Source organism: Thalassophryne amazonica, chromosome 12 (genome assembly GCF_902500255.1).
Source record: "Thalassophryne amazonica chromosome 12, fThaAma1.1, whole genome shotgun sequence".
Lineage (NCBI taxonomy): Eukaryota > Metazoa > Chordata > Actinopteri > Batrachoidiformes > Batrachoididae > Thalassophryne > Thalassophryne amazonica.
The window spans coordinates 10,167,701-10,311,879 of NC_047114.1; the positions used below are offsets into that span (position 1 = coordinate 10,167,701).

A 144,179-nucleotide genomic window follows, 5' to 3' on the forward strand; every position below is an offset into this window, starting at 1 on the left:
CTCCTGGTACCATGTGGTGTTCTTCATTTTGTAAATAAAAGAACTTTAGTACTTGTATTTTATTAATCATGGAGCATACTTTACATGCGTCTTCACTGAATCATGTCTGTGATAAATCTGCCCTGTGTACAATAGTGATCATTCATTAATAAGGAACGCTACTGACACCTTGTGGTAGGAAGTAGAATTACAACTATCATTACAGGTATAGGCCTACTGCCTTTTTATTTATTTTTTTTATTTGGGGGACGTTAGCCTCCTGACCAGCACTCCAGTCCAGTTGGTGGCGGTAATGCTCCATATAAGCTGGTTGCCAACCGCCATTAAACACAAAGAAGAAGAAGAAGGAAAAAGAAGAAAGCAGAAAACGTAGAAGACATTATTTTGTTTGCTCTCCGTTTGCTGTTTGTTTCTTTAAATGTAAACTTTTAGTTTCTGCTGTGGTATCGCATCATTCTATTACGTATATAGAATGATATAGCTTTGGAGCATGGGTTTGCCAGCAGTGAAGGTTAGGTTAGCTACTTAGCCATCTAGCAATCGCTCCTTTGTTGCCTGACAACCGATGGAAACCGAAAACAAAGCGAGAAACTAAAACTAGCGAACAAACACGATGGCTGACGAAGAAAGCCGAGGTCCGGGAGCAGCTTTCCAGGTGTTCGTGTTGATGGAATCTCTGCTGGAAAAACTCAAGATCCTGGGATACGAGAAGGTTCTGGACAAACACAACATGAAGAATCTGTCCCGGTAACAACGTAAACCCACCTGTGATTCCAAAACAACACTAAAAAGCAATATATATATATATATATATATATATATATATATATATATAGTGTGTGTGTTGTAGAGTTTGGTAAATTGTGATGGTATTTGTTTTAGAGCCCGACCGATATATCGGCCGGCTGATATTATCAGCCGATATAAGCCCTTTTCAAAGTACTCACTATCGGCCGAAATTTTGCCAATAGAACGCTGATAATTTCTCATAAACAGAACAGTTACTGAAATAATGTTTGTCAGCAATGTAAAATATCCTTGCACCGTTTGTCCAGTAGATGGAGCTCTGACTCCATTCAACTGAGAGCTGCATCACCAGCCCCCATAGTTCGCTGTCACACTGCACTGATCGGCTGACAAAAGCATACAAGTAAGTTTATAAGGATCTTTATCCTTATCCTGAACCTATAAGTTGCAACAACAAGAGGTACAAGATCAGATGTATTTTACAACTCTTCTTAAGGATATGTATTTGCTAATTTCACAAAGGTTTAATTCTTTATTGCATTTTTTGAACTTGAAAATTCTTCTGTTAATCAATATGAGGACAAAGCTTCAGCTTTTAGCTCATACCTTTTTTGTTAAGGGTCCAAAAAAGAACACTTTATTAATTTAAAAAAATAATCATATCGGCTGATTTATCGGCTATCAGCTAATCAGCCGATTTATTGATTATCTACATTTTTTCATCCAAATATCATTATTGGCATCTGCCTCAAAAAATCCATATCGGTCGGGCTCTAATTTGTTTAAAAACTGTAACACAATACAGAATATATGATCACTGAAATAATTGGCAACCGCACGCACACACACACACACATCTTCAACTGCTTACTCCAATTAAGAGTCGGGGGGCTGGAGCCAGAAGCTACTAATTGCCTGAACTATAGGAACCGGTGTCGCTCGACAGGAGTGACGATTGACCCGGTGGCCCATAGTCGCAGTTTGCTATTCGTCTGCTGTCTCTCTGTGGTTGGTGTGAGTGTTGGGCTCAGCACTCCCCTCACACCGGGCGAGTCACAGCTCCGTCTGGCCACACCGACAAACAGTCTCAGAAAGAAACTCCTCTCAGCAGAAGTCCGGCACTCTTTCTTCTGTTTTTTTTTGGTCAGACTTGGAGACTGAGTGTTTCGCTTTTCAATTTTTGCCTTTTTTGGGAACACACAATGCTTCACAAACATGGTAACTGCAAAAAACAAACAAACAGTAAAACACAGTGACTGCGAGGCGTGCATGTTAAACCTCCAGCTGAAATGAAAGAGGAATAAAAACAAATTCACGCGAGGACTCAGTCCACCAATCTTAAAAAAAAAAAAAACCTTAAAATGGTTACATTTTACAAGTTGGGGGGGGGGGAACAGAAAGCTTCATCCCATCGCCATTTCAGCAAAATGTCAAGACAAATTGTATTATCATTCCAGTTCTTACAATTAGGGCCTGCTGTTGGATCCTATTCCAGGATTCATGGGGCATGAGGTGGGGTTCACCCTGGACAGGACACCAGTCTGTCACAGGGCCACATATAGACAAACAAACACATTCACACCCACACACACACCGATGGACAACTTAAAAATTCCAGTTCACCTGACCTGGATGTCTTTGGCTGAGGGAGGAAGCAGGCACACCTGGAGAGAAACCACACAAATACAGTCGGGGAGAACACACAAACTCCACACAGAAAGGCCGCAGGTGGGAATAGATTCCATCACCTACTTGCTGTGAGGCAACAGTGCTAAGCACTCAGCCACTGTGCTGCCCAGTTGGCAACCAGTTTTAGAATAATCATTAAATCATTTGTGAGACAAAAATTAAGAAAATGTTTTGTCAATTTTGAGGCAGGCATCACAGTTGTCTGAATTTTTTTTAGCACTTTCTCAACAAAATATTCCTGACTTTTTTCAAATGTCTGCTTGGCTGCCAAAATAAGGCTTAAAATTTGACCTAAAACACAGGAGCTCCAACAGTGGGCCCCAGACCACTGGCTGACTTTTATGATTTTTCAGGATGTCTCATTCTCATGTCTGAGGATTTCCTGTTTTTCTTGATTTTTGTTTTTAATGACTACGGCTACTTTTTCAGCTGCTCCCATGAGGGGACCCTTCAGCAGATTATCTGTCTCCATATTACTCTGTCCTTTGCATCATCCTCTGTCACACCAAACACCTGCGTATCCGCCCTCAAAACATCTACAAACCTCCTCTTTGGCCTCCCTCCTCTCCTCCTGCCTCGTTGCTCCATCCTCCTCATTCTTCAGGGGTGGCAGCTAACAATTATTTTCATCATGCGTTAATCTATAGATTATTTTCTGTATTAGTCGGACCATTCGATGAGGACTTCAGATGTCTTGTACCGCCAGACAGCTGTGAAGCAGTTAGTAAAATAAAACTATAAAATATCCACATTTAAGAAGCAGTTAGTAAAATAAAACTATAAAATATCCACATTTAAGAAGCTGCAACCAACAGCTGTTTAAATTAAACAAGTCATGTGGTTTTTAAGTTGTTTTTCTGGCACGTTATGTGAAGCTTTAGCGGTAGTTCTTCTGGATGTTTATTTGAACTGAAGCATGAGGTTAATGTTGGTCTTCTTTATTCCTGTCCTCCCATTCAGGCATTACTTTGTCTCCAGTCCTTATTTGGCATCCAACCCTGGAGAACAGTTCTTCATGTTCACCATCCTTGCAGCGTGGCTCATCAATGTGGCAGGAAGACCGTTCACAGAGCCTCAGGAGCATGACGAACCCAACGCCATAGTGTCCGATATCCTGGCAGAGCTCCGGGCCTTTGTGAGTGATGCTAACTCCATCAGTTGATGTGTTGGATGGATGAGGCAAAAGTTTTAATTTATAATCTTCTGCATACAGAAAATAAATTTTCTCTATCATGTACAGGTAAAATCGACCCAGAATGCATTGCACGTCAACATCCAGTGTTTATTTTTATCTGATTTTTATAGCGATCAACATGTCTGTCTATCTGTCTGTCTTTGCTTGTTAGTGTGACTCTCAAGAATCAGTTGACCAATTTCTTTCATATTTAGCATAAGGTTGTACTTGGGTGATCACCCCAACACCAGTCTATTATAGTGACCTTAAGATCAATTTCAAGGTCACAGTGAGATATTCAAAATATTGTCATTGCCACCCTTGTTAGTGAGATTTCTCAAGAACCAGTTGGCCAAATTAATTCATATTTATTCATATTTTTTCCCAGTTAGCTGAATTTCTGGTCCCATTCACACAGTGAATAGTTTAACACACATCTCTGTGTTATTTCTACATGTCTATGAAAAAGCTGCACAAGTTTGTCCGATTTTGGAAGAGTGTGACCATGAAGACTTGGAAAGGAAGAATAGGGCAGGTTAGCGACCACAACTGGACAACTGTGCTGTGGACATGGAACTTTGAAGTAGTAAGCAGCACTGTTAAAGTTTCTCTTTAAGGTAAATCTAAGTTTAGGTCACCTGACACCATGGGGGCATTTCTTGAACTTGGACAACCGTATTTGTTTGGGTAATCAGCTCTTCTCAAGTCTGCTGATGAGGCCTGCCCACTTGAGGTTGTGATTGATTAAAATTTCATACATACCAGGAAGAGAGATCTTTTGAAGGATGGTGTTGTTCATTATGCACTGCCAAAATTTATATTATATAACACCTGGATAGATCCTTGTCATTTGATTGGAGACACACACACACACACAAAACATCCGCTCCGCTGTAAGCTGTCTGGAGGCATGAGGAGCTGTTAGGATGAAAAACTGATGTGATTTTTTTTTTTTTCACTGGACTGAGGAACTACACAGTCTTTTTTTTTTCTTTTTTTTTTGGAAGTACACAAAGTCAATCCACAGCATCACCAGACTACATCATCGCAATTTTGGACTTCCATTTAAAGATCATGTTGACTTTAGCAGCAGTGGGCAGCAAAATGTAAGTCCCTTTTCTGTTGTTTATAAATTAATAAAATATCAAATGACAAGGATCTATTTTATAATTAATGTTTTTACATTCTTTCAATGAAACGAATATTTCAGGAGGTGAAAGCTGGAACATACCATTCGACTCAAACATTTATCATTTGTATAATGTGTGTGTGTGTGTGTGTGTGTATGTATGTATGTATATATATATATATATATATATATATATATATATATATATATATATATGTGTGTGTGTGTATATATTCATTCTTTGTTTTGTTTTTTTTTTCTTCGTAAAAATTGGGATTTACTTTTTTGTAATTTCCTGTAACTTGACCATTTTTATCCCCCGGTATTTCATACAGTGGGACATTGCGATCAGCCTGTCCGTTTTTGCTTGTTAGCGTGATATCTCAAGAACCGTTTGACCAATTCCAATCCAATCCACTTTATTTATATAGCACATTTAAACAACAGAACAGTTTCCAAAGTGCTGCACATAAAAATGATTATACAACTATACAAAACAATAAACCCACTCAGATACTAATAAATAAATAAACATAAAAACAATAAATAAATAAAACACTAGGCCAAAGACAACAGAGGACCATACAACTCATGCAGAGCTAAAAGCCAGAGAATAAAAGTGGGTCTTCAGACGAGACTTAAAACACTCCATTGTGGGGGCTGTTCGAACGTGGAGAGACAGAGCGTTCCAGAGTCTGGGCCCAGCCACAGAGAAGGCCCTGTCCCCCCTGGTCTTAAGTCTCGTCCTAGGCACCACAAGCTGGAGCTGGCCCTCAGACCTCAGAGCACGCGCTGGGGAGTAAATTTGGAGGAGGTCTACAATATATTGTGGGGCCAGTCCATTTAAAACTTTAAAAACAAATAATAAAATTTTAAAATCAATTCTAAAATTAACAGGGAGCCAGTGCAAAGACGCAAGAATGGGGATATTGTACAAATCTGCAGAATGTGTCAGCCAAAGCTTCATCTTGACAAGAGTACCCCCACGCTTCCCTCGACGTCTCTTCTTTCGTTTGACAGGTAAGATGCCGGTGCGCGACAGGTACACAGGAACATTAGCCAGCAGAGGGGAAAAATAAGTTTCACTATTACGATATACCTCCACCGAATCCACCGCAGATTTCATTTTCAAAAGCTCATAGCGGTTATAGCTCAGCAGAGAGTCAATGGACCTTGTCATCAAACACAGTATGATTAAAAAACATACAGCTATCACCAGTACAAGAATTTCACTCATATTTAGCATAAAGGTGTACTTGGGTGATATTTGAAGATGGTCTGAAAATGCCATGAAAAACTGCTGGTTCTTGTTTAATAAAGTGAATAATCAGTTTGTGTCCTAATCTGATTGTTTGGTTTTTGGGTCTGTCAGGGTGTTAAGGTGGACTTTCCTCCTTCCAAACTTATGTCTGGATCAGGTGAGTATGTCTGCTTTGTGTTGGACCGATTGGCCGATCAAGCTCTGAGGAGGCGGGGCTTTAATCTTAAAAGGTACTTAATTAGTTTCTTTTCTCTGGCACCCCCCCCCCCCCCCCCCCCACACACACACACACACCTACACCTATTAAGTTATTATTCAGATGTGATTATTAGGTTTTATTGATGGTGTTGTCTGCTGCAGCAAGATTGAGTTGAAAATCAGAAATTTTGATGATCTCAAAGTGCGGTTTTCTGGTTTTAATTTGAGGGCATTTACATTAAAAAATCTGATGAACAGTGTACAGATTGGAGAATCTTTCTATGGTATTCCACTTTTTTTTTAAAGGACTGTAGCTGCCATATTTTCCAGAGTTATGTCGCACCTTTTTTTTCTGTATTATCAGTTCTTTAATTTTGGATTCTTGCACATTGTTGTGTACTTCTTATTATTGGCATTTGTTATTTTATTATTATTAGAGTTTATTTTGTTGAGTGTTTTAATTCCTGGAAAGTCCTATATTAAATATTCATTATTATTTTTATTATTCTGTGCTAGTCACAGTTTGTTCATCACGAACACCATGTTCGAGCACAAGGGTGTCCATAAGTGCACATGGCACCAGGACACCCTGTCTCGGACACTCGAGTGAAGAGAGGGGCAGAGCTGTCGACCGATCACCGCCTGGTGGTGAGTTGGATCCTCTGGGAGGGGAGGAAGCCAGTCAGACCTGGCAGGCCCAAACGTATCGTGAGGGTCTGCTGGGAACGACTGGCGGAACCCTCTGTCAGCAAGGTCTTCAACTCCCACCTCCGGGAGAGCTTCTCCCAGATCCCAGGGGAGGTTGGAGACATGGAGTCCGAGTGGACCATGTTCTCCACCTCCACTGTCAATGCGGCCGCTCGTAACTGTGGTCGCAAGGTCTCTGGTGCATGTCGCGGCGGCAATCCCCGAACCCGGTGGTGGACACCGGAAGTAAGGGATGCCGTCAAGCTGAAGAAGGAGTCCTACTTATCTTTGTTGGTAGGTGGGAGCCCAGAGGCAGCTGACAGGTACTGGCAGGCCAAGCATGCCGCAGCCCGTGCGGTCGCAGAGGCAAAAACTCGGGTCTGGGAGGAGTTTGGGGAGGCCATGGAGGAGGACTATCGGTCGGCCTCGAAGAGATTCTGGCAAACCGTCCGACGCCTCAGGAGGCGGAAGCAGCTCTCCACCAGCACTGTTTATGGTGCGGGTGGGGAGCTGTTGACCCTGACTGGGGATGTTGTCAGGCGGTGGAAGGAGTACTTCGAGGATCTCCTCAATCCCATCGTCACGTCTTCCGAAGAGGAAGCAGAGACTGGGGACTCAGAGGCGGACTCATCCATTACCCGGACCAAAGTCACTGAGGTGGTTCGAAAGCTCCTCGGTGGCAAGGCTCCTGGGGGTGGATGAAATCCGCCCTGAGTACCTTAAGTCTCTGGATGTTGTGGGACTGTCTTGGTTGACACGCCTCTGCAACATCGCGTGGCGATCGGGGACAGTGCCTCTGGATTGGCAGACCGGGGTGGTGGTCCCTCTGTTTAAGAAGGGGGCCCGGAGGGTGTGTTCCAACTATAGGGGGATCACACTCCTCAGCCTCCCCGGTAAGGTCTATTCCAGAGTACTGGAGAGGAGAATTCGACCAATGGTCAAACCTGGAATTCAGGAGGAGCAGTGTGGTTTTCGTCCTGGTCGCGGCACACTGGACCAGCTCTACACGCTCCATCGGGTGCTCGAGGGTTCATGGGAGTTCGCCCAGCCAGTCCACATGTGTTTTGTGGATCTGGAGAAGGCGTTCGACCGTGTCTCTCGAGGCTTCGGGAGTACGGGTTGCTAAGGGCTATCCGGTCCCTGTATGACCGCAGCAGGAGCTTGGTTCGCATTGCCGGTAGTAAGTCAAACCTGTTTCCAGTGCACGTTGGCCTCCGCCAGGGCTGCCCTTTGTCACCGGTTCTGTTCATTATTTTTATGGACAGAATTTCTAGGCGCAGCCAGGGTGTAGAGGGAGTCTGGTTTGGGAACCACAGAATCTCGTCTCTGCTGTTTGCGGACGATGGGGTTCTGTTGGCTTCGTCAAATCAGGACCTTCAGCGTGCACTGGGGCGGTTTGCAGCTGAGTGTGAAGCGTCCGTGATGAAAATCAGCACCTCCAAATCCGAGGCCATGGTTCTCGACCGGAAAAAGGTGCTTTGCCCTCTTCAGGTCGGTGGAGTGTCCTTGCCTCAAGTGGAGGAGTTTAAGTATCTCGGGCTCTTGTTCACGAGTGAGGGACGGATTGAGCGTGAGATCGATAGACGGATCGGTGCAGCATCTGCAGTGATGCGGTCGCTGTATCAGACCATCGTGGTGAAGAGAGAGCTGAGTAGGGGGGCAAAGCTCTCGATTTACCGATCGATCTACGTTCCGATCCTCACCTATGGTCATGAGGTTTGACTCATGACCGAAAGAATGAGATCGCGAGTACCAGCAGGCGAGGTGAGTTTCCTCCGCAGGGTGGCTGGGCACTCCCTTAGAGATAGGGTGAGGAGCTCGGTCACTCGGGAGGAGCTCGGAGTCGAGCCGCTGCTCCTCCACATCAAAAGGAGTCAGTTGAGGTGGCTCGGGCATCTTTTCCGGATGCCCAAAGGACGCCTCGCTGGAGAGGTGTTCCGGGCACGTCCCATTGGGAGGAGGCCCCGGGAAGACCCAGGACACGCTGGAGGGACTACATCTCTCGGCTGGCTTGGGAACGCTTTGGGGTTCCCCCGGAGGAGCTGGGGGAAGTGTGTGTGGATCGGGAGGTCTGGGCGGCTTTGCTTGAGCTGCTGCCCCCGCGACCCGACTCCGGATAAAGCGGAAGAAAATGGATGGATGGATTTTTATTACTGAATGTGAGTTTTAGGTGTATAAGTCGCAGGACCTCACAAACTAGATTAAAAAAAAATGACTTATACTCCTGTAAGCTTTGTGTTATCTGTTTCTCTCTCTCTGCTTTTCCAGTTTTCAAACTCACTGATGATTTATATCTTGTGGTAAAATCTCCGTATTTACTATGAACTCATCTCCTGGTTGTTAACTTGGGTGGAGACACGCACATACCACTCTCCTGCATGGTGTTCTTGTTTTGGCCCACTGTTAAATAGGCAGTTAACCCCCCAAAATGTGAATCAGCTGCTAATCGTGAATTATCTGCAAACCGTTAATTGCAAAATGTGAATACTGAAAAAATATTGACTAAAACATGAATGCAGGTCTCACAAAATGTGATCGCGGGTCTCATAAAACATGAATATCATTCATGATATATTCATGTATATATTTTCAGTTTACAGTTTAAGTAGTTCATTTTACAGATCAATTACTGCAGGAAATCTTGATCGCAAACCCTATCACCGCAAAAATGTTTTTTATTATAATTATTATTTTTTTTATTGGGGGGGGGGGGGGGGGTCAGTACAGCCAGTGAGGTGGGGAGGTGATCCAAGCAGCACTCGCTTCTGGTGTCAAGCACCCGGTGCCCCTGGGTGTGTCCCGCTCCTGGGACAGTGTCAGGTGAGGAGTTTGACTGGGTCAAGGGCAGAAACCACCCCCTCCAGTAAACAGCTTAATCTTCAGAGAAACATTGTAGAAAAACAAAATGCAAAAATTGAATTTTAGTGAATTTTATTGCCCATTTTCTGACTTATTTTAATGATTAAAAAAAAAATCACTAAAATTAATTTTTTGCACATTTTTCCAAACTGAGTGCTATAGTATAGCCAGCAGGACCCCACTGATGTGTGCAGAAACTTTTCTATTACACCTTATAACAATGATGCTATTGAAAATTTAAACCTTGCAAAATTAAACAATGCAAAATTCTCCAAAGTTTTTCACAGTGCCATTTTTCCAAATTGAGTGTTGTAGTGTAACCAGCAGGAGACCAATGAGAGGTTCATTGAATTTGGTGATACCACACCTGAATTTATTGAATATTTTTCTGGTGTCTTGTTTTTGCACTTTGTAGACGGTCCCTACACTTCCTTTTCTCTACTTTCTGCTCATTCAGATCAATCTTATTTTTCTAGCTCAGAGGATGGTTTATTTGGATAAAATAAGGTTGTAGCTTGTTGTCTACCTTCCTGAGGTTAGAAACTAGTGTTGTTTGTTTTTCTACAACATTTTTCTTAAGATTATTGAGCTGTTTACCGGAGGCGAAGGTTTCCTCTGTGAGTTTGATGCCTTCATTCCCGTTTGACAGGTGGACCGTCCCAGTCAAACTCCTCACCTGACAGAGTAGGACACGCTGAGTGGGGACGCTAGAAGCGAGAGCTGCTCAGATCACCTCCCCATCTCACCAGCTGTAGTGACACCCCGCCCCACCAAAAAAAAAGAATAATTTTTGAAGTGATAGGGTTAGTGATCAAGATTTCCTGCAGTAGTTGCACTACACTGAGCCAATAACATGTTACCTCTTTGTGATCATACACAAGTTTTTGAAATGAGACCTTATTTGAAAATTTTATTTACAGACTTGTAACAGAAGCATCAAATTAACATTTGATACCAAAGATTTCCCACTTTGTCTTTTGTTTTCTGCACAGTTCAGTACTTGATGACATGTTCAATACACACTCCTCTTCTTTAGATTACAAAACTGGTAACATTTTATTGGCCCACCCTGTACTTAATCTGAAAAAAAATATATATATATCATGAATGATATTCTCGTTTTGCGAGACCCACGTTCACGTTTTGGGAGATATTTTTCAGTATTCATGTTTTGCAGTTAACTGTTTGTGGATAATTGATGATTTGCAGCTGATTCATGTTTTGGGGAGGTAACACAGGCTTCATCTGTAATTCACCATCATATTTGCTTTTAACTCTGTTCTTGTCTGCGCTGTGTGGCTTGTTAAAAAACAAACAAAAAAAACTTCTTGTCCAAATACATATGGTGGTTGAGACCGAGGATAGTTGTTTATTTTCTCATCCTTGGTGGGAGGTTTTAGCTTGTTGATTGATGTTGGTTTCTGTATCCTCACATCGTGTCCTTCGTTGATTTTGCCCAGGCCAAACTATCCGACAGAAACCACAGAAGAAGAATCTGTAATGGAGGATGACACAGATCTCACATTGGGCAACGTGGAGGACGAGATTACCGTAAATCAGGAGCCTCTTTACTTTTCTGTCTCATTGTTTAAATATTTAAGTTCAGTCAGTTGTTTCTGCTTCAGTGTAAACATTAATTCACTTTCTGGCTGAGTGTGTTTTAACTGTTTTTGTCTTTAAATTTAGGAGGAGGTTGATGTGGAGGAGGAGGAGAATGTAATAGACCTGGAGGCTCTAAAGTTACGGAGCTCTCACGCTGTGAGTTTACCTGAACATCCGTATCCGCCTAAAAACAAAATGCCTAAATTAAGGGTTTTCAGGTCATTACTCTAATGCTCGATTTTTGATAGTTGGACCGTTTTAGTCCTTCTGGCTTTTGTTGTTAGTTTTGTGTGGTGGAGCTGGACCCGTGCGTGTTCCTAGACCCGACCTTACGGGACGTGACAAGGTTTCAAACTGAGTTAGCAGGAATGATGAAATGCCAGTTTGGTTACGTTTCCTGCGCAAATGTTCACACAGACGGAGTTAACGTTTGAACCTATGACCTAACGTGTTGAGCTTCTTCACAAACATAGCGGTGACACGGGATAGCTAGTCTAGCTAGCTGACTAACGGCAATCGTTATTGTTGTCTGTCATGTTTAAGTGCATTATGTGATGAGTTTGAGGACAGTTTCATTATATTTAATGTAAGCAGCACAGGATGAAAGTGACACTAATCCAAGTTCGCAGGTGAAGTGAACGCAGCACAATGTTGAACGTCTGATCTTTTTCTGTCGAGGGAGATGTGGCAGAAGTGTCTCAGGTGAACTGAACATGAAACTGATCCTGTTCCTGGTCCTACTGACAGGAAGTGGAGCCGTCCTCCAAACCGGATGCCATTCTGGAGTCGACTGTAGATGCGTCGGAGTGGTACCTGGAGCTGGAGCGAGTCCTGCCGCAGCTCAAAGTCACCATCAGGATGGACAATAAGGTACACAATCAGCCAGCTTCAATTCTGGACCAGATCCAGGATCAGTTTCAGCTGCTTGTGAAATAGACTACTTCCCAGCATGCTCTCTCTCAGTGTTCAATGACTTTCAGTCTGACTGTTGGTCTGCAGGACTGGAGGACTCATTTGGACCAGATGCATCAGCACAGAGACGGGATCTCATCGTCGCTCTCGGAGGCCAAGGTGTGTGATCGCAGTCTTTCTGGCTCCACCTACTGGACACACTGACTGAGTCAGTCCGCCCACTCAGTCCCACAAATAACCTTCTGCCACCTGGTAACCGGTTCATGCAAGAAAGCAAAAAAAAAAAAAAAAAAGAAAGAAACAGAATCTTTAAAATATATAATAGTCTTTGCAACAACAGAGAGTTTTATTTTGAAAAGATTTTGTGACAGCATCTCTGGACGCATCTGCAGGGTTGCCTGGACAAACTGCAGGAGGACATCGGAAAGACTTTGGAGAAGGTCAGCAGCAGAGAGAAATATCTCAACAACCAGCTGGAGCCGCTGATCCAAGACTACCGCAGTGCTCATGCCAGACTCAGTGAGGTACAGCAGCCAGTTGCACATTCAGACCATGGCTTTGAAAGCCTGAATCAAAAACCTGATACCTGACATGTTCTCCGCTAGGCCAAAGAGCGCTACAGGGAAGCCAGTGGAGGGGTGACTGAGAGAACCAGAGTCCTGGCAGAGGTCAGTGAACGCATCACACCGCTGATGTCATGTGTATCAGCTGATCTGTCCAAGGAAACCTTGAGAACCTTCTCACATGTCATTTATGACACATTAGTGACCGAAGACAGATGCTGTCGCCACCAGTTGGCTAAAACATGTAATGCATGAAAGAATCTAATGTGAATAAAATGTCATACCACAATTAAAAATCATCAAATGTAAGTTTTTTTTTTTTTTTTTTATGTATACATCTTAGTTGCAGGTTTGTTACATCCATCTGACATATGTGTGATTGCCAGCATTTGCGATCACAACTTTCACAAAACTTAATGTCACAATTAAATTGGTCAAAAAAGAAGAATGTCTTCACCTTTGGTGTTGATCAGGAAACAAATACAGAGTATCTCTTTGTGGCATGAAAGTAGGGGCCTTGCAGACAGGAAGACACTGGGGAAGGTTGTGAGGGCAGCAGAGATTATTGGAGACAAGCTGCCAACTATTGGTGAACTGGCAGAACAGCGATGCTTGCCCAGGGCAAGAAGGATAATCAGGGACACTTCACATCCCTTTTAGACGATACCGTAGCCTGAGGTACAAAACATGCAGATTCAGGGACAACTTTTACCCAACCACCATAAAGCCCCTTTCACACCTGGCCAACGTAGTATTGCGTAATGCAGCAGTACCAACTATGCTGCGCTTATGCAGCCCTACGTGGCAGTACGCTAAGGGATGCAAAGGGGTCTGCGAAATGGACGCAAAAAAAAAAAAACATGTTTAATTTTTTCGTGGATATTCGGTGTAGAGCACTGGACACTATGCTACTGTACACCATGCCTACACAATTGTACACTACCCTACGCCAGTCCAGCAAAAAATCATTTTAGGTTTTTTTTTTTTTTTTTTTTATCAGTACGTCCCTGCATTGCTAGATTTTATTCATCCCATTGAAATTTGCTGGCAGTGAAGCTTCAAAACCACAGAAGAAGAAGCAGGCCAAGCTTCCCCTGCACGCAACATTTTTTTCATGATGCAGCCATTCCAGTGTACTTGATACGCAGCACATTGCAACTCCACGCAGGCCTGGTGTGAAAGGAGCTTAAGACAGTTAAATACGAATCGATAGAACTGTGCAATATAGAATGTCGAATACACTGTAGCATCTGGTAGAAACTTTATCCTTGTTGCATCTTCATATGTGCAATATGCCATGCTCTTTATTTATTTATTTTGTGTTGTGTATATACAGCTACAGAGGCAGTTATTGATAGTTTTTTTTTTCTTCAAACATTATTATACAAATGATGAATGTTTATGAGTTCATTGGAACAAATATTTCATGAGGAGAAAGATGGAACATTTCATCTTTCACCTCATGAAATATTCGTTCCTTGAAAGAATGAAAAAAAAAAAAACTTTCATTATTTGTATACTATCACACAGCTTGGACTTTTGTTCTGTGTTTTTATCTATTCGTGTAGTGTATCAATTTTTCATTCTGCGACGGCATCTGTGATTTTTTTTTTTTTTTTTTTAAGATCAGTGAGAATCTGGAGAAGGTGAAGCAGGAGATGGAGGAAAAAGGGCAAAGCATGTCTGATGGAGGTGAGCAAACCGCCTGCCGTTACAGGCAAAGCCACCACTCAAGTGAACTGAGGTGTTTGTGTTTGGGCGCTCAGGTCCGGTGGTGAGGATCAAGCAGACGTTGACCAGGTTAAAGCAGGAGATCGTTCAGATGGATGTCTGGACGGCCTTCATCCAGCACAGACTGCTGCGATTTAAGCTCAACCAGAAGTCCGACATGGCACGGGACATGTTCGCCACAGACGTCCCCGAGCTCGCCACCTCGCATCTCGTTTAGCTGCATCTCGATGGCTGCGGCCCGATCCGACCCGACCCTGCAGGGTTTTCATTCCAGCTTGAGTTACAGTTTCTTTGCTCTTCACAAACATTATAATTGCAGCAGCTTTTCATCTGTAATTGTTCTGATTTCAGCTCAGTTTTGCAACTTCATCCTTTTTGGCATCATCACATTTAATAAAGCTCAAGTTTCTGTTTAATCTCAAACCTATAAAATGTCTAAATTAAAAACAAAATACAAATACATTTCTATAGGGTTTTTCCATCTGATGCAGACACTCAAAATGCTTTACAGTGACCCCAAACACACACACACAAAACTACACAAAAGCAACTTTGGGAAAACTACAGTTAAAAAAAAAAAAAATCCATTTTGAGTAAAATGACTGTGATTTTTTGTAATTTTTTTAAACAAAAAAATTAATAAAAGCTTTCTCTCAGTTCTGGATTATTTTCACAAAATTATCGCTGCAGGTCTCCAGAATGTAAACTTTATTTTTAACTAAATTTTCATCAAACTGCAGCTTCACTGATAATAAATTGTCAAAACAAAACTACTTATGTGTATTTGTGGAAAATATCATATTTTCAGAGATCTCTTGGGATTTTTGAGGAAGTATTTCTTTCCCAGCTGAGGCAAGCTTGTTCACACAGAAAATTGTGACATTTTCTCTTTACAGTAAGGTAACAAGGTTTAAAAAATCCACGTTTTTATGGTGAAAAGTTCCTTTATTGTTTATTCATAAATAACAAAAGCATTTCTGTTGTTGCTTCTCCAAAATGAGGTTTTTGTGTCAGTATGCGTCAAGTCATGAAAAGCAGCTTAATTTAAATACAAATCAAAGGAGATTGAAACAAGATGAGTCAATCAATTAAAATGTGAGATGCAGGTCAGATTTAAAAGTTTTTTGTAACATATGTTTGTCCTGTGACAACGTATTTGCTGAGCAGACTGGAACTTTGAACGCCCCTTACATTAGATACACTTTTTTCTTTATGTCCTTACGTGGGAGGTTTTGGGGTTTGGAGCAGTTGGCATGAAACCACACAGAAACAAAAACAAAAAAATATCTTTAGATTCACACAAGTGAGGAACATAATTATTTTAAAGTCCACACATGCTGTGTTTGGGTGGTGATTGGTATTTTTACAAGTCAGACTACCGAGAGATAATGTGAAAAATGACACGATGTCTTCAGCACGGCAGGAGTTAAATGTTTTCATTGTGCTTTTTCATTCAAGGTTTATTTTCTGTAAAGGGTTTTTTTTTTTTTTTTTTTTTTAAGGAATCTCAGTTGGATTTGAAAGCCGCGTTTTGAAGCGTCTCCACCCTCACTCCGGATGATTAGCAAAAAGGGGCGTGACTGCACAAACTCGCCGGTCTTTAAAAAGATCTGTCGCACGAAATGCTTTTATTTTGAAGTGTCTGACCGGAGCCGACGCTGCTGCTGTTGAAATTTGACGGCAGCAGCTGTTTATGGGCGAAGTGAATCGAGCGGAGCTCAGGGAAAAAAAAAAAATCGGATTTTTAGTCCAACTAAAAAAACATTTCAGGATGCGAAAAGTGAATAACGATCAAAAGAAAAGTTTAACGCTGTGATCTGGATAAAGACGGAAACGTCAAAGCGGTGAGTTCACTTTGTCTGCGGAGATTAAAAAAAAGTTCAATTGTATTGTCCTTAAATGAAACGATTTATTTTAAAATCCACAGGTCTGCATGTCGAATAAAATCTACAAAGGTGCAATAATTGTTTTATTTGACTGAACATCGGGAATGTAAAACTAAAGATGTGAAAATATGAAAAAAATTGCCATCAAATCTGCCCTAAAGTTAAAACGGCAAGATTAGAAAATGAAATTATTAGCTTTAAAAATTAACCAAAATAATATTTTTTTTTTTTTTTTTTTAAATGACTGATCACTGATCTCGAAATAGATTAATACGATTCCCTATTAAACTATATATTCCTCGCCATCCGTTTGGAAGAGAGAAACTGCAATAAATTCACAAGAGAATGAGACAATATATAGCTAAATATTTACCATATTTGATAACTGTAGAAATGTATAATTAGACAAAAAAAAATCAAACACAAACTATATATGATAATGGAGCCGAAATAAATTTTAAAAATTAGAAATGTACTTTTTGGAAATACATATTAGTAGTATCTGCTGATGCAGAGCTTTCTTTGTGGCTGGAATGAAGTGTTTAATATTATGAGGATAGTAAATTAAAATATTTATTGGATTATAGATGGTTTGCTCCGTCTCTGCTTCCTGTGACACATTTTCCTCCAACATCAGCAAAAGAAGCACAGTGCTGCAAGGCATGCTGGGAAACGCGGGATGGGAGGGGTCCAAATGTGCATGTGTGTGTGTACGCGTGTGAGTGGGGTCTAATAAAGTATCAAAAACCATCAGCAGCTCTCAGATTTAAACAGGAAGTGTCACTGTAAAGGCTTTACAAACAGAATTTAACACTGTGTTTAAAAAAAATGATCCTGATTCACTGATTATTAGCATTTTCAAAAACGACATCTCATACTGTCTTTTTTGAAAATATCTTTAATATTGCACAAAATGCTTCAGTCAAAATCTACATCCTAATAAGACCCTGTCAGTCTTCAAATTCAATGACAACCAATCAACACCTGAAAGTTTGTGTAAATCTGGATCAGGATCTGGATCTGTTCACACTGGTTTGAGGTTCACTTATCACACATACTCAGCTGCAAACATTAACAGCAGATGATCTCAAACTCCTCTGCACAGTGCAGTAATGAAATTTGTTTTTCTCAGATGTGTCAGATTTAATAGTCATTTCTGATCAGAATGATCAAAAATGTTATTTTAGTCACATGTTCAGGATAGTGTGCTAAGTTCCTCTCAGCAGAGTCAGAGTTAACAGGAAGCATGAAGTCAGAGGACCTTTGGCTGACCCCCCCCAACCAGGCTGAATTTCCTCAACAAAAACACAGAAAACTAATAAATGGGTCACTTCATGAAAAGGGGTCACCAAGCCAACATTATTGGTCAGTAAAAACAACAGCATGCAGGGGGGGGGGGGGAATATATATATATATATATATATATATATAGATTAAATAATAACATAGAGGATATAATTATCTTGGAATTTTTCTTTTTTTCTGAAAAGGGGGACACCAAACCCCACCAAATTTGTGACATACAGCACCTAAGGATTATTTTTGTAAAAATAAACAAGTAATTTATCTGAATTTACCTCTGATTTGATGAGCACACAATAAACTTAATTTCTCCCAATCAATTTCACTGAGTTAGTCTTCCCAAGCAATCAATAAAGTTCTATCACTTTATGTTTGTCTCACGATCGAGTCCCAACATAGCCGCCAAAAATAGCACTGTGGAGCTTTCCCACGAGCCCATCCAAAAAAAGTATAACATGACTTAACTCAAGAGTGTATTTTATATATTCCCAATGGTCTGTATATTCATATCTTACAGTTCATAGCACCTTGCTAGGAAATTTAAAAATTGACCCTCATGTCACATGTTGGTGACCCCTTTTCATGAAATGACCCAAATGGAAGGCAAGTCACTGGAAAGAACACTGCAAACACAGCGCGGGACACTGCAAATGCAGCATAGAACACTAAAGGCAGCACAGAACACTGCAAATGCAGTGTGGATCACTGTGAACACAGTGCAGAACACAGTAAATGCAGCAAGGTCCACTGTAAGTGCAGCGCAGAACACTAAAGGCAGCACAGAACACTGTAAACGCAGTGTGGAACACTGCAAATGCAGCGCAGAACACTAAAGGCAGTACAGAACACTGCAAATGCAGTGCAGAACACAGTAAATGCAGCAAGGTCCACTGTAAGTGCAGTGCAGAACACTAAAGGCAGCACAGAACACTATAAACGCAGTGTGGAACACTGTAAACACAGCGCAGAACACTAAAGGCAGCACAGAACACTGCAAATGCAGTGTGGAACACTGTAAACACAGTGCAGAACACAGTAAATGCAGCAAGGTCCACTGTAAGTGCAGCGCAGAACACTAAAGGCAGCACAGAACACTGTAAACAGAGTGTGGAACACTGTAAACGCAGCGCAGAACACTAAACGCAGCACAGAACACTGTAAACAGAGTGTGGAACACTGTAAACGCAGCGCAGAACTGTAAACGCAGCGCAGAACACTAAACGCAGCACAGAACACTGTAAACGCAGTGTGGAACACTGTAAACACAGCGCAGAACACTAAAGGCAGCACAGAACACTGCAAATGCAGTGTGGAACACTGTAAACACAGTGCAGAACACAGTAAATGCAGCAAGGTCCACTGTAAGTGCAGCGCAGAATACTAAAGGCAGCACAGAACACTGCAAGCACAGTGTGGAACACTGTAAACACAGTGCAGAACACAGTAAATGCAGCAAGGTCCACTGTAAGTGCAGCGCAGAACACTAAAGGCAGCACAGAACACTGCAAATGCAGTGTGGAACACTGTAAACACAGTGCAAAACACTAAAGGCAGCACAGAACACTGCAAATGCAGTGTGGAACACTGTAAACACAGTGCAAAACACTAAAGGCAGCACCGAGCACTGCAAATGCAGTGTGAAACACTGTAAACACAGTGCAGAACACAGTAAATGCAGCAAGGTCCACTGTAAGTGCAGCGCAGAACACTAAAGGCAGCACAGAACACTGCAAATGCAGTGTGGAACACTGTAAACACAGTGCAAAACACTAAAGGCAGCACAGAACACTGCAAATGCAGTGTGGAACACTGTAAACACAGTGCAAAACACTAAAGGCAGCACCGAACACTGCAAATGCAGTGTGGAACACTGTAAACACAGTGCAGAACACAGTAAATGCAGCAAGGTCCACTGTAAGTGCAGCGCAGAACACTAAAGGCAGCACAGAACACTGCAAATGCAGTGTGGAACACTGTAAACACAGTGCAGAACACAGTAAATGCAGCAAGGTCCACTGTAAGTGCAGCGCAGAACACTAAAGGCAGCACAGAACACTATAAACGCAGTGTGGAACACTAAACACAGCGCAGAACACTAAAGGCAGCACAGAACACTGCAAATGCAGTGTGGAACACTGTAAACACAGTGCAGAACACAGTAAATGCAGCAAGGTCCACTGTAAGTGCAGCGCAGAACACTAAAGGCAGCACAGAACACTGTAAACAGAGTGTGGAACACTGTAAACGCAGAGCAGAACACTAAACGCAGCACAGAACACTGTAAACAGAGTGTGGAACACTGTAAACGCAGCGCAGAACACTAAACGCAGCACAGAACACTGTAAACGCAGCGCAGAACACTAAACGCAGCACAGAACACTGTAAACAGAGTGTGGAACACTGTAAACGCAGCGCAGAACACTAAAGGCAGCACAGAACACTGCAAATGCAGTGTGGAACACTGTAAACACAGTGCAGAACACAGTAAATGCAGCAAGGTCCACTGTAAGTGCAGCGCAGAATACTAAAGGCAGCACAGAACACTGCAAGCACAGTGTGGAACACTGTAAACACAGTGCAGAACACAGTAAATGCAGCAAGGTCCACTGTAAGTGCAGCGCAGAACACTAAAGGCAGCACAGAACACTGCAAATGCAGTGTGGAACACTGTAAACACAGTGCAAAACACTAAAGGCAGCACAGAACACTGCAAATGCAGTGTGGAACACTGTAAACACAGCGCAGAACACTAAAGGCAGCACCGAACACTGCAAATGCAGTGTGGAACACTGTAAACACAGTGCAGAACACAGTAAATGCAGCAAGGTCCACTGTAAGTGCAGCGCAGAACACTAAAGGCAGCACAGAACACTGCAAATGCAGTGTGGAACACTGTAAACACAGTGCAAAACACTAAAGGCAGCACAGAACACTGCAAATGCAGTGTGGAACACTGTAAACACAGTGCGAAACACTAAAGGCAGCACCGAACACTGCAAATGCAGTGTGGAACACTGTAAACACAGTGCAGAACACAGTAAATGCAGCAAGGTCCACTGTAAGTGCAGCGCAGAACACTAAAGGCAGCACAGAACACTGTAAACAGAGTGTGGAACACTGTAAACGCAGCGCAGAACACTAAACGCAGCACAGAACACTGCAAATGCAGTGTGGAACACTGTAAACACAGTGCGAAACACTAAAGGCAGCACCGAACACTGCAAATGCAGTGTGGAACACTGTAAACACAGTGCAGAACACAGTAAATGCAGCAAGGTCCACTGTAAGTGCAGTGCAGAACACTAAAGGCAGCACAGAACACTATAAACGCAGTGTGGAACACTGTAAACACAGCGCAGAACACTAAAGGCAGCACAGAACACTGCAAATGCAGTGTGGAACACTGTAAACACAGTGCAGAACACAGTAAATGCAGCAAGGTCCACTGTAAGTGCAGCGCAGAACACTAAAGGCAGCACAGAACACTGTAAACAGAGTGTGGAACACTGTAAACACAGCGCAGAACACTAAAGGCAGCACAGAACACTGCAAATGCAGTGTGGAACACTGTAAACACAGTGCAGAACACAGTAAATGCAGCAAGGTCCACTGTAAGTGCAGCGCAGAACACTAAAGGCAGCACAGAACACTGCAAATGCAGTGTGGAACACTGTAAACACAGTGCAAAACACTAAAGGCAGCACAGAACACTGCAAATGCAGTGTGGAACACTGTAAACACAGTGCAAAACACTAAAGGCAGCACCGAACACTGCAAATGCAGTGTGGAACACTGTAAACACAGTGCAGAACACAGTAAATGCAGCAAGGTCCACTGTAAGTGCAGCGCAGAATACTAAAGGCAGCACAGAACACTGCAAGCACAGTGTGGAACACTGTAAACACAGTGCAGAACACAGTAAATGCAGCAAGGTCCACTGTAAGTGCAGCGCAGAACACTAAAGGCAGCACCGGACACTGCAAATGCAGTGTGGAACACTGTAAACACAGTGCAAAACATTAAAGGCAGCACCGGACACTGCAAATGCAGTGTGGAACACTGTAAACACAGTGCAAAACACTAAAGGCAGCACCGAACACTGCAAATGCAGTGTGAAACACTGTGAACACAGTGCAGAACACAGTAAATGCAGCTAGGTCCACTGTAAGTGCAGTGCAGAACACTAAAGGCAGCACAGAACACTATAAACGCAGTGTGGAACACTGTAAACACAGCGCAGAACACTAAAGGCAGCACCGAACACTGCAAATGCAGTGTGGAACACTGTAAACACAGTGCAGAACACAGTAAATGCAGCAAGGTCCACTGTAAGTGCAGCGCAGAATACTAAAGGCAGCACAGAACACTGCAAGCACAGTGTGGAACACTGTAAACACAGTGCAAAACACTAAAGGCAGCACAGAACACTGCAAATGCAGTGTGGAACACTGTAAACACAGTGCAAAACACTAAAGGCAGCACCGAACACTGCAAATGCAGTGTGGAACACTGTAAACACAGTGCAGAACACAGTAAATGCAGCAAGGTCCACTGTAAGTGCAGCGCAGAACACTAAAGGCAGCACAGAACACTGCAAATGCAGTGTGGAACACTGTAAACACAGTGCAGAACACAGTAAATGCAGCAAGGTCCACTGTAAGTGCAGCGCAGAACACTAAAGGCAGCACAGAACACTATAAACGCAGTGTGGAACACTAAACACAGCGCAGAACACTAAAGGCAGCACAGAACACTGCAAATGCAGTGTGGAACACTGTAAACACAGTGCAGAACACAGTAAATGCAGCAAGGTCCACTGTAAGTGCAGCGCAGAACACTAAAGGCAGCACAGAACACTGTAAACAGAGTGTGGAACACTGTAAACGCAGAGCAGAACACTAAACGCAGCACAGAACACTGTAAACAGAGTTGGGGAACACTGTAAAACATCAGCGCAGAACACTAAAACGCAGCACAAGAACACTGTAAAACGCAGCGCAGAAACACTAAACGCAGCACAGAACACTGTAAACAGAGTGTGGAACACTGTAAACGCAGCGCAGGAACACTAAATGGCAGCACAGAACACTAAAGGGCAAGCACATGAACAACTGCAAATGCAGTGTGGAACACTGTAAACACAGTGCAGAACACAGTAAATGCAGCAAGGTCCACTGTAAGTGCGCGCAGAATACTAAAGGCAGCACAGAACACTGCAAGGCACAGTGGTGGAACACTGTAAACACAGTGCAGAACACAGTAAATGCAGCAAGGTCCCTGTAAGTGTCAAGCGCAGAACACTAAAGGCATCACGAAACACTGCAAATGCAGTGGTGGAACACTGAAACACAGTGCAAAACACTAAAGGCAGCACAGAACACTGCAAATGCAGTGTGGAACACTGTAAACACAGTGCAAAACACTAAAGGCAGCACCGAACACTGCAAATGCAGTGTGGAACACTGTAAACACAGTGCAGAACACTAAAGGCAGCACAGAACACTGCAAATGCAGTGTGGAACACTGTAAACACAGTGCAGAACACTAAAGGCAGCACAGAACACTGCAAATGCAGTGTGGAACACTGTAAACAGTGCAAAACACTAAAGGCAGCACAGAACACTGCAAATGCAGTGTGGAACACTGTAAACACAGTGCAAAACACTAAAGGCAGCACCGAACACTGCAAATGCAGTGTGGAACACTGTAAACACAGTGCAGAACACAGTAAATGCAGCAAGGTCCACTGTAAGTGCAGTGCAGAACACTAAAGGCAGCACAGAACACTGTAAACAGAGTGTGGGACACTGTAAACGCAGCGCAGAACACTAAACGCAGCACAGAACACTGTAAACGCAGTGTGGAACACTGTAAACACAGCGCAGAACACTAAAGGCAGCACAGAACACTGCAAATGCAGTGTGGAACACTGTAAACACAGTGCAGAACACAGTAAATGCAGCAAGGTCCACTGTAAGTGCAGCGCAGAACACTAAAGGCAGCACAGAACACTGCAAATGCAGTGTGGAACACTGTAAACACAGTGAAAAACACTAAAGGCAGCACAGAACACTGCAAATGCAGTGTGGAACACTGTAAACACAGTGCAAAACACTAAAGGCAGCACCGAACACTGCAAATGCAGTGTGGAACACTGTAAACACAGTGCAGAACACAGTAAATGCAGCAAGGTCCACTGTAAGTGCAGCGCAGAACACTAAAGGCAGCACAGAACACTATAAACGCAGTGTGGAACACTAAACACAGCGCAGAACACTAAAAGCAGCACAGAACACTGCAAATGCAGTGTGGAACACTGTAAACACAGTGCAGAACACAGTAAATGCAGCAAGGTCCACTGTAAGTGCAGCGCAGAACACTAAAGGCAGCACAGAACACTGTAAACAGAGTGTGGAACACTGTAAACGCAGAGCAGAACACTAAACGCAGCACAGAACACTGTAAACAGAGTGTGGAACACTGTAAATGCAGCGCAGAACTGTAAACGCAGCGCAGAACACTAAACGCAGCACAGAACACTGTAAACGCAGTGTGGAACACTGTAAACACAGCGCAGAACACTAAAGGCAGCACAGAACACTGCAAATGCAGTGTGGAACACTGTAAACACAGTGCAGAACACAGTAAATGCAGCAAGGTCCACTGTAAGTGCAGCGCAGAACACTAAAGGCAGCACAGAACACTGCAAATGCAGTGTGGAACACTGTAAACACAGTGCAAAACACTAAAGGCAGCACAGAACACTGCAAATGCAGTGTGGAACACTGTAAACACAGTGCAAAACACTAAAGGCAGCACCGAACACTGCAAATGCAGTGTGGAACACTGTAAACACAGTGCAGAACACAGTAAATGCAGCAAGGTCCACTGTAAGTGCAGCGCAGAACACTAAAGGCAGCACAGAACACTATAAACGCAGTGTGGAACACTAAACACAGCGCAGAACACTAAAGGCAGCACAGAACACTGCAAATGCAGTGTGGAACACTGTAAACACAGTGCAGAACACAGTAAATGCAGCAAGGTCCACTGTAAGTGCAGCGCAGAACACTAAAGGCAGCACAGAACACTGTAAACAGAGTGTGGAACACTGTAAACGCAGAGCAGAACACTAAACGCAGCACAGAACACTGTAAACAGAGTGTGGAACACTGTAAACGCAGCGCAGAACACTAAACGCAGCACAGAACACTGTAAACGCAGCGCAGAACACTAAACGCAGCACAGAACACTGTAAACAGAGTGTGGAACACTGTAAACGCAGCGCAGAACACTAAAGGCAGCACAGAACACTAAAGGCAGCACAGAACACTGCAAATGCAGTGTGGAACACTGTAAACACAGTGCAGAACACTAAAGGCAGCACAGAACACTGCAAATGCAGTGTGGAACACTGTAAACACAGTGCAAAACACTAAAGGCAGCACAGAACACTGCAAATGCAGTGTGGAACACTGTAAACAGTGCAAAACACTAAAGGCAGCACAGAACACTGCAAATGCAGTGTGGAACACTGTAAACACAGTGCAAAACACTAAAGGCAGCACAGAACACTGCAAATGCAGTGTGGAACACTGTAAACACAGTGCAGAACACAGTAAATGCAGCAAGGTCCACTGTAAGTGCAGCGCAGAACACTAAAGGCAGCACAGAACACTGCAAATGCAGTGTGGAACACTGTAAACACAGTGCAGAACACAGTAAATGCAGCAAGGTCCACTGTAAGTGCAGCGCAGAACACTAAAGGCAGCACAGAACACTGCAAATGCAGTGTGGAACACTGTAAACACAGTGCAAAACACTAAAGGCAGCACAGAACACTGCAAATGCAGTGTGGAACACTGTAAACACAGTGCAAAACACTAAAGGCAGCACCGAACACTGCAAATGCAGTGTGGAACACTGTAAACACAGTGCAGAACACAGTAAATGCAGCAAGGCCCACTGTAAGTGCAGTGCAGAACACTAAAGGCAGCACAGAACACTGCAAATGCAGTGTGGAACACTGTAAACACAGTGCAAAACACTAAAGGCAGCACCGAACACTGCAAATGCAGTGTGGAACACTGTAAACACAGTGCAGAACACAGTAAATGCAGCAAGGCCCACTGTAAGTGCAGTGCAGAACACTAAAGGCAGCACAGAACACTATAAACGCAGTGTGGAACACTGTAAACACAGCGCAGAACACTAAAGGCAGCACAGAACACTGCAAATGCAGTGTGGAACACTGTAAACACAGTGCAGAACACAGTAAATGCAGCAAGGTCCACTGTAAGTGCAGCGCAGAACACTAAAGGCAGCACAGAACACTGTAAACAGAGTGTGGAACACTGTAAACGCAGCGCAGAACACTAAACGCAGCACAGAACACTGTAAACAGAGTGTGGAACACTGTAAATGCAGCGCAGAACTGTAAACACAGCGCAGAACACTAAAGGCAGCACAGAACACTGCAAATGCAGTGTGGAACACTGTAAACACAGTGCAGAACACAGTAAATGCAGCAAGGTCCACTGTAAGTGCAGCGCAGAACATTAAAGGCAGCACAGAACACTGCAAATGCAGTGTGGAACACTGTAAACACAGTGCAAAACACTAAAGGCAGCACAGAACACTGCAAATGCAGTGTGGAACACTGTAAACACAGTGCAAAACACTAAAGGCAGCACCGAACACTGCAAATGCAGTGTGGAACACTGTAAACACAGTGCAGAACACAGTAAATGCAGCAAGGTCCACTGTAAGTGCAGCGCAGAACACTAAAGGCAGCACAGAACACTGCAAATGCAGTGTGGAACACTGTAAACACAGTGCAGAACACAGTAAATGCAGCAAGGTCCACTGTAAGTGCAGCGCAGAACACTAAAGGCAGCACAGAACACTATAAACGCAGTGTGGAACACTAAACACAGCGCAGAACACTAAAGGCAGCACAGAACACTGCAAATGCAGTGTGGAACACTGTAAACACAGTGCAGAACACAGTAAATGCAGCAAGGTCCACTGTAAGTGCAGCGCAGAACACTAAAGGCAGCACAGAACACTGTAAACAGAGTGTGGAACACTGTAAACGCAGAGCAGAACACTAAACGCAGCACAGAACACTGTAAACAGAGTGTGGAACACTGTAAACGCAGCGCAGAACACTAAACGCAGCACAGAACACTGTAAACGCAGCGCAGAACACTAAACGCAGCACAGAACACTGTAAACAGAGTGTGGAACACTGTAAACGCAGCGCAGAACACTAAAGGCAGCACAGAACACTAAAGGCAGCACAGAACACTGCAAATGCAGTGTGGAACACTGTAAACAGTGCAGAACACAGTAAATGCAGCAAGGTCCACTGTAAGTGCAGCGCAGAATACTAAAGGCAGCACAGAACACTGCAAGCACAGTGTGGAACACTGTAAACACAGTGCAGAACACAGTAAATGCAGCAAGGTCCACTGTAAGTGCAGCGCAGAACACTAAAGGCAGCACAGAACACTGCAAATGCAGTGTGGAACACTGTAAACACAGTGCAAAACACTAAAGGCAGCACAGAACACTGCAAATGCAGTGTGGAACACTGTAAACACAGTGCAAAACACTAAAGGCAGCACCGAACACTGCAAATGCAGTGTGGAACACTGTAAACACAGTGCAGAACACAGTAAATGCAGCAAGGTCCACTGTAAGTGCAGCGCAGAACACTAAAGGCAGCACAGAACACTGCAAATGCAGTGTGGAACACTGTAAACACAGTGCAGAACACAGTAAATGCAGCAAGGTCCACTGTAAGTGCAGCGCAGAACACTAAAGGCAGCACAGAACACTATAAATGCAGTGTGGAACACTAAACACAGCGCAGAACACTAAAGGCAGCACAGAACACTGCAAATGCAGTGTGGAACACTATAAACACAGTGCAGAACACAGTAAATGCAGCAAGGTCCACTGTAAGTGCAGCGCAGAACACTAAAGGCAGCACAGAACACTATAAATGCAGTGTGGAACACTAAACACAGCGCAGAACACTAAAGGCAGCACAGAACACTGCAAATGCAGTGTGGAACACTGTAAACACAGTGCAAAACACTAAAGGCAGCACCGAACACTGCAAATGCAGTGTGGAACACTGTAAACACAGTGCAGAACACAGTAAATGCAGCAAGGTCCACTGTAAGTGCAGCGCAGAACACTAAAGACAGCACAGAACACTGTAAACAGAGTGTGGAACACTGTAAACGCAGCGCAGAACACTAAACGCAGCACAGAACACTGTAAACAGAGTGTGGAACACTGTAAATGCAGCGCAGAACTGTAAACACAGCGCAGAACACTAAAGGCAGCACAGAACACTGCAAATGCAGTGTGGAACACTGTAAACACAGTGCAGAACACAGTAAATGCAGCAAGGTCCACTGTAAGTGCAGCGCAGAACACTAAAGGCAGCACAGAACACTGCAAATGCAGTGTGGAACACTGTAAACACAGTGCAAAACACTAAAGGCAGCACAGAACACTGCAAATGCAGTGTGGAACACTGTAAACACAGTGCAAAACACTAAAGGCAGCACCGAACACTGCAAATGCAGTGTGGAACACTGTAAACACAGTGCAGAACACAGTAAATGCAGCAAGGTCCACTGTAAGTGCAGCGCAGAACACTAAAGGCAGCACAGAACACTGCAAATGCAGTGTGGAACACTGTAAACACAGTGCAGAACACAGTAAATGCAGCAAGGTCCACTGTAAGTGCAGCGCAGAACACTAAAGGCAGCACAGAACACTATAAACGCAGTGTGGAACACTAAACACAGCGCAGAACACTAAAGGCAGCACAGAACACTGCAAATGCAGTGTGGAACACTGTAAACACAGTGCAGAACACAGTAAATGCAGCAAGGCCCACTGTAAGTGCAGCGCAGAACACTAAAGGCAGCACAGAACACTGTAAACAGAGTGTGGAACACTGTAAACGCAGAGCAGAACACTAAACGCAGCACAGAACACTGTAAACAGAGTGTGGAACACTGTAAACGCAGCGCAGAACACTAAACGCAGCACAGAACACTGTAAACGCAGCGCAGAACACTAAACGCAGCACAGAACACTGTAAACAGAGTGTGGAACACTGTAAACGCAGCGCAGAACACTAAAGGCAGCACAGAACACTAAAGGCAGCACAGAACACTGCAAATGCAGTGTGGAACACTGTAAACAGTGCAGAACACAGTAAATGCAGCAAGGTCCACTGTAAGTGCAGCGCAGAATACTAAAGGCAGCACAGAACACTGCAAGCACAGTGTGGAACACTGTAAACACAGTGCAGAACACAGTAAATGCAGCAAGGTCCACTGTAAGTGCAGCGCAGAACACTAAAGGCAGCACAGAACACTGCAAATGCAGTGTGGAACACTGTAAACACAGTGCAAAACACTAAAGGCAGCACAGAACACTGCAAATGCAGTGTGGAACACTGTAAACACAGTGCAAAACACTAAAGGCAGCACCGAACACTGCAAATGCAGTGTGGAACACTGTAAACACAGTGCAGAACACAGTAAATGCAGCAAGGTCCACTGTAAGTGCAGCGCAGAACACTAAAGGCAGCACAGAACACTGCAAATGCAGTGTGGAACACTGTAAACACAGTGCAGAACACAGTAAATGCAGCAAGGTCCACTGTAAGTGCAGCGCAGAACACTAAAGGCAGCACAGAACACTATAAATGCAGTGTGGAACACTAAACACAGCGCAGAACACTAAAGGCAGCACAGAACACTGCAAATGCAGTGTGGAACACTATAAACACAGTGCAGAACACAGTAAATGCAGCAAGGTCCACTGTAAGTGCAGCGCAGAACACTAAAGGCAGCACAGAACACTGTAAACAGAGTGTGGAACACTGTAAACGCAGAGCAGAACACTAAACGCAGCACAGAACACTGTAAACAGAGTGTGGAACACTGTAAACGCAGCGCAGAACACTAAACGCAGCACAGAACACTGTAAACAGAGTGTGGAACACTGTAAACGCAGCGCAGAACACTAAACGCAGCACAGAACACTGTAAACAGAGTGTGGAACACTGTAAACGCAGCGCAGAACACTAAAGGCAGCACAGAACACTAAAGGCAGCACAGAACACTGCAAATGCAGTGTGGAACACTGTAAACAGTGCAGAACACAGTAAATGCAGCAAGGTCCACTGTAAGTGCAGCGCAGAATACTAAAGGCAGCACAGAACACTGCAAGCACAGTGTGGAACACTGTAAACACAGTGCAGAACACAGTAAATGCAGCAAGGTCCACTGTAAGTGCAGCGCAGAACACTAAAGGCAGCACAGAACACTGCAAATGCAGTGTGGAACACTGTAAACACAGTGCAAAACACTAAAGGCAGCACAGAACACTGCAAATGCAGTGTGGAACACTGTAAACACAGTGCAAAACACTAAAGGCAGCACAGAACACTGCAAATGCAGTGTGGAACACTGTAAACACAGTGCAGAACACAGTAAATGCAGCAAGGTCCACTGTAAGTGCAGCGCAGAACACTAAAGGCAGCACAGAACACTGCAAATGCAGTGTGGAACACTGTAAACACAGTGCAGAACACAGTAAATGCAGCAAGGTCCACTGTAAGTGCAGCGCAGAACACTAAAGGCAGCACAGAACACTATAAATGCAGTGTGGAACACTAAACACAGCGCAGAACACTAAAGGCAGCACAGAACACTGCAAATGCAGTGTGGAACACTATAAACACAGTGCAGAACACAGTAAATGCAGCAAGGTCCACTGTAAGTGCAGCGCAGAACACTAAAGGCAGCACAGAACACTGTAAACAGAGTGTGGAACACTGTAAACGCAGAGCAGAACACTAAACGCAGCACAGAACACTGTAAACAGAGTGTGGAACACTGTAAACGCAGCGCAGAACACTAAACGCAGCACAGAACACTGTAAACGCAGCGCAGAACACTAAACGCAGCACAGAACACTGTAAACAGAGTGTGGAACACTGTAAACGCAGCGCAGAACACTAAAGGCAGCACAGAACACTAAAGGCAGCACAGAACACTGCAAATGCAGTGTGGAACACTAAACACAGCGCAGAACACTAAAGGCAGCACAGAACACTGCAAATGCAGTGCAGAACACAGTAAATGCAGCAAGGTCCACTGTAAGTGCAGCGCAGAATACTAAAGGCAGCACAGAACACTGCAAATGCAGTGTGGAACACTGTAAACACAGTGCAAAACACTAAAGGCAGCACAGAACACTGCAAATGCAGTGTGGAACACTGTAAACACAGTGCAGAACACTAAAGGCAGAACAGAACACTGCAAATGCAGTGTGGAACACTGTAAACACAGTGCAGAACACAGTAAATGCAGCAAGGTCCACTGTAAGTGCAGTGCAGAACACTAAAGGCAGCACAGAACACTATAAACGCAGTGTGGAACACTGTAAACACAGCGCAAAACACTAAAGGCAGCACAGAACACTGCAAATGCAGTGTGGAACACTGTAAACACAGTGCAGAACACTAAAGGCAGCACAGAACACTGCAAATGCAGTGTGGAACACTGTAAACACAGTGCAAAACACTAAAGGCAGCACAGAACACTGCAAATGCAGTGTGGAACACTGTAAACACAGTGCAAAACACTAAAGGCAGCACAGAACACTGCAAATGCAGTGTGGAACACTGTAAACAGTGCAAAACGCTAAAGGCAGCACAGAACACTGCAAATGCAGTGTGGAACACTGTAAACAGTGCAAAACACTAAAGGCAGCACAGAACACTGCAAATGCAGTGTGGAACACTGTAAACACAGTGCAGAACACTAAAGGCAGCACAGAACACTGCAAATGCAGTGTGGAACACTGTAAACACAGTGCAAAACACTAAAGGCAGCACAGAACACTGCAAATGCAGTGTGGAACACTGTAAACAGTGCAAAACACTAAAGGCAGCACAGAACACTGCAAATGCAGTGTGGAACACTGTAAACACAGTGCAAAACACTAAAGGCAGCACAGAACACTGCAAATGCAGTGTGGAACACTGTAAACACAGTGCAAAACACTAAAGGCAGCACCGAACACTGCAAATGCAGTGTGGAACACTGTAAACACAGTGCAGAACACAGTAAATGCAGCAAGGTCCACTGTAAGTGCAGCGCAGAACACTAAACGCAGCACAGAACACTGTAAATGCAGTGCGGAACACAGTAAACGCAGCGAGGTCCACTGTAAATGCAGTGTGGAACAGTGTAAACATCACATGGGCTACTGAAAGTGTGCTTATGCAATCATTTTATTTTTGAAAATTTCAAATGATTTCATTTCAGTTGAACATTCAAAGAAATAACTTAACATTTTTGTATATTTAGGCCTTATATTTAGGCCTGATTGTTTTTTCATGTCAGAAAGAAATAAAATGTGTCAAAGTAAATGAGGACTTTTAATTTCTTGAAGTTGTTTCAGAGACTTTTTCTTCACCATAAGAAAAAAAAAAAAAGAAATATTTCAACTTTTGCTCACATAACATTCAGCATCTTATTTCTAGTATTCAGTCTGTGGTTAAAATGTCGTTTATCTTAGGACTGGGTTTTGTTTTTGTGTCATTCTTTCTAAGTGAGTTTGTTCCCTGAGCGGTTCTGGTATATTAGTTCTGTAACACTGGTTTTGGGTTTCTGCTTCCTTTTAGATCCACGAGGATTCTAGGCTGCAGACAAACATGGACCTGTTTTTCTCTGGAGCCGTTACAAGTACGTCATCCCCAAAAACACACAATGCAGAGTTTGTTGTTGGGCAGCAGCTTCTCACTCACTCTGAAATCCATCAGCTGGTGTGAAACTGAGGCCGCGGGGGCCTCCAGGGGCCACAGAGGACAAGGGGGGAACTGAAAAATATCAAACAGAATTAAAAGTTTAAGTTTAAAAAAATGCAAGTTGGTGAGATTTCATTGTGATGGGAATGTTTTTTTTTTTTCTTTTTACACTTTGACATCTGTTTGTTTTCACTCAGAGCAGAATTTCCCTTCAGATCTGTTTGTTTTTCTTCTCTGATATCTGCCAGGTTCTCCAACAAAAAGACGAGTTCTACGAGCCGACCGCTCCTGTCAGAGGTAAACAAGAGTTTCCTTTGTTTTTTTTTGTTTTTCTTCTGCTGCACAGATGAAATAGAATTTATTTTATTTTCACTGCAACATTCTGCTGTGTTTTCACTTTGAACGTGATCAACATCAGTTTTTACATCAGAATAGACTCCTGTCGACACGTTGTCCTGTTTTTAGGGTACCAATAAAAAAATAAAAAAAATCACTTGCGTTAATAAACTACACAATATTGATGCAAAATACTTGTGCTATTAACACATTTGTTCATGTTGAGGTAAAATATTAAAAGGTTTAATCCTGCACTGAATCATATCTTTTATCTCGTCTCTGCTCTTTGACATACTTGTAAATCTGATGATGTAATTTGTTAAAATGTTTTGCTTGTTTTTGCACAGTACTTCAGTGCAGATTTTAGGTCACATTCAAACATGCTAACATACGCTAATTAGCATGCAGGTTCTGGATGCACACAGTGAACGCTGGCATAAACGTAGGATGTGTGTATATTTTGTGCACATTCTTGTCGCTTTTGCGGTACCATTTTATGAAGTCTGGGAACCCGTTCACCCATTCATGCGCGTCACTAATTAGATGTGTGACACACACTGATGTGTGTGTTAGCTTATGCAAAGACATAAATGATCATATCGTTTATGTCTTCACATATCATGAACAAATCAGGAAAAGAGTTGCCAGCGTTATCTCATTCTATGTTTTTTTAAGATGCAATATCAGTTGCCTCCAGAAGTATTATAAGAGGAGCAAGAAAACAAAGAGTTGGTGGAACTCAGCAATGATAATCAGATAAGGTACTACTTAGGTAACTGTGATCTTGCAGGCTAACATATGATTTCTGTCTTAGCCTCGACCTGACACTCCTCTCTCCCGACTCCTCCTACATCTGTTACTCCTCTGTGAGCAATGGCGCTCCCTGCTGTTGTCGCCGCTCGCCACGTCTCCTCACCAATGGCTATTACCTTGTTACAGAGGACAGCTTCTCCTGGGACAGTGATGGCAACATTTCTCTGACGCCCTGCAAAACCAATGTGTCCTACAAGGAGAACCTAGTCAGGTGAGAACGGGACTGTCACTTGTACAAACTCGGCCAGGACAGTTCCTCAGGTCCGGGTTCTGGGGCTGAACAACCTTCTACAAAAGTAACACCAGAAACCCCTCAAGCCAATATAAAGGCTCAAGATAATCCCAGTCAGCAGCTCTGTATAGTTAGATATCATCTAAATAATGCTGAACCTGAATGTTGTGCTGGTCCATGTTGCTCTGTGGTGGTAACACACACAAACTGATAAACTGACGTTTCCTCTTCCTGACAAACACTGTAGATTAACCATAGACTTAATATATACTGAACAGAACCTGCGTGATGTTGCCCATTGGTTTTCTATAGAGACCTGGTGTCACTGACCGAACAGTCCCCTCTAAAAATTGGTCCGCCTTGCCTTCACTGGTGCATCATTTCGGAGCATCGGTAACAATTCACCGATTATCTCTGCCTTTCTGCTTAAAACTGCACTCCAGTCATCGTCTAGCTCAGCGACAGATATCTGAAGCTTTTGTACAACAATCATTTCCACATAAATTCAGCATTATTTCATAATAAAAGACGGGAGAGCAGTCAGAGCGTGACAGCAGAACATCTGAGACTGACTCTGAGTCTGATTCTCGACACCCAAAGTGATCAAAGGGAATAATGTGATTATTAACCATCAGATGACAAAGTAAAACTTCTTAAATCATTCTGAAGTCAGTTTTAAGCAGAAACAAGGTGGTAATCTGTGAATTGCTGCTGACGTTCAGAAATGACCCATGCGCAGTGAAGGCAGGGTGGACCGAATTTTAGGGGGAACCATTCGGTCGGCGACACTGGAACAGCCAAAATGGTCCCCTTTTCTGGGTGTTGCCATGTTGAGAGTCCCCCCTGCACCGATTCACAATGAACTCATTAATGCATAAAGGGGTGGAGTGTGGGTGGCTCCGTGTGCGATGAAAAAAGCCCAAACATGCCCCCGCCCGAGTCCAAAACAAACCTCAGTTTGGGCGTTTATTCATTCATCGTTTTCAGGAGTGCAATGTGGTTCTTATAACAGTTTACTTTGGTGTGGACAGAAAAACAGTGCAGAATCCGAGAAGATAGCAAACATAGGTGTAGGAGGTGGGGTCTATTTGGGGGGACAACACCAAATTTGCCCGAATTTCAGAAACCCCCATGACTCTTTAAATTACCATATATTTATATACCCATATTTATATTGGTGACCAAATAGCGGTTTGATTGTTTACGTTAATTGCGAAAAATTGCGAAGTCTGACATTTTAGGTCATTCTATTCTGTATTCAGAGTCTACATGGCCCATGCCCAAATTTCCCAGCCCATCTGCCCGAATTTGAGCATTTTGCAGAGCCTGGGGGGGGGGGGGGGGGGGGGGGGTCTGATTGCACTGAAACTGATTCAGAATCCAACAGTTTGGTGTGTCTGTGAGAAGGCTGACACACACACACACACTCTCATACTGAAGTACTTCTGTTTCTAGCCATGAGGTCATTCTTTGCAGCCAATCACAGCGCACCATCCTGCACATACTTAAGAGGTGCAAAATTCTTCACGTCTGACATCGACTGTGTTCAGGAGCCACACAGTGACGTCCTGTGCTCTGGTTGCTAGGAGACACGTGTTGTTTAAAAGCCTCCCTTTGTTCTGATGGAGTCTGCAGCTGCTGTCTAAGTGCTCTTTAGCAAACAGATGGACTACAGCATGCTTTGGTCTGTTATTGGCTGCATTTAGGCTTTGATGTGGCAAATGCTGTATCTCATTGGATTATAACGTATTCCTGTTTGGAAACAAAATGTGACCAGTTTTTGTTTTGTTCAACAGATCTGCTGCCCCCTGGTGGTTTTTCTGTTCAATACAACTATTGTTTTGGATAGTACTATCCACCTTATTCCTGGGGGTGCTGCTGTAGAAATGATTATGGATGCAACTTGCTAGTGGTTTTTGTTTCCCATACTGGTTTATTTGAAAGTTTATTGTTTTCTTTTCTAAACGTTGATCAGCTCCCGTAGCATTTAATAATGTCCTTGCGCAGCTAGGGATCATGTTACGCTGTTCGCAGTTGTACTAACAACTAGACAAAGTTAAATCTGCCATTAAAACAGCAATGTTTTGAATACGCACTCTGGACTAAGAGTTTCCACTGCCGACCGAGAGATGAGGAACCCAGAAGGATGTGGCTGTAAAACTCAACTTGGAAAACAAAAAAAAGCACACGGAGGAACGCCGGGCAAACCATCGGATGCTAAAGAGGATTAACCAGCAGTGTCACGAGAACAACAGGTATGATTTCAACATGTATTACCCTTTTCTGAACAGTTAAGTATAACGTGCATTTGGATTGCTGGTCAGTATGAACCTAAAAATGCCATAATTTCAGTACAGCCATAAAATGTTCAATGATGTTTTAATCTTAATCTGAATTTAGTAGCTGTTATTACAGTAGTGTTCAGAATAATAGTAGTGCTATGTGACTAAAAAGATTAATCCAGGTTTTGAGTATATTTCTTATTGTTACATGGGAAACAAGGTACCAGTAGATTCTCACAAATCCAACAAGACCAAGCATTCATGATATGCACACTCTTAAGGCTATGAAATTGGGCTATTAGTAAAAAAAAAGTAGAAAACGGGGTGTTCACAATAATAGTAGTGCGACATTCAGTCAGTGAGTTCGTCAATTTTTGTGGAACAAACAGGTGTGAATCAGGTGTCCCCTATTTAAGGATGAAGCCAGCACCTGTTGAACATGCTTTTCTCTTTGAAAGCCTGAGGAAAATGGGACGTTCAAGACATTGTTCAGAAGAACAGCGTAGTTTGATTAAAACGTTGGTTGGAGACAGCAAAACTTATACGAGGGCTGTCAATAAAGTATAGGTCCTTTTTATTTTTTTCAAAAACTATATGGATTTCATTCATATGTTTTTACGTCAGACATGCTTGAACCCTCGTGCGCATGCGTGAGTTTTTCCACGCCTGTCGGTGACGTCATTCCCCTGTGAGCACTCCTTGTGGGAGGAGTCATCCAGCCCCTCGTCAGAATTCCTTTGTCTGAGAAGTTGCTGAGAGACTGGCGCTTTGTTTGATCAAAATTTTTTCTAAACCTGTGAGACACATCGAAGTGGACACGGTTCGAAAAATTAAGCTGGTTTTCGGTGAAAATTTTAACGGCTGATGAGAGATTTTGAGGTGATACTGTCGCTTTGAGGACTTCCCACGGAGTGAGACGTCGTGCAGCACTCCCAGGCGCCTTCGTCAGCCTGTTTCAAGCTGAAAACCTCCATATTTCAGGTTCTATTGATCCAGGACGTCGTGAGAGAACAGAGAAGTTTCAGAAGAAGTCGGTTTCAGCATTTTATCCGGATATTCCACTGTTAAAGGAGATTTTTTTAATGAAAGACGTGCGGACGGGTCCGCGCGTCGGGACGCAGCTGGCGCGGTGCGGCGGCACAGGAAAAACACCTCCGTGTTGATAACCATTTGTAAAATCCAGGCAGCTTTTGATGGCTTTCAGTGGAGTGAGTATATGAGAAACTGTTTAACAGCTGGACATGTTCCAACTTGTCCTTAAGGCTTCCAACGGAGGTGTTTTTCCTGTGGCGGAGCATCACGGCGGCTGCGAGCCGATGCTGCAATCCGCCCGCACGTCTTTCATTAAAAAAATCTCCTTTAACAGTGGAATATCCGGATAAAATGATGAAACCGACTTCTTCTGAAACTTCTCTGGTCTCTCACGACGTCCTGGATCAATAGAGCCTGAAATGTGGAGGCTTTCAGCTTGAAACAGGCTGACGACAGCGCCTGAGAGCGCTGCGCGACGTCTTGCACCATGGGAAGTCCTTAAAGCGACAGTATCACCTCAAAATCTCTCATCAGCTGTTAAAATTTTCACCGAAAACCAGCTTAATTTTTCAAACCGTGTCCACTTTGATGTGTCTCACAGGTTTAGAAAAAATTTTGATCAAACAAAGCGCCAGTCTCTCAGCAACTTCTCAGACAAAGGAATTCCGACGAGGGGCTGGACGACTCCTCCCACAAGGAGTGCTCAAAGGCAAATGACGTCACCGACAGGCGTGGAAAAACTCACGCATGCGCACGAGGGTTCAAGCATGTCTGACGTAAAAACATATGAATGAAATCCATATAGTTTTTGAAAAAAATAAAAAGGACCTATACTTTATTGACAGACCTCGTACACAGGTGCAAAAAATTATAGGCTGTTCATCTACAATGATCTCCAATGCTTTAAAATGTACAAAAAAAACAGAGACGTGTGGAAGAAAACGGAAAACAACCATCAAAATGGATAGAAGAATAACCAGAAAGGCAAAGGCTCACCCATTGATCAGCTCCAGGATGATCAAAGACAGTCTGGAGTTACCTGTAAGTGCTGTGACAGTTAGAAGATGCCTGTGTGAAGCTAATTTATTTGCAAGAATCCCCGCAAAGTCCCTCTGTTACATAAAAGACGTGTAGAAGAGGTTACATTTTGCCAAAGAACTGGCCTAAAGAGAAATGGAGGAATATTTTGTGGACTGATGAGAGTAAAATTGTTCTTTTTGGGTCCAAGGGCCGCAGACAGTTTGTGAGATGACCCCCAAACTCTGAATTCAAGCCACAGTTCACAGTGAAGACAGTGAAGCATGGTGCTGCAAGCATCATGATATGGGCATGTTTCTCCTACTATGGTGTTGGGTCTATATATTGCATACCAGGTATCATGGATCAGTTTGGATATGTCAGAATACTTGAAGAGGTCATGTTGCCTTATGTTGAAGAGGACATGCCCTTGAAATGGGTGCTTCAACAAAACAATAACCCCAAGCACACTAGTAAACGAGCAAAATCTTGGTTCCAAACCAACAAAATTAATGCCTCGCAGATGCGAAGAAATCATGAAAAACTGTGGTTATACAACTAAATACTAGTTTAGTGATTCACAGGATTGCTAAAAAAGCAGTTTGAACATAATACTTTTGAGTTTGTAGTGTCAACAGCAGATGCTACTATTATTGCGAACACCCCCTTTTCTACTTTTTTACTAATAGCCCAATTTCATAGCCGTAAGAGTGTGAATATCATGAATGCTTGGTCTTGTTGGATTTGTGAGAATCTACTGAATCTACTGGTACCTTGTTTCCCATGTAACAATAAGAAATATACTCAAAACCTGGATTAATCTTTTTAGTCACATACACCGCTGGACTGATAGTATTGCACACCGGGCATTTGCCCGCTGGCCTGATGGCCCACTGGCCTGCGGATTTTTTTTTTTTTATGAAGTAAAGCGAGCTGTGAGCTTTTCATCCGCGTTTTGTTTTTTTTTGTATCAGCTACGACTCGTCCTCACCTCTTAAAGCGCGGTGATAACAGCACACCTGCACTGAGCTTTACAAAGACATTTTTATGCTTTTTTCCTCCTTTATTTAGAGCTGAGCTGAGCCGCTCCGTATCTGCACGTTAAAACAGCTGATCCTCCGTGACGTCGCGTCAACAACTAACACTATTTTCCACTCAAATGCACCTAAACTCTCTTTCTGGGGAGCGCATGATGTGAAAACACAATAAAACTTTCTGACCTGTAAATCTGGTCCTGTTTTCTAATAAATGTTATCCATTCTTTGTGCTCAAACGCCAAAGCAGGGGAGAATCCAGATGGAATGGGGGTGTGGGGCAAGGATGTCCCCCCCTCACAACACCCCTAGATTAAAGGTCCAGTTTTGAAGCCTTTTTTACTACACCTACTAATACTACTTAAAATAATAATAATTTTGACAAGTAAAATGTTTAGAGATAATTTAAATGTTAGAAAAATGTTAGAAAGAACTTAATAGTTACATTTATTAACAATGTATGTTAGAAATTACAAGTTTTACTGTTACAGTGCTGTCAACAGTTAAATATGAGGTCAAGAAAGAGGTCTTTATTTTACTTTTTATAAAACAAGTATATATTTTCATTGAAGTCAAGAAAGGGTGACTATAAAGTGAGGCGGGGACCACTACGGCCATGACGGTAAGTGAAGGTTAACTTCAGCTATTAATTGATGAACAGCAACCTAACTTGTTCATAAATCAGACATCTGTGTGTGAGAGAGACATTCTGATCTTCTGGTCTGAAGTAAAGTGCTGTCTAACTGGGTCACTCAGATATGAATTAAGGTTGGATATTATTTCTGTTCATGCTAACTCTGCCAGTCACGTAACCTAGCCTAGCAATGTAACCTGTGCAAATGGTGTGCATGGCTAGCTACCATGCTGTCGCCGCCAGGTTGTTTATTTATTCTATTTGTGTGACGGTCGTGCGTCGGTCATACGAAATATGCTGTTTTGCACAGTCTGTGGTGCGGTGGCGTGGTATAACGGTGTCCCTGTCTAAAATGTATTTTCCCAAATCCTGGCATAATTTCACATACCTAACATTTTACTTTAAATTGAGAGTCATTCTCTAAGTTGATTAGCAACACAAATTGGTAATAAAAGAAATCCTTGATGTTACTTGTAGCTTGTAGTGAAATAGACAACTGTCCATCTTGTGGCCTTTTTGTGTATTGCAGTTTCAAAAGTTCAACCTTTGTATCCAGTCATTTCTTGCTTTATATAATGAATTGTATCACACAAGTAATGATATATTATTTATAGTATAGCCTACAGTATTTCTATAACAAATGTTTTTATATAATTTCTATTTCTAAATTTAAGTAACAAGGCTGAATGAAATGATGGCTTATGTGACCTACTGTCAATAGATCGTACTTTTGATAAGCCTATGATAACTGTATTTCGGGAGAACTTTTCATAATGCTTCTTATAGTGTTAAAATGTATGTGTCTCCTGGTGTACATTGATCGGTTAAGGGACCAAAAAAAAAAAAAACCACACTGTCACAGCAGGCTTAATTTTTTTCCCCTTCGATACCTGGTGGTGGCCTGGTCTTGGTTAAAAAAGGCCGGCCTGAAAAATTTCCCCAGTCCAGCCCTGGTCACATAGCACTACTGTTATTCTGAACACTACTGTATGTACCAGATTTTGTGTTGGTTTCTGGAGCACAGAGGTGATGCTGTTACCAGCGGGAAGTAGTGGGGTTGATAGAATGTTAATGGTGTCATACAAGTGTTGTAATGAAAACCCCAAAGCATCACTTCTTGATAATCATGTCCTGTATTGCTGCCCTCAGATGAACAAGATGAGCTGGATCAGGGTGAGGAGCTGTGTGCAACAGCTCAGTCATTCTGTCATACCAAGGGATGGAGGATCACACCTGTTCAAAAGGGCCCACCATCACATATGAAATACATCCACCAGCACCAGGACCACCACACCCTGCAGCTGACTGCATCTTAGAGAGTGATGCAGACTCCCGCCTGTATGCAGGGATTCCACTCACAGAATTTCATACACTTGTAGCCTGCCTACAACCATTTGTCTCAGCTTCACCTTCAGTGCCAGTTGTGGACCAAATTCTAATGACTTTGATGAAACTAAGACAAAACTTTGTCATGGCTGATTTAGCACACTGATTTAAAATATCACCAGGTCAGGTCAGCAGGACTGTGGGGATGTGGGTAGACATTATGTGTGAACACATGAAGGATCTCATTGTGTGGTTGCCTCATGAAACAATCAAAGCAACATTACCAAAAGCTTTTGAAGAACACTTTGCGAACACACCGTGTAACTGACTGCACAGAGTTTTACAAAAAGCAAAAAACCTAGATTCAATAAGTGAGTCACACAGTCACTGTTATACAAATAACACAGTTAAGTATTTAGTGGCTGTTTCCTCTCTGGAATAATCATGTTTATTTCTGACACATATAGTGTAAAATTCAGTGACAGTTACATAACACAGATGTTTTTTTGTTTTAATTTGGAACATATATTGAAAATGTATTGAAAACACAGTTTTCCTGATCACTATATATAAATAATCAACTGAAAGTGTCTTATTTCCATCCTTCATTATTTTCCTTCATGCAGTGCTCTTTTGTTGTCTGTAAAACCTGCTTACTCTATTTATGATAAACTATTTATTTAAGATATTCAGATATTTGGGGCAGAGTAGAACCTTCTTTGCAACAAATTCATCCACTAATGCTGGAAGCAGATGTGAAAATTAGAAATTCTGGATGTGTTTCATGTGTCTGTAAAGACTCTGTCAAATGAAATGTCCAACTCCAGGTGCTCAGTTGGTGTCCAGATAACCAGCTGCAGGCACATCAGTGGACCTGGAGGGGTGTAAAATAAAATATAAAAATACGGCTTAGAGTTTATTTTAATGAAGGCTCACATGTATTATGTCACATTAGTTCATACATTATGATTAACTGAAGTTACCCACATGGAGATTTGTCTTGACCTCTGATGCATGAACACCTGCTGTCTGTATTTCACCTGATGCTGAAACTCAAACTAGGCTACGTGAGCAGGGACTTTAAGGCTTTTGCTGGACTCTACATCTGCCTTAAGGTAAAGAAGCTGTGTCCCAAGTCCTCTTTTAACAGAAAGGGACCAAGCTTATTACTGTGCAGGTACTGATACGCCTCAGAGCTTTAACGATTGTTCATTGCCTCCCCGTCTGAAGTGAGAGTTAAGAAAGTAGCTAAAATGCTACCATATGTCATCTTAGGTCACTTCTTCATGTCGTCCTCCCACCTCTCTCTGTAGGCAACAGGATTGTGATGTCTTGTTTGAGCTGTGACAGTTTGTGTTCCCACATGGTTTATGTCTCTAACCCTCATAGAAACTGGATTAGCGTGAACAGTTAGCATGTAAACAAACACAAACAAACGCGTGAAACCCATAATTCACGCAAGGCCTCATGGGGGCTCGGAATGATAAGGTGGATAGAGCAGGATTATTGAACTCATTCCAGAAAGGACTGAGAGGGTGCAGGTCTTCTTTGCAACCACCCACTGAACCAGATGATTTATTTCACTGATTAACATCACTTTGAGCAGATGGAAACAGTTAATTAAAAAAGTTAATTTAAGAAAAAAAATTTAGTTTTATTTATGGAATGATATGTTGGTTTAAAGTCTGAATGCACAAGTCAAAAAGTTTTAATTGCTAAATTGTCTGCTTTTTGTGAGCAAGCAGGAGAAATTTCTGGGATTGTTCCAACATTGTAACATTCCAACAGCACGAAGCTCGGCATTTTGAAGCATGTAATGCACCCCACTCACTCACTTATGGTGTTATGTTGTTCCATAATTTAGACAAAAAAAAAAAAAAACAGTCACTTATGGACATAATTTTAACAAGCTCTAAGAAACTACATCTTCACCACAGCAGTAGGATAAAAATTGCAATCTGTAGAATAAGGACACATTTGTTTTTTGGTACATTTTACCCAGAATGCATTGCACTGGAGCAACTTGAAGTGGTGACCAGTGATTGTTCATCTTTTGGTGCATGCACATTGGTATGCTAATTGTGTGAATGACATAGTGGATACTGACTTTCTGATTGGCTGAGAAATTTACTACTGGAGATATCCTACGAAAAATATTCCCACTGTCTGTATACTGCTGACTTCCAGGTTTGACTACGTCACATTCATACTAGAGGTGGGCGGATCAATCCTAATATCGATAATATCGATACCAATGCTGGTATTGATATTGAACGATCCTCTTGTAAAAAGATCAATACTCAAGCTTTTTTTCTCTCCCACATGCACTGACTGCTGCGCACGCAGATTCATCAAAGTCTACTCTCTGTAAGAGCAGTGCTGCGCTGTGTCACACAACATGGAGCAGCGCACCCTTGTATTGTGGTTTGTCAGCCCTCTACCTCAGGAGATTTTGTCTTAAGTTGTGCTGAGTGATTTTTTTTTTAAACAAAAATGTTGATTGTGATAATAAAGTATTTTGTTGTCACGTACAATGTTTGGCGAAATTCTATCCTAGGTCTTTTGGATCCTTTGCATCTATGAAGCTTAAATATGAAAAAGTATTGGTATCGATATCAGCGATACTGGGCCAGTATTTACTTGGTATCAGATCAATACCAAAATTCCCGGTATCGCCCACCTCTTATTCATACCCGCTACAGAAAATGAATATGCTGTGTGGGAGGGGTTAATGAGTGTAGTCATCTGTGGTTGGCTGCCAGCATGTGACCGTAGACCCTACCTCTTTCCCACTGCATGCTGGGATGTGCTGTGACCCCTTAAAGAAAAAAAATGGATTAGTGAAAGATTTTAACATTTGTTTAAAAAAAAGGACAACAGCAGCATGTACTTTGTTTTTAAAAACATTTGTAGAATTAGAAGCATTCTGTGTTTTTGTTAGTGATCACATCTTTTTATCAAAAATGATACAAAACATTTGCCATCAAACACAGTTTAGAGTCGTTCCCCAAAATATGAAACAATAAAATTCACATTTAAAAAATCATGTTGGCTGGTTTTTATCACATCTGTAAATCGTGCACTAAATAATATCCTGTTTAGGTGCAGAGGTCAAAGGTTAAGCTCAGGATACACTTAGGCTCATATGTATTTGTATATGGACAAGGTTATTCTTTTAGGCAAAATGTTAAAGATGAAAACAAATATAATATATATAATATATTTAGTTTATGTGTCAGACACGGCTCAGTTTGTTTGTTTATTTGTTTCAGAGTCTTCCGACGCAGGCGGAGACCTCGCAGCTCTCTGGCTCGTCTGCTGAGCAACGTGACCGAAAGCTGCCAGTCGTGGCTGGACAGGAAAGTCTTCAGAGGTGTGTTCAGGATCAGTGAGGTCCAGAACCAGGACTGGATCGGGACCAGCCAGGATGATGAGCCGTCATGGGCCGGAGTCGGCGGCAGCTTCACGTACGGTGTGTGTGTGTGTGTGTGTGTGTGTGTAAAACACCGTCTTGATTAGTGAAGATCTGTTTGAGTCCAAATGTTTTAAATGACAGTTTAAAAGATGAAGAACATCAAGTTACAAAAAAAAATACAAATACAGCAAGTCAATACTTTGAACAAACTGAGAACTATCTGCACTTTTCAGTAGATTTAAATAAGATATTTTAATACATTTTCTATATTATTATTATTATTATTACTATTACAAACGTTGTTGATGTTGTTTGGCCCTCCAGATGTGTGCGATGCCGGTGTCACTGACCAAACAGTACCCCCCTAAAAATCTGTCCGCACTGCCTTCATTGCGCATGCGTCATTTTGGCACATCAGTAGCAATTCACGGAGTATCACCTTGTTTCTGCTTCAAACTGCCTCCAGTCATCATCTATCTCAGCGACAGATATCTGAAGCTTTTGTTCAACAATCATTTCCACATGAATTCAGCATTACTTCCTAATAAAAGACGGGAGAGCGATCAGAGCGCCACAGCAGCACGTCTGAGTCCGACTCTCTAAGTCTGACTGTTTACACCCAAACCTCTTACATCACCAGGAGTTCAACAATTAATTCAACAAAGAATTCAAACAATATTCATGTACACATAGAGATGATTTGGCAGGTAAATTGATTTGTAGGTTGAATTATTTGTTGAAATCCCGTCATCGAACATGTCTGGAGGGTCTGAGTAACTCAGAGTGCATCAGTGTACTTCTTGTACTTTTTAAGCACTGAGATTTTTGCTGTTGCATTATTTTTTTATTGCAATATTTAGTGGATCAGTACCTTTACAGACCAGAATTTCTTTAAAAAAAATACCAGATGGGTTGTTTATTTATTTGTCTTGTTGGTAGATTATTGATTGATTGGCTTTGCTCAGAATGTAAATGAGCCCACCCACCACTTTAATCATACCTTAGATCTTGTTCTGACGTATGGTATGGAAATTGAAGACTTAACAGTATTCCGTGAAAACCCCCTTCTGTCTGATCATTTCTTAATAACATTTACATTTACTCTGATGGACTACCCAGTAGTGGGGAATAAGTTTCATTACAGTAGAAGTCTTTCAGAAAGCGCTGTAACTAGGTTTAAGGATATGATTCCTTCTTTATGTTCTCCAATGCCATATACCAACACAGGGCAGCGTAGCTACCTAAACTCTGTGAGTGAGATAGATTATCTCGTCGATAGTTTTATATCCTCATTGAGGACAACTTTGGATGCTGTAGCTCCTCTGAAAAAGAGAGCCTTAAATTAGAAGTGCCTGACTCCGTGGTATAACTCACAAACTCACAGCTTAAAGCAGATAACCCGTAAGTTGGAGAGGAAATGGCGTCTCACTAATTTAGAAGATCTTCACTTAGCCTGGAAAAAGAGTCTGTTGCTCTATAAAAAAAGCCCTCCGTAAAGCTAGGACATCTTACTACTCATCACTAATTGAAGAAAATAAGAACAACCCCAGGTTTCTTTTCAGCACTGTAGCCAGGCTGACAAAGAGTCAGAGCTCTATTGAGCTGAGTATTCCATTAACTTTAACTAGTAATGACTTCATGACTTTCTTTGCTAATAAAATTTTAACTATTAGAGAAAAAATTACTCATAACCATCCCAAAGACATATCGTTCTTTTTGACTGCTTTCAGTGATGCCGGTATTTGGTTAGACTCTTTCTCTCCGATTGTTCTGTCTGAGTTATTTTCATTAGTTACTTCCTCCAAACCATCAACATGTCTATTAGACCCCATTCCTACCAGGCTGCTCAAGGAAGCCCTACGATTAATTAATGCTTCGATCTTAAATATGATCAATCTGTCTTTATTAGTTGGCTATGTACCACAGGCTTTTAAGGTGGCAGTAATTAAACCATTACTTAAAAAGCCATCACTTGACCCAGCTATCTTAGCTAATTATAGGCCAATCTCCAACCTTCCTTTTCTCTCAAAAATTCTTGAAAGGGTAGTTGTAAAACAGCTAACTGATCATCTGCAGAGGAATGGTCTATTTGAAGAGTTTCAGTCAGGGTTTAGAATTCATCATAGTACAGAAACAGCATTAAATGATCTTCTTATGGCCTCAGACAGTGGACTCATCTCTTCTTCTTCATTGGCTTCCTGTTAATTCTAGAATAGAATTTAAAATTCTTCTTCTTACTTATAAGGTTTTGAATAATCAGGTCCCATCTTATCTTAGGGACCTCGTAGTACCATATTACCCCAATAGAGCGCTTCGCTCTCAGACTGCAGGCTTACTTGTAGTTCCTAGGGTTTGTAAGAGTAGAATGGGAGGCAGAGCCTTCAGCTTTCAGGCTCCTCTCCTGTGGAACCAGCTCCCAATTCAGATCAGGGAGACAGACACCCTCTCTACTTTTAAGATTAGGCTTAAAACTTCCTTTTTGCTAAAGCTTATAGTTAGGGCTGGATCAGGTGACCCTGAACCATCCCTTAGTTATGCTGCTATAGACGTAGACTGCTGGGGGGTTCCCATGATGCACTGTTTCTTTTTCTTTTTGCTCTGTATGCACCACTCTGCATTTAATCATTAGTGATCGATCTCTGCTCCCCTCCACAGCATGTCTTTTTCCTGGTTCTCTCCCTCAGCCCCAACCAGTCCCAGCAGAAGACTGCCCCTCCCTGAGCCTGGTTCTGCTGGAGGTTTCTTCCTGTTAAAAGGGAGTTTTTCCTTCCCACTGTAGCCAAGTGCTTGCTCACAGGGGGTCGTTTTGACCGTTGGGGTTTTACATAATTATTGTATGGCCTTGCCTTACAATATAAAGCGCCTTGGGGCAACTGTTTGTTGTGATTTGGCGCTATATAAAAAAAAATTGATTGATTGATTGATCTCTGTGCTTGTTCTGTTAGACCTCAGTGCTGCTTTTGATACTGTTGACCATAAAATTTTATTACAGAGATTAGAGCATGCCATAGGTATTAAAGGCACTGCGCTGCAGTGGTTTGAATCATATTTATCTAATAGATTACAATTTGTTCATGTAAATGGGGAATCTTCTTCACAGACTAAGGTTAATTATGGAGTTCCACAAGGTTCTGTGCTAGGACCAATTTTATTCACTTTATACATGCTTCCCTTAGGCAGTATTATTAGACAGCATTGCTTAAATTTTCATTGTTACGCAGATGATACTCAGCTTTATCTATCCATGACGCCAGAGGACACACACCAATTAGCTGAACTGCAGGATTGTCTTACAGACATAAAGACATGGATGACCTCTAATTTCCTGCTTTTAAACTCAGATAAATCTGAAGTTATTGTACTTGGCCCCACAAATCTTAGAAACATGGTGTCTAACCAGATCCTTACTCTGGATGGCATTACCCTGACCTCTAGTAATACTGTGAGAAATCTTGGAGTCATTTTTGATCAGGATATGTCATTCAATGCGCATATTAAACAAATATGTAGGACTGCTTTTTTGCATTTGCGCAATATCTCTAAAATTAGAAAGGCCTTGTCTCAGAGTGATGCTGAAAAACTAATTCATGCATTTATTTCCTCTAGACTGGACTATTGTAATTCATTATTATCAGGTTGTCCTAAAAGTTCCCTGAAAAGCCTTCAGTTAATTCAAAATGCTGCAGCTAGAGTACTGACAGGGACTAGAAGGAGAGAGCATATCTCATCCATATTGGCCTCTCTTCATTGGCTTCCTGTTAATTCTAGAATAGAATTTAAAATTCTTCTTCTTACTTATAAGGTTTTGAATAATCAGGTCCCATCTTATCTTAGGGACCTCACAGTACCATATCACCCCAATAGAGTGCTTCGCTCTCAGACTGCAGGCTTACTTGTAGTTCCTAGGGTTTGTAAGAGTAGAATGGGAGGCAGAGCCTTCAGCTTTCAGGCTCCTCTCCTCTGGAACCAGCTCCCAATTCGGATCAGGGAGACAGACACCCTCTCTACTTTTAAGATTAGGCTTAAAACTTTCCTTTTTGCTAAAGCTTATAGTTAGGGCTGGATCAAATCAAATCAAATCAATTTTATTTATATAGCGCCAAATCACAACAAACAGTTGCCCCAAGGCGCTTTATATTGCAAGGCAAAGCCATACAATAATTACGGAAAAACCCCAACTGTCAAAACGACCCCCTGTGAGCAAGCACTTGCGACAGTGGGAAGGACAAACTCCCTTTTAACAGGAAGAACCTCCAGCAGAACCAGGCTCAGGGAGGGGCAGTCTTCTGCCGGGACTGGTTGGGGCTGAGGGGAGAGAATCAGGAAAAAGACATGCTGTGGAAGAGAGCAGGTGACCCTGAACCTTCCCTTAGTTATGCTGCTATAGACTTAGACTGCTGGGGGGTTCCCATGATGCACTGAGTGTTTCTTTCTCTTTTTGCTCTGTATGCACCACTCTGCATTTAATCATTAGTGATTGATCTCTGCTCCCCTCCACAGCATGTCTTTTTCCTGGTTCTCTCCCTCAGCCCCAACCAGTCCCAGCAGAAGACTGCCCCTCCCTGAGCCTGGTTCTGCTGGAGGTTTCTTCCTGTTAAAAGGGAGTTTTTCCTTCCCACTGTCGCCAAGTGCTTGCTCACAGGGGGTCGTTTTGACAGTTGGGGTTTTTCTGTAATTATTGTATGGCCTTGCCTTGCAATGTAAAGCGCCTTGGGGCAACTGTTTGTTGTGATTTGGCGCTATATAAATGAAATTGATTTGATTTGATTGTTTATTCTGTTCCTTTCTGTAACATTTGTGTATTAAGCTGTTCAAACATTCTAATGTGCAGTTTAAAAGAGATTTGAGTTTTGAGATTAATTCTGTGGGCGGTGCTACAGAGGGGAGGGGGTCACAAATTCATTTTGAATTCTTATATTGCAGTTTGTCAGCATACAGGTCGGTGATACATCAAAGTTTACAGCATCTAAGACGTTTCTTCAATTGCTGGTTTGATTTTCAGATCATACCGAGCTGCCTACGCCTCCTGACAAACAGACTCCGCCTCCAAAGATTATCCAAGAAGACATTTGCTCTGAGATCTGTCAATCAAAGGAGGAGTTCACTGAATCACTGGGCGGCCTCTCAGAAGTCCCGCCCCCCACAGTCTTCTACACCAGTAGCTGCTGTTGCCCGACGACACCTGAGCTGAGAGGTGAGGTTGTTTTGGCGATGAGCCTGAGGTGCACCCAACTTAATATGACTGCTCCTAAAACACAGGAGACTCTGCATTGTGTTTAACTGTCAACAATCAAAAATACAATTTATAACAAATAATAACAAAAACTGTACAAATATTGGTAGACACGTTAAATATAAAACAAACTCATCATGAAGGCGGTGCTACACTGTGGACAGGACGCCAGTCTGTCGCATGGCCACATACAGACAAACACGTTCACACGAACACCTACGACCAATCCACCGAACCTGCATGTCCTTTGGATGTGGGAGGAAGCCGGAGCACCCAGAGGGAACCCACACGAACACTGGGAGAACATGCAAACTCCACACAGAAGGGTCCCGGCCCACATCCTTCATGCTGCGAGGCAACAGTGCTAACCACTGAGCCACAGTGCTGCCCAGGATTTGGGTCATTTCTTCAAAGTTATAGATTTGCTGGGGTGGTGGCCAAGTGGTGCACTTGGTTTCAGTGCAGAAGGTTGCCGGTTCAAGCATTGCCCCTGCCCTCTCCATGTAATGTGAAGTTGTGTCAGGATCAGGAAGAGCATCCAGAATCAAACTTATGTCAGAGTGAAAACAAAGGAGCAGCCAAGGGGACTTGCTGTTGAAGTTCTAGATTTGTTTCAATTAAAAATAAATGTTACTTTTAGGCATCATCGTCAACGCCACAGTGAAAACGTTGATCATGACAACAAAGAACTCAACAGATTTGTATGAAAATAATAGAGGACCAAGCATCGAACCCCGAGGGGCACCATGAATTTCATTCTCTTTACCTTGATTTGTTTTTTTGTGTTGTTTTTTTTTTCCCCAGGATTAGCTGTGGTGAAGGTCCTTCTCCTTTTCAGCTTCACTATCTTCATTTTTGCCACCCTGTACTCCAGGTAACAAATTTACTCCCACGTCGTTCATCCTGATGACGGGATGAAGAGTAACAATATACTAAAAACCTGTGTGCAGTGCTATGACTTTCATATTCACAATGGTGAAGAATGAATGAATTTATTCGGCACACACAGATCCAAAACAACAAAAAAAACATACAAAGAAAGAAAATAATCCAACAATGCACCCGAAAGGGTGTTGGCAGAAGCAAAAGCTTGTAAATGCCTACCCCTTTAACCAAAAATAAAAATTATACATATGTATGTAAAATTATACAGCTACCCATGATAACTAATACAAAGTATAAACTGGTCCCTGAACTAAATGAGGTAGCATATAAATATATAAAATTTCAGTGAAGTGTGACCAAAACTCAGTGAGAACAGCAATTTTGATGGTTATAATTATGTAAATGATGAACTTATGATTTAAACAGTTGTTTCAGCTGACTGTTACAACATGAATCTGTAAAGGAATAAAGTAAAGTTACACTCCACAAATGTTTAAGACTGAAAAAAACCCCATTACTACTGTTGTGTAATTAGCTATTAACTGTTACTAATCATTGATTGGTTTATCGTGATGTCAACTTATGCAGTGCTATTTTTTTTGGAGCATTCCATGATCCGATCCCAGATAAGAGGTTGAAGATGTATGTACGTATGTTTGTGGAGCATCTAGTGGTCACTGGATGAACTGCAGCTGAAACCAGCCACAGACATTATGCTAAATAGAGTGAATTTATATCGCGCTTTTCCATCAGATGCGGACGCTCAAAGCGCATCACAATGATTTGATCACAAAGTCACTATAACCGAAACCATGTGATTGTGAATTCACTGCATCGAGCCACAGATTTGTCCGATATTCAAAGTGGTAGTAATGCCTTGTTATTTTGGTTGCAGGTGCTTGATGTGGGGCGCAACTATAGCATCGACTGTGTTCATAATCATCACGGCGTTTATGTGTAAGTATCACGCAGTAAGACTGTAATATACTCCACAGGAAATGATTGCATATCACAGTCTTGTTATTAATTATCACTTTTTTTTTCAATTTAAAACCTTTTGAGAAAATCAGCTGTTTTAGGGTAATCAGTAGAAGGGTACATGACATCCTGCAGAGACCGCCACATTAAAAGTCTCAGTGGCATTCTGTGTTCTTTCAGATTTGATGAAGTCGGGACCGATGGGCGAGTGGCGTCAGGCAAAGACTGAGGTAAGTCTGAAATTTAGTTCGTGACGTCAATCTGCAGCAAAGAAAATACCCGCTAACCTTTTTCTCTCTGTGTTACAGGACATCAAGTCGAGGAATGAGTGAAGGAAAAGCACAGCGGTCACACAGCTATCAAACGTTTTACGCTTCACTTTGGCAGTGTCATGGAATGCGCCTGCTGACATGGCTGTGATATTATTTGTCCTGACAGGAATTAGACTGTTGATGTACTAACACGAATTAGCAACTTCGCTAACCTATGAAATTGGGATTGTATTTCCCAGAGTGTAGGCAAAGTTGCCTACATTCCTTTTTCCATTTGTTTTCTCATCAGGCTACATCACCATCTGCAGGTGGATACAGTTTATTTATGGGACTGAAACTGCGACATCACATTTACTTGTGTTTAATGTATTTCAACAGTACAACACCTGCATCAGCCACCGTAGCAGTTATGATATCTTGCAGGGAAGTTTTCGATCTGGTGGACTGACATCCCTTCTTGTCCAATACGAGAAAATCGTCCTATTTCCCTGTGGGCTATACAATAGCCCCTGGTGGTGTGACTGCAGCTCACCACTTCCGTAACAATTTGACGGTGATTTTTGTATGATTCAGAAGCTACTTTACCGTTTGTGTTTTGGGCGGGCTCAGACAGTGAAGTAGGGGGCAGTCTAATCGCTCTAATCAAGTATCAACTTCTACTCAAAATTCAGTCAGTTTGGGAAATTTAGAATTTTTTTTTAGATTGCATCTTTTGTTGTGTTGGCGCAATGCGGAATGTTTTAGAAAATGTTCCATTTTAATTACTTAAAAAAAAAAAAATGAAGAAAAAAAAAATCATCCATATATAATGAGATGAAGTCCGGGTAAGCGGGGAATTCCTCTTTGGGTGGCCTGGTAGAGCCTTGGTCTCAAGTGCAAGTGATCTGGTGTTCGAACCCCACTGTGGCCACAATGATTGTCATCTGGTCACACATATGTTTGTTTTTTTTTTAAATTAAGTTGATAATGTTACGTTAGAATGAACAATAAAGTTTTCACATTACGAATTTGAGATTAAAAAGATTTAACAACACATAGCAACGAACAAATATTCAATTATTGTAGAATTAAAATTAAAATAAAGAATAAAATAATAAACGGGATCATTGCTATCAATCACGATTTATCATTTTTTCTTCTGAAAAAAAAAAAAAGTTAAACTCAGTTCAGGTTTAAGTCGCTTTAAATTAAGACATATGACATATTAAAGACATATTAGACATATTAAACTGGTTTCACTGTTGTGTAAACCAAATTAAACCGGTGGGAACCAGTTGAGTAACTCTGTGAAGGGTCAAAGGTGAACTTTGTGTCCAGTGTAAATCAGGAAATTATGAGTCACCTGATTTATTTCATATTTTGTCAATTTTAGTTACTTTGTGTGTGTATATTTAAAAATTATCAAAAGTAAACTCACTTGTTTTTATTTCAGAAAATATCAATTTTTACGTTTAATTCACTTTTCTCAATAAATTCAGAGCTGCAGCGATCACAACTAAAAATAAATGTTTTATTTAAAATTTTTCTTAGTTCCAGAAACTTAAGTTGATGGTGAGCTGCAGCTCTGCAGGACTCACCTGTAGATATGAAAAAAAGAGATTTATTTAAAATGTAAAATGTGATACACTTATTGCAAGTTTGCACTCTGTTTTTTTAGACTGGTTTTGACATTTTGAAAACTACAAATGGTTTTGAAGCACTATGAAATTGTTTAATAAAAGCACTAATTGTTTTTGTGCTCCAGGACTGTCACATCCCAATGACAATGCAGAAAGCTGCAGAAATGGTCTGAGATTCTGACTGAACCTGCTCATTTTGTATGATTGGAAAAGTGTCAAAATAAACTTTAAATGAGACTGATTTGGAAATTATTCAGCGTTCTGAATGGTACTAAATGTCTTTTGTTTTTTTGTTTGGTTTTTGACAGGCTAAATATGCAAAGTGATTGTTTTCTGTGTTCTGGTGGATTCTGATCAATGGGACACAAGCCAAAGTGCTGCTGCTGATTATTTATTAGAAAGACAAAAAACAGTTTACAGATTAAATTGTTCACTTTAAAGTCAGAATAGTCCATGGGCCATGTAATATGTTTCATTTTTGTGCAACAATGGTGGGGGCAACCTAACCCTAAAACTGGTAAGGCTTTGTAGGAAATGCATCCCTGATCAGACAGATCAAGGGGGGGCTCTTGAATTTATGACATGCAGCTGATGAAAACGAGTGTTTTCCTCTGGTACATCAAGTGCCGTTGTTGCTGTGCTTTCAGCTGTACCCTTATGATCAGGGTCACCACAGCAGATTCAGCCAGATCCACATTGGCCATGTTGGAAAAGAATTACAAATTACAATGTACTAATATTAAAAAAACAGAAAAATGATGTGGGGATAAACATTTTCTGAACAATATTTTTTTTAAATTTCCATTCAAGAATTAAGATTCCCCTCCCCCCGTGTGTTGCACAAAACAGAGCTTTAGAGGGGCGTGTATTGTGGCCTATAAAGATTCACATTTCACCTTTAACTTTCAAACTCCAGCACACTTTTAAACAAGTCTTTGGGAGGCTAAAAGAAGGGGCTGGCCTGCAGGGGGCGGCGTTATCACTCACCAGCATCTTTGTTTTAAACAATTACTGTGTGCATGAAATTGTTCGAAAATGGTAAAATGTTCGTGAAAGATGTTATAAAAGAACGTAAAAGATGGACTCATAATTAACAGACCTCTTCACAAACCAAGATTGTGTAGCGCCCCCTATACCCCACTTCATGTATCTTCATTAGAATTTTTAAATTTTTTAGAATATTGCTGATATGCGTGGCGATGGAAGTCTTTGTTGCCGTTTTTATTCAGCGTTTTCACTGTTAGCCACGTGGAACATTTGACCTTTGACCTCTGTCACTGTAAGGGAGCAGGGAGGTGTTTGTCCGCATCGTGGACAGTCACGTGGCGCCGTAGGTGGTTCCCGGAGATGAAGGTCTTGCCGCAGTAGTTGCACCTGAACTGTTTGCAGTCGGTGTGCACGTTCATGTGCACTTTGAGTGATCCTGACTGTGCAAACCGCTTGCCGCAGTGAACGCAGCCATAGCGCTTCTCGCCGGTGTGCACGCTCTGGTGCCGTTTCAGGTTGCTGGAATCGGAGAAGCGTTTTCCACACAGCACGCAGCCAAACGGTTTCTCCCCTGTGTGAACTCGCATGTGCGTCTTAAGGTTCTTGAGGCAGGCCAGTGTTTTCCCACAGCGGCTGCAGACAAACACCTTCCCCCCACCATCGTCGCTGCTGTGATTGGCTGCGCTGCTGAAGCCATCAGGAGGCTTCCCTGAGGGCAGTGCCGCCCTCTTCTGGCCGCTCTGTTCTACTGCAGGCAAACTCACACCACTGACAACAAAAGGAAAACTGCTCGTATCGGCCGAAACGCTCGCACTGGTGTTCACCGCATAGGAACAGCTGGGATCCTCAGGCACAGCATTCTGGGTAATGTGGGCATCGTGGCTTGGCTCATACATTAAACAGTCATAATCGAGCGGGTCTGGCCCGGTGCTGGTTTCTGCCGTCTCCCTTTGGACTGATGTGGAGCTGGAGCTGACCTCCGTGCTCACCCACAAACCAGACACGCCCCCTTCCTCAACATCATGAAGTGTCAGTGTGGGCGGAGCTTCTGGTTCCACATTCTGCCTGTTGTTGCAGGAAAAATCTTCTGGAAGGAAAGGTGAAAAAACAAAACACAACGCTAGAGCAAAGCTTAAACTGCCAAACTTTAAATATACAGTAACGACGAAACTCGCAGCTGAGGCCTGAATTCCAGAGGCATCAACCTGACTCCAGAAAGGGCAAAGAGGGCCCAACCGTGGGTCCAGCTTCTCTGTGCTCGTTCAACTTAAAGTAATTCAAGACACGTGCCAATTATTGATGTTCTGGAAAGTAGGATGGAATCTTCGAGAAGTGGACCTGAACCACAACGGAATTCTGCGTCTGCGCAAGAAGTATTGTCCAGAAAACTGCTGCCAACTGTTAGATTCCAGACTTTGGACATTTGAGAGAAATTAAATGCTAAATGGTATACTAACGCTAATCATAAACCAGCTAAGGTGTTTTAGAAAGTTCACTCTGCAGCTGAAACATACGTTTAGAATCTTATTCCAAATTCAACAATACCACCGCCCCTTTGGAAGCGACAGCGGGTGTCAGAAGCACAAAAACTTCATACATCTATAATACTAGAATTTTCATGACTGGATTTTTTTAATGAATTTGGGGGTGCTGGATCTGAAACTGGTGTTCATTTTTTGCCAATCACATCACATTTTTGAGATACGAAAACATATTTTTTAATAGAGATTTTTTGCTCAAAGTTAAAAAAAAATTATGTTGCATTTAAGCACCCATATATTGAATAATGTTTGCAATGGAAGGCAGCTACTCCCTTAAGAATGCATTTACAAAACTACTTTTATGCTTGCACCCTTTTTAAGCATTATTTACAGTATACAAATACAAAATAAGTGATATTGAAAAATTACAATCTGGAGAATTATGGTCATCACAGGTAAGGCACCACTGAAAAGCTATTTTTTTTTCTATAAAAATTACCCTAAAGCAGTTCTCAAAATCCTTGCGAAAAAAAAAAAAAAAAAAAACTGTTGACCAGTGAAAACTTCTAAACCCTTGTCAGTACTATGGAATTTTACAAGTTCTTATTTCATGACTTTAACCAATAATCCAGCCTACTTCAGCCATAATAATAAAGGATTAACTGAGCAAGCAAGGCGTTAGCTGGTAAGCTTTCAGTGTGTGTTTTTCCAATGCTGTTTAGATGTTTATGGAGTATGTTCATGTCCAACTTGGTTTTTCTAATCGTGTTTTTAGCTTCCTGGTTTGTAATGAATGTGATACGCGTTCCGGACTGACTGTCATGGTAAATATTGGAAAACATCAGAATGGAAATCAGCCAATCAGAGCATGCGCAGCCATATGATAAGATATATTCAGTCACAGCTAGGGGTGCACAATACGAGGTCTGTCCATAAAGTATTGTACCTTTTTATTTTATTTTTTAAACTATATGGATTTGATTCATATGTTTTTACGTCAGACATGCTTGAACCCTTGTGCGCATGCGTGAGTTTTTCCACGCCTGTCGGTGACGTCATTCGCCTGTGAGCACGCCTTGTGGAAGGAGTGGTCCCGCCCCCTCGTCGGATTTTCATTGTCTGGAAATGGCGGAATGAAAGGACTTTTTTTCCATCAGAATTTTTTTAGAAGCTGTTAGAGACTGGCACCTAGAAACCATTCGAAAAATTTATCTGGCTTTCGGTGAAAAGTTTACGGGCTTCACAGAGAATAAGGTCTGTTAGTACAGCTTTAAGGACCCCTTTAAGGACCCCTTTATAGCCGCTTTAACCGGTTCACGGTATAAATTTGGCCAATGGTAGAGACTTGGACTCCACCAACTAATTGAGATAATGTGCGCTGAGTTTTTTGATCCAGGAAAACTCCTCTGTGAAGTGTCTATGTGTGAACCACTTTGCTGCAGAGTGCAGAGGGGAGCCGGGTGGGGGGGGTGGGGGGTCTGAGCTGAGGCGTGTCTCTGACTGAGACGAGGAGTGAGACGCCATTCCGCACTTAGCAGTTCTGTCACTGAACACCGCACAACTGAGACAGCAACATGCTCCGCCGCAACCTGAATCAAACACTGGAGAAAGCGCCAAATTAAATAATGCAAGGACTTTTAACCTAAGCAGAAACACGAAATTAGCCAGTGAATGACGATTTACCCAGACTGACTTCAAATATGAGTGAATTAACTATTTTTCTATCTTTTGTTGGTGGTTTCATGTTGAGATTTGTAAATGAGAAAACACTTCATGTATTCAGAGCGGGTGTAACATCTAGTGTTCAAGAGATGACACTTCAGCCACTGACCCATCAATAAATAAATGTATTTAATTCATTCACCAAAATATGAAATCTAGGCTTGCATCTTAGACGTACCTTCTGACAAATTATAGCTGTCATTTTGAGATCTGCGCAGTAAATGTTATCAAAATTACATTCGGTCTGTTTTTGTTTTTGCTGTCTTTTTAAAATTTTTATCAATTTACCTTTGCTGAGGGGCCCATTCAGAAACACTTCCATTATCATTGTTACACTTACGTTTGTATCACGATATATACCGCTACCATGAAGGGATACAATTTATACTGCAATATGAATTTTGGGTCATATCACCCAGTCACAGCTACTGGAGCTTCAGTTGCCATAGGTGGCTTCCCTCACGTCTGATTTCACAGAACTCTGCGAAACAAAAAAGTACTTTACACTACATATACTGACTTGATGTGCCACCACAAAAGGTTTTCAACTTTTTAATCACATGTGAATCTGAAGAATTTACTTAGGTATCTTCATACCCGGGTCATTTATTTGCTTCTTTGTTTTCATCATTTCTTTGTATTGCTTTGCCATGAAACAGCCACAAATGCTGATATGATATAAAATCACAACCTACTGCTCTTGGCTTGATGTGTACTCACTGTCCTGCTCAGTTTTGTTCCAGGACTCGTCCTCATCATCGTCATCCTCCACTTTGATCACCGCATCCATCAGCTCCACTGTCTCCACTGCAGCAGGCTGCAATCACAGCCAGAGTTTGAAAAGCAATAAAACGGCATTTTTGCTTCACTGCTGATCATTTGTAGAGCCCGACAATACAATTTTTTTTTTGGGTGGTGGTGGGGGGTGGGGGGGCACTGATACCGATATTAAGATTTGGGGACCAAAGGCCTGAAGCCCTGCCGGGGAATCTGGGTGTTCTCCCCCAGAAAAATTTGAGATCTCAGATGCATTCTGGTGCATTTTCAGGTCTATTTACCCATGCCTTAAATTCAAAAAAACATACATTGTGTTTCAGAAAACCACACGGTAAAAGAATTCAATTCAAAGAACTCAAAAATAATCATTCTCAGTATCAATTCAAATGGAACAATATGAGTATTTATCACGCATTTACTCTTTACTACCCTTTACTCACTTCTGAGTTTTCCAAGTTTTGGCAGGAGCTTAGGAGCTATTGATTATCTCTGTTTTGAAATTCCTAGAAAAAAAACCCAGAACTCCCACAACGCATTGCAGCACTACAATTTACAGGTTTAGCAACCGGCCTGCCTCCTCATTAAGATAGGAGTTTCTTTCCTTTCCCAGAGTTGCTCTCAGACACCTCTTGAGTCTGTCTGAGGCTGGGAGTCCTTGCCATGATATTTTAGGCTACGTTAGGAGCTCCTTGAGAGGACTATGTGATGCACTGAGGATATGGGCCCTGGTTCTGAGTCTTTGAGAACAAGCCCCACCTCCTGACTCACCTTGATAACAGCAGCAGCAGTAGAAGAGGACATCTTGGCTAAGGCAAACTGCATTATTAGTCATTTTAAAAACTTTATTTGCATTTAGTGCACTTATCCTGCATACTTCTAATGAATTTTTGTTCTTTTAGGTCTTTTTCCCCATACAATAACATTAATTAGCCTGTTAGCTTCGGTCTGCTAACACAGTGTTTGCTCAGGAGGACAGGCGGTCGGGCAGCCGTATGATCCCGCTGTGACAGTTTTGTGCACGCACACAAACATTGCGACCACATGAGAGGTATGATAGTAAAAAATTGCTGTTTATGTAAAATTTTGTCAAATTTTTTTTTTTTGGGGGGGGGGGGGGGGGGGAGCACTCGGAGGAGGTCTCGCCCAGGGGAGTAATTCAGTGTACAACTGCCACTGTAAAGGGGTAAAATATGAAGCAATTTGTCTACATCCAGGGACAGCCCTCGTCTGTCTCCAGCAGAAACATGGCACTTTCCCTAAGTTTTTGGGAAAATTACAAGCAAACAAAGTGAACATGCAAAGATAAAGTGATGTGATGGTGTTGCGGTTTGTTTATGACATGGAGCGCAAACGTGTCGAGAGACCACAGCTACTCTGGCTAGCTATGCAGGCTAACACTTACCGACACAACTTTTCCATTTGCCTCGTCTTCCCGTCTCCATTGGCAACCAAAAAAAAAAAAAAAAACCCTGCATTTTTTGCAATAGTGTCTGTGATTGCAGCCAAAAACAAAACAGTACACCATTTTTCCATTAGAAGTGATGATGTTTGTGGGGAGAGACTAATACCCAGGTGGATGGGGGTTTCAGCAGAAACAACTTTAAACCGGGATGTCCGCTAGGTGATGGCGAGTATGCTTTTCAGTTTACTGAGCCAGGCCGAATGGTTTGTGCTAAAACTCCCACACTCCCCCCGAGAATTAGTCTCTGCCGTGTTCGTGCAGGCTGTCCCCACATGTTGTCAAATCCTACATATTTCTCCTGTAAGAGCTCATTTAGTACGTCAACATCCACCTCAAATCCCTTTTCTGGTGTTTAACCGTTCTCCTTAGTTTATATGAAAGTGTCTCACGTTAACTTCACCTTCATCTTTGTTGCTGGCTGTGGGCTCTTCTGACTGCTGTCGCTGGATGACTCTACGTCTCTGCCCCCTGGAGTCTCATGAATGGACACTCTGCATGATGGTGCTCCACCTGGTGGACATACAGGAGAATAAGCTTAATAAACAGCCAAGTTCTGCTTTAATAAAAATAATAATTTATTTTTATTGTCATTGTACGTTCATACAACAAAATATGTTCATTGCATTTAACCCATCCTAATTACAGTTAGACCAACCACTAGGAGCAGTGGGCACCCAGAGACCAGTATCGCTGACCGTCTAGGGCTGAAAAGATTAATCGAGTAATTGGATTACAATGGTCTTATTGTGCATTTAAAGTGAAGCAGTGTGTTTATATTTTTTTTTTTAAATAATTTGCTCCACTGGCTGCTCTCCACCTCCACAGATGAAGCGAAAGGACACACATTTTAAATGAATCATGTTTAACTATTCCAAAAAAAAGTTTTTAAATCAAAAGGCTGTACAGTTAATTTATCAGTGTAGCTGTTGTGGAAACGCTGAACTCCACAGCAGTTTTTCAAAGGCTTTGTTATTCGCCAAGTATCCACAGAAAACAAGGAATTTGACTTTGGTTTGAGCTGCACTCTGTACGGCATGTATAAATATACACTAAACACTGAATAAATCACAGTAATAAAAAGTGCAAATGAAATATGCAATTAAAAAAATGTCCCGTCCGCAGACTGAAGATTTCACAGATCACCTGGGCTCATGGTTTGGCAAAGCTCCAGAATTCAACATTGTGAAAAAAGCAAAATAATTACCGGGAAAACACAGAGAGAGGGAACACCCTAAACTAAAAATCTGCATGATGGCACAGTGGCATTGTGCCATTGCTTAGGGAGAGCCCTGCCACTAGTGATATTGTTTAAAAATACAAAAGTACTTATTATCCAATTACTCGATTAATCGATAAAATAATCAAAAGAATACTCGATTCAAAAATATTCGATAGCTGCAGCACTAGAATCGCTCGCCCCTAGAAATTGGTCCGACTGCCTTCACTGCACATGCGTCATTTCTGAGCATCACCAATGATTCACTGATTATCACCTTGTTTCTGCTTCAAACTGCACTCCAGTCATCATTTATCTCAGCGACTGATATCTGAAGCTTTTGCACAATCACTGATTGGTCCCTCGTTTCTGCTTAAAACGGCCTCATTTCTGCTTAAAACTGACTTTAGAATGATTTAAGAGGTTTTACTTTGTCATTTGACGACTAATAATCACATTATTTCCTTTGATTGCTTTGGGTATAGAGAGTCAGACTCAGAATCAGTTTCAGACGTGCTGCTGTCACGCTCTGATCGGTCCCCCGCCTTTTATTATGAAATAATGCTGACTTTATATGGAAATGATTGTTGTATAAAAGCTTCAGATCTGTTGCTGAGATAGATGGTGACTAGAGTGCAGTTTTAAGCAGAAATGCTCCGATAATCTGTGAATTGCTGCAGTCGCTCTAAAAATGACTGGCGACACCGGCACCTAGGGACCAACTCCAGATGTACAGACTCTGCCTTGGTCAGGGAAAGAAGCAGACCCTCAATAAAGATGTTTTTGAAAAAGGACTTAAGTTAAAACAAACAAAAACACATCTGTCACAGGTCATATGACCATGTTTGAATCTGAAGGACAAAAAAATCTTTGTATACAAACAGTGTGCCAAACAAAAATATTAAGTCGACCACGTCCAACTGCGTAAGACTTCTGGAAATGTACAAAATAAGCACACAGGCAACAATTTCATATATATATATATATATATATATATATATATATATATATATATACATACATACATACATACATACATATATATATATATATACACACACTCAACAAAAATATAAACGCAACACTTTTGGTTTTGCTCCCATTTTGTATGAGATGAACTCAAAGATCTAAAACTTTTTCCACATACACAATATCACCATTTCCCTCAAATATTGTTCACAAACCAGTCTAAATCTGTGATAGTGAGCACTTCTCCTTTGCTGAGATAATCCATCCCACCTCACAGGTGTGCCATATCAAGATGCTGATTAGACACCATGATTAGTGCACAGGTGTGCCTTAGACTGTCCACAATAAAAGGCCACTCTGAAAGGTGCAGTTTTGTTTTATTGGGGGGGGGATACCAGTCAGTATGTGGTGTGACCACCATTTGCCTCATGCAGTGCAACACATCTCCTTCGCATAGAGTTGATCAGGTTGTCAATTGTGGCCTGTGGAATGTTGGTCCACTCCTCTTCAATGGCTGTGCGAAGTTGCTGGATACTGGCAGGAACTGGTACACCCTGTCATATACGCCAGTCCAGAGCATCCCAAACATGCTCAATGGGTGACATGTCCGGTGAGTATGCCGGCCATGCAAGAACTGGGACATTTTCAGCTTCCAAGAACTGTGTACAGATCCTTGCAACATGGGGCCGTGCATTATCCTGCTGCAACATGAGGTGATGTTCTTGGATGTATGGCACAACAATGGGCCTCAGGATCTCGTCACGGTATCTCTGTGCATTCAAAATGCCATCAATAAAATGCACCTGTGTTCTTCGTCCATAACAGACGCCTGCCCATACCATAACCCCACCGCCACCATGGGCCACTCGATCCACAACACTGACATCAGAAAACCGCTCACCCACACGACGCCACACACGCTGTCTGCCATCTGCCCTGGACAGTGTGAACCGGGATTCATCCGTGAAGAGAACACCTCTCCAACGTGCCAAACGCCAGTGAATGTGAGCATTTGCCCACTCAAGTCGGTTACGACGACGAACTGGAGTCAGGTCGAGACCCCGATGAGGACGACGAGCATGCAGATGAGCTTCCCTGAGACGGTTTCTGACAGTTCGTGCAGAAATTCTTTGGTTATGCAAACCGATTGTTTCAGCAGCTGTCCGAGTGGCTGGTCTCAGACGATCTTGGAGGTGAACATGCTGGATGTGGAGGTCCTGGGCTGGTGTGGTTACACGTGGTCTGCGGTTGTGAGGCTGGTTGGATGTACTGCCAAATTCTCTGAAACGCCTTTGGAGACGGCTTATGGTAGAGAAATGAACATTCAATACACGAGCAACAGTTCTGGTTGACATTCCTGCTGTCAGCATGCCAATTGCACGCTCCCTCAAATCTTGCGACATCTGTGGCATTGTGCTGTGTGGTAAAACTGCACCTTTCAGAGTGGCCTTTTATTGTGGGCAGTCTAAGGCACACCTGTGCACTAATCATGGTGTCTAATCAGCATCTTGATATGGCACACCTGTGAGGTGGGATGGATTATCTCAGCAAAGGAGAAGTGCTCACTATCACAGATTTAGACTGGTTTCTGAACAATATTTGAGGGAAATGGTGATATTGTGTATGTGGAAAAAGTTTTAGATCTTTGAGTTCATCTCATACAAAATGGGAGCAAAACCAAAAGTGTTGCATTTATATTTTTGAGTATATATATATATATATATATATATATATATATATATATATATATATATATATATATATATATGTGTGTGTGTGTGTGTTTTGCATATACTTATATAATGTGTTTTGCATGCATTAAGCGAATGTTGCGACACGTCTTTTACATGCATTAAGTGAATTTGTGACGCGTCTGTTTTTACGTGTTAAGTGAATGTGCGACATGTCTGTTTTGCATGCATTAAGTGAATGTGTGACACATCTCTTTCACGTGCATTAAGCAAATGTGACGCATCTATTTTTGCATGAGCTAAGCCAATGTGCGATGTGTCTGTTTTTGCACGCATTAAGCAAATGTGCGACATGTCTCTTTTGGTGTGCGTTAAAGGTGCGCTGACACTTGATGCACACACTTGCACGATCCCACCTGCTGTGATCCCAGCCGGACGCCGTCCTTTGTTCCACCAGCTGCCACACGCTCTGCACTGGATGATGCATATATAAAATAATTATTTAATAGCGGATTAATCATTTTCTCCGCAAGCTGGCTGCTGAAAACAGCTCTAATCACTCCCTGAATCACAGAGGACCGCTGTTCGAGCGCGCACTGAATAAGCTGGAGAAAGCACTTGAAGCCGCCTAAAAAGGCAATTACTTGTCATGTTTACATTGTCATGGCTTGGTAAAACAGTTGCATGTTCTTTTCTTCTTGTGTGCAGCTGTAAAAGTATACTGATGATAGATTTAACATCTCATTCTAATCCTTCAGATGAGCTGCGCTCTGATGCAGTACGCTGATGCAACCACTCGCTCTGTTCACTTCTTGTTTACTCCACTTAATGAGCTGAACATAGTGTTGGCAAGCAGATCGCGCCACGTTGCACGACATTTATGCATGAAAGAGTTTCTGAACATTTCAAAATTCTCTTTGCACTATTGCAAGCTCACATTCAGTCTACACCCGTTAAAGACGAGTTTACTCTCCTGCACGACACAGGTCATGCAAGTGCGTGCATCAAAGTCGTGCAAGTGTCAGCGCACCTTAAGCGAATATGCAACGCGTCTTACGTGCAGTAAGCGACTCTGTAATACATCGGTTTATAATACGTCAGTGTACATTAAGCAAATGTGTGACACACATCTTTTTGTGTGCATTAAGCGAATCTGCGACACACATCTGTTTTGCATACTTTAAGCAAATGTGTGATGCATCTCTTTTTGCGTGTTAAGCAAATCTGCACCGTTTCTCTTTTTGCATGTGCTAAGCGAACGTGCAACATGTCTTTTTGCATTCGTTAAGCAAATGTGTCACACACGTCTGTTTTTCATGCATTAAGTGAATGTGCGATGAGTCTCTTTTTACGTGCATTAAGCGAATCTGCGACGTGTATCTTTTACATGTATTAAGCAACTGCAACGCGTCTGTTTTAGTGTGGGTTACGGTTAAGCAAATGTGCAACACATTTGTTTTGCGTGCCTGAAGCGAATTTGCAGCGCATGTTTTTGCGTCGGTTTTTATGAGTGGTCTGAACTAGTGTGCCTTAATTGAGAGAGTGGCGTCAACTCAGAACATGGCGCCATTTTGGATCCCACTGCGTTGAACTACTGAATGAACTTTTAAAGTTTTCAACATTTTTTTAATCATTTAACCACATACAGCAACACATCCACATACAGGTGCTATCAAAACAAATACAAAATTGTTAAGCTTTCAAATTTACAATTTATGATGACTTATATAATTAAATTAAAGCCTGATTTATGCAGCTGCACAGCTGTAATTCCGTCATGCAATGGCGTGCGTGACAGTTTTAAAGTTCTCTGTCACTGGATTATGCTTTGTTCTGGACTAATTTGACCCTCGACAAGCTTTTCTTTCTACAACCATCACCTCCAAATCAAAGATAAGCTGAACAATTTCATCTTTTACTGACTTTGTGCTGTAAATGTGCAGACTTTTCTAATCCATTTTTAATGAGTGTGTGCACAGCAAAAACTATTATAATATGATGGCAGACGAAGCAGTAAATGCAGAAATGTCTCAAATCACAGCCTTTTGTGTCTGATTTAAGAGGTGCACGTCCAGACTGCAGGTCTCATTCTGAACACGGTGTGAAAAAAAATGGCCGCGCTTTTAATCACAGAAATGTCTCTGGTCCCACTTTCCTCAAATCGGCGAGTGTCAGCGCTGAACTTTAATTTGTACCTCTGTTACAGTGCACTTCCAGACTGCTCAGGGTTTTTAATGGAAATACATTGCGATCGGACGGGACATTTTATCCGATGTAAGCGAAAATCTTATACAAAATCTGTTATATACAATGTTTACGAGGTCTGTCAATAAAGTATCGTACCTTTTTATTTTTTTCAAAAACTATATGGATTTCATTCATATGTTTTTATGTCAGACATGCTTGAACCCTCGTGTGCATGCGTGAGTTTTTCCACACCTGTCGGTGACGTCATTCGCCTGTGAGCACGCCTTGGGAAGGAGTGGTCCCGCCCCCTCGTCGGATTTTCATTGTCTGGAAATGGCAGAATGAAAAGGACTTTTTTCCATCAGAATTTTTTCAGAAGCTGTTAGAGACTGGCACCTGGAAACCATTCAAAAAATTTATCTGGCTTTCTGTGAAAATTTTACGGGCTTCACAGAGAATAAGGACTTTTACTACAGCTTTCAGGACTGCTTTAAGGACGGTCGGTGCGCCGCGCTCCGAGCTGCGACAATGAGGCACAAACCACTGGATCATTTCTAAGCTGATGGCTCTGTGGATACGAGACCGTCGTGTGCACTTTCTCTGGTTATCACAAGAGCTGGACATCAGCCATTTTCCGGCAGATTTCACTTTTAACAAGAGATTTTGTCATGGAAAGCAGCGTGGAGGCTTTGCGCGTCACGACCGATTCGCTGATGAAGCGAGACAAAGGAACACCTCCGTTTCGGAGTGTTAGAGGACACGTTTGGACATGTCCAGCTCTCCACAATTTCTCTTATACTCACTCGACTGGTAAGCATTGAAAGCCGAGATAGACATTTCCAGACATTTCCAGACAATGAAAATCCGACGAGGGGGCGGGACCACTCCTTCCCAAGGCGTGCTCACAGGCGAATGACGTCACCGACAGGTGTGGAAAAACTCACACATGCACACGAGGGTTCAAGCATGTCTGACGTAAAAACATATGAATGAAATCCATATAGTTTTTGAAAAAAATAAAAAGGTACGATACTTTATTGACAGACCTCGTATTACATGGAAAACAATACAAAGCTTTAGGACTTTTTTGGTCCATTGACTGCGAATATCCGGTTTATATGACGGTGGTTTAGGTGAATTTTACTGTACATGGGACTGAAGAATAAATTTACCTTTCCAAGTTTTGACGATGTCGGCTTCCATCCCACACGGCTGACTTTATTTTCCCAAATTTTTTCTTCTGTTCAGATCTGAAGGGAATCTGTACATCTTGAAGCCCTTGTTGTGTCTATTTGTGCATCCAAACGCATAACAACCCAGCATTTTCAGCGAATAAATAAATAAAATAGCTGGATTTACATGCAGACACATTAACAGTGAACGCTATTTTGAACCCAAGATGGCACCATGAGTCACGTGACCGTTTTTTGTTTTCGACTCGTCATGTCGTCACTCTCTCAATAAAGGCTCTCCAGTCTAAAATCTTCCAAAATGTGTTCAAGCAGAGTTCTGTTACCTGCGCGTGCGGCGTTGCTGCGGTGATGCGCGGCGCCGCTTCCTGCGGCCGCGGAGCGCAGCGCGGAGCCGCGCGCCGCTCTGAGCTCCAGCAGGCGCAGTTTTCTCCGCAGCAGCTCGTTCTCTTTGCGGCTGCGGGAGATCTCCAGCTGCAGCACCGAGTATCCGCTGTCCACCAGCTCACAGATCTCCGCCACCGCCGTGTTCGCCAGAACCTCCATGATGGAGGCCAGCTGCGCGTGGAAGCCCGCGGCAGGCGACATTTTCGACACTGTAACACCACGATATGGATTATTACAGTGTTTAATTAAAAAATAATCAAAACCTGAACACAATAAAAACCGTCCGTTACCACCTGACATAAACACAGCGCTACTCGAAAGTAGGAAATGACGTCAGACTGAAGAATGAATGTCGTCATTTCCTTTACTGATTCAAAATCAGACTGGCTATGTACACCACGGGTTGATTACAGGATTATTACACAGCGTATGAGACGACTTCTGTTTTGTTGTTGTTGTTGTTTTGTTTTTTTTGTTGTTTTTTTGTAATTTTGTTTTGGGGATGTTAGCCTCCTGACCAACACTGCAGTCCAGTTGGTGGCGGTAATGCTCCATAGAAGCTGGTTCCCAACCGCCATTAAACAACAAGAAGAAGAAGAATTAAAAATTAAAAATAATAATAATAATAATAGTAATTATTATTATTATTGTTGTTATATATTTGTATATTGCGCCATTATGGATGCGTATTTTGCACCACCTGGTGTATATTGCTCATCGGCATCACGCACCACCACCCTGGACCGACATCTCTGCTATTTTGGAATTGTGGGATAGCTCGCCCACAGATTGAGCTCGCCGGACTACTTTCGCCACACTGCTCAGCGTGTACGAAGCTACATCAAGGCCAAAAGTTTTGTAATCTGAAAATAAAAAAAGATTGAAAAAATAAATTTTGAAACTGAAAATTAAAGTTTTGTTCTTGAATTTTATAATCATTTAAAAAGTATTATCAAAATAAAAACAAGTGTAAGATATATATTTTTCAGTTTAAATACATTTTTGATTCAGCTTTGATCAAATAATTTATTTTCATTCATATTTCTTTTTTCACCTTCAGATCTTTTTCTTAAATGATTATAAAATTCAAGAACAAACACTGAATTTTCAGTTTCAAAATATATTTTTCAATCTTTTTTATTTTCATATTACAAAATTTTAATTTTCAGTTTCAAAATTTATTTTTTCAATCTTTTTTATTTTCAGATTACAAAACTTTTTTGGCCTGGATTTAGCTCCATAAGCATTTGGAGCAAAAACACAGAATGTGTCTCTTCCCAGATAGATCTCTTTCAGTGCAGCTTCTTGTCCTGACTTTAACACAAAGTTAACACCCAAGTCTTTCATCGCCAACTGTAAATGGTAACCAAAACATTCCAATCATATCTTTCTGAACTCTTCCGCATCAAACTCCACTGTGTCAATATTTATGCAATGTGCTTGAGCAAAGACAGGTGAAGTTGCTCATAAACTTTAAGTTTCTTAAATATTTATTATGGCCATTCTTAAAACTTCAGTTATCTTTATAATTTTATTACTGGTAAATTTTAGAATTGATTTAGATGAGATATACTCATCTCACAGGAATATATCACAATTATCTGGGAACTATTTTTTGAGCAGGAATTCATCAAACACGTCGGCCACAGGTGTGTACTAACACAGAATACCCAGAAACTGGACAGTTGTTCGGCCACAACGAAGGCATTCACTTTTGGCTTGTCATGAGCTAAGTTAGTGGCGCTCATGAGAGTGTGATGCACCAGCTGAGGCAGCCATATTGCATTTTGGGATGGTGTGGGCAGTTTATGCGGTAAGAAACTTCAAAGTATTGCTAGTTTGGATCAAATGTTTACCTGTGAAATCTGACTTTATCAGAAGGCTTTTCAAATTTGACCCGGAAAGAGCAGAGGAAGCCACATTGCATTTAATATTATACGTTAAATTTGTGTAGATGAGGGTGGTGCACATAGTAGTGCACTAAATCTTAATTTACACGTCAGTGGTGTACATAGCACACTGGTTATATACACACACAACAAACTGCTAAAATTTAAATACAGAGAGGAAACTATTTGTTTTATACGCATTCAGTAAAAACTGTTTTCTAAGTTTTGAAACATTAGTTAGCATTGCTAACTTAAACATGTATCGTGTTAGAAAATAGATATTTCCACACTTTACGAAATTTAATATTATTAGGTATTCCCTCTGTAACTGAGTCAAAGAATTAAAAGGTGTGTGGATGAGTTTTCAGGATCTCATGTGTAGGCCCCATAAAAACAAAACGACAACAAAAATAAACATTAGTTTATCATCCCTGCCCGCATGCTGAAATCACATAAAAAAAATTTTTGGCTTATTTCAAGCGGTACTTCAGCGTTTCTCACAATCCCCCTGGCGGCCCCCTGTGCTTCCCAGAATGTACCGTGGTGCCAGCGGAGTTCTGCTGTCTCACAACGCATGTAAACAACAGAAGAAATCTCAATGACATCACCGGGCAAGGCCACGCTGGTAGGCAGAAAACTCTTCTGCAGCCACTGACTGTGCATAATATTTGAAAATGTCAAAATCCGTTCAAAGCGTGTACTCGGTGACCCATCACACGCTGACAGATCAGCGCCGTGCATAAAAAACACATCACATCCAGTTGGATGACGATCCATTTTAAAGATTTTCACTTAGCAAGCATTTAGTCTGAAGGATCAGATGTGGTTTAGCTCAGAATTGTGTCCAGTACAGGTGGAAGATGGGATCACATGAGCTCACCCTGTGTTCAGTCTCATCACATTAAAACAAACCTCCCCTTCTGAATTTTTTTTCCTTTGATTTATCTGCGCAACTCTACATTTAGGCCAAGAGCTGTGACTGAAGTTATTATGAGGGCTGCAAACTAACAACGATCTGTTTTTCAGTTCATTCTTTTGAAATCAAACAGTTTAATGTGCAAAAGAGCGATTTTGCAGACAAACGGACAAACACAAAGTGTAAAGTTGGACTCAGCAGTGTCAAAATGACTGTAAGCTGCGGAAGAAATAAAGCCAGTGAGAGGAAACACAGAGGCAACTGTCCAGGAACCCATGGTTTTGTTCTAGCTGGTCTGGTGGCTTTCACGTTGTTAAAATGTATGAATACATACAACCCCAATTCCAATGAAGTTGGGAGGTTGTGTGAAATGTAAATAAAAACAATACAATGATTTGCAAATCCTCTTCCTATATTCAATTGAATACACCACAAAGACAAGATATTTAATGTTCAAACTGATAAACTTTATTTTTGTGCAAATATTTGGTGATTTTGAAATGGATGCCTGCAACACGTTTCAGAAAACCTGGGACAGTGGTATGTTTACCAATGTGTTACATCACCTTTCCTTCTAACAACACTCAATAAGTGTTTGGGAACTGAGGACACTAATGAGTGTGATTCATTCAAGGGATTAATTCAAGGGAGGAGTGAGTGTCATGATTGGGTATAAAAGGAGCATCCCCAAAAGGTTCAGATGTTCACAAACAAAGATGGGGCAAGGATCACTGCTTTGTGAATAACTGATATGGTACTAAGAGGTCCCTAAGATAAGATGGGACCTGATTATTCAAAACCTTATAAGTATTTCAGCAAGACAATGCCAAGCCACATTCTGCACGTGTTACAACAGTGTGGCTTCGTAGTAAAAGAGTGTAGGTACTAGACTGGCCTTCCTGCAGTCCAGACCTGTCGCCCATTGAAAACGTGTGGTGCATTATGAAGCACAAAATACGACAACAGAGACCCCAAACTGTTGAACTTAAGTCGTACATTACTGTTTTTATTCACATTTTACACAACGTCCCAACTTCATTGGAATTGGGGTTGTGTGTGTGTGTATATATATATATATATATATATATATATATATATATATATATATATATATATATATATATATATATATATATATATATATAAACACTCCTTTGTTTCAAATATTAATATCAAAAGTTACATGAATAATGTTACAATTCTGAAGAAGAAGAATTTGCAAAAGAGAAAAAAACACTTGAGTTTTGAGTTTCTGCAACTGTAGATACCAAAATTGTAATGGTGTCTTTATTCTGTGTCATTGGGAAGTAGGAAATTACCATTTCCAGCATCAGTTTGTCATTCGCCCTATTGACATTTCAAATCCCGCAAAACCTCAGAGAGGCTGCCACTCTGCGAGATCTCAGTAACATTGAGAACTGTATTGAGACACTCCGATCGGGCTTCACTTTAACCGCTGCACACAGACAACACCATTAACATCGCAACATAAAACTATTTTTATATTGTGCCTAAAACCCTCTGGGTTTATAGACGTTGTTATTGTGTTTATTTTATGTAAACATGCGAGAATCACAGGCTGTCTCTCCGTTATATTCAATGGGAGCTGCTGTGAGCTACGCTCGCTTCCTGATCATGTCGTTCTGGGGGAAGTGAAGTTTGCTCTTTAACGTCTTGATTATTGTTCTTTACAACACTGTTTGTCCTCTTTGTTCCAGACTAATATATATAATATTTCTGAAATTCAGTTTGTGCCTATTAAATTCCACGCAGATTAAACGTAGCAGACACGGATTATTTGTTATAATTGTTTTAGGAAGTTTTCAGGATATCATGCATGCAGTCTCTTATTAACGTGACAAAAAGCATAAAAAAATTTTTGTAGTATAATATTAATTTACAACTGTCGTGTTGATTCTGTATATGTTGTTGTTTGACTGCAGCGACTCTCTGGCACGCAAGGGATTATGGGATACGTCAATAGGGCGAATGTCTCAAAAATGCCCCATCAGTTTGTTGGGCAGAGACATTTTGTTTTCTTGCAACACTGTTCTAACTTGCACAGGCAAGGAAATTAAAGTTTCCTTCTCTCAAAATGAATCAGATTAGTGTATGCTGTTCAAAGACAGTATGAGTGATTCATTGTTTGTGTATAACTGGTCTGTGCTAATATAATCTAAGATTCGAAAATAATTGAATTCCATCCTTCATGGACCCCTGGTTTCAATCCTTTTGAAAGCCATTTTGCTTCATCTTTTGCAGTTATTTAAGTAAATAAATATGAAATTGGTCACTGGACCCTTCATCTCTTTGATGCCATTATCAATTCCGCTTATCGATCTGATTCCTTATCGATTCCCTTATCGATACCTCTTGTGTATTTTCTGTGTACTAAAAGTAGGCTTTACAGGTTTTCTATGTCAACAACATTTTTATTGATTCTTAAAGTAAATAAATATGAAATTGGTCACTGGATCCTTGATCTCTGGACATAAATAGAAATAAACAAAATCTGTTGTTTTTGTCAAAAGCATTTCCTTTCAGACATTTTGTCATGAATGTCACTCCATGCCATTGTGCTGAGCTCAACCCACTGCTGCACATCAGCGCAGGATGTCTCATTTTGTGAGGAAAAAAAGTTGTGATCGATTGCAGTTTATTGTTTGTATTACAACATTTGGAAAGAGGTGTCATTTATTTTAAATGGAGAGTCACTTTGTAGTTATTAATTCCAACCGGACTCTATCTTGCTAACTTGACTCGGCAGAGAGCCGCGTGCAGCGTTTGGAGCTGTGTGAACGGAATGGAGAACGATTCTCGTTTCTTTCTCGCAATAATACAGGAGACCAAGTTAGTGACTTTCATCCACACAAAAATGACTGACTGATGTATTTTAATGGCTTTGAGAGGGGTTAAGAAGCAGATTTGCTACTTCTGAAAAGCAGCGAAGGAAAGAACCAATGAAGCAATAGGTCAGAGCACTGATTGATGAAGATTCAAAGCAGAGCCACACTGCAGAAGCAGTTGATTAGAGATCTGCTGCAGGGTCTGCAATCAACGTAGAGAAATGATCATTTTCCCAACAAATGCCGTCAAAAACAATGGCCGCTCTGAAGGACCAATAAGGGAATTGTTAAACAAAAAAGCTATTGATATCAGTGGATTGAATCATTTCTTAACGATTCTCGAAAAGAACAGGTTCCCGATACCCGACCCCACTCCTACCTGGAAATACATTATTTTGTATTAATGATGTTTTGCATTTTTGCATTCCTCCTATTCTGTCATTCTTTGGTGGTCTCTTATAGGTCCCACAAAAAACGTAAATTTCTGTGAAACTTGTTTATGATGCGTCATTTGAAACCAGATGATGGGTGTAATGATGTTGATGTTTTTACCAATGTTTCCTTTGTGCATAAGCTTGATGTTATTAGAATGTTTGATTTCTTTCTTTTTATGAGTGTGATTCTTTTGTTTTACAATTTTGACTCACTTGTATGATCATATATGATCAAAAGTGAGGAATTGTAATGTAAAAAATTTTCATTTCATGCTTTACACATAGCCTACCTAAAACCTTTGCATCTAACTCTGTACTAAAATGCCCTTATGTAACCTTAACCTAATGTGCTGAGCAACTACAGCTGTACTGATAACCACATCATTTCTGCCTGACCATACTCCCCATCTCTTCCACAGCAGAAACTGTAATAAGAGCATTCTTCAGCGGGAGTTTTTGGGAAAGCTGAAACAGTTTTAATTACTGGCAAAATGCATTCATGTGTGCATGACTGCTTGCTGTGCCACCCCGCTCTGGCTTAGGATACAAAAGAGTGCTTTTCGAACTACCTTGGGCTCACACTTTTTCAGATTTTGCTGCATGCATTCTGACCTTGTGTGTGACTTCAAAGCTTCAAATTAAAAGTCTGTATGATTGACAGTCTGTCAATTCCCTGACTTTTTATTTCCACAAACAGCCTCAGACAGCTTGGTCTAAAGTCCTTTTTGCCTCCACAAGCCAAAATGGGTGTAATGTGGTCAAACTTTGTGCTTCTTGTCAAGAGTCTGGCAGCAGCATTTTGATATAATTGGAGACCCCTAATACTGGACTGCCATAAACCAGAAAACAGAACTTGCAGTAGCCCAATCTAGAAGAGACAAATGCATGAATCAGGGTCTCTGCATCAGCCATAGACATGATGGAACAAATCTTTGCTATGTTTCACGGGTGGAAGAAAGCAGTCCTCGTAATATCTCTAATGTGGAGGTCAAAGACAGTGTAGGATCAAAATCACCCCAAGGTTCCTCACTTTGTCAGTGTGATGTATGATACACAAGCCTAGTTTAAGTGTTAGCTGGTCAAATTGATGCTGATTTCTCGCTGGACCAAGAACCATCATTTCAGTCTTGTCCAAGTTTAAAAGTAGCACAGATGAAACAAAGTCGTTGAATGAAATATTTCATCGTTCAGCTCATGAAGCATTCTTACCATTGCACTCACAAACATTCATTATTTGTATACAGTCCACTTTTACTGTGACAGTCTATCCCAGGGCCTAAAGGGAAAATATATCATGCAATTGTTTTTGACATATTCAAAATTCAGTTGACATGAGAGCAACACCTTGCAACTCATGTGAGGATAATGTAAATGCCTGCGTAGGTTTTGCAAAATTTCATGACCATCCTTGTGAATGCCATTCACACTGTTGCAGCCAAATGAAATACTACCCTTATCATCATTCTGACCAGGGTGTACATATGCACATACAACTAAATTTGTCTTCTGCATTTAACCTGTCTGAATTACAGTTAGACACAATCCAACCACTAGGAGCAGTGGGCAGCCACAATCCGGTACCCAGGGACCAACTCCAGATGTAGTGATGCTGCCTTGGTCAGACCCAAAATAAGCATGTTCTTGATTGTGGGAGGAAAACGGAGTGCCCGGAGGAAACTCACGCAGACAGGGAGAACACACAAACTCCACACAGAAAGGACAGGAAGCGATCCCACGACCTTCTTGCAACAAGGCACTAATTCTAACCACCAAGCCAGGCTCTAGATCACCATGGCTCTTGATTTCGGTGGCTAATCCCGCATATTCAAGGATGAGGAATGCAGTAGTACTATTTACAATATGTTGGCACCTAAGTAACAACACATGGCTAGCATTCGGGTTACTAAATAATTGTAAAACCTTTAAAATATGTAATATTGGTGATTTTATGTTTTCAAACTGTGACTAATGAGAATACAGCACAGTACCCTACTTCCCAATGTTTCATTAATTGCTATTTACTAGAATTATCCAATAGAGGGAGCTCTGTAGCCAGTCTGCTCTGTGTAAGCCTGATCCCTTCAGATATCAGAAGCTACTTGGATGGGAGACCTCTTTGGAACACAAGCGGCTGTGTGTGTTTCTCCAGGTAAAACTGGAGTTGCGTTAGGAAGGGTATCCAGCATAAAACCTGTGCTAAATACCAATGCGGATCTGTCTGTATCCGCTTCAGCGACCCCAACTAAAAACAGGAGCAGCTGAAAGGACAACATCCAATAGAGGGAGCTCTAAAAATAGTGTGACCTGCAACAGCTTTTTGTCATCCACTATTTTCTGCAGCAAGACTTGTTGGCGCAGATTTGATTGCTGAGCACTTCCACACATTGTAAGTTTTTTCTCAATACCCAACACTGAACATGTGAATGTTTTTAATTAAATACATTTGTACGGGCACTGTATTAATCCTCATGATTAAGATAGCTAGCTAGCTAACATATTTGGCTAACATCAGCAATCTAGCTGAGTAGCAGACATTTATGAAGGGGCTGTGAGTACATATGCACCATATCTCAAACTGATTTGAAAATGTTAGCTCATTGGTTAAAACATCGGTATCAGTTCTTTTGGGTCCAATGCCAATCTAAAATTTGGGTACTAATCTGGATGTGCATTTGTATGCTTTCGGCCGACAGCTGACCTTGACTGGCCTGCTGCAGCTGACTGTACTCTTCCATGTGACTGTGCTGGCAGCTGCCAAACCTTCCCGGTGGTTTCAGCTGATGCTGAATTGGTGGTGCTAGAGCTAGTACGTACTGTTCTTTAAGTAGCATAGTGAATTGTGAGTCAATGGCAAAATTATTCAAGTTAGTGGACCCTACTGAGCCTGGAATGTCAGATACACAGTGCCTGACCACAGACTGGAATAAATGTATTCTGTGTCAGGAAGATAGAGATGAGATACTGAAATGTCCAGCTAATTCAACACGTGGCAGAGATGGAGCAGGATACAACACCATAGCTGAACTTCTTGTATCACCAGAAGCTACCAGGGCCTGTCGTTAACGCCTCTGCTGTGGATGCAAGAAGGGATGCAGTGGGAAGTGCAAAGTTTCAAGGCAGAGCTTAAGTGCACTGCGCTTTGCCACTGTGATGGCTTGTGTTTTCATAACTAACATTGCATTTAACTATGACTTTTTTGTTGTCACTATGCCACTGCATATGCGTTGCTTTTCAGCATTCACTGTAACTGTGACCTTTGTTGTCATTAAAAAATAACCAAAAAAAAAAAAAAGCATGAGATTTCGTTGATTTAGATAAAAGCTTTTAAAGATAGTGTAATCATAATTCAAATGTTTGACCTAATGAGGGCGCTAGAAGGAAGGTCCTGGGGTCACCAAAATCAATACACTTGATCCTCAAGAGGCCATGAATGTTTCCAGAAAATTTGAAAAGAATCAGATCAGAGCTCTTGGAGTTAGCATGCTAATGTCAAAACTCTGCAGTGGCGGACATGGCCGCAGTCCACAAAAAAACCATATCCCTGACTCATCGTTTAGGGATATAAATAGTACCACTGCATTCCTCATCCTTAAAAATGTAGGATTAGGCACCAAAATCAAGACCCTTGGTGGTCGAGAGCCTGAGCTACTAATAAAAGAACAGTGCATGGTGGCCATCTTGGAAAATGGCCACCTCTGTGATGCCCCTATAGCCAAAAATTATCTTTAGGGTATGCTCGAACACTGCAAAATTTCATGCTTTTATCGTCAAAGTCACGATTCATCCACATACCTGCTCCGCTATTTGTAATTTATTTTATTTCCTCCGCTAGGCTATTATTTTCATTGACAGGACTTTGTCTTTCATGGCTACAGTCTGGAGTATTTCCACAGCACATAAAAATATGATAGCAGACCACAGCAATCCTGTGCACTTTGTTCACAAACATGTTCTTATTTGAGTGATTCCAAGTAAAAACTCAGTAATTGGTGTTTTGTTGCCAATTTGTGTCTCCTACTACTCGCCTAAAGCTACAGCCATCAGATTCTACCCTAAGCCAACAGTTGTGCTATGCTATGCTAAACCAGTCCGTCAGTACTGCTCAATGACTACACACATCAATATCTGACTCATAAGATTGAAACACAGCTGAGTTTTTATAGTTCTGGTTTAACACAATAAAAAGACACTGAATGTATTTTAAATATTTTATTAGGCAACAGTAAGAGATAAAAATGTTGGAGATAAACATGTTGAAGATGATCAACCTGCAGTGGCCGCTGCCCAAACACCTCTTTAGTCTAATTTATTAATGGAAAGTATAATTTTAGATTTTCATTTGAAACTGGTACCCACAGCGCCACCATGTGGCAGTTTGTTGGAATTACACCCGAAACAGCCAAGTTTTCAGTCTTTTTGCTTCTTCAGAATAAACAATGTTCCAATTCATACTTATTGCTTGAGGCAACCAGCAGCAGACATGAATTAGATCTACTTCAACTCATCCATTGGTCTTTGAATTTGTTTTTGAAATTCAGAAATTGATTTTTATCTTTATAATGAACTTAGAAAAAGAAGTACTAACTCAAAAAACTTTTTCCTTCAAAAATGAAAAATGTGTGACTGAAAAACATTTCTCTCGTTTTTTTTTTTTTTAAAACTGCAAAGTTAAATTAATTTCTACCTGGTCAAAACTATTAACACCCCACCCCCCACCCCCCCACACAGAACGGTACATCCAGACTGAGGTCCACTGGCGTGTTCGCATGTTGTTGGCGTCCTGTTCAAGTGTTGGGGTGGCATTTGTTCATATGTAATTTCAGGCTGTATTTGACGATGAAACTTCTGCTGCAGATGGTGCACACGTATGGCCGCTCTCCTGTGTGCACGCTCAGGTGTGATTTGAGGTGAGCCGACTGTGTAAACGTCTTGCCACACTGGTCGCAGCTGAATGGCCGCTCACCCGTGTGGATCCGCATGTGCACTTCCAGGTTCTGTGCCGTGGCGTAGGTCTTGTTGCAGATGGAACATATGAAGCGGCGAACCTTGGCAACTCCGACTGTCTGGCCGTTGGAGACCTGCGGCCGCCCTGACTGGTCCCTGTAAAGAGCAAAGTTCATCATGTTGGCATTTTCGTACTCAAAGGCAGAGTTGCTGTTTTCAGACACCTGACAGTCATTGGAGGCGGAGCCTGTGATGCTGACCAGTTTGAGGCCAAAGGCGTCTCCGTCTACATTCTCTGTCTGCTGAAACTGAGTGAACGCCATCTGGCCTTTCGGCTGTTTGGTCCACGTTAGGCCGAGATCTATGTCTGCTCGGTTGGGAGGAGACTGCGACTCAGCGAGACTGCTTTCAAAGTATGCCTGTCTGTTTGCACTGGAGATTGGAGGAACCAGCGAACACTCCTGGTGGACTAACTGGACATCTGGGTCTATCTGTGAAGAATACGAACAAACTGTTTCGCCTGTTTCCATCTCGTTGTTGGTGAGCTGAGCGGAACAACCCGGCTCACTCCGATCAGAGTCCAGATTGTAAACTGAATCGGACTTCTTCTGCGTCCCTGCGTTGACCATTTTGGATGGTGGACTTGTCCGCGTCAGGTGCTCTGAGGAGGATGAATTTTCAGCTTGACAGATTCCATCTTCATTCCCTGGCCAGCATCTCTTCATAGTCCCACTGAGGTGAGTCGAGGTGGCGCCCTCTCTGGGTCCAGCCAAACCACTGTTATCCGTTGCCTGGTCACCTGATCAAAATGAGAAACATCAGTGGAGTTGACAGATTTGTTGATTAAATGAGTGACAATAAAATAGGTGCTAATAGCAGTGAAGAACCAGAAGCTCCACAGTATGTTTGACTAAACGGAATCTAACCTGATCACTAAAACACAACTCCACTTTTTTCTGAGCTTTTTAAACCTCCACCTTTGTGGATGAAAACATTTTTGTCTCATGGAAACTGACAAACTGATGCTTTGCCCTCCTCTGTGGAATGCTGACACATTTAGTGCTACGGGACCGTATCACTTAGAATTAGAGTACTTTTCTTGTTTGAGCTGGTGTCACTGACCGAACAGTCCCCCCGAAAAATCGGTCCACCCTGCCTTCATTGCGTGTCATTTCTATGCGTCAGCCGCGGTTCACCGATTAACACCTTGTTTCTGCTTCAAACTACACTTCAGTCATCATCTGTCTCAATGGCAGATATCTGAAGCTTTTGTACAACAATCATTTCCACATAAATTCAGCTTTATTTCATCATAAAAGACGAAGTGATCAGAGCGCAGCAGCCATCTGCACCTTCGTCAATTCAAAGGGTCACCCATTATTGCCTTGTTTCTGCCTAAAATTACCTGGTTTCTGCTTAAAACTGACTTCAGAATGATTTAAGAGGTTTTACTTTGTCATCTGATGGTTAATAATCCCATTAATCCATCTGATCGCTTTGGGTGTGGAGAGTCCGTCTCAGACGTGCTGCTGTGGACCCAAATGACACATGCGCAGTGAAGGCAGGGCAGACCAGTTTTTAGGGGGGACTGTTCAGTCTGTGACACCAGTACCCAAAGGTACTTTGCTTGCTCTGAAATCTACAGCAGTTAATTAAACTAAATATTAGTTCATTTGGAGTTGTCCTATATATGTCTAATCTATAACGACTAGAATATTATTTGATGGAGAATCCAAAAGAAAAATGTTTTTATCTTATGGAATTGTTACAAATTCTTTGACCCACCAATGTCAGGATGACGACGAGCTGCTGTGGCGACACCTAGTGGAGCAACTAGAACAGAGGTCTTCAACTCATTCCAGAAAGGGCCAAGAGGGTGCAGGTTTTCTTTGCAACCACCCACTGAACCAGGTGATTTCACTGATTAACTGATTCCATCTACTCAAAGTGATGTTAATCAGTGAAATCACCTGGTTCAGTGGGTGGTTGCAAAGAAAACCTGCACTCTCTCGGTCCTTTCTGGAATGAGTTGAAGCCCTCTGAACTACAAATTGACATTCCTTTGACACTTCAAGAAATGAAGATTTTACCGAAACCTGGGAGTCACTGCTCTGACACCAACACTTTCATCTAACCCTGCCCCGTGAAGGCCCCGCTACGCCAGCTTTCATTTTTATTCCCAACTACAATGTTACGTCATGGCTACATGTCCCTAGTTCTATTGTATGTCCTAGCGAGGGTTTACAAAAAACTGCTTCATGAAACAGTTGTACTAAGTGAATGCATAGGCTGCAAGTCTGTTTCTGCTACAGTGGTGGTGGTTCTTCCCTGCTTGGAATTTAGCTTGGAATGGCGGTTGTGGGAAAAACTGCATCCTCAGTACTGATGGCACTACCAACATATTAGCAAAACTAGTATGTCTCTGTTTTTCGTCCTCTAACCCTGATGTGCTCAAATGCATTAAAAAATTGTAGTACTGATATAATTGAGTTGGTACCCTCAAAAATACCTTGTTCAGTATCAAACCCTACTTATGGCTCAATGAATGATGCTATTGGTTTCTACCTGGAGACTCTGTGCTGAAATATTTGGACACAACTAAATGTTTTACACTCACCTTCCTCAAAGGCATCATTACTGTCGGAGTCCTCGTCCTTAATTAACACCACATCTGGAAACTGTAAAGAAATTTAATTGATTTAAGTAACACTGATGACAAGTGTTCATAGTTTCATTATTAAAATTTAAAATGTTTTTTAAATATTTGGACAAGATAGTCATGCTTTCAGCGGAAGATATTAGATCTGTTTCATACAAGAGGAGTGAATAATGCCTAATTTTTAAAAATTGCTGAGTCATTTGGAGTATTTTTTGACAAACACCTGGAATAATCTGGCTTGCTGTGTGTTGAAACATCCTAATAGATCATCTAAACCAGTGGTTCTCAATCTTTTTATAAGTACCACCTTAGAAATATTGGGATTTCCAAGTACCACCATTAGAACTGCAATTAAAATAATTAAATTCAGCTCAGTTCATTTATATAGCACCAAATCACAAGATAGTTGCCCCAGGGTACTTCACAAGGTCCAGGTCTAACCTGACCCACCCCCTGAGCAAGCATAATGACAACAGTGGTGAGGAAAAACTCCCTGGAATAGTTAAAGTATATGAAGAAACTAGGCTCGCATAGAGGGATTTGCACTTTGGGATCTTGGTTACAACAAAACAGCTCAAAATAGCAGAAAGCTATTAGCAGCAGAAAGCTAGCAGAAAGATGATTTAGATCAGTTTAAATGGAAGTTGACGGCTTAAAGCATTTTGTATTCGTCGTTGACCGCCTGTGACTTCCAGGACTGTGTCCGGCAGGAAAGAAGAACTGATTCCTTTCACATACACAGCATCGGCCCAGAATCTGCAGTGTGTTCTGACAGAGGAGGACAGAGAAGTCGTCAAAATGACTACATGTCCTTGCAAACTAGAGCGTGGATACCCAATCTGGGCTTGACAGGTTGGGTCGGGTTCTGACAAATATTTTGAAATGATACTCAGGTTGGGTCGGGTTCGGTCACGTCAGCACAAAGACACTGAACTAACAGAGCTTATGTGAAACAATGTCATAGCCCCGCCTCTGTAACCTCAGCCACTCATAATTAATGACACATTATTGTTGTTAATAGTGTAATTTAATGCACTTTTTTTGTCTTGGTGGATCATTAATAGGATTTATTTTCATTGTGAGCAGAATGCTGAACTCAGACGCATGGGGTTGCAGCCAGAATATTCTGAGGGCTGGTCCCAATCCCGGATAAATGAGGAGGGTAGAAGGAGGCAGGACCTTAAAGGACCATAAACCTGTTTGTCAACTCTCAGCCACATGGGGAGTGCAGCCAGTACACTCCAGTACCGGTGTTACAGGTCAAGCTGTACAATTAGTTGAATAGTGAAGGGTGTGTGGCAGGTTAGAATGGTAAAAGATACACATGGTAATGTACTGACAAGAGAGGACAGTGTGTTGAGAAGGTGGAGGGAATATTTTGAGGAGTTGATGAATGAAGAAAATGACAGAAAGAAAAGGCTGGATGATGTGGCGAGAGTGATGGCCTGGTCACACGGCATACGACGATTCTTGAACGAAGGGAAAAAAGTCACAAATCTTCGAGAAAATTTGGACAAATTATCTTTTTACCTTCCCCATCACCGAATAGCCTGCGAATCAAGAGCGCAAAAGGAACAAAAGAGGAACAAAATAAAACCAAAGCTAACATTGATCTCCACACTTCAAACGAAATGTCCCTGGAGGCACTGCTGGAGCAGTGTGTGTCTACATCGTGCTCTGCATTCCAGAACTCGGCACTGGGACAGAGCTCTGTAGCACCTGAGTCCTGGAGAAACTGCAAAGAGAAGTGCGTGATCTGACCCACTGCTCTGTGCACACAACGGTGGATCCACCTGCTCTGGTTGCTGGCCCAGAACAACAGAGGGATCATCTCCTTCATCATCAGAATCCTCCCTGTCTGGTTCAGACTGACGACATGCTGCGCGCTCCGTCTTGCTCCAATTAAAAAAAAAAAAAAAAAAACTGAAGCGCTTGCTCAACATTCATAAGATGCCTCATTTTTACAAAACAAAAAACACCACCACACTAACCACACACACTAAATACTCCACCAATATACAATACACACTCCAAACACACCAAATATTTCTCAGAACTCTAATCGCTGTCTGTACACCCAAAATGCGCGTGTACTCAGCATTTTTCATGTGTCGTTGTGTTTGCTTTTAATGTATGCGTAATGTCGTGTGTCGCCCTTGCCGCACTCCTGTCTGTTTTTTTTTTTTGTTTTTGCTGCCTTGTAGAAATGTGCTCCATTCTCAAAATGGTAAAACAAACGGCACTCAGGTTTCCAGATGTACAGCGGGACACACTGTTTCCTTGTCAGGGCTGGGAACATCAGATCGTAAAGTTCAGAGTCCTTCTGTGCTCCCCCCCCAAAAAGTAGAAAATATTGCCATTTAAAGTCACAAGCAAACTTAAAACTTCCCATCTTGTTTCAGCATTGAGAGCGAGACTGAAGAGAGAGAGAGAGGGGAGAGGAGGTGGGAAGAGAGAGAGAGAGACATAGTGCTGTCTCTCTCTGCCTTTTTTCAAAACCTTGGTGTTTCTGATCACCAATCAAACCTGTTCACATGCGAATGTCTGCTGCTGCTGAAACCTTTTTCACACTTGATGCTCAAAGTCACGCTTCTGTAAATTGCCGCCTGGTTTACACAAACCGAGACGCAGTTCGCTCTGAGAGATCACCGCAGATGACACAAAATATTATTATGTCATGTCGGCCCTCAGCTCCACAGCAATGAGGCTGATCACTCTCCTGCAAAGCCCCCCCCCCCCCCCCCCCGCGCTGCGAACAAATACGCAGCGATCAAGAATCACCTCCTCAAAACTTTTGAACTGTCAGACTGAAAGGGCCAACATGCTCTTCGCTCTGCATGTGCTGGAGGACAGCAAGCCCTTCAGTGTTCATGGACAGAATGCTGCAGCTCCTGACAGGTCACCGGCCGGACCTTTGTGCAGCAACTCTCTCCGGCTGGACTGACAGGTGTAGGTGCTGAAAATATTGCAGGAGTGTGCAGGAGGCCTGAAAAAAAAAAAAAAACGCTAGTGTGCTGTGGTGGCTGCTGTATCACTGTATTAAGTTACTAAGCCATATATATTGATTTATAATAGAAAACTGTCAAAAGGGGGAATATATCATCAGATGAATATATATATATGAATATATCATCAGAGTAGTAAATTGATCAGTCCGTGTGAATGCCGCGCACTGACTTTGTAAGATTATTTTCACCAGGTGCAGCTGATCCATAACATGTATTCTGCCTTCCAGAACAGCTCTTATATAGTCAAATCAAATCAAATCAATTTTATTTATATAGCGCCAAATCACAACAAACAGTTGCCCCAAGGCGCTTTATATTGTAAGGCAAAGCCATACAATAATTACGGAAAAACCCCAACGGTCAAAACGACCCCCTGTGAGCAAGCACTTGGCGACAGTGGGAAGGAAAAACTCCCTTTTAACAGGAAGAAACCTCCAGCAGAACCAGGCTCAGGGAGGGGCAGTCTTCTGCTGGGACTGGTTGGGGCTGAGGGAGAGAACCAGGAAAAAGACATGCTGTGGGAGCAGAGATCAATCACTAATGATTAAATGCAGAGTGGTGCATACAGAGCAAAAAGAGAAAGAAACACTCAGTGCATCATGGGAACCCCCCAGCAGTCAAAGTCAATAGCAGCATAACTAAGGGATGGTTTAGGGTCACCTGATCCAGCCCTAACTATAAGCTTTAGCAAAAAGGAAAGTTTTAAGCCTAATCTTCAAAGTAGATAGGGTGTCTGTCTCCCTGATTCAAACTGGGAGCTGGTTCCACAGGAGAGGAGCCTGAAAGCTGAAGGCTCTGCCTCCCATTCTACTCTTAAAAACCCTAGGAACTACAAGTAAGCCTGCAGTCTGACAGCGAAGGGCTCTATTGGGGTGATATGGTACTATGAAAAGATGGGACCTGATTATTCAAAACCTTATAAGTAAGAAGAAGAATTTTAAATTCTATTCTAGAATTAACAGGAAGCCAATGAAGAGAGGCCAATATGGGTGAAATATGCTCTCTCCTTCTAGTCCCCGTCAGTACTCTAGCTGCAGCATTTTGAATTAACTGAAGGCTTTTCAGGGACCTTTTAGGACAACCTGATAATAATGAATTACAATAGTCCAGCCTAGAGGAAATAAATGCATGAATTAGTTTTTCAGCATCACTCTGAGACAAGACCTTTCTAATTTTAGAGATATTGCGCAAATGCAAAAAAGCAGTCCTACATATTTGCTTAATATGCGCACTGAAGGACATATCCTGATCAAAAATGACTCCAAGATTTCTCACAGTATTACTAGAGGTCAGGGTAATGCCATCTAGGGTAAGGATCTGGTTAGACACCATGTTTCTAAAATTTGTGGGGCCAAGTACAATAACTTCAGTTTTATCTGAGTTTAAAAGCAGGAAATTAGAGGTCATCCATGTCTTTATGTCTGTAAGACAATCCTGCAGTTTAGCTAATTGGTGTGTGTCCTCTGGCTTCATGGATACATAAAGCTGGGTATCATCTGCGTAATAATGAAAATTTAAGCAATGCTTTCTAATAATACTGCCTAAGGGAAGCATGTATAAAGTGAATAAAATTGGTCCTAGCACAGAACTTTGCGGAACTCCATAATTAACCTTAGTCTGTGAAGAAGATTCCCCATTTACATGAACAAATTGTAATCTATTAGATAAATATGATTCAAACCATCGCAGCGCAGTGCCTTTAATACCTATGGCATGCTCTAATCTCTGTAATAAAATTTTATGGTCAACAGTATCAAAAGCAGCACTGAGGTCTAACAGGACAAGCACAGAGATGAGTCCACTGTCTGAGGCCAAAAGAAGATCATTTGTAACCTTCACTAATGCTGTTTCTGTACTATGATGAATTATAAAACCTGACTGAAACTCTTCAAATAGACCATTCCTCTGCAGATGATCAGTTAGCTGTTTTACAACTACCTTTTCAAGAATTTTTGAGCGAAAAGGAAGGTTGGAGATTGGCCTATAATTAGCTAAGATAGCTGGGTCAAGTGATGGCTTTTTAAGTAATGGTTTAATTACTGCCACCTTAAAAGCCTGTGGTACATAGCCAACTAATAAAGACAGATTGATCATATTTAAGATCGAAGCATTAATTAATGGTAGGGCTTCCTTGAGCAGCCTGGTAGGAATGGGGTCTAATAGACATGTTGATGGTTTGGAGGAAGTAACTCATGAAAATAACTCAGAAGAACAATCGGAGAGAAAGAGTCTAACCAAATACCGGCATCACTGAAAGCAGCCAAAGATAACGATATGTCTTTGGGATGGTTATGAGTAATTTTTTCTCTAATAGTTAAAATTTTATTAGCAAAGAAAGTCATGAAGTCATTACTAGTTAAAGTTAAAGGAATACTCGGCTCAATAGAGCCAGCCTGCCTTTGTCAGCCTGGCTACAGTGCTGAAAAGAAACCTGGGGTTGTTCTTATTTTCTTCAATAAGTGATGAGTAGTAAGATGTCCTAGCTTTACGGAGGGCTTTTTTATAGAGCAACAGACTCTTTTTCCAGGCTAAGTGAAGATCTTCTAAATTAGTGAGAAGCCATTTCCTCTCCAACTTATGGGTTATCTGCTTTAAGCTGCGAGTTTGTGAGTTATACCACGGAGTCAGGCACTTCTGATTTAAGGCTCTCTTTTTCAGAGGAGCTACAGCTATATAATCATCTGAATCATCTACCTGTTGCCACATGTACAGAAGGGTTGGATTGTCATTCCTACACTCATATTGTTATATGTAATAAAAAATAATAAGCACATACAGGAGGCAATCGCTGTTGCTGCCGCTGCGTTCAAGTACCAATGGAAATTTCACAACTTTTTTGTTGTTTCAAATTCAGCAGTTGCTTGTGGCGGGAGCGTGGTTTTCATTTTATTTTTGGTAAAATAATTCATTGTAGCCACACAAAAGATTAATTCTGGCCTAGATAAGGTGCCTGAGCCCAGTGAAGCTGACCCCCCACCCCCCAAAAAAAGAAAGAAAAAAAAAGAAATCCAAGCAAACAGGCACAGTTTGCCCTGTAATTTGTGATGGTACATGAACACAGCAGCAGCAGCACTCACAAACCAGCTTCTGCATTGCATGAAAACATTCAGCTTGTCAAACGAAGCCAAACTAAACATGAACATTACAAAAACAAACAAACCATAAGAAACTGTCAAACGACAGCAAAATGAAATATGGACAAATTGAGGTTTTTGGTGGCATCCGTTCAAATTTTTGGACAGTTTAAAGATCCTGACGAAGCGCCAACTACAGGAACGAACCTGCGCGAAGGTTAAACAATGCTAACGAAAGTCAACAAAAGTCCAGATTTTTTGTTTCGTTTGGGCTTTGTTGCCCTCCATTAAGTGCCGTGTGACCAGACCTTAAATCAGGAAGTACAAGTGATTAGTAAGGATGAAGTTAGGGCCGCTATGAAGAGGGTAAAGAGTGGAAAGGCAACTGGTCCAGATGACATTCCAATGGAGCCATGGAAATGTCTTGAAGTAATGGAAGTGGAGTTTCAAACAAGACTGTTTAATAAATCTTGGAAAGTGAGAGGATGCCTGAGAAGTGGAGACTAAGTATGCTGGTTCCTATTTTTAAGAACAAGGGAGATATGCAGAGCTGCAGTAACTACAGAAGCATAAAGTTGATCAGCCACAGCATGAAGTTAAGGGAAAGAGTATTAGAAGGCAGGCTTAGAAAACAGGTGAAGATCTGTGAGCAGCAATATAGTTTCATGCTGAGAAAGAGCACTACAGGTGCAATGTTTGCTCTGAGAGTATTGACGGAGAAATATAGAGAAGACTAGAAGTAGTTACATTGTGTGCTTGTGGATTTAGAAAAAGCTTATGACAGAGTGCCAAGAGAAGAGTTGTGGTATTGTATGAAGAAATGTGGAGTGCCAGAAAAGTATGTGAGGGTAGTGCAGGACATGGAGGTGGGATTACACCAAGGATCAGCTCTGAGTTTTCTTGTTCGCAATGGCAGTGGTGGGCACAGTTTCACTAATCCGCTAACCACTAATCAGCGAAGCTAACTTTTTTATTAGCTGATTAGTTTTTCAGTTAACTTTGAAAACCATCAGCAGACCAATTAACTTACGCTAAATTTAGTTCTGATAACTTTTACACTGCTAATATCTTTTTGTGGGCATAGTGAATAAAACTTAACAGTTAAAAATATTTGTAAAGCCTGAAATCATACATTTCAGTTCCTGCCTGTTACGTGTTTTGTAGCAGACAGCTTGAGAGGTAGAACTCAATCCTCTGCCAGCAGAGGAGACCTGGCTACCAGAGAGAAAGGAAGAGAAGAAAAAAGATTTATTTTCACAGCCACACAGTCTTGCAGATGTGTCGCAGGAGACATGCACAGCAAGGTAGTTTTGACTTATGGTTGAAATTTTAAACAAATTCATTCCGGACAAGTTATCGAAATTAACGTCACCTCTGTCTTTTTACAAAGTAAAAATATCAGCTATATGTTTTAGTTTTAAAGTAATGCACTAATTCTGAAGGTTGGAGCATTTACTGACACACATGCCAAAAGGCATTATGGGAAAATAAGCTTCCTGTCACCATTAGATGGCAGTGTGGCATTGTTCACGGCAGTGTGAATATCAATTGCCACACATTTGCTATACGTGCTGAATCACACTTAACAGATTTTCAGTTTTCAAATTACCTTTTTACAGATTTATTTTTCAAAAACCAACACACACGTTATAGTAACTTGTGTGTTGGTTAGGGGAGGTGATGGTCTAGTGGTTAAAGCGTTGGTCTTGAGACCAGAGGATCCTTGGTTCAAATCCCAGCCTGACTGGAAAATCACTAAGGGCCCTTGGCCAAGGTCCTTAATCCCCTAGTTTCTCCCGGTGTGTAGTGGGCGGCTTGCATAGCAGCAGCCTCAGATCAGTGTGAATATGAGGCATTGATATGTAAAGTGCTTTGAGCATCTGATGCAGATGCAAAAGCGCTATATAAATGCACTCCATTTTGGTTTTTACATGTAAATAAACCGACCAACCATTGATGACAGGAAGCTCATTTTCCCCGGGTGAAGTTTACAAGACACTGGTAAGACCAGCTATGTCATACAGCTTAGAGATGGTGGCACTAACAAAAAGACAGGAGATAGAGCTGAAGATGCTGCGATTCTCTTTGGGAGTGACTAAGATGGACAGGATTAGGAATGAACATATCAAAGGGACAGCTCAGGTGGGACGGTCTGGAGACAAAGTCAGACAGGCGACACTGAGATGGCTTGGACATATGCAGAAGAGGGGCTAGGGATGGGTACTGACAAGATTTTATCGATATCGATGCCGTTGTCGATTCTGCTTATCGATCCGATTCCTTATCGATTCCCTTATCAATACCTCTTGTGAATTTTCTGTGTACTAAAAGTAGGCTTTACAGGTTTTCTATGTCAACAACATTTTAAATTGGTCACTGGATCCTTGATCTCTGGACATATATAAAAAATAAAATCTGTAGTTTTTTGTCAAAAGCATTTCCTTTCAGACATTTTGGCATGAATGTTTCTCCATACCTCTGAACTGAGCTCAGCCAGCTGCTGCACATCAGCACAAGACGTCTCATTTTGGGAGGAAAAAAACGTTTTGATCGATTGCAGTTTGTTTGTATTACAATGTTTGGAAAGAGGTGTCATTTGATTTAAATGGTGTTTCGCTTTGAATTTATTAATTCCGACTGGACTCTATGGTTCTAACTTGACTTGACAGAAAGCAGCGCAGCGTTTGGAGTAGGGATGTCCCGATCCAATCACGTGATCGGAAATCGGGCCCAATTACGTGGTTTCAGACTTGATCGAAATCGGACATTGCATCTCGATCAGGAATCCGATATAGATTTTATTATTGAGGATTTATTTCATTCATTTAAAAGAAAAACAGAAAAGCAAAATTAACAAAACATTACAAACCACTGAACGAAAAGGAGCAGTTTGGAAGAACAAGTCTTATATATTCTGCCCCTTTTTACAATACAATCTTGCAAAGCATCATCAATCGACATCATTGCATTTCTATGACTTTGTCACATGCCACCGACTTCTTTCCTCATTTTAACCATTATTTAAAAGACTACATCCCTAATACATTACATTTTAAACTTCAAACATTCTAAACATTATTAACAGATTACATTTTTGGCTTTGTCACAGCCCACTGACTTATTTCATAGTTTCATACTTACAAGCGACCTTGATTCTTTGATTTCTTTGTTGAGGTTGTTCCATAATTTTACACCATTCACTGCAATACTCCGTTCCTTTAGCATGGTTCTGAATCTTGGTTTTTTAAAGACTTCTATGCCCTTCAAATTATAACTACTTACTCTTTTTTCAAACATATTTTGAATGTTTATTGGTAAGGTATTGTTAATCGCTTGGTACATTATTTGTAGTAATTTCAAATCAACTAAATCATGAAATTTAAGTACCCTATACTTAATGAACAATGGATCTCTAAATCGACTGTTGCCAATCACTTTTAAAACTCTTTTCTGCAAAATAAATAAAGGTTGTGTATAAGTTGTACATGTTGATCCCCAGATTTCTACACAATAAGTCAAATATGGAACAATCAATGAATTGTACAATGTTAATAATCCATAACTATTTAATGAATATTTAACTTTATGCAAAACAGCAATGGCTTTCGGTATCTTTCCTTTTATGTAATTTATTGTGTGACTTCCATGTAAAATCTTCAACAATCATAACTCCTAAAAATTTCATTTCTTTTACCCTTTGAATGTCCAGTGTCCATTCCATCTATTTTTAATGACATCATTTTTTTAACTCTGTCATTAAACAATATGAAATTTGTTTTATTAAGATTAAGTGACAATCTGTTTATATCAAACCAGACCCTCTGCAGGGTCTATCATCAATGTAGAGAAATTATCATTTTCCTGACCAACGCCCACTCTGAAGGACGATAAGGGAATCGTTAAACAAAAAGGCTGTTGATGTCGATGGATCGAATAATTTCTTAATGATACATGAAAAGAACCAGTTCCCAATACCCATACCTATGAGGGACCCAGGGTATACAGGGAGAAGGATGCTGAGAACACAGGCAGCAGGAGAAGATGGAGACCAAAGAGGAGATTTATGGATGTGTTGAGGGGCGGGAGATTGCCGAAAGAAGTAGTAGTGAGCAGAATGCTGCAGTGTGGCAGTTGGCATTAGGTTTCATCAGGTGAAACAGCACACAAAGTAAATAAAAAGTCTTATTCTGACCTGCTGCATCCTTTCAGACGGATTCATCATCACATCCTGATGGAAATTGTTGTCTGTGTAAGACACCCTTGTTCCGGAAGACGACGTCTGGAAATAATTTAAATCCTTATTATGGAAATTTAATAAATAAAGAAGCCTGTGCTAAAAGCTTGAGAATTATTAATTGACATGCATCTACATGTATTTACAATGACAGATCTGGTACATGTAACATAATAAGCTGACACACACATGGGAGCTTTTCATCATTAATTTGTAATTACTTTCTGTCATGTTTGACTGTTACAGCAGAAATGGATTTGCACCTCAATATCAGAAGCATGTTTTTGCATAGTCCGACTCTTATGAAGCACTGCTTCATTTCGCTACACTTACAGAGCCGAGCCCAACCCCTGGCAAAAATTATGGAATCACCGGCCTCGGAGGATGTTCATTCAGTTGTTTAATTTTGTAGAAAAAAAGCAGATCACAGACATGACACAAAACTAAAGTCATTTCATATGGCAACTTTCTGGCTTTATGAAACACTATAAGAAATCAGGAAAAAAAATTGTGGCAGTCAGTAACGGTTACTTTTTTAGACCAAGCAGAGGGAATATGGAATCACTTAATTCTGATGAAAAAATTATGGAATCATGAAAAACAAAAGAACGCTCCAACACATCACTAGTATTTTGTTGCACCACCTCTGGCTTTTATAACAGCTTGCAGTCTCTGAGGCATGGACTTAATGAGTGACAAACAGTACTCTTCATCAATCTGGCTCCAACTTTCTCTGATTGCTGTTGCCAGATCAGCTTTGCAGGATGGAGCCTTGTCATGGACCATTTTCTTCAACTTCTACAAAAGATTTTCAATTGGATTAAGATCCGGACTATTTGCAGGCCATGACATTGACCTATGTGTCTTTTTGCAAGGAATGTTTTCACAGTTTTCGCTCTATGGCAAGATGCATTATCATCTTGAAAAATGATTTCATCATCCCCAAACATCCTTTCAATTGATGGGATAAGAAAAGTGTCCAAAATATCAATGTAAACTTGTGCATTTATTGATGATATAATGACAGCCATCTCCCCAGTGCCTTTACCTGACCCCATATCATCAATGACTGTGGAAATTTACATGTTCTCTTCAGGCAGTCATCTTTATATATCTCAATGGAACGGCACCAAGCAAAAGTTCCAGCATCATCACCTTGCCCAATGCAGATTCGAGATTCATCACTGAATATGACTTTGATCCAGTCATCCACAGTCGACGATTGCTTTTCCTTAACCCATTGTAACCATGTTTTTTTCTGTTTAGGTTTTCTGCTTAATGATGGCTTTCCTTTAGCTTTTCTGTATGTAAATCCCATTTCCTTTAGGCGGTTTCTTACAGTTCGGTCACAGACGTTGACTCCAGTTTCCTCACATTCGTTCCTCATTTGTTTTGTTGTGCATTTTCGATTTTTGAGACATACTGCTTTAAGTTTTCTGACTTGACGCTTTGACGTCTTCCTTAGTCTACCAGTATGTTTGCCTTTAACAACCTTCCCATGTTGTTTGTTTTTGGTCCAGAGTTTAGACACAGCTGACTGTGAACAACCAACATCTTTTGCAACATTGCGTGATGATTTACCCTCTTTTAAGAGTTTGATAATCCTCTCCTTTGTTTCAATTGACATCTCTCGTGTTGGAGCCATGATTCATGTCAGTCCACTTGGTGCAACAGCTCTCCAAGGTGTGATCACTCCTTTTTAGATGCAGACTAACGAGCAGATCTGATTTCATGCAGGTGTTAGTTTTGGGGATGAAATTTACAGGGTGATTCCATAATTTATTCCTCAGAATTGAGTGAGTCCATATTTGTTTCCCTCTGCTTGGTCTAAAAAAGTAACCGTTACTGACTGCCACAATTCTTAAAGCCAGAAAGTTGCCATTTGAAATGACTTTAGTTTTGTGTCATGTCTGTGATCTGCTTTTTTTCTACAAAATTAAACAACTGAATGAACATCCTCCGAGGCCGGTGATTCCATAATTATTGCCAGGGGTTGTATTATAGATATACCTCTTCTGTAATATAATTCTATAATATAACTCTATGGGCTGAGCCCGACTCTTCGGAAGTATAGCTTCATTTCGCTTCACCACAGAGAACATAGAGAGGGCTGACTCCCACAAAATGATGTAATTTGGATGCCATTTTGATTGTGTGTAACTGGAGCAGCTTGGTTGCTGCAGTGGAGTGAGGTTTTGTAAACAAAACTTCTCATGAGTGTACTACAAGCTACTGTAATGCACTATTTGACTTCAGAATACAAGGAACTACTATTACAAATGTTTATTTAAACAGCTGTTATGATTGTGGAGTGTACAGAGTGGAAAATAAGGCGCTGTAAGTATATTATAACCTAGGCAGCCTGATCTTTTATATTTTTAGTTTTATATTTTATATTTAGTTTTATATTTTCTGTTGTGTTTTTAATCAGGTTCTTTTTGTCTCTTTCTCTAAAATTGTATTGTAGCATTATTAGTTATTATTACTAATGTTGTTGTTGCTATTATTATTATTAAAATATAAACAAAAATACATTTAAAAATATTACAATTTGTAATACATCTGACTCTTTTACGACAACAAACACTGAGCCATTATTATACAGAAAACAAATACACACAAATGTGCTGACAGCTGCAACAGCTTAATGCTAACTTTAACATTGAAAATGCCATAGACATTGCTAATGTATTAGCATCTGTCCCATTTTTAAGTTATAAAATACATCAACTGTTTCAGAAGACCGTAACAGGTCGGCTTAACATAAAAAAAGGTAAATATTACTCACAGACATATGCTCTTTAGGGTTTTAGCGGGCGAAAATTAATTAACAGTGAATCAACAAAGCATTAGATCAAAGCCCTGCTTCGATCTGCGAATCACTGCTTCAATTGGTTCAAGGTTCAAAGCAAAGCCGCACTGCAGAAAAGTTGATTACAGACCCACTGCAGGGTCTGTAATCAATGTAGAGAAATTATCATTTTCCTGACCAACACCCCCCCCAAAAAAAAAACGGCCACCCTGAAGGACCGATAAGGGAATCGTTAAGCAAAAAGGTTATTGATGTCGGTGGATCAAATCATTTCTTAATGATACCCTTTGTAAAGGAGTAGAATGCCACTTCCTTGTTTGTTTTAGTGTACTTGGTGCAACTGATAGCCAAACACTCAGTTCCTTTAGATCTTGATGTTTTTCTGATGTTGCTGGTATGATAGTTATGATCCATGGTCATGAAAAATGCACATAAACAGAAATGTTTGTCTCTAATACGACTCTAGAGTGACACAAAGATTGCCATTGTGCGTCTGAAACAACACCCAGCAGTTACACACATTCAAAATGTGTGTAACGGCCGGCGCTCAGCCAATTACAATGCAGCATATAGGAAGTCGGCCCTCTCTATGTTCTCTCTGGCTTCACTTTCAGCAAAGAGCGGTGTCAGATCAGTTTCATTAAGTGTCAAAGCCGTAAAGTCATTAAATCCTTCATTATGGACAGTCTGCTTCATTTGTCTGTATTGGTTCAATGAAAAGTTAAGTTAGCCTTAATGTTATTTGAAAATATAACGCAATGCTAAAATGCTCTTGCCATGAGCATAAAAATAGGAAACAGAATGTGACCTTTTGACCTCTTAAAATAGGTCAAGGTTAGCCATCTTCGAACTTGGCCAGGGTCTGCATCCCAAGAATGTTCCCTGTGAATTTGATGACTCTGGCGGTAACAGGACTGGACTTATGGTGAGTACAGACAGACAGACGCACGGATGTAAAGTCTTCACAATACCCGATGCACATATTTTGGCCTCTGGTAAAAATTCGTTTGTGGGTTGTAGGGATGTGAATCATACAACAACTCACGATTCAATTCGATTCCGATTCTTGGGGTGACGATTCGATTCAGAATCGATTTTCGATTCAAAGAGCTCTGAGAAATAGTTATATTACTTAAAAAATGTTTATGTTTAAGAAAATGCAGCTTTACAAGGTTAATCAAGTGATTCTAGATGTAAATTTACTTATCTGCTTTGCTCGTTCGGAGTTGGTTGGCAGTTTAGCGAAGCGCTGGTCAGTAGTCTGCAGATACCCCTGCTCCGCTCTTTTAGCTCCGGGTGATGGCGTCGCATGTGGGCTTGCGGATTTGAAGTGTTTCTGAAGTACTTGACTTTCATTTTGCAGATTTTGCACCTGCATAAGTCATGTCAAGCTCCTTCTTATGCAGCAAATAATAAAACCCAAAATGCACCCAAACATTTGCCTTCAGCAAAGATGGTGCTGGCTGAATTAGCTTTTTCGTCCACCATGCTAAGCTACAGCCACTGAACTCTGCAGCTCATGAGTGTTTGAAGCACACCGGACTCCCCCCCCGCAGGGATGCTGTAGTACGGAAGCCGTTGCCTGATAAACAGTACAGGCAGGGAGTAAGCAAGAAAATGTTTAAAAATGCTTTTTAAAAATCGATTCTTGGACATTCTGGATCGATTCAGAATTGTAATAAATAAGAATCGCGATTCAGACGTGAATCGATTTTTTCCGACACCCCTAGTGGGTTGACTCAGCATACCACCAGAGGGGACCCAGCATACCACAGTTTGAGAACTATGGATCTAAGACATCTGTGCTGCGATATTCTCGCTGAGTGAAATTATGGTATTTAACGTTGTGTGCTAACAGCAATAGCACGTTTAGCAGCTACTGGTAGCCTGCCAATATAAAAACTTTTATTTTACCAAATAACAATGCAGAAAAACACTGCTGAAATGGTGTCATTATTAGGGATGGGTATTGATAAGATTTTATCAATATCGATGCCATTATCGATTCTGCTTATCGATCCGATTCCTTATCGATTCCCTTATCGATACCTCTTGTGAATTTTGTACTAAAATAGTTGGTCACTGTATCCTTGATCTCTGGACATAAATAAAAATAAACAAAACAGTGTTTCGCTTTGAAGTTATTAATTCCGACTGGATTCTATCGTTCTAACTAGACTCGGCAGAGAGCCGCGCAGCGTTTGGAGCTGTGTGAACACAACGGAGGACGATTCTCGTTTCTTTCTCGCAACAAGACAGGAGTCCCAGTTAGTAACTTTAATCAGCACAAAAGTGCTGTGACGATTGACCTATTCAGGATGAAAGTGGTGAAAAACAAAAAAAAGCTGAAACCCAAAATTACCCCCAACACCACCCTGCATGAAAATGTTTGAATTCTAGAAGCTGTGAAATGCAATCTGGGACTATTCCAGACAATAAACTGCAGTGAGTGCAGCATCCATTTAGTGAGAAAAAAAAAACAACTTTCCTTATTCAAATTCATTCCAGTAGTATTCTGCTCTTACTAGGATGCAGCAGTTTTTCTAGTTTGGCAGATAGTTCTGGAGGAAATCACTGAAGAAATTAACAAAGTGAAAATATGGTTTGACTGAAACAAACTGTCATTAAACTTAAATAAGACAGGGATGAAATGGAGGTGTAAGAGTCACTAGGTATTCACAGGAAACACATTTCTGTATGTATTATTTATGTATGTTCATTGTTGGTTTTATATTTTCTGTTGTGTTTCTATTCAGGTTCTTTTATTCTCTTTCTCTAAAACTGTATATAATAAGTATATATTGTATATAATAATCATTAGATTATTAATATATAAACAAAAATAAATTTAAAAAATATTACAATTTGAAAACAAATGCACCCGAACGTGATGACAGCTGCAACTGCTTAATGCTAACTTTTAACATTGAAAATGCCATAGACATGCTAACGCATTAGCATCGCTCCCATTTTTAAGTTATAAAAATGCATGTCAACTGTTTCAGAAGACCATAATAGGTCGGTTTAACATAAAAAAGGTAAATAATATTCACAGACATATGCTCTTTAGGGTTTTAGCGGGGGAAAATTAAGCAAAAGAAAGAAAGAATAAACGAAGCAATAGATCAAAGCACTGCTTCAGTCTGCAAACCACTGTTTCAATTGGTTCAAGGTTCAAAGCAAAGCCGCGCTGCAGAAAAGTTGATTACAGACCCTGCAGCGGGTCTGTAATCAATGTAGAGAAATTATCATTTTCCTGACAAACACCCCCCAAAACAACGGCCACTCTGAAGGACCAATAACAGAACCGTTAAGCAAAAAGCTTATTGATGTCAGTGGATCGAATCATTTCTTAACGATACCCAAAAGGAACCGGTTCTCGATACCCATCCCTAGTCATTATATAGTTTGCCAAGAGGAAGAGGAAGGCGCTCCAATGTTATTGTTTCACTGCTGTGAAGCATGGCTGCGACCCCCATCAGCTCTTGGTCCCATTAGCTACAAGAGACAGAGGCAAAGTGACCAGCTGCTATTCGTGTTCAATTGGAGTGGACGCTTCACGGCGACAAGAGACAAGTGGTCACTATGCCGCCATCTTGGCGGGGCCAAAACAGACAATTTTATGCAAACGCTGAGTGATTTGACATGGCAACTGCCAATCTGAGTGAATGCAGTATGGCGGCAGTGTGAGGTAAGAATGTTAGCTGGTTGATGGTTATAGAGAGTTTTTCAATCATGTGACCGATTTGCTGCAGGACAGGTGCCATCTCCATTCTGGATTACAAGGAGGCTGGCGCGTGATAGAAAAATGGAGAGAATGCACAGTTATGATGATGCTTTAAATCCTCGAGATAAAGCTATTTATTGTGATAGATGTGTAGCAGTTGGTTCAGTGGATCTGTATCTTATACTAGATAGTGAATTTAGTGTTGATGTAACGAACTGGCCGACAGTGTCACACTGCGATATTGTGAACTAGGAAGCTGCCGACCAGGTCAGCCTCGCCGGCCTCCTGCAGAGCATCACAGCGGAGCTCTGAAAGCGGAGGTCTCTTGAAGTCCTGAGCGATTTCTCTCACCAGGCGCTAGAAGGGGCAGCTTACGGATCAGCAGCTCGGTGCTCAAGGGACCACAATGTAAATAAGCATCTGTATTGGAAGCGTTCTTGTGTTATCCTCAGCGGGATTTTTATGTATTCTTATATAATTTTATTGCCGAATAAAATAAGATAAAATTCTGGTAACAGTGGATTTCTGGTAGCGGCGGATCTCTCTCAGCGCCACGGTGCCGTGAGGCCTTCTTCACACCGACGTTGAAGCTTCTGCAAACTGTTCGCCAAATGCACGTAGTGTATCACAGTGGCCACTGCGTCGTAATCCAGAATGGCCGCAGGACACAAAATGACGTGACCGATACGTCACATGAAAACCCTCTACATGTGTAGTCACGAGTGTTTATAATAAAGTTCATGTTTAAACTGTAAAACATCAAGCATCTATTTATTACCTTGTTGTCATAAGGGTTTGATAACAAAATGTGAGGAATGACTGCCGTGTTTTAATGTTTATATCAGTATTGAAAAAAAGTCTCCATAATATTGGTATAGACCCCCCCAAAAAAATCCATATGGGTCTACATGTGGCATCAATCAAATGGCAAGGATCTATTTAATACATATTTATCTTTTTAGCTAGCAACGACTAATTACTGGGTAATAACACTTTTATAAACCCTCACTGCTCTGACACTTTTCCAAAACAATGAGGTGTTTCTTACAAAACAATATTATTGTGAAAGTTAATTACAGTTAAGATGATTAATACGATACAGTAACACTTTTAATATGACGTACCGATACAATAACATATTTTTCACGGTGTATATTTTCTCTGCAGACGTGACGATGTGAGACCGGATCAAACCGGTTCGTTCGTACTTACCTCCTCGCGGACAGCAGCGGCTCCTCCGTCTCCTCCTGGAGGAGCAGCGGCGCCTCCTGCTCCGGCCTCCTCCGGCTGCCGCTCCTCTTCGGCGGCGGGCAGCTCGGCCGTTTTCCCTGCGCCGTGGCCCCGCACCACGATGGACTCGATGAGGTGTAGCTTCTTCCTCAGGTCCCGGTTCTCCTGGTGGCTCCGGCTGATCTCCATGTGCAGCACCGCGTAGCCTTCGTCCACAGCTCGCAGATCTCCGTCACCGCCGCTTTGGTCAGAGCGCCCATGATGATGAAGAGCTGCTCCTGCAGCGCTTTATTATTCACGGCCGCCATTGTGCTCATCACCCCACCGGCCGGACTCAGACTGCACCCGAGCACGTCGATTACACGTGGAAGCAGCGGTGATGGTGATCAGATTGTGATATTAATAAAATCTGTGTGCGGACATGAAAAGTATCTGTACGGGCCCCGGTCTCGACGACAAGCCTGTTTATGTCGCACTTCCACAATAAGAGCATGTATTTCAAAATAAAAGCCTGAGAGGTTGCTGCAGACCTGACAGTCTGTCCATCCTCTAACACAAGCAACAGATCTGGACATTTTCTGTATGCATGTGACCCCAACCCAGAATGAACATGTTCACACTCTGGACAAAATAGCAGAATTGTGTCTCAACAGTGTCTCACACAGGTTAAAAAAAGAAATAAAAAGGAAAATTTGATCTAATGTGAACACTGTCACAGTGCAAATATTACTACGGCGTTTTAGGGCCACATTGAGTTTTTCTTTTTTTTAAGATTTGAGAATGTTAGATATATTTGTGTGTTTAACCATTGTTTTCTTTATCTTGTTGTCTTTAGTTGTTTTGGTATTAAGTAGTTATTTTACTTAAAGATTGTATTCTTAGTTTCACATACTTTTCGTCTGTTACTTGTTGGAATGTGCATGTCGAACTGGATTTAACTGGTTTACCACTCAGGACAAAGAGATTCAGGTTACATTATGAATCATATGTCCCGTTATCACGTGGGTCAGTGGCAGGGGGTGGGACCTCCCTTGAATGCCCACGGGGACCAATAAGGGAAGGATTTTGCGAAATAAGATCCACCTTTGTTACGCCCAAGTAGTGTTTTATAAAACTGTTTGTACCCATTGTTCTTGGTTCTGTACAGGCAGATCTCATGTGTGAGAGAAGTTCTTCAGAAACCAGGCCTGATTTTCATTGTGACTTTGAATAAATTTAAAAGTGCAGAATAGTTTGTTTGTACTGTATGAGGGATAATATTACAGAAAGAGCCAGGAGAATAACAGAGAATAAACTCGGAATTTTATAAGAAAAAACTTGTAATATTACAAGAATAAAGTTGTAATATTATGAGAATAAAGGCATAATTTTACAAGAAAAAAAACCTCATAATATTACGAGAATAAAGTCGCAATTTTACAAGGAAAAAAATTGTTATATTACAAGAATAAAGTTGTGTTTATACGAGAAGCGATAACCCTGCCCATTCCAGCCGCCTGCTCCTCCTTGAAGAGGCGATTTCTGGAGCTACTAATCATCGGAACTACAAACAAACCGCATGTGGTTCCTCCTCCAGAATAGAGACATTTCTTGCATATTCTTTTCAAAGTTCTGATACTAATGATAATGTGGTGCAGATGGGTCAAAGATGAAGTTCCTTATTTGTAAAACCTACACTGAAGTACAGCTTCACCCCAATCTCACATTAACCCTGGACATCGGGGTGAATGTGAGGCATAATTGTAAAGCGCTTTGAGCGTCTGATTCAGATGGAAAAGCGCTATGTAAATGCAGTCCATTTACCATTTACCATTTAACTTCACAAGCACTTACAGATCTCATTTGAGATGCAGAGTTTTTCTCATAAAATTATGACTTAATTAATCATAATATTATGACTTTATTCTTGTAATATTACAAGATTTTTTCCCATAAAATTACAACTTTATTCTCATGATATTATGACTTATTCTCATAATATTACAAGTTTTTTCTGGTAAAATTACGACTATTCTTGTAAAATTATGACTTTATTTCTCGAAGTCTAAAAAAAAAAAAAACTCAATATGGCCCTAAAACACCATCATATAAATAATAATAACTTCAGCTATTCGTAAGCAACTTCAGAAAAGTTTATTGACAACAAAAATTCATTTTAGAAACTTCAAGACAACTGAAAACAGATTAAACCTTCAATACTTTCATAATAGCCAGACATTTCAGAAAACACATCAGCAAAACCAAAACACATTTTCAGATGTTATCAACACCTAAACGTGTCAAATTAAATCCAAACACAGACTTTTCAGAAAAGGCATCTGCTATACCCTCCGCCCCAAACATGATGTTTCGGAAAAACGCATCTCATTTAGGTGGCTTAGCGTCACAAAGTGGTCTGATATTTATCGACTGGAGAAAAGTGCCACACTTGGTATATGTATTCTATGGATGATAATGAACAACTTTTAAACTGGGTTCAAGCTGGCATTTGTTGGCAGATGGGTTTTATGGTTTAAAAAAAAAAATCAAATATGGCTGCCATGCAAACCTTGAGGAAACAGAAAAGTGGTCATAACTTTGCTAATATTGCACACAGGTATATGGTTTTTGACTCTTTAACCCGTGTTTTTGATACCAAGAAATCTTATGACACACACAAAAGTTCATAATGGCCACCATTTCAGCACAAAATCCAATATGGCCACCATGCAAACATTGAAAAATAGAAAAGGGTCCATAACTTTGCTAATATTAGGCATAGGGATGAAGTTTTTGGCTCTTACCAGGTTTCTGATACAAAGGAATATAGGACAGACAAAAATTCAATATAACTGTGGTTTTGACACAAAATGCAATATGGCTGCCATATCGACATTGAGAAAGTTGGGGGGGGGGCAGGATAGTCATGACATAGCAATTATTCAAAGGAATGTGTTATTTTGCTCTTTACGCACATTTGAACACAAATTATATTTATTTGCTGCCCCAAAAGTAGATTCTTTGCAGGTGTCCATCTTGATCATTTCTGAGAAATTTTCCCCTGAATCCAGCTCCCATATTGTGTGTCCTTGTATGCGAATATGAATAGGACAGCCGTCAAACATTTCACAACCAGACACAATTCACAGATCGGACACATCCTCTCTTGTGTGGAAAACAACAGTCCACTTTTCTTGCCTGAAAGAAAGTTGTATTGGTTTAACTATATGGAAGAGGAAATTGCTTTCCCTCCCCACTCCCAAGATTTTAGCAAATATCCAATACACATAATGATTAGTACGAGCCACCTGAACTGACCATCATCTCAGCTCACGTTGCTCAGGGACAGGGAGTTAGTTGGATGATTTCATCTTATGTAAGTACACTTCTGCATTTCTCTATCCCATGCTCATATTTTCATGTTTATAATCATAGTAATTATTACTTCTACACAAATAATCTCACTTTTCAGTATACAATCCCAAAAAAGACACAGTGATGAGACAAAGTATCACTTTGCCAATATATGGATGTCAACTCTGCCATATCTCATTCAATACTTGCCATATATATCGTTGTGTTATAAAGACATTTACATGTTGTTGTTGTTGGGTTGCAAATTGTGACATGTGCCAAATTCATATTGAATTGTTTCTAGGCTTGATTTTACAATCCATATGATGTCTTTCTGCAGCAAGACACTAATGAATGTACTGTATATACAACCCCAGTTCCAATGACATTGAGACGTTGTGTAAAATGTAAATAAAAAACAGAATACAAATCCTCTTCAACCTATGTTCAATTGAATACACCACAAAGACAAGATATTTAACGTTCAAACTGATAAACTTTATTGTTTTTGTTCAAATATTTGCTCATTTTGAAATGGATGCCTGCAACACATTTCAAAAAAAGCTGGGACAGTGGTATGTTTACCACTGTGTTACATCACCTTTCCTTCTAACAACACTCAATAAGTGTTTGGGAACTGAGGACACTAATTTTTGAAGCTTTGTAGGTGGAATTCTTTCCTATTCTTGCTTGATGCATGACTTCAGTTGTTCAATTGTTCAGTTGTTTGGTCTCTGTTGTTGTATTTTGCACTTCATAATGAGCCACACATTTTCAATGGGTGACAGGTCTGGACTGCAGGCAGGCCAGTCTAGTACCTGCACTCTTTACTGCGAAGCCACGCTGTTTGTTGTGTGGCTGCTGAAGAGGAGGTACTGCTGGCCCACCACCACCAGAGGGCGCCCTGCCTGGAGTGCGGGCTCCAGGCACCGGAGGGCGCTGCCGCCTCACAGGAGCAGCCAGGGTGACAGCTGTCACCCATCACCTGAGACAGCTGATATCAATCAACAGGGAGGTATATCAGCAGGACGGCATCTCCACCTCATTGCCGAGATATCGTCTACTAAGGAGGTAACGTACTCAGCCGATTGTGTTCTTGACGACAATACTTTGTTGCTTGTGTGTTGGATAGCAGATAGTGAGTAGTACAGCGGGAGATTGTATTGGACTTCTTGGATAAGTACTCACACTCCTGCACTCACCAGTATTTCCTGACAAGAGGTGGAGGTGGTGTTTCCACCCTGTGTGTTGCTGGGTGCAGCCGCACCCACACCTGACTGTTTTCTGTTCCTTGCCAGCAGTACCGGATCCGACGAGCGGAGGGCAGTGGCCACCTGGGGTTCGGGACTTGGCGGCTCCAGTATCCCTGGGTTCGGTGGCAGAGGAAATCGGGTGGTTCCGGATCGACTCGGACAGACGTCTCCTATCGTCGAGCCTGCCCACACGACACCATTGGAATTCGGTTACCTGCTGTATTTGTAATCTGTTGTGTTTGGTTGTGTGAATTCACAACAGTAAAACTTTGTGATTTGACTTTCTCCATTGTCCGTTCATTGGCGCCCCCTGTTGTGGGTCCGTGTTCCTACACTTTCCCAACACTGTTGTAAACACGTGCAGAATGGTGGCTTGGCATTGTCTTGCTGAAATAAGCAGGGACGTCCCTCCAAAACCTGGATGTACTTTTCAGCATTGATGGTGCCATCACAGATGTGTAAGTTGTCCATGCCATGGGCACTAACACACCTCCATACCATCACAGATGCTGGCTTTTGAAATTTGCCCTGGTAACGTCCATGATTTCCAAAAACAATTTGAAACATGGACTCATCAGACCACAGCACACTTTTCCACTTTGCATCTGAACTCGGGCCCAGAGAAGGCGGCGGCATTTCTGGATGTTATTGATGTGTGGCTTTTGCTTTGCATGGTAGAGTTTTAACTTGCACTTGTAGATGTAGTGACGAACTGTGTTAACTGACAGTGGTTTTTTGAAGTGTTCCCGAGCCCACACGGTAAGATCCTTTACACAATGATGTTGGTTTTTAATGCAGTGCCGCCTTTGGGATCGAAGGTCATGGGCATTCATTGTTGGTTTTGGCCTTGCCGCTTACATGTAGAAAGTTCTCCAGATTCTCTGAAATGTCTGATTATATTGTGGACTGTAGATGATGGAATCCCTAAATTCCTTGCAGTTGAACATTGAGAAACATTGTTCTTAAACTGTTGGACTATTTTTTCATGCTGTTGTTCACAAAGTGGTGATCCTCACCCCATCTTTGCTTGTGAACAGCTGAGCCTTTTGGGGATGCTCCTTTTATACCCAATCATGACACACACCTGTTTCCAATTAGGTGTTCTTTCAGCATTCATCAACTTTCCCAGTATTTTGTTGCCCTGTCCCAACTCTTTTGAAATGTGTTGCAGGCATCCATTTCAAAATGAGCAAATACTTGCACAAAAACAACAAAGTCTATCAGTTTGAACATTAAATATCTTGTCTTTGTGGTGTATTCAATTGAATATAGGTTGAAAAGGATTTGCAAATCATTGTATTTTGTTTTTATTTATATTTTACACAACGTCCCAACTTCATTGGAATTGGGGTTGTAGAACACTGATAATGGATTGGAAAATTTGTCTAATATGGTAAAAACATCATTCAAGAATCCACTGAACGCTGTGTGCAAAATTCATGATGAGAAAACTTCACTATCATTCCTGGACTGTGTGAGAGAATTTAAAAATTTCAATTCCTTATCAATTAAAAAGAAATTCAAAACGGATGATATCACAGCTGATATAATGGCCAAGAATGAAACTATATGACACAAAACGTTCTATCAGCGATTCAAAAAGGATATGCGTGAAAGAGTATGGAAGATTATTGCAAGACCCCCACCACAAAAAGTTCCTGGATATAGCAATGTGCATCTTCTGCAGCATTCAGCCTGTTGAGATTTCAAATCTTGCAAAATCTCAGAGAGGTGGCTGCACTGCCAGATGTCAACAACATGGAGAACTGCTGTAAGACGCACAGATAATGCTGCAATTTAACCACTGCACACAGACAATGGCATCAACATCGCAAGGAAAACACTTTGTATATTGTGCCTAAAATTCTTGTGAATGTATTATCTAGGTTTTGATATTGTTATTGTGTTTGTTTTCTGTAAACACTTGAGAATCTCAAGTAATTTCACCGTTATTTACAATGTCATTGTGGTGTAAAGTGAAGTTTGCTATCTTAACGCCCTGCTTAATGTCCTTTACAACACTGTTTGTGCTGTTTGCTCCAGAGTAATATATATATATATATATATATATATATATATATATATATATATATATATATATATATACGAGGTCTGTCAATAAAGTATAGGTCCTTTTTATTTTTTTCAAAAACTATATGAATTTCATTCATATGTTTTTACGTCAGACATGCTTGAACCCTCGTGCGCATGCGTGAGATTTTCTACGCCTGTCGTTGAAGTCATTCGCCTGTGAGCACTCCTTGTGGGAGGAGTCGTCCAGCCCCTCGTCGGAATTCCTTTGTCTGAGAAGTTGCTGAGAGACTGGCGCTTTGTTTGATCAAAATTTTTTCTAAACCTGTGAGACACATCGAAGTGGACACGGTTCGAAAATTAAGCTGGTTTTCGGTGAAAATTTTAACGTCTGATGAGAGATTTTGAGGTGATACTGTCGCTTTAAGGACTTCCCACGGAGCGAGACGTCGCGCAGCGGTCCCAGGCGCCGTCGTCAGCCTGTTTCAAGCTGAAAACCTCCACATTTCAGGCTCTATTGATCCAGGACGTCGTGAGAACAGAGAAGTTTCAGAAGAAGTCGGTTTCAGCATTTTATCCGGATATTTCACTGTTAAAGGAGATTTTTTTAATGAAAGACGTGCGGACAGATTGCAGCGTCGGCTCGCAGCTGCTGCGATGCTCCGCCACAGGAAAAACACCTCCGTTGGAAGCCTTAAGGACAAGTTGGAACATGTCCAGCTGTTAAACAATTTCTCATATACTCACTCCACTGAAAGCCATCAAAGCCGCCTGGATTTTACAAATGGTTATCAACACTGAGGTGTTTTTCCTGTGCCGCCGCACCGCGCCGGCTGCATCCCGACGCGCGGACCCGTCCACACGTCTTTCATTAAAAAAATCTCCTTTAACAGTGAAATATCCGGATAAAATGCTGAAACCGACTTCTTCTGAAACTTCTCTGTTCTCTCACGACGTCCTGGATCAATAGAGCCTGAAATGTGGAGGTTTTCAGCTTGAAACAGGCTGACGACGGCACCTGAGAGTGCTGCGTGACGTCTCGCACCGTGGGAAGTCCTTAAAGCGACAGTATCACCTCAAAATCTCTCATCAGCCGTTAAAATTTTCACCGAAAACCAGCTTAATTTTTCGAACCGTGTCCACTTCGATGTGTCTCACAGGTTTAGAAAAAATTTTGATCAAACAAAGCGCCAGTCCCTCAGCAACTTCTCTACAATGTTACGTCATGGCGACATGTCCCTAGTTCTATTGTAGTTCCTAGCGGGTTTACAAAAAAACTGCTTCATGAAACAGTTGTACTAAGTGAATGCATAGGCTGCAAGTCTGTTTCTGCTACAGTGGTGGTGGTTCTTCCCTGCTTGGAATTTAGCTTGGAATGGCGGTTGTGGGAAAAACTGCATCCTCAGTACTGATGGCACTACCAACATATTAGCAAAACTAGTATGTCTCTGTTTTTCGTCCTCTAACCCTGATGTGCTCAAATGCATTAAAAAATTGTAGTACTGATATAATTGAGTTGGTACCCTCAAAAATACCTTGTTCAGTATCAAACCCTACTTATGGCTCAATGAATGATGCTATTGGTTTCTACCTGGAGACTCTGTGCTGAAATATTTGGACACAACTAAATGTTTTACACTCACCTTCCTCAAAGGCATCATTACTGTCGGAGTCCTCGTCCTTAATTAACACCACATCTGGAAACTGTAAAGAAATTTAATTGATTTAAGTAACACTGATGACAAGTGTTCATAGTTTCATTATTAAAATTTAAAATGTTTTTTAAATATTTGGACAAGATAGTCATGCTTTCAGCGGAAGATATTAGATCTGTTTCATACAAGAGGAGTGAATAATGCCTAATTTTTAAAATTGCTGAGTCATTTGGAGTATTTTTGACAAACACCTGGAATAATCTGGCTTGCTGTGTGTTGAAACATCCTAATAGATCATCTAAACCAGTGGTTCTCAATTTTTATAAGTACCACCTTAGAAATATTGGGATTTCCAAGTACCACCATTAGAACTGCAATTAAATAATTAAATTCAGCTCAGTTCATTTATATAGCACCAAATCACAAGATAGTTGCCCCAGGGTACTTCACAAGGTCCAGGTCTAACCTGACCCACCCCCTGAGCAAGCATAATGACAACAGTGGTGAGGAAAACTCCCTGGAATAGTTAAAGTATATGAAGAAACTAGGCTCGCATAGAGGGATTTGCACTTTGGGATCTTGGTTACAACAAAACAGCTCAAAATAGCAGAAAGCTATTAGCAGCAGAAAGCTAGCAGAAAGATGATTTAGATCAGTTTAAATGGAAGTTGACGGCTTAAAGCATTTTGTATTCGTCGTTGACCGCCTGTGACTTCCAGGACTGTGTCCGGCAGGAAAGAAGAACTGATTCCTTTCACATACACAGCATCGGCCCAGAATCTGCAGTGTGTTCTGACAGAGGAGGACAGAGAAGTCGTCAAAATGACTACATGTCCTTGCAAACTAGAGCGTGGATACCCAATCTGGGCTTGACAGGTTGGGTCGGGTTCTGACAATATTTTGAAATGATACTCAGGTTGGGTCGGGTTCGGTCACGTCAGCACAAAGACACTGAACTAACAGAGCTTATGTGAAACAATGTCATAGCCCCGCCTCTGTAACCTCAGCCACTCATAATTAATGACACATTATTGTTGTTAATAGTGTAATTTAATGCACTTTTTTTGTCTTGGTGGATCATTAATAGGATTTATTTTCATTGTGAGCAGAATGCTGAACTCAGACGCATGGGTTGCAGCCAGAATATTCTGAGGGCTGGTCCCAATCCCGGATAAATGAGGAGGGTAGAAGGAGGCAGGACCTTAAAGGACCATAAACCTGTTTGTCAACTCTCAGCCACATGGGGAGTGCAGCCAGTACACTCCAGTACCGGTGTTACAGGTCAAGCTGTACAATTAGTTGAATAGTGAAGGGTGTGTGGCAGGTTAGAATGGTAAAAGATACACATGGTAATGTACTGACAAGAGAGGACAGTGTGTTGAGAAGGTGGAGGGAATATTTTGAGGAGTTGATGAATGAAGAAAATGACAGAAAGAAAAGGCTGGATGATGTGGCGAGAGTGATGGCCTGGTCACACGGCATACGACGATTCTTGAACGAAGGGAAAAAAGTCACAAATCTTCGAGAAAATTTGGACAAATTATCTTTTTACCTTCCCCATCACCGAATAGCCTGCGAATCAAGAGCGCAAAAGGAACAAAAGAGGAACAAAATAAAACCAAAGCTAACATTGATCTCCACACTTCAAACGAAATGTCCCTGGAGGCACTGCTGGAGCAGTGTGTGTCTACATCGTGCTCTGCATTCCAGAACTCGGCACTGGGACAGAGCTCTGTAGCACCTGAGTCCTGGAGAAACTGCAAAGAGAAGTGCGTGATCTGACCCACTGCTCTGTGCACACAACGGTGGATCCACCTGCTCTGGTTGCTCGTCCAGAACAACAGGGGGATCATCTCCTTCATCATCAGAATCCTCACTGTCTGGTTCAGACTGATGACACGCTGCATTCTCCATCTTGCTCCAATTAAAAAATAAGAAAAAAACTGAACCGCTTGCTCAACATTCATAAGATATCTCATTTTTACAAAACAAAATCAACACCACACTAACCACACACGCTAAATACTCCACCAATATACAATACACACTCCAAACACACCAAATATTTCTCAGAACTCTAATCGCTGTCTGTACACCCAAAATGCGCGTGTACTCAGCATTTTTCATGTGTCGTTGTGTTTGCTTTTAATGTATGCGTAATGTCGTGTGTCGCCCTTGCCGCACTCCTGTCTGTTTTTTTTTTTTGTTTTTGCTGCCTTGTAGAAATGTGCTCCATTCTCAAAATGGTAAAACAAACGGCACTCAGGTTTCCAGATGTACAGCGGGACACACTGTTTCCTTGTCAGGGCTGGGAACATCAGATCGTAAAGTTCAGAGTCCTTCTGTGCTCCCCCCCAAAAAGTAGAAAATATTGCCATTTAAAGTCACAAGCAAACTTAAAACTTCCCATCTTGTTTCAGCATTGAGAGCGAGACTGAAGAGAGAGAGAGGGGAGAGGAGGTGGGAAGAGAGAGAGAGAGACATAGTGCTGTCTCTCTCTGCCTTTTTTCAAAACCTTGGTGTTTCTGATCACCAATCAAACCTGTTCACATGCGAATGTCTGCTGCTGCTGAAACCTTTTTCACACTTGATGCTCAAAGTCACGCTTCTGTAAATTGCCGCCTGGTTTACACAAACCGAGACGCAGTTCGCTCTGAGAGATCACCGCAGATGACACAAAATATTATTATGTCATGTCGGCCCTAGCTCCACAATCAATGAGGCTGATCACTCTCCTGCAAAGCCCCCCCCCCCCCCCGCGCTGCGAACAAATACGCAGCGATCAAGAATCACCTCCTCAAAACTTTTGAACTGTCAGACTGAAAGGGCCACATGCTCTTCGCTCTGCATGTGCTGGAGGACAGCAAGCCCTTCAGTGTTCATGGACAGAATGCTGCAGCTCCTGACAGGTCACCGGCCGGACCTTTGTGCAGCAACTCTCTCCGGCTGGACTGACAGGTGTAGGTGCTGAAATATTGCAGGAGTGTGCAGGAGGCCTGAAAAAAAAAAAAAAAACGCTAGTGTGGCTGTGGTGGCTGCTGTATCACTGTATTAAGTTACTAAGCCATATTATTGATTATAATAGAAAACTGTCAAAAGGGGGAATATATCATCAGATGAATATATATATATGAATATATCATCAGAGTAGTAAATTGATCAGTCCGTGTGAATGCCGCGCACTGACTTTGTAAGATTATTTTCACCAGGTGCAGCTGATCCATAACATGTATTCTGCCTTCCAGAACAGCTCTTATATAGTCAAATCAAATCAAATCAATTTTATTTATATAGCGCCAAATCACAACAAACAGTTGCCCCAAGGCGCTTTATATTGTAAGGCAAAGCCATACAATAATTACGGGAAAAACCCCAACGGTCAAAACGACCCCCTGTGGAGCAAGCACCTTGGCGACAGTGGGAAGGAAAAACTCCCTTTTAACAGGAAGAAACCTCCAGCAGAACCAGGCTCAGGGAGGGGCAGTCTTCTGCTGGGACTGGTTGGGGCTGAGGGAGAGAACCAGGAAAAAGACATGCTGTGGGAGCAGAGATCAATCACTAATGATTAAATGCAGAGTGGTGCATACAGAGCAAAAAGAGAAAGAAACACTCAGTGCATCATGGGAACCCCCAGCAGTCAAAGTCAATAGCAGCATAACTAAGGGATGGTTTAGGGTCACCTGATCCAGCCCTAACTATAAGCTTTAGCAAAAAAGGAAAGTTTTAAGCCTAATCTTCAAGTAGATAGGGTGTCTGTCTCCCTGATTCAAACTGGGAGCTGGTTCCACAGGAGAGGAGCCTGAAAGCTGAAGGCTCTGCCTCCCATTCTACTCTTAAAAACCCTAGGAACTACAAGTAAGCCTGCAGTCTGACAGCGAAGGGCTCTATTGGGGTGATATGGTACTATGAAAAGATGGGACCTGATTATTCAAAACCTTATAAGTAAGAAGAAGAATTTTAAATTCTATTCTAGAATTAACAGGAAGCCAATGAAGAGAGGCCAATATGGGTGAAATATGCTCTCTCCTTCTAGTCCCCGTCAGTACTCTAGCTGCAGCATTTTGAATTAACTGAAGGCTTTTCAGGGACCTTTTAGGACAACCTGATAATAATGAATTACAATAGTCCAGCCTAGAGGAAATAAATGCATGAATTAGTTTTTCAGCATCACTCTGAGACAAGACCTTTCTAATTTTAGAGATATTGCGCAAATGCAAAAAAGCAGTCCTACATATTTGCTTAATATGCGCACTGAAGGACATATCCTGATCAAAAATGACTCCAAGATTTCTCACAGTATTACTAGAGGTCAGGGTAATGCCATCTAGGGTAAGGATCTGGTTAGACACCATGTTTCTAAAATTTGTGGGGCCAAGTACAATAACTTCAGTTTTATCTGAGTTTAAAAGCAGGAAATTAGAGGTCATCCATGTCTTTATGTCTGTAAGACAATCCTGCAGTTTAGCTAATTGGTGTGTGTCCTCTGGCTTCATGGATACATAAAGCTGGGTATCATCTGCGTAATAATGAAAATTTAAGCAATGCTTTCTAATAATACTGCCTAAGGGAAGCATGTATAAAGTGAATAAAATTGGTCCTAGCACAGAACTTTGCGGAACTCCATAATTAACCTTAGTCTGTGAAGAAGATTCCCCATTTACATGAACAAATTGTAATCTATTAGATAAATATGATTCAAACCATCGCAGCGCAGTGCCTTTAATACCTATGGCATGCTCTAATCTCTGTAATAAAATTTTATGGTCAACAGTATCAAAAGCAGCACTGAGGTTCTAACAGGACAAGCACAGAGATGAGTCCACTGTCTGAGGCCAAAAGAAGATCATTTGTAACCTTCACTAATGCTGTTTCTGTACTATGATGAATTATAAAACCTGACTGAAACTCTTCAAATAGACCATTCCTCTGCAGATGATCAGTTAGCTGTTTTAACAACTACCTTTTCAAGAATTTTTGAGCGAAAAGGAAGGTTGGAGATTGGCCTATAATTAGCTAAGATAGCTGGGTCAAGTGATGGCTTTTTAAGTAATGGTTAATTACTGCCACCTTAAAAGCCTGTGGTACATAGCCAACTAATAAAGACAGATTGATCATATTTAAGATCGAAGCATTAATTAATGGTAGGGCTTCCTTGAGCAGCCTGGTAGGAATGGGGTCTAATAGACATGTTGATGGTTTGGAGGAAGTAACTCATGAAAATAACTCAGAAGAACAATCGGAGAGAAAGAGTCTAACCAAATACCGGCATCACTGAAAGCAGCCAAAGATAACGATATGTCTTTGGGATGGTTATGAGTAATTTTTTCTCTAATAGTTAAAATTTTATTAGCAAAGAAAGTCATGAAGTCATTACTAGTTAAAGTTAAAGGAATACTCGGCTCAATAGAGCCAGCCTGCCTTTGTCAGCCTGGCTACAGTGCTGAAAAGAAACCTGGGGTTGTTCTTATTTTCTTCAATAAGTGATGAGTAGTAAGATGTCCTAGCTTTACGGAGGGCTTTTTTATAGAGCAACAGACTCTTTTTCCAGGCTAAGTGAAGATCTTCTAAAATTAGTGAGAAGCCATTTCCTCTCCAACTTATGGGTTATCTGCTTTAAGCTGCGAGTTTGTGAGTTATACCACGGAGTCAGGCACTTCTGATTTAAGGCTCTCTTTTTCAGAGGAGCTACAGCTATATAATCATCTGAATCATCTACCTGTTGCCACATGTACAGAAGGGTTGGATTGTCATTCCTACACTCATATTGTTATATGTAATAAAAAATAATAAGCACATACAGGAGGCAATCGCTGTTGCTGCCGCTGCGTTCAAGTACCAATGGAAATTTCACAACTTTTTTGTTGTTTCAAATTCAGCAGTTGCTTGTGGCGGGAGCGTGGTTTTCATTTTATTTTTGGTAAAATAATTCATTGTAGCCACACAAAAGATTAATTCTGGCCTAGATAAGGTGCCTGAGCCCAGTGAAGCTGACCCCCCACCCCCCAAAAAAAGAAAGAAAAAAAAAGAAATCCAAGCAAACAGGCACAGTTTGCCCTGTAATTTGTGATGGTACATGAACACAGCAGCAGCAGCACTCACAAACCAGCTTCTGCATTGCATGAAAACATTCAGCTTGTCAAACGAAGCCAAACTAAACATGAACATTACAAAAACAAACAAACCATAAGAAACTGTCAAACGACAGCAAAATGAAATATGGACAAATTGAGGTTTTTGGTGGCATCCGTTCAAATTTTTGGACAGTTTAAAGATCCTGACGAAGCGCCAACTACAGGAACGAACCTGCGCGAAGGTTAAACAATGCTAACGAAAGTCAACAAAAGTCCAGATTTTTTGTTTCGTTTGGGCTTGTTGCCCTCCATTAAGTGCCGTGTGACCAGACCTTAAATCAGGAAGTACAAGTGATTAGTAAGGATGAAGTTAGGGCCGCTATGAAGAGGGTAAAGAGTGGAAAGGCAACTGGTCCAGATGACATTCCAATGGAGCCATGGAAATGTCTTGAAGTAATGGAAGTGGAGTTTCAAACAAGACTGTTTAATAAAATCTTGGAAAGTGAGAGGATGCCTGAGAAGTGGAGACTAAGTATGCTGGTTCCTATTTTTAAGAACAAGGGAGATATGCAGAGCTGCAGTAACTACAGAAGCATAAAGTTGATCAGCCACAGCATGAAGTTAAGGGAAAGAGTATTAGAAGGCAGGCTTAGAAAACAGGTGAAGATCTGTGAGCAGCAATATAGTTCATGCTGAGAAAGAGCACTACAGGTGCAATGTTTGCTCTGAGAGTATTGACGGAGAAATATAGAGAAGACTAGAAGTAGTTACATTGTGTGCTTGTGGATTTAGAAAAAGCTTATGACAGAGTGCCAAGAGAAGAGTTGTGGTATTGTATGAAGAAATGTGGAGTGCCAGAAAAGTATGTGAGGGTAGTGCAGGACATGGAGGTGGGATTACACAAGGATCAGCTCTGAGTTTTCTTGTTCGCAATGGCAGTGGTGGGCACAGTTTCACTAATCCGCTAACCACTAATCAGCGAAGCTAACTTTTTTATTAGCTGATTAGTTTTTCAGTAACTTTGAAAACCATCAGCAGACCAATTAACTTACGCTAAATTTAGTTCTGATAACTTTTACACTGCTAATATCTTTTTGTGGGCATAGTGACTAAAACTTAACAGTTAAAATATTTGTAAAGCCTGAATCATACATTTCAGTTCCTGCCTGTTACGTGTTTTGTAGCAGACAGCTTGAGAGGTAGAACTCAATCCTCTGCCAGCAGAGGAGACCTGGCTACCAGAGAGAAAGGAAGAGAAGAAAAAGATTATTTTCCACAGCCACACAGTCTTGCAGATGTGTCGCAGGAGACATGCACAGCAAGGTAGTTTTGACTTATGGCTTGAAATTTTAAACAATTCATTCCGGACAAGTTATCGAAATTAACGTCACCTCTGTCTTTTTACAAAGTAAAAATATCAGCTATATGTTTTAGTTTTAAAGTAATGCACTAATTCTGAAGGTTGGAGCATTTACTGACACACATGCCAAAGGCATTATGGGAAAATAAGCTTCCTGTCACCATTAGATGGCAGTGTGGCATTGTTCACGGCAGTGTGAATATCAATTGCCACACATTTGCTATACGTGCTGAATCACACTTAACAGATTTTCAGTTTTCAAATTACCTTTTTACAGATTATTTTTCAAAAACCAACACACACGTTATAGTAACTTGTGTGTTGGTTAGGGGAGGTGATGGTCTAGTGGTTAAAGCGTTGGTCTTGAGACCAGAGGATCCTTGGTTCAAATCCCAGCCTGACTGGAAAATCACTAAGGGCCCTTGGCCAAGGTCCTTAATCCCCTAGTTTCTCCCGGTGTGTAGTGGGCGGCTTGCATAGCAGCAGCCTCAGATCAGTGTGAATATGAGGCATTGATATGTAAAGTGCTTTGAGCATCTGATGCAGATGCAAAAGCGCTATATAAATGCACTCCATTTTGGTTTTTACATGTAAATAAACCGACCAACCATTGATGACAGGAAGCTCATTTTCCCCGGGTGAAGTTTACAAGACACTGGTAAGACCAGCTATGTCATACAGCTTAGAGATGGTGGCACTAAACAAAAAGACAGGAGATAGAGCTGAAGATGCTGCGATTCTCTTTGGGAGTGACTAAGATGGACAGGATTAGGAATGAACATATCAAAGGGACAGCTCAGGTGGGACGGTCTGGAGACAAAGTCAGACAGGCGACACTGAGATGGCTTGGACATATGCAGAAGAGGGGCTAGGGATGGGTACTGACAAGATTTTATCGATATCGATGCCGTTGTCGATTCTGCTTATCGATCCGATTCCTTATCGATTCCCTTATCGATACCTCTTGTGAATTTTCTGTGTACTAAAAGTAGGCTTTACAGGTTTTCTATGTCAACAACATTTTAAATTGGTCACTGGATCCTTGATCTCTGGACATATATAAAAATAAAATCTGTAGTTTTTTGTCAAAAGCATTTCCTTTCAGACATTTTGGCATGAATGTTTCTCCATACCTCTGAACTGAGCTCAGCCAGCTGCTGCACATCAGCACAAGACGTCTCATTTTGGGAGGAAAAAAACGTTTTGATCGATTGCAGTTTGTTTGTATTACAATGTTTGGAAAGAGGTGTCATTTGATTTAAATGGTGTTTCGCTTTGAATTTATTAATTCCGACTGGACTCTATGGTTCTAACTTGACTTGACAGAAAGCAGCGCAGCGTTTGGAGTAGGGATGTCCCGATCCAATCACGTGATCGGAAATCGGGCCCAATTACGTGGTTTCAGACTTGATCGAAATCGGACATTGCATCTCGATCAGGAATCCGATATAGATTTTATTATTGAGGATTTATTTCATTCATTTAAAAGAAAAACAGAAAAGCAAAATTAACAAAACATTACAAACCACTGAACGAAAAGGAGCAGTTTGGAAGAACAAGTCTTATATATTCTGCCCCTTTTTTACAATACAATCTTGCAAAGCATCATCAATCGACATCATTGCATTTCTATGACTTTGTCACATGCCACCGACTTCTTTCCTCATTTTAACCATTATTTAAAAGACTACATCCCTAATACATTACATTTTAAACTTCAACATTCTAAACATTATTAACAGATTACATTTTTGGCTTTGTCACAGCCCACTGACTTATTTCATAGTTTCATACTTACAAGCGACCTTGATTCTTTGATTTCTTTGTTGAGGTTGTTCCATAATTTTACACCATTCACTGCAATACTCCGTTCCTTTAGCATGGTTCTGAATCTTGGTTTTTTAAAGACTTCTATGCCCTTCAAATTATAACTACTTACTCTTTTTTCAAACATATTTTGAATGTTTATTGGTAAGGTATTGTTAATCGCTTGGTACATTATTTGTAGTAATTTCAAATCAACTAAATCATGAAATTTAAGTACCCTATACTTAATGAACAATGGATCTCTAAATCGACTGTTGCCAATCACTTTTAAACTCTTTTCTGCAAAATAAATAAAGGTTGTGTATAAGTTGTACATGTTGATCCCAGATTTCTAACACAATAAGTCAAATATGGAACAATCAATGAATTGTACAATGTTAATAATCCATAACTATTTAATGAATATTTAACTTTATGCAAAACAGCAATGGCTTTCGGTATCTTTCCTTTTATGTAATTTATTGTGTGACTTCCATGTAAAATCTTCAACAATCATAACTCCTAAAAATTTCATTTCTTTTACCCTTTGAATGTCCAGTGTCCATTCCATCTATTTTTATGACATCATTTTTTTAACTCTGTCATTAAACAATATGAAATTTGTTTTATTAAGATTAAGTGACAATCTGTTTATATCAAACCAGACCCTCTGCAGGGTCTATCATCAATGTAGAGAAATTATCATTTTCCTGACCAACGCCCACTCTGAAGGACGATAAGGGAATCGTTAAACAAAAAGGCTGTTGATGTCGATGGATCGAATAATTTCTTAATGATACATGAAAAGAACCAGTTCCCAATACCCATACCTATGAGGGACCCAGGGTATACAGGGAGAAGGATGCTGAGAACACAGGCAGCAGGAGAAGATGGAGACCAAAGAGGAGATTTATGGATGTGTTGAGGGGCGGGAGATTGCCGAAAGAAGTAGTAGTGAGCAGAATGCTGCAGTGTGGCAGTTGGCATTAGGTTTCATCAGGTGAAACAGCACACAAAGTAAATAAAAAGTCTTATTCTGACCTGCTGCATCCTTTCAGACGGATTCATCATCACATCCTGATGGAAATTGTTGTCTGTGTAAGACACCCTTGTTCCGGAAGACGACGTCTGGAAATAATTTAAATCCTTATTATGGAAATTTAATAAATAAAGAAGCCTGTGCTAAAAGCTTGAGAATTATTAATTGACATGCATCTACATGTATTTACAATGACAGATCTGGTACATGTAACATAATAAGCTGACACACACATGGGAGCTTTTCATCATTAATTTGTAATTACTTTCTGTCATGTTTGACTGTTACAGCAGAAATGGATTTGCACCTCAATATCAGAAGCATGTTTTTGCATAGTCCGACTCTTATGAAGCACTGCTTCATTTCGCTACACTTACAGAGCCGAGCCCAACCCCTGGCAAAAATTATGGAATCACCGGCCTCGGAGGATGTTCATTCAGTTGTTTAATTTTGTAGAAAAAAAGCAGATCACAGACATGACACAAAACTAAAGTCATTTCATATGGCAACTTTCTGGCTTTATGAACACTATAAGAAATCAGGAAAAAAATTGTGGCAGTCAGTAACGGTTACTTTTTTAGACCAAGCAGAGGGAATATGGAATCACTTAATTCTGATGAAAAAATTATGGAATCATGAAAAACAAAAGAACGCTCCAACACATCACTAGTATTTTGTTGCACCACCTCTGGCTTTTATAACAGCTTGCAGTCTCTGAGGCATGGACTTAATGAGTGACAAACAGTACTCTTCATCAATCTGGCTCCAACTTTCTCTGATTGCTGTTGCCAGATCAGCTTTGCAGGATGGAGCCTTGTCATGGACCATTTTTCTTCAACTTCTACAAAAGATTTTCAATTGGATTAAGATCCGGACTATTTGCAGGCCATGACATTGACCTATGTGTCTTTTTGCAAGGAATGTTTTCACAGTTTTCGCTCTATGGCAAGATGCATTATCATCTTGAAAAATGATTTCATCATCCCCAAACATCCTTTCAATTGATGGGATAAGAAAAGTGTCCAAAATATCAATGTAAACTTGTGCATTTATTGATGATATAATGACAGCCATCTCCCCAGTGCCTTTACCTGACCCCATATCATCAATGACTGTGGAAATTTACATGTTCTCTTCAGGCAGTCATCTTTATATATCTCAATGGAACGGCACCAAGCAAAAGTTCCAGCATCATCACCTTGCCCAATGCAGATTCGAGATTCATCACTGAATATGACTTTCATCCAGTCATCCACAGTCGACGATTGCTTTTCCTTAACCCATTGTAACCATGTTTTTTTCTGTTTAGGTTTTCTGCTTAATGATGGCTTTCCTTTAGCTTTTCTGTATGTAAATCCCATTTCCTTTAGGCGGTTTCTTACAGTTCGGTCACAGACGTTGACTCCAGTTTCCTCACATTCGTTCCTCATTTGTTTTGTTGTGCATTTTCGATTTTTGAGACATACTGCTTTAAGTTTTCTGACTTGACGCTTTGACGTCTTCCTTAGTCTACCAGTATGTTTGCCTTTAACAACCTTCCCATGTTGTTTGTTTTTGGTCCAGAGTTTAGACACAGCTGACTGTGAACAACCAACATCTTTTGCAACATTGCGTGATGATTTACCCTCTTTTAAGAGTTTGATAATCCTCTCCTTTGTTTCAATTGACATCTCTCGTGTTGGAGCCATGATTCATGTCAGTCCACTTGGTGCAACAGCTCTCCAAGGTGTGATCACTCCTTTTTAGATGCAGACTAACGAGCAGATCTGATTTCATGCAGGTGTTAGTTTTGGGGATGAAAATTTACAGGGTGATTCCATAATTTATTCCTCAGAATTGAGTGAGTCCATATTTGTTTCCCTCTGCTTGGTCTAAAAAAGTAACCGTTACTGACTGCCACTATTCTTAAAGCCAGAAAGTTGCCATTTGAAATGACTTTAGTTTTGTGTCATGTCTGTGATCTGCTTTTTTTCTACAAAATTAAACAACTGAATGAACATCCTCCGAGGCCGGTGATTCCATAATTATTGCCAGGGGTTGTATTATAGATATACCTCTTCTGTAATATAATTCTATAATATAACTCTATGGGCTGAGCCCGACTCTTCGGAAGTATAGCTTCATTTCGCTTCACCACAGAGAACATAGAGAGGGCTGACTCCCACAAAATGATGTAATTTGGATGCCATTTTGATTGTGTGTAACTGGAGCAGCTTGGTTGCTGCAGTGGAGTGAGGTTTTGTAAACAAAACTTCTCATGAGTGTACTACAAGCTACTGTAATGCACTATTTGACTTCAGAATACAAGGAACTACTATTACAAATGTTTATTTAAACAGCTGTTATGATTGTGGAGTGTACAGAGTGGAAAATAAGGCGCTGTAAGTATATTATAACCTAGGCAGCCTGATCTTTTATATTTTTAGTTTTATATTTTATATTTAGTTTTATATTTTCTGTTGTGTTTTTAATCAGGTTCTTTTTGTCTCTTTCTCTAAAATTGTATTGTAGCATTATTAGTTATTATTACTAATGTTGTTGTTGCTATTATTATTATTAAAATATAAACAAAAATACATTTAAAAATATTACAATTTGTAATACATCTGACTCTTTTACGACAACAAACACTGAGCCATTATTATACAGAAAACAAATACACACAAATGTGCTGACAGCTGCAACAGCTTAATGCTAACTTTAACATTGAAAATGCCATAGACATTGCTAATGTATTAGCATCTGTCCCATTTTTAAGTTATAAAATACATCAACTGTTTCAGAAGACCGTAACAGGTCGGCTTAACATAAAAAAGGTAAATATTACTCACAGACATATGCTCTTTAGGGTTTTAGCGGGCGAAAATTAATTAACAGTGAATCAACAAAGCATTAGATCAAAGCCCTGCTTCGATCTGCGAATCACTGCTTCAATTGGTTCAAGGTTCAAAGCAAAGCCGCACTGCAGAAAAGTTGATTACAGACCCACTGCAGGGTCTGTAATCAATGTAGAGAAATTATCATTTTCCTGACCAACACCCCCCCAAAAAAAAACGGCCACCCTGAAGGACCGATAAGGGAATCGTTAAGCAAAAAGGTTATTGATGTCGGTGGATCAAATCATTTCTTAATGATACCCTTTGTAAAGGAGTAGAATGCCACTTCCTTGTTTGTTTTAGTGTACTTGGTGCAACTGATAGCCAAACACTCAGTTCCTTTAGATCTTGATGTTTTTCTGATGTTGCTGGTATGATAGTTATGATCCATGGTCATGAAAAATGCACATAAACAGAAATGTTTGTCTCTAATACGACTCTAGAGTGACACAAAGATTGCCATTGTGCGTCTGAAACAACACCCAGCAGTTACACACATTCAAAATGTGTGTAACGGCCGGCGCTCAGCCAATTACAATGCAGCATATAGGAAGTCGGCCCTCTCTATGTTCTCTCTGGCTTCACTTTCAGCAAAGAGCGGTGTCAGATCAGTTTCATTTAAGTGTCAAAGCCGTAAAGTCATTAAATCCTTCATTATGGACAGTCTGCTTCATTTGTCTGTATTGGTTCAATGAAAAGTTAAGTTAGCCTTAATGTTATTTGAAAATATAACGCAATGCTAAAATGCTCTTGCCATGAGCATAAAAATAGGAAACAGAATGTGACCTTTTGACCTCTTAAAATAGGTCAAGGTTAGCCATCTTCGAACTTGGCCAGGGTCTGCATCCCAAGAATGTTCCCTGTGAATTTGATGACTCTGGCGGTAACAGGACTGGACTTATGGTGAGTACAGACAGACAGACGCACGGATGTAAAGTCTTCACAATACCCGATGCACATATTTTGGCCTCTGGTAAAAATTCGTTTGTGGGTTGTAGGGATGTGAATCATACAACAACTCACGATTCAATTCGATTCCGATTCTTGGGGTGACGATTCGATTCAGAATCGATTTTCGATTCAAAGAGCTCTGAGAAATAGTTATATTACTTAAAAATGTTTATGTTTAAGAAAATGCAGCTTTACAAGGTTAATCAAGTGATTCTAGATGTAAATTTACTTATCTGCTTTGCTCGTTCGGAGTTGGTTGGCAGTTTAGCGAAGCGCTGGTCAGTAGTCTGCAGATACCCCTGCTCCGCTCTTTTAGCTCCGGGTGATGGCGTCGCATGTGGGCTTGCGGATTTGAAGTGTTTCTGAAGTACTTGACTTTCATTTTGCAGATTTTGCACACTGCATAAGTCATGTCAAGCTCCTTCTTATGCAGCAAATAATAAAACCCAAAATGCACCCAAACATTTGCCTTCAGCAAAGATGGTGCTGGCTGAATTAGCTTTTCGTCCACCATGCTAAGCTACAGCCACTGAACTCTGCAGCTCATGAGTGTTTGAAGCACACCGGACTCCCCCCCCGCAGGGATGCTGTAGTACGGAAGCCGTTGCCTGATAAACAGTACAGGCAGGGAGTAAGCAAGAAAATGTTTAAAAAATGCTTTTTAAAAATCGATTCTTGGACATTCTGGATCGATTCAGAATTGTAATAAATAAGAATCGCGATTCAGACGTGAATCGATTTTTTCCGACACCCCTAGTGGGTTGACTCAGCATACCACCAGAGGGACCCAGCATACCACAGTTTGAGAACTATGGATCTAAGACATCTGTGCTGCGATATTCTCGCTGAGTGAAATTATGGTATTTAACGTTGTGTGCTAACAGCAATAGCACGTTTAGCAGCTACTGGTAGCCTGCCAATATAAAAACTTTTATTTTACCAAATAAACAATGCAGAAAAACACTGCTGAAATGGTGTCATTATTAGGGATGGGTATTGATAAGATTTTATCAATATCGATGCCATTATCGATTCTGCTTATCGATCCGATTCCTTATCGATTCCCTTATCGATACCTCTTGTGAATTTTGTACTAAAAATAGTTGGTCACTGTATCCTTGATCTCTGGACATAAATAAAAATAAACAAAACAGTGTTTCGCTTTGAAGTTATTAATTCCGACTGGATTCTATCGTTCTAACTAGACTCGGCAGAGAGCCGCGCAGCGTTTGGAGCTGTGTGAACACAACGGAGGACGATTCTCGTTTCTTTCTCGCAACAAGACAGGAGTCCCAGTTAGTAACTTTAATCAGCACAAAAGTGCTGTGACGATTGACCTATTCAGGGATGAAAGTGGTGAAAAACAAAAAAAGCTGAAACCCAAAATTACCCCCAACACCACCTGCATGAAAATGTTTGAATTCTAGAAGCTGTGAAATGCAATCTGGGACTATTCCAGACAATAAACTGCAGTGAGTGCAGCATCCATTTAGTGAGAAAAAAAAAAACAACTTTCCTTATTCAAATTCATTCCAGTAGTATTCTGCTCTTACTAGGATGCAGCAGTTTTCTAGTTTGGCAGATAGTTCTGGAGGAAATCACTGAAGAAATTAACAAAGTGAAAATATGGTTTGACTGAAACAAACTGTCATTAAACTTAAATAAGACAGGGATGAAATGGAGGTGTAAGAGTCACTAGGTATTCACAGGAAACACATTTCTGTATGTATTTATTTATGTATGTTCATTGTTGGTTTTATATTTTCTGTTGTGTTTCTATTCAGGTTCTTTTATTCTCTTTCTCTAAAACTGTATATAATAAGTATATATTGTATATAATAATCATTAGATTATTAATATATAAACAAAAATAAATTTAAAAAATATTACAATTTGAAAACAAATGCACCCGAACGTGATGACAGCTGCAACTGCTTAATGCTAACTTTTAACATTGAAAATGCCATAGACATGCTAACGCATTAGCATCGCTCCCATTTTTAAGTTATAAAATGCATGTCAACTGTTTCAGAAGACCATAATAGGTCGGTTTAACATAAAAAAGGTAAATAATATTCACAGACATATGCTCTTTAGGGTTTTAGCGGGGGAAAATTAAGCAAAAGAAAGAAAGAATAAACGAAGCAATAGATCAAAGCACTGCTTCAGTCTGCAAACCACTGTTTCAATTGGTTCAAGGTTCAAAGCAAAGCCGCGCTGCAGAAAAGTTGATTACAGACCCGCTGCAGGGTCTGTAATCAATGTAGAGAAATTATCATTTTCCTGACAAACACCCCCCAAAACAACGGCCACTCTGAAGGACCAATAACAGAACCGTTAAGCAAAAAGCTTATTGATGTCAGTGGATCGAATCATTTCTTAACGATACCCAAAAGGAACCGGTTCTCGATACCCATCCCTAGTCATTATATAGTTTGCCAAGAGGAAGAGGAAGGCGCTCCAATGTTATTGTTTTCACTGCTGTGAAGCATGGCTGCGACCCCCATCAGCTCTTGGTCCCATTAGCTACAAGAGACAGAGGCAAAGTGACCAGCTGCTATTCGTGTTCAATTGGAGTGGACGCTTCACGGCGACAAGAGACAAGTGGTCACTATGCCGCCATCTTGGCGGGGCCAAAACAGACAATTTTATGCAAACGCTGAGTGATTTGACATGGCAACTGCCAATCTGAGTGAATGCAGTATGGCGGCAGTGTGAGGTAAGAATGTTAGCTGGTTGATGGTTATAGAGAGTTTTCAATCATGTGACCGATTTGCTGCAGGACAGGTGCCATCTCCATTCTGGATTACAAGGAGGCTGGCGCGTGATAGAAAAATGGAGAGAATGCACAGTTATGATGATGCTTTAAATCCTCGAGATAAAGCTATTATTGTGATAGATGTGTAGCAGTTGGTTCAGTGGATCTGTATCTTATACTAGATAGTGAATTTAGTGTTGATGTAACGAACTGGCCGACAGTGTCACACTGCGATATTGTGAACTAGGAAGCTGCCGACCAGGTCAGCCTCGCCGGCCTCCTGCAGAGCATCACAGCGGAGCTCTGAAAGCGGAGGTCTCTTGAAGTCCTGAGCGATTTCTCTCACCAGGCGCTAGAAGGGCAGCTTACGGATCAGCAGCTCGGTGCTCAAGGACCACAATGTAAATAAGCATCTGTATTGGAAGCGTTCTTGTGTTATCCTCAGCGGGATTTTTATGTATTCTTATATAATTTTATTGCCGAATAAAATAAGATAAAATTCTGGTAACAGTGGATTTCTGGTAGCGGCGGATCTCTCTCAGCGCCACGGTGCCGTGAGGCTTCTTCACACCGACGTTGAAGCTTCTGCAACTGTTCGCCAAATGCACGTAGTGTATCACAGTGGCCACTGCGTCGTAATCCAGAATGGCCGCAGGACACAAAATGACGTGACCGATACGTCACATGAAAACCCTCTACATGTGTAGTCACGAGTGTTTATAATAAAGTTCATGTTTAAACTGTAAAACATCAAGCATCTATTTATTACCTTGTTGTCATAAGGGTTTGATAACAAAATGTGAGGAATGACTGCCGTGTTTTAATGTTTATATCAGTATTGAAAAAAAGTCTCCATAATATTGGTATAGACCCCCCCAAAAAAATCCATATGGGTCTACATGTGGCATCAATCAAATGGCAAGGATCTATTTAATACATATTTATCTTTTTAGCTAGCAACGACTAATTACTTGGTAATAACACTTTTATAAACACTCAACTGCTCTGACACTTTTCCAAAACAATGAGGTGTTTCTTACAAAACAATATTATTGTGAAAGTTAATTACAGTTAAGATGATTAAATACGATACAGTAACACTTTTAATATGACGTACCGATACAATAACATATTTTTCACGGTGTATATTTTCTCTGCAGACGTGACGATGTGAGACCGGATCAAACCGGTTCGTTCGTACTTACCTCCTCGCGGACAGCAGCGGCTCCTCCGTCTCCTCCTGGAGGAGCAGCGGCGCCTCCTGCTCCGGCCTCCTCCGGCTGCCGCTCCTCTTCGGCGGCGGGCAGCTCGGCCGTTTTCCCTGCGCCGTGGCCCCGCACCACGATGGACTCGATGAGGTGTAGCTTCTTCCTCAGGTCCCGGTTCTCCTGGTGGCTCCGGCTGATCTCCATGTGCAGCACCGCGTAGCCTTCGTCCACCAGCTCGCAGATCTCCGTCACCGCCGCTTTGGTCAGAGCGCCCATGATGATGAAGAGCTGCTCCTGCAGCGCTTTATTATTCACGGCCGCCATTGTGCTCATCACCCCACCGGGCCGGACTCAGACTGCACCCGAGCACGTCGATTACACGTGGAAGCAGCGGTGATGGTGATCAGATTGTGATATTAATAAAATCTGTGTGCGGACATGAAAAGTATCTGTACGGCCCCGGTCTCGACGACAAGCCTGTTTATGTCGCACTTCCACAATAAGAGCATGTATTTCAAAATAAAAGCCTGAGAGGTTGCTGCAGACCTGACAGTCTGTCCATCCTCTAACACAAGCAACAGATCTGGACATTTTCTGTATGCATGTGACCCCAAACCCAGAATGAACATGTTCACACTCTGGACAAAATAGCAGAATTGTGTCTCAACAGTGTCTCACACAGGTTAAAAAAAGAAATAAAAAGAAAATTTGATCTAATGTGAACACTGTCACAGTGCAAATATTACTACGGCGTTTTAGGGCCACATTGAGTTTTTCTTTTTTTTAAGACTTTGAGAATGTTAGATATATTTGTGTGTTTAACCATTGTTTTCTTTATCTGTTTTCTTTATTTGTTTTGGTATTAAGTAGTTATTTTACTTAAAGATTGTATTCTTAGTTTCACATACTTTTCGTCTGTTACTTGTTGGAATGTGCATGTCGAACTGGATTTAACTGGTTTTACCACTCAGGACAAAGAGATTCAGGTTACATTATGAATCATATGTCCCGTTATCACGTGGGTCAGTGGCAGGGGGTGGGACCTCCCTTGAATGCCCACGGGGACCAATAAGGGAAGGATTTTGCGAAATAAGATCCACCTTTGTTACGCCCAAGTAGTGTTTTATAAAACTGTTTGTACCCATTGTTCTTGGTTCTGTACAGGCAGATCTCATGTGTGAGAGAAGTTCTTCAGAAACCAGGCCTGATTTTCATTGTGACTTTGAATAAATTTAAAAGTGCAGAATAGTTTGTTTGTACTGTATGAGGGATAATATTACAGAAAGAGCCAGGAGAATAACAGAGAATAAACTCGGAATTTTATAAGAAAAAACTTGTAATATTACAAGAATAAAGTTGTAATATTATGAGAATAAAGGCATAATTTTACAAGAAAAAAAACCTCATAATATTACGAGAATAAAGTCGCAATTTTACAAGGAAAAAAATTGTTATATTACAAGAATAAAGTTGTGTTTATACGAGAAGCGATAACCCTGCCCATTCCAGCCGCCTGCTCCTCCTTGAAAGAGGCGATTTCTGGAGCTACTAATCATCGGAACTACAAACAAACCGCATGTGGTTCCTCCTCCAGAATAGAGACATTTTCTTGCATATTCTTTTCAAAGTTCTGATACTAATGATAATGTGGTGCAGATGGGTCAAAAGATGAAGTTCCTTATTTGTAAAACCTACACTGAAGTACAGCTTCACCCCAATCTCACATTAACCCTGACATCGGGGTGAATGTGAGGCATAATTGTAAAGCGCTTTGAGCGTCTGATTCAGATGGAAAAGCGCTATGTAAATGCAGTCCATTTACCATTTACCATTTAACTTCACAAGCACTTACAGATCTCATTTGAGATGCAGAGTTTTTCTCATAAAATTATGACTTAATTATCATAATATTATGACTTTATTCTTGTAATATTACAAGATTTTTTCCCATAAAATTACAACTTTATTCTCATGATATTATGACTTTATTCTCATAATATTACAAGTTTTTTCTGGTAAAATTACGACTATTCTTGTAAAATTATGACTTTATTCTCGAAGTCTAAAAAAAAAAAAAACTCAATATGGCCCTAAAACACCATCATATAAATAATAATAAACTTCAGCTATTCGTAAGCAACTTCAGAAAAGTTTATTGACAACAAAAATTCATTTTAGAAACTTCAAGACAACTGAAAACAGATTAAACCTTCAATACTTTCATAATAGCCAAGACATTTCAGAAAACACATCAGCAAAACCAAAACACATTTTCAGATGTTATCAACACCTAAACGTGTCAATTAAATCCAAACACGACTTTTCAGAAAAGGCATCTGCTATACCCTCGCCCCAAACATGATGTTTCGGAAAACGCATCTCATTTAGGTGGCTTAGCGTCACAAAGTGGTCTGATATTTATCGACTGGAGAAAAGTGCCACACTTGGTATATGTATTCTATGGATGATAATGAACAACTTTTAAACTGGGTTCAAGCTGGCATTTGTGGCAGATGGGTTTTATGGTTTAAAAAAAAAATCAAATATGGCTGCCATGCAAACCTTGAGGAAACAGAAAAGTGGTCATAACTTTGCTAATATTGCACACAGGTATATGGTTTTTGACTCTTTACCCGTGTTTTTGATACCAAGAAATCTTATGACACACACAAAAGTTCATAATGGCCACCATTTCAGCACAAAATCCAATATGGCCACCATGCAAACATTGAAAAATAGAAAAGGGTCCATAACTTTGCTAATATTAGGCATAGGGATGAAGTTTTTGGCTCTTACCATGTTTCTGATACAAAGGAATATAGGACAGACAAAAATTCAATATAACTGTGGTTTTGACACAAAATGCAATATGGCTGCCATATCGACATTGAGAAATTTGGGGGGGGGGCAGGATAGTCATGACATAGCAATTATTCAAAGGAATGTGTTATTTTGCTCTTTACGCACATTTTGAACACAAATTATATTTATTTGCTGCCCAAAAGTATGATTCTTTGCAGGTGTCAATCTTGATCATTTCTGAGAAATTTTCCCCTGAATCCAGCTCCACATATTGTGTGTCCTTGTATGCGAATATGAATAGGACAGCCGTCAAAACATTTCACAACAGACACAATTCACAGATCGGACACATCCTCTCTTGTGTGGAAACAACAGTCCACTTTTCTGCCTGAAAGAAAGTTGTATTGGTTAACTATATGGAAGAGAAATTGCTTTCCCCACTCCCAAGATTTTAGCAAATATCCAATACACATAATGATTAGTACGAGCCACCTGAACTGACCATCATCTCAGCTCACGTTGCTCAGGGACAGGGAGTTAGTTGGATGATTTCATCTTTATTTAAGTACATTCTGCCATTTCTCTATCCCATGCTCATATTTTCATGTTTATAATCATAGTAATTATTACTTCTACACAAATAATCTCACTTTTCAGTATACAATCCCCAAAAAAGACACAGTGATGAGACAAAGTATTCACTTTGCCAATATATGGATGTCAACTCTGCCATATCTCATTCAATACTTGCCATATATATCGTTGTGTTATAAAGACATTTACATGTTGTTGTTGTTGGGTTGCAAATTGTGACATGTGCCAAATTCATATTGATTTGTTTCTAGGCTTGATTTTACAATCCATATGATGTCTTTCTGCAGCAAGACACTAATGAATGTACTGTATATACAACCCCAGTTCCAATGACATTGAGACGTTGTGTAAAATGTAAATAAAAACAGAATACAAATCCTCTTCAACCTATGTTCAATTGAATACACCACAAAGACAAGATATTTAATGTTCAAACTGATAAACTTTATTGTTTTTGTTCAAATATTTGCTCATTTTGAAATGGATGCCTGCAACACATTTCAAAAAAGCTGGGACAGTGGTATGTTTACCACTGTGTTACATCACCTTTCCTTCTAACAACACTCAATAAGTGTTTGGGAACTGAGGACACTAATTTTTGAAGCTTTGTAGGTGGAATTCTTTCCTATTCTTGCTTGATGCATGACTTCAGTTGTTCAATTGTTCAGTTGTTTGGTCTCTGTTGTTGTATTTTGCACTTCATAATGAGCCACACATTTTCAATGGGTGACAGGTCTGGACTGCAGGCAGGCCAGTCTAGTACCTGCACTCTTTTACTGCGAAGCCACGCTGTTTGTTGTGTGGGCTGCTGAAGAGGAGGTACTGCTGGCCCACCACCACCAGAGGGCGCCCTGCCTGGAGTGCGGGCTCCAGGCACCGGAGGGCGCTGCCGCCTCACAGGAGCAGCCAGGGTGACAGCTGTCACCCATCACCTGAGACAGCTGATATCAATCAACAGGGAGGTATATCAGCAGGACGGCATCTCCACCTCATTGCCGAGATATCGTTCTACTAAGGAGGTAACGTACTCAGCCGATTGTGTTCTTGACGACAATACTTTGTTGCTTGTGTGTTGGATAGCAGATAGTGAGTAGTACAGCGGGAGATTGTATTGGACTTCTTGGATAAGTACTCACACTCCTGCACTCACCAGTATTTTCCTGACAAGAGGTGGAGGTGGTGTTTCCACCCTGTGTGTTGCTGGGTGCAGCCGCACCCACACCTGACTGTTTCTGTTCCTTGCCAGCAGTACCGGATCCGACGAGCGGAGGCAGTGGCCACCTGGGGTTCGGGACTTGGCGGCTCCAGTATCCCCGGGGTTCGGTGGCAGAGGAAATCGGGTGGTTCCGGATCGACTCGGACAGACGTCTCCTATCGTCGAGCCTGCCCACACGACACCATTGGAATTCGGTTACTGCTGTATTTGTAATCTGTTGTGTTTGTTGTGTGAATTCACAACAGTAAAACTTTGTGATTTGACTTTCTCCATTGTCCGTTCATTTGCGCCCCCTGTTGTGGGTCCGTGTTCCTACACTTTCCCAACACTGTTGTAACACGTGCAGAATGTGGCTTGGCATTGTCTTGCTGAAATAAGCAGGGACGTCCCTCCAAAACCTGGATGTACTTTTCAGCATTGATGGTGCCATCACAGATGTGTAAGTTGTCCATGCCATGGGCACTAACACACCTCCATACCATCACAGATGCTGGCTTTTGAAATTTGCCCTGGTAACGTCCATGATTTCCAAAAACAATTTGAAACATGGACTCATCAGACCACAGCACACTTTTCCACTTTGCATCTGAACTCGGGCCCAGAGAAGGCGGCGGCATTTCTGGATGTTATTGATGTGTGGCTTTTGCTTTGCATGGTAGAGTTTTAACTTGCACTTGTAGATGTAGTGACGAACTGTGTTAACTGACAGTGGTTTTCTGAAGTGTTCCCGAGCCCACACGGTAAGATCCTTTACACAATGATGTTGGTTTTTAATGCAGTGCCGCCTTTGGGATCGAAGGTCATGGGCATTCATTGTTGGTTTTTGGCCTTGCCGCTTACATGTAGAAAGTTCTCCAGATTCTCTGAAATGTCTGATTATATTGTGGACTGTAGATGATGGAATCCCTAAATTCCTTGCAGTTGAACATTGAGAAACATTGTTCTTAAACTGTTGGACTATTTTTTCATGCTGTTGTTCACAAAGTGGTGATCCTCACCCCATCTTTGCTTGTGAACAGCTGAGCCTTTTGGGGATGCTCCTTTTATACCCAATCATGACACACACCTGTTTCCAATTAGGTGTTCTTTCAGCATTCATCAACTTTCCCAGTATTTTGTTGCCCTGTCCCAACTCTTTTGAAATGTGTTGCAGGCATCCATTTCAAAATGAGCAAATACTTGCACAAAAACAACAAAGTCTATCAGTTTGAACATTAAATATCTTGTCTTTGTGGTGTATTCAATTGAATATAGGTTGAAAAGGATTTGCAAATCATTGTATTTTGTTTTTATTTATATTTTACACAACGTCCCAACTTCATTGGAATTGGGGTTGTAGAACACTGATAATGGATTGGAAAATTTGTCTAATATGGTAAAAACATCATTCAAGAATCCACTGAACGCTGTGTGCAAAATTCATGATGAGAAAACTTCACTATCATTCCTGGACTGTGTGAGAGAATTTAAAAATTTCAATTCCTTATCAATTAAAAAGAAATTCAAAACGGATGATATCACAGCTGATATAATGGCCAAGAATGAAACTATATGACACAAAACGTTCTATCAGCGATTCAAAAAGGATATGCGTGAAAGAGTATGGAAGATTATTGCAAGACCCCCACCACAAAAAAGTTCCTGGATATAGCAATGTGCATCTTCTGCAGCATTCAGCCTGTTGAGATTTCAAATCTTGCAAAATCTCAGAGAGGTGGCTGCACTGCCAGATGTCAACAACATGGAGAACTGCTGTAAGACGCACAGATAATGCTGCAATTTAACCACTGCACACAGACAATGGCATCAACATCGCAAGGAAAACACTTTGTATATTGTGCCTAAAATTCTTGTGAATGTATTATCTAGGTTTTGATATTGTTATTGTGTTTGTTTTCTGTAAACACTTGAGAATCTCAAGTAATTTCACCGTTATTTACAATGTCATTGTGGTGTAAAGTGAAGTTTGCTATCTTAACGCCCTGCTTAATGTCCTTTACAACACTGTTTGTGCTGTTTGCTCCAGAGTAATATATATATATATATATATATATATATATATATATATATATATATATATATATATATATATATACGAGGTCTGTCAATAAAGTATAGGTCCTTTTTATTTTTTTCAAAAACTATATGAATTTCATTCATATGTTTTTACGTCAGACATGCTTGAACCCTCGTGCGCATGCGTGAGATTTTCTACGCCTGTCGTTGAAGTCATTCGCCTGTGAGCACTCCTTGTGGGAGGAGTCGTCCAGCCCCTCGTCGGAATTCCTTTGTCTGAGAAGTTGCTGAGAGACTGGCGCTTTGTTTGATCAAAATTTTTTCTAAACCTGTGAGACACATCGAAGTGGACACGGTTCGAAAAATTAAGCTGGTTTTCGGTGAAAATTTTAACGTCTGATGAGAGATTTTGAGGTGATACTGTCGCTTTAAGGACTTCCCACGGAGCGAGACGTCGCGCAGCGGTCCCAGGCGCCGTCGTCAGCCTGTTTCAAGCTGAAAACCTCCACATTTCAGGCTCTATTGATCCAGGACGTCGTGAGAGAACAGAGAAGTTTCAGAAGAAGTCGGTTTCAGCATTTTATCCGGATATTCCACTGTTAAAGGAGATTTTTTTAATGAAAGACGTGCGGACAGATTGCAGCGTCGGCTCGCAGCTGCTGCGATGCTCCGCCACAGGAAAAACACCTCCGTTGGAAGCCTTAAGGACAAGTTGGAACATGTCCAGCTGTTAAACAATTTCTCATATACTCACTCCACTGAAAGCCATCAAAAGCCGCCTGGATTTTACAAATGGTTATCAACACTGAGGTGTTTTTCCTGTGCCGCCGCACCGCGCCGGCTGCATCCCGACGCGCGGACCCGTCCACACGTCTTTCATTAAAAAAATCTCCTTTAACAGTGAAATATCCGGATAAAATGCTGAAACCGACTTCTTCTGAAACTTCTCTGTTCTCTCACGACGTCCTGGATCAATAGAGCCTGAAATGTGGAGGTTTTCAGCTTGAAACAGGCTGACGACGGCACCTGAGAGTGCTGCGTGACGTCTCGCACCGTGGGAAGTCCTTAAAGCGACAGTATCACCTCAAAATCTCTCATCAGCCGTTAAAATTTTCACCGAAAACCAGCTTAATTTTTCGAACCGTGTCCACTTCGATGTGTCTCACAGGTTTAGAAAAAATTTTGATCAAACAAAGCGCCAGTCCCTCAGCAACTTCTCAGACAAAGGAATTCCGACGAGGAGCTGGACGACTCCTCCCACAAGGAGTGCTCACAGGCAAATGACGTCACAGACAGGCGTGGAAAAACTCACGCATGCGCACGAGGGTTCAACCATGTCTGACGTAAAAACATATGAATGAAATCCATATAGTTTTTGAAAAAATAAAAGGACCTATACTTTATTGACAGACCTCGTGTGTATATATATATATATATATATATATATATATATATATATATATATATATATATATATATATATATATATATATATCTGAGATGTCTGAAGTTCCGTTTGCATTCATGAAGTTCCACATAGGTTGAAGGTAGCAGACACAAAATATTTGGAATATTTGTTTGAGCAAGTGTTCAGGGGTCTCATGCATGCAGTCCCTTATAAATGTGGAAAAACAGTTTACATTTTGGTAGTATAATGTTCATTTGCAATTGTTGTCATGTGGTTTCTCCATGTTGTTTTGACTGCAGCACCTCTCTGGGGTGCAAGGGATGATGGGATATAGGTGAGAGAAGGTACAATTCTCTGCTGTGGACTCCTTTGCCCAAAGTTACCCATAGTTGTCGAGAACTTGTTAAATGCACATGTAAAAGAAAATGTACCAGTTGTAAATGTAGGAAAGCCAATTTACCATGCACTAATTTGTGTAAATGTAATGATGTCAAGCTATGAATACACTGTATAAAATCAACTGGCAGTTAAGTGAATGCGCTAACCATATTCCATCAAGCATTATTACATTACACTGATTATATAGAACTCAAGGGCTAGCTAGGCTATTTCATACAATACAGTGGATCCAGACAGTATTCACATCGCTTCACTTTTTTCAACATTTTGATGTGTTACAGCCTTATTCCAAAATTGATGAAATTGATTTTTTCCCTCAAAATTCCACACACCATAGCCCATAATGACTAGGTAGATGGTAAATGGACTGCATTTATATAGCGCTTTCCATCTGCATCAGACGTTCAAAGCGCTTTACAGTAATGCCTCATACGAGGTCTATTAGAAAAGTATCCGACCTTATTATTTTTTTCAAAAACCATATGGATTTGAATCACGTGTGATTGCGTCAGACAAGCTTGAACCCTCGTGCGCATGTGTGAGTTTTTCCACGCCTGTCGGTTGCATCATTCGCCTGTGAGCAGGCTTTGAGTGAGGAGTGGTCCAGCCCCCTCGTCGGATTTTCATTGTCAGGAAATGGCTGAATGATTTGGGCTTTTTTTCAATCAGAATTTTTTCAGAAACTGTTAGAGACAATCAGCTGGAAACCATTAGAAAAATTTATCTGGCTTTCAGTGAAAATGTTACGGGCTTGGTAGAGAATAAGGAGTGTTACTGTCGCTTTAAGGACGGCCCCCAGCGGCTGTGGGGCGCCACGCTCCGAAGCCACCATCAACAGGCTGAACGACCATTTCATTTCTAAATGGATGGCTGTCTGGATCTGTGACCATCGTGTGCCATTTCTCTGGTTATCACAACAGCTGGACATCAACCATTTTCCGGCAGATTTCACTTTTAACAAGAGATTTTGTCATGGAAAGCCGAGCGGAGGCTTCACGCATCACGATGGATTCGCTACTGGAGCGAGACAAAAACCACCTCCGTTTAGGTCTCACAGGACGGCTTTGAGATGGTGTTCAGACAGCTGTCGGTGGTTTTTCCATCGAGTGATTATCCGAGAAATTGTGGATGTGCCTGGACATGCCAGAATATGTCCCGTGAGGCTTCATCACGGCGTTGCTGTGCGCCATGCGGCACCGCCGCGACGCGCGGAATTCCTCCGCACGTCTGTCTCAATGTGCCGAAAAAGTGCTGATGTCCACGTCTTTTCACAATTCCTGTGCTAGTCAACGACGTCCCGGATAAAACACAGCGTCCAGTTTGGAAATGAACGGCACATTCCATGGTTACAGGAGTTTTTGTCATGGAAAGAGGAGCGGAGGCTTCGCACGTCGCGGTGGTGGCGCACGGCAACACCGTGATGAAGCCTCATGGGACATGTTCTGGCATGTCCAGGCACATCCACAATTTCTCGGATAATCACTCGATGGAAAAACCACCGACAGCTGTCTGAACACCATCTCAAAGCCGTCCTGTGAGACCAAAACGGAGGTGGTTTTGTCTCGCTCCAGTAGCGAATCCATCGTGACGCGCAAAGCCTCCGCTCGGCTTTCCATGACAAAATCTCTTGTTAAAAGTGAAATCTGCCAGAAAATGGCTGATGTCCTGCTCTTATGATAACCAGAGAAATGGCACACGATGGTCACGGATCCAGACAGCCATCCGTTTAGAAATGAAATGGTCGTTCAGCCTGTCGATAGCGGCTTCGGAGCGCGGCACGCCCCACAGCCGCTGGGGGCCGTCCTTAAAGCGACAGGAACACTCCTTATTCTCTATCAAGCCCGTAACATTTTCACCGAAAGCCAGATACATTTTTCTAATGGTTTCCAGCTGCCAGTCTCTAACAGTTTCTGGAAAAATTCTGATGGAAAAAAAGCCCAAATCATTCCGCCATTTCCTGACAATGAAAATCCGACGAGGGGGCTGGACCACTCCTCACTCAAAGCCTGCTCACAGGCGAATGACACAACCGACAGGTGTGGAAAAACTCACACATGCGCACGAGGGTTCAAGTTTGTCTAAAGGAATCACACATGTTTCAAATCCATATGGTTTTTGAAAAAAATAATAAGGTCGGATACTTTTCTAATAGACCTCGTATTCACAATGTGAGGGTGCTTCCATAAAAGGTGCGCACTACACACTGGGAGCAACTAGGGGATTAAAGACCTTGCCAAGGGTCCTTAGTGATTTTCCAGTCAGGCTGGGATTTGAACCAAGGATCTTCTGGTCTCAAGCCCAATGCCTTAACCACTAAACCATCACCTCCCACAAGGTGAAATGTGTGTGTGTGTGTGTGTGTGTGTGTGTGTGTGTGTGTGTGTGTGTGTGTGTGTGTGTGTGTGTGTGTGTGTGTGTGTGTGTGTGTGTGTGTGTGTGTGTGTGTGTGTGTGTGTGTGTGTGTGTGTGTGTACTGTTCCAAGGTTGTTACAGCCGGGGGTGGTAGTGGGGACAAGCTCCCACGACCTAAAAAGTGCTCCCATATGGAATGCGTCTCAAATAGCCTCTGGCAACCAAGTCCAGTTCCTGGCCTGCTCATATGGCTTAGCTTCTAAGCCCGGTGGAATTGTTTCTACTGACAGGAGAAGGGGCAAAGGTGGGTCTCTGGCACCTCAAAAGCCTAGGAAGGTGCTGTCTCACCATGGATTGCTTGCTCTACTGGGTGGCTGAAGCTTAGAGTAAACCTCGAAAGGCAGGCCATAAATTCTGCACCAGGCAACAAAAACAAAAGAAGAAAGAAGACTCCAGCTCTTTGTTTTGCAAGCTGGAAGATCAGGACCATGTACCCTGGCCTCTTTGCAGATCTGCAGCAAATTGATGATACCTGCAAAACTGCCGTCATTGACAGGGAACTCTCTCTCATGACTAAATGTTTATATTGCCTACCTCCAGGAAACTTGGCTGGCAGACAGCAGTACCATCAAGGAAGCAGCTTACACATTCTTTTGGCAAGGGAAGTCCTTGGACGAATCCCGTGAGCACGGTGTTGGTTTTGCTGTGAAGAACACCTTGGTCGCATGCACTGAGCCACCATCAACTGGCAGCGAGAGAATCCTTGCCCTCCAGCTTTCAACATCCTCAGGCCCAGATACCATCATCAGTGCATACGCTCCAACCCTCTACTCCAACCCAGAGGAATCTCAGAGGACCAGTTCTGTGAGTCCCTAGACAAAGTGATATCTGGGATTCCCAGCACAGAAGACCTCCACCTACTCAGAGACTTCAACGCCAGAGTGGGTGCTGATCTCAAGGCCTGGCCCACCTGCCTAGGTGTCTACGGAAGGGGCAAGATCAATAACAACGGCCAATGACTGATGGAGTTGTGCTGCTGTCATGGCCTATGCATGACCAACACCTTCTTCAAATGCAAGGATATCCACCAAGTGTCTTGGAGACACCCGCGGTCCTGCCACTGGCACCAGCTGGATCTAGTCATCACCAGGCGTGCAGACCTTGCTAGTGTTCTCCTCACCCGCAGCTACCGTAGTGCAGACTGCAATACGAATCACTCCCTCCTGGCCAGCAAAGTGCACCTAGTTCCAAGGAAGCTGCACCACTCTAAGAAGAAGGGTTGCCCATGCATCTACACCTGCTGTGTTGGCAGGTTAGAGAAAATCTAGCAATTCATCAGCCAGTTGAAAGAAGCCCTCACTGAAGATACACCAGAAGGTGAGGAGGGTGTCATTGATGTCAAGTGGTCCCACCTCCAACATGCTGTGTATAACTCGGCCATCAATGCCTATGGGAAAAAGGAGCACAAAGACACAGACTGGTATGAGGCCCACTGGGAGGAAATGGAGCCTCTGACTGAGGCCAAGAGGAGAGCCCTCCTGGCCTACAAGACAGTGCCCAGCAAACTGTCCACCACTGCACCAACTCATACTGGCTGAGCCTCTGCAGCAGTATACAGACAGCTGCTGTCACTGGGGATGCAAGAAGCATGTATGGGGGCATCAAGAAGGCAACAGGCCCATCCACCTCCAAGTCTGCCCCACTCAAGTCGAAGGCAGGTGAAGTCATCACAGACCAGGGGAAGCGGCTGCAGCGTTGGGTTGAGTACTATCTCAAACTGTACGCAACCCTGAACATTGTCACAGTTACAGCCCAACAGTTGACAATCTGTGTCACGATAAACAGTGTGTGGTGTTCAGCCACACGGTGAAGTCACCACACCACACACGAACAGATTTCACACACGAACATTCCCAGGTCAGACAGGAAATCTCAAAAAATCTCTCAAGATTAAATAAACGTGTCTTCAGAGTAAACAAACCAATAGATAGATATCCGATGACATCACAGATTTCCCACAATTCCACAGTTCGCCATGTTGTGAGTTAACTTTCTTTGTTACTGATCTAGACATCAGTGACATCGCTACGATAATGTTGATGTCAAAGCTGGATAAAAATAGCAAGAAGGAAAAACCAAAATATTGTGACACATTGAATCCAATTTGCAAAGCGAGGTATTTACAGAAAATTGCTGAAATTGCCAATAAGGACCCATAGACGATCGGAAAAGAAGAACGGTGCTCGGACGAGGAAGCGCTCCCAGACATTACCTTCCCAGATCTTGTCAACTATTTGGTATACGGTGTGAGTACGTACACGTTAGAGGAAATGAAAGTCTACAACTGTCGTGTACGTACAGAGGAGGATGATTCAGGCTGCTGCCGGCTGAACAATCACACCGTAATTTACGCTGCGCCCACAGTTGTTGCGCTGATCCACAGCAGTAGCAGTGCTGCCATTTTCATTATGACTGCGCCAATATCACCAAGCGCTTCGAATAATTCACCAACATCTGAGTACTAAAAGTTATGCTGAAACGATGTGGTCTTCTGCAGCCTGCACAAAAGCATCTCCATGTTACGCATCGCCAGTTAGTACAGGACAGATCAAATCACTTTGACCAAAGTCCTGGTGCTGTAGAGAATGCTTGCAAGAAAAAAAAAGTGACAATATTGATGCACTCACAGTGACAAAACGCCAGAACAGAATCCAGTGTGCATCCACGGGAAGCCTACTTTTTAGACCTCTCTGTGCCGCCTGCCCGTGTCGTAGGTTAACAGTTGACACGTGATGGTCACAAAAAAAAAAATCTTTGTGCTTTGACCTCAGATCAGAAGACACCACCCGTTGAATTTAATCAGCGGGTGTTAAATGAAATGAATGGCGATGATTTTATTACGTTCTTGGCGTACGTAATGAGATCGAGTGTGTGTGTGTATGTGTGTGTGTGTGTGTGTGTGTGTGTGTGTGTGTGTGTGTGTGTGTGTGTGTGTGTGTGTGTGTGTGTGTGTGTGTGTGTGTGTGTGTGTATGTATGTGTGTGTGAGAGACAGCGCAAAAAACCAAACAAACAAAAAAAACAATTCACAGTTAAACATCAAGTTTTACTTCTTGCTCCAATGACCTGCGACAATATGTGCCTTGATTGTAAGTATATTGTTGCTTGGAACAATATGTGCCAGCATCTTTTGTTAACAAACTGAATTAGTGCCACACAACATGACAGCTAGCGCAAAGGGTCATGGGAGATGCGCTAGAGCGGAAACCCAGAGCTGGAGGCTGTTCGCTTATGGCTGCACGTGGACGGCATTTATGGATTCTGTCTCCCTCTGCTGGTCGTAAAAATAATCACTGAGCCAAATAAAATAGGCTGGAACGGCACTCAGAATTCACACTTCCACGGAGGTGTAATCGTGGTCTTTGTAATCAGTCACACATATCTGAGCTTTGATCCTCATGCTGATATTTGATTTGGTTCACTCCTCTTTGATCCTGCATATTTACCTCAGGCTCATCTCTGATCCTGCATATTTACCTCAGGCTCATCTTTGATCCTGCATATTTACCTCAGGCTCATCTTTGATCCTGCGTATTTACCTCAGACTCAACTTTGATCCTGCATATTTACCTCAGGCTCATCTTTGATCCTGCATATTTAACTCAGGCTGGGCAATTAAACCATCTGGATCCTGGATTGCAATTAATTTGGTGTCAATGTCGGTGATAAGTCATGCACTCGAACGAACAGCCTCTTGGCCCTGTGTACGTGCACCATCCTCTCTGAGCACCTTTGTCTTTTTCAGTTGCTCAAAATGAGAATGGAGCATTGCAGAAGATGACAGCAGGATTCGAAACCAGGTCTAAAAATTGGCAGACCAGCTCCTCATCCAGTGACCGACCTGCATTTGTCAAATCATAACTATTCCAAAAGTTGCTCCAGTTTTGGTATAAAGTGATGCAAATTATTGATTGAGCTAAACAGGTTTAAAGACGTGAGAGTTTGGACCACCTGTAAGTCTTATTGATCATTTTATGGGATGACATAAGTCAAAGAATCCAGTTGATGTCGACCTTGTTTTTAATATTAATGTGTCACGCAACTGAATTAATAAAGAAACAGACTGGGTGAATGTGATCGACCCCCTGCCTGTAGGGCAGGTACAGGCTGTCTTCATTCACAGCCACGGGCCAACTAGAGCTGTAGAAAGACCTTTTCAGGGAAAGATTCTGGAAAAGAGGAGCCTCTTCAATTAAACTGTGAACGATTATGAAAATATAGCCAAAGAAGAAAAACAGCAACAACGGTGTCAAATAAAATTCTGCTGAAGGTGTGAGTCCAAACTGCTGTCATCTACTTGTTGCCTGTCTCAGTATTTCAGCTTCAACTTCAGCAAGTCGTCTTCACCACATCTAGATGTCTAAATGCATTGAGTTGCTGCCATCTGATTGTGTGAACAAGCAGTTGAACAGTTGTACCTAATAAAGTGGCCAGTGAGTGCATAGATGCCTTCATGACATGTGGACGCTGGACAACTCTGGAAAAACTCTCCAGGAATTTGGTTCCACAGCCTGTTGTGTGTGTGGAGACGAGCCCAACTGTATCAAGTGTGTATCGCTCAACTTCCCGCACAAGCTCAGGTTCCTTCCCCGCCACAGAGGTGAAATTCCATGGTCCAAGAGTTAAGTTCTATCACTGAATGTCAGTTCGTGTGGGGATTTGTCCCTGTCCACTGCCAGAAAAGCAGTGCACCAGACCCTCTACAGACTCCCTGCGGGTGGTGAGGTCACATGGACGTGACACCGTTGACGGTTGTAGATCTGGCCACCAGGCGCTCGCCTGAAAAATCATTTGTCACCAAATGATTATTTTTGAAAAATTATGCAAAATCTGCTGGGAATCTTCCTACAAGTCATCATCACAGCCTTCAGTGATTGCCGTTGAAGTGCCTATGAGCAAGGCTGCAGCAGGGCTTCATGGCAGCAGTTGATGATAGACTGCTGTGCTGGAGTGAGAGGTTCTAACATCAGGAAGCAGGTCACAGAGGAACCACCCAAAGCTGCCTCATGTTCTGTCCATCACATCCTTTGTGGTTTCATTTTCCTTTTAATTATATCAAACTTTTTAAAACTGTATTTTTACCAGCAATTTGTAACTTCACTTCACTTCCAGCATGGTACTTCAAACCAAGAAGGAAGAATTTCTCTCTAACAAGAAGAACAAACAGAGATTCATTGCCTTGTTGTTTCAGAGGCTGGAACAAGCAGATTGTGAGATACACCAGGCAAGAGGAGATGCTGACGTCCTCATTGTTCAAAAGCATTGACATCAGGTGTCCAAAAAAATGAGGTGGGCTTCATAGATAATTGGCAAAGCTTCTGGGGAAAACCTGGTCTTGTTAGGAGAGACGGCATCCATCCCACTTTGGATGGAGCAGCTCTCATTTCTAGAAATCTGGCCAATTTTCTTAAATCCTCCAAACCGTGACTATCCAGGGTTGGGACCAGGAAGCAGAGTTGTAGTCTTACACACCTCTCTGCAGCTTCTCTCCCCCTGCCATCCCCTCATTACCCCATCCCCATAGAGACGGTGCCTGCTCCCAGACCACCAATAACCAGCAAAAATCTATTTAAGCATAAAAATTCAAAAAGAAAAAATAATATAGCACCTTCAACTGCACCACAGACTAAAACAGTTAAATGTGGTCTATTAAACATTAGGTCTCTCTCTTCTAAGTCCCTGTTGGTAAATGATATAATAATTGATCAACATATTGATTTATTCTGCCTTACAGAAACCTGGTTACAGCAGGATGAATATGTTAGTTTAAATGAGTCAACACCCCCGAGTCACACTAACTGTCAGAATGCTCGTAGCACGGGCCGGGGCGGAGGATTAGCAGCAATCTTCCATTCCAGCTTATTAATTAATCAAAAACCCAGACAGAGCTTTAATTCATTTGAAAGCTTGACTCTTAGTCTTGTCCATCCAAATTGGAAGTCCCAAAAACCAGTTTTATTTGTTATTATCTATCGTCCACCTGGTCGTTACTGTGAGTTTCTCTGTGATTTTTCAGACCTTTTGTCTGACTTAGTGCTTAGCTCAGATAAGATAATTATAGTGGGCGATTTTAACATCCACATAGATGCTGAGAATGACAGCCTCAACACTGCATTTAATCTATTATTAGACTCTATTGGCTTTGCTCAAAATGTAAATGAGTCCACCCACCACTTTAATCATATCTTAGATCTTGTTCTGACTTATGGTATGGAAATAGAAGACTTAACAGTATTCCCTGAAAACTCCCTTCTGTCTGATCATTTCTTAATAACATTTACATTTACTCTGATGGACTACCCAGCAGTGGGGAATAAGTTTCATTACACTAGAAGTCTTTCAGAAAGCGCTGTAACTAGGTTTAAGGATATGATTCCTTCTTTATGTTCTCTAATGCCATATACCAACACAGTGCAGAGTAGCTACCTAAACTCTGTAAGTGAGATAGAGTATCTCGTCAATAGTTTTACATCCTCATTGAAGACAACTTTGGATGCTGTAGCTCCTCTGAAAAAGAGAGCTTTAAATCAGAAGTGCCTGACTCCGTGGTATAACTCACAAACTCGTAGCTTAAAGCAGATAACCCGTAAGTTGGAGAGGAAATGGCGTCTCACTAATTTAGAAGATCTTCACTTAGCCTGGAAAAAGAGTCTGTTGCTCTATAAAAAAAAGCCCTCCGTAAAGCTAGGACATCTTTCTACTCATCAATAATTGAAGAAAATAAGAACAACCCCAGGTTTCTTTTCAGCACTGTAGCCAGGCTGACAAAGAGTCAGAGCTCTATTGAGCTGAGTATTCCATTATCTTTAACTAGTAATGACTTCATGACTTTCTTTGCTAACAAAATTTTAACTATTAGAGAAAAAATTACTCATAACCATCCCAAAGACGTATCGTTATCTTTGGCTGCTTTCAGTGATGCCGGTATTTGGTTAGACTCTTTCTCTCCGATTGTTCTGTCTGAGTTATTTTCATTAGTTACTTCATCCAAACCATCAACATGTTTATTAGACCCCATTCCTACCAGGCTGCTCAAGGAAGCCCTACCATTATTTAATGCTTCGATCTTAAATATGATCAATCTATCTTTGTTAGTTGGCTATGTACCACAGGCTTTTAAGGTGGCAGTAATTAAACCATTACTTAAAATCACTTGACCCAGCTATCTTAGCTAATTATAGGCCAATCTCCAACCTTCCTTTTCTCTCAAAAATTCTTGAAAAGGTAGTTGTAAAACAGCTAACTGATCATCTGCAGAGGAATGGTCTATTTGAAGAGTTTCAGTCAGGTTTTAGAATTCATCATAGTACAGAAACAGCATTAGTGAAGGTTACAAATGATCTTCTTATGGCCTCGGACAGTGGACTCATCTCTGTGCTTGTTCTGTTAGACCTCAGTGCTGCTTTTGATACTGTTGACCATAAAATTTTATTATAGAGATTAGAGCA

The 144,179-nt window shown here is 41.4% G+C and overlaps 4 protein-coding genes across 7 annotated transcripts; 2 read left to right on the plus strand and 2 right to left on the minus strand.

Annotated features, from left to right (window-relative positions):
* The first annotated feature begins 335 nt into the window (after positions 1-335).
* Positions 336-15,006, plus strand: ift57 (intraflagellar transport 57 homolog (Chlamydomonas)). Its single transcript, XM_034183517.1, has 11 exons — positions 336-747; positions 3,397-3,571; positions 6,112-6,230; positions 11,205-11,295; positions 11,431-11,502; positions 12,094-12,216; positions 12,346-12,417; positions 12,651-12,782; positions 12,864-12,926; positions 14,447-14,513; positions 14,588-15,006. Exons 1-11 carry the CDS (start codon positions 614-616, stop codon positions 14,767-14,769), a joined length of 1,230 nt encoding a protein of 409 aa, XP_034039408.1. The 5' UTR covers positions 336-613; the 3' UTR covers positions 14,770-15,006.
* Positions 15,007-16,205: 1,199 nt separating this feature from the next.
* On the plus strand, positions 16,206-53,939 carry tmem71 (transmembrane protein 71). Its single transcript, XM_034183482.1, has 10 exons — positions 16,206-16,396; positions 32,472-32,532; positions 32,843-32,891; positions 33,745-33,954; positions 44,573-44,772; positions 49,718-49,909; positions 50,753-50,822; positions 51,729-51,790; positions 51,992-52,041; positions 52,120-53,939. Exons 2-10 carry the CDS (start codon positions 32,502-32,504, stop codon positions 52,141-52,143), a joined length of 888 nt encoding a protein of 295 aa, XP_034039373.1. The 5' UTR covers positions 16,206-16,396; positions 32,472-32,501; the 3' UTR covers positions 52,144-53,939.
* Positions 53,940-54,077: 138 nt separating this feature from the next.
* LOC117522103 (zinc finger protein 578-like) lies at positions 54,078-68,098 on the minus strand. Of its 4 annotated transcripts, none has more exons than XM_034183480.1 (4): positions 67,711-68,098; positions 60,532-60,641; positions 58,613-58,709; positions 54,078-55,773 (listed from the first exon to the last, which is right to left on the minus strand). In XM_034183480.1, exons 1-4 carry the CDS (start codon positions 68,069-68,071, stop codon positions 54,977-54,979), a joined length of 1,365 nt encoding a protein of 454 aa, XP_034039371.1. In that variant the 5' UTR covers positions 68,072-68,098; the 3' UTR covers positions 54,078-54,976. The 4 variants fall into 4 exon arrangements, with proteins under 4 accessions (XP_034039371.1, XP_034039370.1, XP_034039369.1 ...); XM_034183479.1 differs by having other exon boundaries at positions 54,078-55,776; XM_034183478.1 differs by having other exon boundaries at positions 60,526-60,641.
* Positions 68,099-78,130: 10,032 nt separating this feature from the next.
* On the minus strand, positions 78,131-99,803 carry LOC117522107 (zinc finger and BTB domain-containing protein 49-like). Its single transcript, XM_034183483.1, has 4 exons — positions 99,527-99,803; positions 91,734-91,820; positions 81,418-81,478; positions 78,131-79,599 (listed from the first exon to the last, which is right to left on the minus strand). Exons 1-4 carry the CDS (start codon positions 99,731-99,733, stop codon positions 78,641-78,643), a joined length of 1,314 nt encoding a protein of 437 aa, XP_034039374.1. The 5' UTR covers positions 99,734-99,803; the 3' UTR covers positions 78,131-78,640.
* Positions 99,804-144,179: the final 44,376 nt, after the last annotated feature.

What these genes read in the sequence shown, in the direction of transcription:
- ift57 (XM_034183517.1), top strand. Translation starts at nt 614, where the DNA reads ATGGCTGACGAAGAAAGCCGAGGTCCGGGAGCAGCTTTCCAGGTGTTC. An exon ending in AGTTACGGAGCTCTCACGCT is followed by an intron (nt 11,503 to 12,093) that starts GTGAGTTTACCT and finishes TCCTACTGACAG; the next exon opens with GAAGTGGAGCCGTCCTCCAA. An exon ending in CGTCGCTCTCGGAGGCCAAG is followed by an intron (nt 12,418 to 12,650) that starts GTGTGTGATCGC and finishes ACGCATCTGCAG; the next exon opens with GGTTGCCTGGACAAACTGCA.
- tmem71 (XM_034183482.1), top strand. Translation starts at nt 32,502, where the DNA reads ATGGACCTGTTTTTCTCTGGAGCCGTTACAA. An exon ending in TTTGCCACCCTGTACTCCAG is followed by an intron (nt 50,823 to 51,728) that starts GTAACAAATTTA and finishes TTTTGGTTGCAG; the next exon opens with GTGCTTGATGTGGGGCGCAA. An exon ending in GGCGTCAGGCAAAGACTGAG is followed by an intron (nt 52,042 to 52,119) that starts GTAAGTCTGAAA and finishes TCTGTGTTACAG; the next exon opens with GACATCAAGTCGAGGAATGA.
- LOC117522103 (XM_034183477.1), bottom strand. Translation starts at nt 68,071, where the DNA reads ATGTCAGGTGGTAACGGACGGTTTTTATTGTGTTCAGGTTTTGATTAT. An exon ending in CAGCAACGCCGCACGCGCAG is followed by an intron (nt 60,642 to 67,710) that starts GTAACAGAACTC and finishes TATGTCCACCAG; the next exon opens with GTGGAGCACCATCATGCAGA. An exon ending in CAACAAAGATGAAGGTGAAG is followed by an intron (nt 58,710 to 60,525) that starts TTAACGTGAGAC and finishes CTGTGATTGCAG; the next exon opens with CCTGCTGCAGTGGAGACAGT.
- LOC117522107 (XM_034183483.1), bottom strand. Translation starts at nt 99,733, where the DNA reads ATGGAGATCAGCCGGAGCCACCAGGAGAACCGGGACCTGAGGAAGAAG. An exon ending in CCGCTGCTGTCCGCGAGGAG is followed by an intron (nt 91,821 to 99,526) that starts GTAAGTACGAAC and finishes AATTATTTCCAG; the next exon opens with ACGTCGTCTTCCGGAACAAG. An exon ending in CGTCTGAAAGGATGCAGCAG is followed by an intron (nt 81,479 to 91,733) that starts GTCAGAATAAGA and finishes ATTTCTTTACAG; the next exon opens with TTTCCAGATGTGGTGTTAAT.